Source organism: Gavia stellata, chromosome 5 (genome assembly GCF_030936135.1).
Source record: "Gavia stellata isolate bGavSte3 chromosome 5, bGavSte3.hap2, whole genome shotgun sequence".
Lineage (NCBI taxonomy): Eukaryota > Metazoa > Chordata > Aves > Gaviiformes > Gaviidae > Gavia > Gavia stellata.
This window is the reverse complement of record NC_082598.1, coordinates 1,899,687-2,015,659: the sequence shown is the minus strand read 5'-3', so window position 1 is coordinate 2,015,659 and position 115,973 is coordinate 1,899,687. Positions and strand designations below refer to the sequence as shown.

At 47.3% G+C, this 115,973-nt stretch overlaps 2 protein-coding genes across 2 annotated transcripts in view; one reads left to right on the top strand and one right to left on the bottom strand.

Annotated features, from left to right (window-relative positions):
• Positions 1-935: 935 nt before the first annotated feature.
• Positions 936-107,181, top strand: SFXN5 (sideroflexin 5). The gene is made up of 15 exons (XM_059817851.1): positions 936-1,006; positions 1,605-1,806; positions 13,759-13,827; positions 25,646-25,723; positions 42,114-42,140; positions 43,222-43,276; positions 45,217-45,242; positions 49,493-49,546; positions 52,223-52,279; positions 53,147-53,212; positions 67,705-67,795; positions 72,443-72,558; positions 74,654-74,739; positions 83,678-83,795; positions 106,656-107,181. Exons 1-15 carry the CDS (start codon positions 936-938, stop codon positions 106,731-106,733), a joined length of 1,194 nt encoding a protein of 397 aa, XP_059673834.1. The 3' UTR covers positions 106,734-107,181.
• A 7,030-nt stretch (positions 107,182-114,211) lies between these two features.
• The window catches only part of LOC132317056 (homeobox protein EMX1-like), a 3,690-nt gene continuing 1,928 nt past the window's right edge, over positions 114,212-115,973 (bottom strand). Inside the window, 2 exon segments of the mRNA XM_059817850.1 lie at positions 114,212-114,379; positions 114,897-114,952. Of these exon segments, the coding sequence (XP_059673833.1) occupies positions 114,212-114,379; positions 114,897-114,952 (224 nt within the window).

Sequence of the window (115,973 nt, the reverse complement as noted above, 5' to 3'; positions counted from 1 at the left end):
CTCTTGCCCACCCAACGGCCAGCTGCGGTGGGGTAAGCGCTTCGGACACGACCAGAGGTATCGTACTTGCGACAGGCTCTGTGCCGGGTCCCATTTCTGTCCCTTTTCTACCCGAAGCTGCAAAGAGATTTAAGATTCAGTGAAGGGGATCAGTAGTGAATTAGGTTAAAAAACAGAAATCCGTTTTGCAGATGGAAAGGAGCAGGAAAACATCAGCACCACATCCATAAAGCAGAGCAGCAGCATCGCCACAGCAAAATGTGATGTTCATATTTTTCCCTGTATAGCAAAGAATAAGGGATTTTGGTTTTTTCAGGTATATCGTTTAATTCCTCCTTAGATGGAAAATCTGTTTCTGACCTCCTCTGTAATCCGTTGCCTTTATTCTGCTGCACCAAGGCTTCCTCTTACACCCTGACTGCCTTCCCTGCTTCATCCCCAGCTCCAGTCTATTTGCTGGCCCTTTGCTCTTCCTCGGAGAATTGATCCTAATCCTCCAAACAATTTCACCAGCATTTGAAGGGCCAGACACTTCTTATTCCACTAATCTAGAGAAGAGGATTCTGGAGATCGCTTCGTATGCACCCCGTCTGCCCCCAGCCCTGCACGACCTTGCCTTTATCTCTACAAATTGTGACACTGAGGAAGCGGACAAATAAGTCTGCGTCAAAGTAAACTTATTATTTCCAGGTTTCCTATTCTTTATTTTTAATCACATATTTTAAAGGGCAATAGCAATTGTTAGGTTCCCATCAAAGTAAGAATATGTATTTCCGCAAGGAAATGATGAAATTTCAGGGTTTTTTCAGAAGCTTTGGGGCTTTCACCTTTCTATGTGTTATTATTTGCTCAAACGATTTTAGAATTAAGGCAAACGTCTGCTTTGCACGTCACGTTCCTGCGCACCCTCTATCACCACCCATATTCTGGCTGCCATGTCGGTGCCACTGAGGAAACGGCGTTTGCGTTCAAATAAGGAAGAACATTTTGAAGCAAGTCCCTCATGGTCAGACGCGTGCCACGAGGTGTGCGTGCTTTCAGGGCAGGAGGAGCCGACCTCTGTCAGCTGTGCGCGGCCGGTTGCCTCCGTCATCTCTGTTAGTTGCTAAATTCAACCGTTATTTCACAAACAGGAGAACAGACAGGGAGGAGTGGCAACAGGGGCAGGGGAAAGACTCGCACGTGCTGTGCGTGGCCCCGCAGAGCCCTGACGCCATGCAGGACTACCCTGTGCGGGAGCAGCACGGGGGCCCTGCTCTACACCAACCCCTTGGCTGCTCCCTCAGGGCCTCACGCTCCCCTCAAAGGCAGCCTGGGCAGGGGGAGGCAGCCCAGGGCCCAGCCGCGCCGCAGGAAGGGTGGGGGCACCTCGTACACCGCCCCCGACCCGAGGAGAGGCCCCTCTCCGTGCTGCCCCCGGCGCCCTTCTGGGGCTCCCCTCAGGTTCCCGCCAAACCACATTTCCCGTCGTGCCCCGGGCCTCGCCCCGCCGCGGACTCCATTTCCCATGCTGCCCCGCGCCCGCCCCATTGGCTGGCAGGGGCGTGGCCGCCCTGTCCCAGCGGCCCCCTCTCTCCCGCCGCTCGGACTCCGCCTCCCGTGAGGCGCCGGGCGGTGGCGGACTCCATCTCCCGGCGTGCCGCGCGGGAGCTGCGGTGGGCCGCGGCCAATCAGCGCGGCGGCGCCGCAAGGGGCGGGCCCGGCGGCGGGGGAGGCTGTTTAAAGTGGCGCTTGCGGCGCGCGAAGGGGATGGCGGAGCCGGCGGACTATCCCCCGTTCCAGCTGGGGAAGCCCCGCTTCGAGCAGGTACCGCCGGCGGCGGGAGGGTGAGGGACAGGGAGGGGCGGCGGGAGCTGGCCCCCCCCCCACCCCGCGGCGCCGTTCCCCCCCCTCCCCCGTGAGAAGAGACCCCCTCTCCCCGCTCCTCTTCCCCCGCCCGCCCCCGGGGCGGCGCGCTGATTGGCGCGCAGCCCCCCTGCCGTTGGGCAGCGCGGCTGTCACTCAGAGCCGCCGCCCCCCGCCCCGCGGCGGCTCCCGCGGCGGGCGGTGATTGGCGCGTCCCGCCGTGCCCCTGTGGCTCGGGGCGGGGGGGACGGTGTGGAACACCAGGGCCACGGGTTCGAGCCCCGCGGCCGCCGCCAAGGGGAGCGGGGCTGGGCGGGGGTCCTGGGTGCCAGCGCACGGCGCGGCCTCGTCCTTCCTCCCCCGTAGAACGGTGCGAGGGCTGGGCCCTGCCCCGACGGGGTGGCGGCGAGCCCAAGGTTGCGGGGAGGTGAGGAGCTGCCCCAGGAGGGAGCGGGGCCTCCGGGGCAGGGCCCGGGGCGGCGTGTGGGAGCCAGGGCCGCTGTCGGGTGGGCGCTTCGGCCGCCTCACAACGGGCTGGCCGTGCTGCGGGCTCCCATGGCCGCTGGGCCGCCTCCGCGGTGTCAGGGTGGTGGCTGGGCAGGGGCCGACGCTCGCGAAATGGCGTCGCGTGGGGTGTCTGAGGTGGCCGCCGAGGGAACGTGGTTTGGGGCGACCCGTGAGGTGAGGAAGCGGCGCCCGTGCGGCAAAGCCGCCCCGTCCTCGGTACCCGATGTCTGGGGAATGGCGAGGAAGGCCTGCAGCCCGCAGCAGCTGTCCCCGGGTGAGGAGAGCCGGTGCGTGGGTCAGCGCAGCTCGTCCCCGCTGCCGCCTTCCACCGCCTCTGTTCCCAGGCGGTCCGCGGGGTCCCGCTGTGGCACGGCTGACAAAGACCGCTCTTGGTTCTCGTGGAGCCGTGTCAGGCTTCTGATACAGCTGACAAGGTTCATAAAACCTCCTTGGCTTGCTTTTGAGCTGAGTAAGACACCTCTGGAAAGGAATGAGCCATTGCAATTACCAAATCAAGAATGAGTAGCAGGAGACTGCTTGTTAATAGGTGTCCCCCCGCTTCCCACTATTGGGGCAGTCTCCAAGGAGACTCTTCCCACCATCCACATGAAATCTGTACGGGACCGCTATTTGCCAACCATCTGACTTGCTAATTGCCGCTCGCAGAGCTTGGCTTGACCAAAGCCACCCGCTTGGGTTACTGAGGAGTCCAGTCGCTGATTTCCCATGGGGAGCCAGCTCTCGGGTGGTGGATCTGGGTGCCTCTTCCCCCACCGCCTCATCCCTGTTTGGGAGGTCGTGGCGGGACCTCCTCGGAGCGACAGATCCCCCGCAGCAAGGAAGGGGTGACTTCCCCGCGCCAGGAGCCTGCTCGGCTGCGTGAGCTGAGGGATGCTCAGGCTGGGGAGACAGAGCTTTTTAATAAGGAGAGGAGGAGGAGGAGACGCTACTCCCTTCTAGACACCACAGATGATTCGAGGCACACTTGGCAGCGAGTCAGGCACAGAATCGGTGCGTTCTGTTCATTAAGGAGCGACTGTCACTTGTAGCAACATTTAGAAAATGTTTCGAGGGGTATGGCAGGATGTTAATGATTGCGTGCGCGTTTGAACGGAGACGTCCTCTCTCTCCTTGCTGCCACTCCTGGGAGATGAGCCTGGTGTGTTTACGCCGCAGCCCGGATCCGGGGTGAGGGTTGCCCATTGGCAAAAGTGCCCTTGGGCTGGGTGGTTCTGGGGCGCTTTGTCGGAGGGCCACACTGAGCATTGGAAATCACTCCCTTTCTCTTCTATAATGGTTTTATTCCTTTCCTGTAAAATTTTCTGCAAAGCAGTGTGGAGGTCTGGTGAGAGGTGATGGATGGGTTGCGGTGCCAGTGTCGTGCTGGTGTCCTGCCGGCTCTCACCCCGCGCTCCCCTGTTTTCTCCTGCTCCATCTGCCCACGTATGAAGCGCGGCTGGACAGCCCGATCTGGGATCCGGCAGTGTTGTGGGGTCGCAGAGCAAGAGAGGCTCGAGTGTTGCCAGGGCTTAGGGCACCCGGTAGGATCCTGCGGTCGGCTCTGCTCGGGTTGGGACGCGGCAGCCTGCCCCATCAGCACCGCAGCCGTGTGCCCGCTCCCATCGCACGACCTGGCAGAGCCGAGGTCCTTCATTTCTGGGTCAGACCGTCTCCAGTGCTGGGGAAGAACACTTATGTGAGCCCGAGGGATCGGCGGGCCTTAAACACCACGATCCTTTTCTATCAGCTGTTCAGTGCATTTCCCCCGCAGCTCTCTGCCTTTCCTGTTCTTTCGGTGGCCTGTTGCAGGGTTTTATCTGTTTATAAGATATCGCCTTTAGTGGTCTAGCTGACAAAGGATGCCTTACTTGTTTTGGAAAGGATTAGTGACGCTTCGGATGGTTGTTTAAATTCTAGACGTAGCCCCGTGTGATGACAGCATTTACTTCTCTGAAATGCTGGCTGGGAGCAGGTCTGGGGCTATTTAAAGGGAGATTTGACTAAAACTGGGGCTGGGAGAGATGCAGGGAGCTGTACTAAGCAACTTTGTCCCTGTGGGGGAAAACAAGGAAAAGTTGTGTGTTAGGAACAAAAACCTTGGAGAGCGAACTCGGCTGCCTGGGGATTTGGTTCAGAGGAGACGCGGTGGTTTCCTTCCCCCGCCGTGACCCAGAGCCCCCGGAAAGTGGCTGAGCAGAATTTAGGACAGCAGGCGGGAGACGTCCGTCCCCAGCAACACCTCTGGAGGTTATTAAATTCCTTTTTCCCCATCCCTTGTTTTGCAGTTCACTTGTTTTTCTTGATCTTCGGGCAAGTGGCATTGTGTCGAGTCACCTTCCCCCCCCCCCCCCCCCCCCCCCCCCCCCCGTTGCTTTGCTGAAAAGAGCTCTGCCTTCCCATGGAAGCAGGCTATTTTTAGGTAAAACAAGAAATGAGGTCATTAGGCTTGAGTATGTGATAAGGACTTAATTTTCTGACGAGTAGTTCTAATTTGTTAGGCATACTCCTTTTTTTTTTTTTTTTTCTTTAAGGATTTGATAAGTGCTCCCTCTTCTAGAGTCAGAGCACTAAATGTGTGTTTCTCGTGCTTTGGGGTCTTTGCCTGTATTCCAGGCATTTACCCTGGGCAAGATAAATGCATTTTTTTTCCCATCAGAAGAGCTGAAGAAACCTTTCCAGCAAGGGTCTAAATAAAGTGTGGGTGCGGTTGTTTGCTAACTGGGGGTGTTAACTGCTGCAGGAAGATAGCACCAATTAAACCAGTGTTTTTTATTGGGGTCAGCCCTCTAAAAGGTAACACGAGGTTGTCTCAGCTAGTGTGGGAGGACTGCAGGCAGGGGGAAAACCCAACAAGAAGTGAGCTGACTTCCTCCGCAGCCGAAGTCGAGGGTGGTCATCGCAACAAGCAGAACTCATGAGCATGCTTTGTCCTCTTTGCGAAGTAGGAAATAATAACAAAAAAAGAAGTCACATCTTAGATCTTTCAGGGGAAGGAGAAGGAAGTAAAGGGGAATAAACCCAAACCAGAACTATGAAAATCTTTTATCTTTTATCCCTTGAGCAGCTCAGCGTGGAGGTCATGGAGTACATGATGCGCTTAGGATGTTTTATTCTGTTGGCCAAACATGCCATTTCTATGACTGCGATAGTAACAGCATCGTTAGAGATGTGCTGTTGTCAGAGCTTGACCTTGCAGAGATTTTAAATGTTGAAACTCAACACATGCTAATCTCAGAAATGTCCTATAAGGGCATTACCGCTAAAAGCCGTTATTTCTTGCTCTTCTTATAGTTTAATTTGGTAAGTTTAAAGCACAACCAGGGTTTATTACCCCCTGTGCCTTCTATGTCCAAGATAACCCTTGCAATAACACACAGATAAAGACACTGTTGATTAGATATGCTGCTCAGGAGCTTAATGGCTTGCTGCTTGCACACCATGATTGCTGAAAGCCCAGGTACAGGCAGCGGGAGGAACCAGAGCTATAGCCTCACAGCATAAAGTTAACGCAGAAGTTTCTGCTCATGCTGCTCAGTGTAACGTTATTCTCCACTTTAAAAAGTGAGTGAAACTCTTCTGCCCTAAAGGGTCATCATTATGGAGAAAGGATTTTCTTGAAAGGTTGCGGAAGGATGTTTAAGGTTGTTTTGCAACTGCTTTAAGTCTTGTGTATGTGCAGGTCTGGCCCAGCGCGTATGAACTGTTTGAGATGAGGTTGGCATGCACTACATGGTGTTTGGTGTCACCAAATGTGGCTTTCTCACCCCTGAAGACGGGCTGACCCTGTTTATCCTATGCAATCTATTGGGTCCTGCAAACATACCCTTAAAGACGAATTGCAGAGGAGAAGAGGAAATACAGACACCTTTTGGTTTGATGTTTGTCTGTTAACTTCACAGAACCTGCCAAAAAAGCCATCCCTTGGCTTTTTTACATCTCTGTCAGCCAGGATTGGATTTTAAACAGGGAGTTTGTTTGTTTGCGTCTTGGGCTACAAGATGTAAATCCCTACTACGCCACGTAACGCCTGTGAAAGGTTTCTATGTCATGTCCCATCTGTGTTCATGAGCAGATCTGTCACTGCAGGTAAGCAAAGTTACTGAGGTGCAGGAGCTACTCCTACACACACTCTTGGCCCTTTAATATTGTAAAGTCAAATTGAAAATGTCGAAGGGCCGAGAGTCCGTAGCTTTAGCCTAAACTTGTAATTGGGCTGGACCGCAAGAGTGCATGCAGTTGCACAGCTCTGGTGTCTGGCCGTACCTTGCCAGAGTCCCGTTGCTCAATGGCTTGAATTTTCTTAATTTTGTTTGGTTTAGCTTAAATCTCTTCCTAATTAATTTAAAGTTGACATAAGCCTGATTTTTAGCTCAAAAAACCACCCATGTCTGCATGCCTTTTGCTCTGATTTAATTAAATCCTTTTTAAAATCACACTGTAATTAAATTGGTAAAGTTGTGCATATCTTCTGTTCTTCCCAGGGCTGCCCAGCATACACTTTCGAGGAATACTCGCCCTCTAAGGTGGTAAACAAGTGCTTGCTAATGGTCACTTACCTGTCTCTCACTACCCTTCTCCGAGTTTCTTGAGCCTGCAAGGAGTAGTTTCCTTCTAGTTCTTATCTCGGAGTCAGCTGGATCTTGCATGGCCTGCAGCACAGCTGCCTAAATGAGCCGGAGCTGTAATGCGCTCCCGTGCTCGTTACGAACTGCTGCGCCATGTAAGGGAATTAGTATTCCCAGCCGCTTTCCAGAACTTCATCTTGCTTGCAGGCTGGTGAGAAGTGGTCCCAAAATAGCCGTGATTAATCACAGGAAATTTGTGTTATTCGGTTTTCTTCCAGATAACTGTTTACTACAACAGATGTTACAGGAATAAAATGGCAAAAAAGACCATGGATGGATATTTGGGAGCTGAAGGTCAAACTTCTGGGCATCTTGTAAGCTCCTTCCCTTGCATGAATATGACGGCCAGAGCTGGAAATGATCCTGTTAAACAGGAACCATCCTGCATTCTCACTTAAATCTGGGTTTGGTTGACTGCAGTGTGCCGTAGGGCTGCTGCTGTGCTGGTGCACTGAAGAGTGCCTGGCTGTTCCTGTGCCCCGGGGCTTGATCCTCTCATCCCGTTCGCTTGTCCTAACAACTGTGGGTTTGCTGGACGGATGCAGTGTTGGTGTGTCCAGTTCAGACCTTGGAGGGAGGTGGAAATACCTCGGTTTCCCCCTGTTAGATGATAGTGGGCATGGAGTGATGGAGAAAGGACGGAGGAGGAAGGATGGGAAAAGTATGGGAAAATAAAGCAGTTCATGTATGATGTACAGCAAAAGAAGACATGCTGGAGCAGTGAATAACATTGTTTTAGCACTGAAATGGCAGCTAAAAGGCAACCAAAATCAAATTCCCTCTTCTTAGGATTTATGATAATGAATTAAGGAATGAGCATGTGTTTGCCAGAGCCTGGGACAAGGCAGTTGCTGGCGGGAGAAGGGCTGAGCAGTGCCTTGGCCGTCTGAGTTGCAGGAATAACAGGATGCTCCACCATGAGGACCCGCAGAAAGTGGTTCCTTAAGTATAAAGATTTACAATATGGACCATGGGCAAGTACTTGCCACAATGCCTGGCCTTTCCCTGCTTGTCCTGCACCCCAGGAGTTTGTTTTAGCACTATTTTGCTGAGATAATTTTGTTATGTACAAGAGCTCCAGCTGCTTTGTGTGTCCTAAAGCCCTCTAACTAACAGAGCTTAAAAAGAAAGCAGTTATAACCCTGGGAAGTAAATGCTTGTTAGCAATGGCACAACTTGAAGCAGTTACAGGAGAAAAGTATAAAAACTAGAAACTGCAATATTATGCTTCACCTGAGGTCAGTGTCTTGTTTTCCCAAGGCTGAGGCTTTCAGTGACGCCTCTGTTTCTTTGCTGTAGAAACCCCAGTATGACGTGGCAGTGTCTGGTCTGATCTAGACTAACACCAAATTTTAAATAGTTTTTTTATAATAAAGAGAAAGGAATGAGAAAAATATCTCTGTAAGATGTTTCTGAATTTATTTCTTCCAACGGTTTTAATTAGCTTCTTCATAGGGGCTTCTCCATTCCTCTCCAAAGGTCCTGGAAGAAAACTGAGAAGGTCAGGTCAGTGTCTGCCCAGTCCCTTGGCTTTGGAGTGCTCAAAGACAACAGTAATGTGCAATGGATTCATTTGGTGTTGGAAAATAATTTGGGAGTTGAATGTATTTTAAGGTGAAAGAATTTTGTTGTGTTCTTATTTATTTATTTTTCATCACTTTTATTCACAGTTAAACACGATGCTCCCATCACACAAAGCGCTGCAGTGCTCAGTGAAGCCCGAGCGCAAGTGAGGCGTGTAAAATGTCAACATGTAAATGAAAGTAAAGGCGTTCAGGGGGTCTCTGGCTTGAGTCCTCGTAGCCCCACTGTGGGAACCAATTTTTTTTTAGTTCGTTAGCTCCAAAGCCCTTCTTGAAGGCTTCTTGTCTGTGGTCAGTCTGCAAAACAGTCTGTTGTATTTTGGCTATTGATTTCCTACTTACCCTGTAGAAACTTGGTATTTGCAGGAGAGTATTTGAAGCGGGATTGGAGAGCAAAATCCTGATCTGTGAGTTCAGTTTTGTGGTTATGCTCATGAAGGCGTCTTGAGTTACGGTTGAGGCGCAACAACTGGACCAGATTTAATTTGCCCCTAAATTTCCGAATGGTTAGGATTTGGGGTTTTTTTGCCTGTTGTTCTGTATGCAGCTGTGTGAAAACAATTAAAAATCTTGACACTAATTAAAAAATAAAAATCTGATGGCTTCTAGTCAGGAGAAGTAGGGAACTGACCTGGATGATGGAAAGGCAACTGGCAAGGTCTAGCAGTCAAGCAGCATTCAGTAGTCATCTGAAAAGGAAAAAAAACAAAGTCCCGTGGCTGGATGGCAGTAAAAACAATGGATATTTTTTGCTCAGGGGCTGTACAGTCGTGGTAAATACGCTGCTGCTTAGGAGGGCTGAGCAGTCAGATACGCAGTGGTGATGTTTGGATGCAGCCTCAAGAAGACAACTTTGCTCTTGGTTTGAATTTGATTCCATTTTATGTGGTTCTCAGTGAGACCGCAGAGAGCTTTTGTTGTGGAAAAATGAGGTTCTCATTCATCAGAATTTAAAAAAAACCCACCAAACTTGTTCAAACTCATCTACTTTTTTGGGCTGTTTTTTCATGAAACAAGGCATGGCACCATGAATTGACTTTGAGGTGTTTTAGATGCAGAACTGGGCACTTCCACCCATCCCACTCTGCCACTCCTCTCGCTTCGATGTTGCTCTCCCCTGTCCAAGGCTGAGCTTTATTTGCTTCTTTTTCCCCCTAGTTTTTTCAATTGCAAGCAAGCCCAGCTTGTGTGCGCGTGAGGGGGAGAAGCACGATGGGGAAAGTGCTTTTTTACCAATTAGAATGTTTTTTTTTTTTTTCCCAGTTGCTTGATTAACAAAGCTGATCTTTAAAATCTTGGCTGGGACGTGGGAGTGAATGAGGTTTAATGCAGTTGCCTCGTTTGAAGAAACTTGGACTAGAGGCAGCAGAGCGAGAAGTTTGTTAATGGCTTGTCTTCTGCTGTGCGGTCCCGTGGTGGTGATGAGGGATGTCGTCGAGCCGACCTGTGAGCATGCAGAGCTGATCAGGATGCGTTAAAGGATAACTCACTGTCATGGGATTGCACCTCACCCTGTTTCTTGGGATCTGGGAAAGAGAGCAGGCAGATTTGGGCTTCAATCACCCTGACGGAGACTCAGGATGACAATAGCCCTTCTGCTGGAAAGGTTGGGTAGTGGTTGAGCACCAGAATCCCCTTCGTGGGAGACTTTGAAGAGGGGTTTTTCACTTCCAGGCGGCTCATAAGAGCAACAAGGAAAAGCATGTTTACGTAATTGCATTTTAGAGAGCTCATGGTAATGCAAAAAGAAAGTGGAAACCACAGCCGATGAGTTGGGTCTTGTTGCCTGCTTTAGGGGAGGGAGGATGGACTCGAGCTCGGGTCTCCCCGCCTGGTCTCCTTGGGCATCCCCGATGGTCAGGGACATTCCTGAGAACTGGCTTCTGCCTTGTGTTTCAGCCTAGAGAAGAAGGACGTCTGCCTTCACGTTGTCCTTTCTTTGAAGTAGCCATAGCAAGAGGGTAATTCCTTAATTTTTTTAAGAGAGGAGATGGAAGACGCAAGCACTGAAATAGTCCTGTCTGCCGGCAGACCAGCAGTTGGCCCTAGGTGACCTTGCACCATGAAGTGCCTTGTGGTATCTGAGAAAAGGATGCTTTGGCCATCGTCTCCTAGCAAGCCCATAGCACAGTGCCTGCTGCTTGTTCGTGCTAATTTTCTTGGTTCCTAGGCTAGCCTGTATATTCAGATTTTTTTTTTCCAGGTAGAAGGCTAGGAGGATAAAGCGATTTTGCTTCTCGGAGAAAGCCTTCAGAAAGCCCCTAGACTTTTTCATACAGATCTTTGAAGTTTCATGAGGCTGGAAAAGCACTTCTTCCCTTACTGGGTTGCAGCATTTCTGGTTGGTTTTGTGTGTATGTGTACTTAAAGATATGAATGTTGGCAATAACTATTTGAAGGAATGGTCAGCAGCTCTGCATGGTAGAATAGGCTTTTTTATTTTTAATTTGTTTTGCTCCATGGGAGCCTGAGTCAGGGCTGTTATTCTGACCCTGCTCGAATGGTCCTGCCCTTGCCCTGGGGCTTGTCTGACCACAGAAGGAACGGGTTCAGGCAACACCACCACCTGAAAACGAATCCCTCATTTAAGGATTAGACTTTTGGCACTCTTAGCTCCCCGATCAGACGGTTGCAGCATCGGGTGAGTGTCAGCGCTGGCACAAGGCAGGAGAGAAGGAGGGGACGTGGGAACGGGATTGCAGCAGGATGGGTTTGAGCTGCTGAAACGTGTCCTTGGCTGGGCGGTGCTGAGGTGCATCAGGCAAGGATCAGAGCAGGAGACCAGCATTGTACCTGAGCCAAACGAACAACGACCCTGGGCTACGGGACCGGCTTCCTGAGAGCCTCTGCAGCTTTGCAGATTTAAGTCTGTACTTCTAAAATAACATTTACATCATGCACATTTGAACTTCTGGTCTCATTCCCCCTTCCTTGTACTGTCACTGACACCAGTGTAAAATACTGATGTCCTATTTAATTCTATTTAATATTGTTTTTCTCACCGTGAAATGCATATCACAACGATGAAGGCAGGGGAGAAGTCGAGACCACTTAAATTTAACCCCCCCCCTTCTGTTCTTGTTTTAAACCATGTACTTAAAACTGCTCCGGATTCTCTTACTGCTGTTCGGCGTTGAGCAAGTGCAGAAGGATGGGCAGTGGGAGAGGGACGATGGTACGTGGGAGCGCTCAGGATGTGGGAGCGCTCAGGATAACGTGACGAGGGACCAAGTGAGTCATGCGTTAGTCATGTCACTCCCTGCACCACTGGCAAGCATCGGGCAGTAGCGATGTGGAGGACAGTGGCATCTGCAGACATCTTTATATTGAAAATAAAAGTAAGGCAGCAAAATGTCAAGCTTGCAAAAGCTAGAAAGTACCAGAATTACTGTTAATTAAATCAATGCTAATTAAAAACCACTGGGCTTTTTTTCTGAAGTTATGTGAAGCTATTTTGTTTAGTTGGGGGGTTTTCTTTAGTGCAGAGCATGGCAAAACAACAGCAGAGAGGTTTGTAAGCAGCTGAGAACAGGGTGTTGCAACATGAGGTAGTGGACAGCAGTGTTGCTGGAAGCTGCCATTAGAGAGGGATTTCTGCCTGAATAAGTGTGCAGTATTATTGGTATTTCTCTGTGCTCGATAGATTCGGTAGAGAGGAACCAGCATGTTTCATAAAATTATGCCAGGCTGTGACTAAATGCCATTCTCACTGCTCTATCCATATTCCACTCCTTTATTTATAGCATGCTTCTGCATTACAAACCCAAAGAGAGATTTGCCAGCACATGGCTGGAGAGCATCCGGGGAAACGGGTCCCAATATTCAAGAGCACCTGGAGGTCTGTGACCTATGTCCTTCCTGCATCCGCAATGGGCTGCAAATTCCTGGTGCAAATTCTGCTGGGGAGAAGCCACGGGAGAGAGAGCAGCCGCTGGACCGGGCTGGCCCGTGTCCGTTTGGCCTTGCCGATGTCTGGATGAGCATTTAGGCAGCGCTGGCACTCACAGCCTACATCTGCATCCCGGTGAAAGAATCCAGACTGATGTTTGAGTGATGATGTACATGTATCCTGAGTGCTCTTCATAGATCAATATTTCATGGTCCGGTGCTTTGGGCTTGCCTGAATTCAATCTTTATTTATTTATTTATTTCTAAATACTGGATCAAAACTGTTCTCCTTTCCTTTGGAGCTGCCCAGGATCTTTCCAGCCTATTTCACAGATGCTTTTCCCTTTCTTTCAAACTCTGTTTCCAGTTCTCTGGATCCCTTTCTCATCCTTCAGACACTTTTGCTGCTCCCGACGAAGGCATCTTCACCAGCATTTGCACAGCGTTATCCCTATGTGTGCACATCTAGATTGGATTTTTCCAAATGTGCCACTAAGAACAAGCCCAAGCTATAAAGTTATGGTTTCTTTTACATATGTTAAGGTTCACAGACCACCTTCTGCTCTGTGTTTGCGTAGGGACCGGCACAATGAAACCCAGCTCTAGTTTAGTGCCTGGATAATTCTGCAGAGAATGTAAGACATAAAACTGGGTTTATACTTAGTCTTGTCTTTTACCTTTCTCATTCTTCCCATCAAGGAGAAAACTACTTGCTCCTTTGTTGAGACTTTAAACTCTTTTTAGAGCATTAGAAACTATAATTTCACATAACTTTTTTTACAGCAGTGTACAGGTGGAGGAGTTTCTTCACGCTGGTCTCTCCCCAAAATCAGGCACCGTGTGGTGCTGCTGGACCCGTGAGATGGGCGCTAGCGGGGATGAGGACAAGCAGCATGGGGACCGTGTTAAAGACATTGCAGGGCGGGAATTCCTTTGGCAGCATTGCTCGGTGTGGGAGGTCTGGAGCTGCACGTCGGGTTTTTGTGGCCTGAGACATCTCCCAGGAGTCCCATAGGGAGGGTTAAGCAGGGAGTATGTCTTTTTTTGGGAAAAAGTAAAGGCTGTTTTAGCAGCTTGATAGTATCCCTTTATTAAAGCATCTATATTGGTATCCTGTTAACAGCAACGCTGCTATTAGCAGGGTCCACGTCCTCATCTTTTCCTTTCAGACTTCCTATCACAAATTACCAGTGAATAGCTTCTATACTGTTTCTTAGTTCTGCAGAGGAAATAAAACCTTTCTCTGCAGCAGGTGAAAGGCAATTTCTAACTGAACACGTTTTGTTTTGTTTTTTTTTCCTGTCTTCCAGACTTCATTTTATGGCAGATTCAGGCACTTCTTGGACATCATTGATCCGCGCACTCTCTTTGTTACTGAGGTAATGTATACGCGCTTTGTTTTCTGAAAGTACTGTTTATTAGACAGGTTTAGATTGAAAACAATTTCTTCTGTGAACAGCAGAAGTAACGAAGCCAGGTTTCCAGTGGATTTGTGTCTCACAGTTGATTGATTGCCCAACTGAGCTCTGTTAAATCCATAGCAGAAACTTGCTTTTTATTAGACATCAGGGCATCCACACCTGTCAGTCTTCCATCTCCCTCTAGTAGCTGGTGAGACCCTGAACTGGTTTCAGTCAAACTTGCCAGTGATGTAGTCTTCTCAGAAGGAAAATCCCTACAAGTCTTCATGGAAAAAAATGCAGGTGAGTAGATGAGAGAGCAAATATTAATGCTTTGTGGAGGAAATAAGCTGCAGCTTGAGCTGGGTGGGCTCACACCGCAGTTCTTCAGTGGCTGCACTCAAGAAGACCTTTTCTGAGCAAGGTGTTGTAGTTTTTCCTTAGTTATTACCCTGTTTGTAACAGGCTTTTGGGTTTCTGGCCAATTTATGTTTCATTTAGTGTTGTCCAGCATTACTCCATTTCCCTGCTTTCATAAAATATTGAGCTCATAGCTGTGGGAAATCCTTTAGAAGAAATATTTCTACTGGTGATCTTAAATTCTGCCTGTTGGCCAGAAAACTTGGTGTTTTGCTTTCAGTGAAGGGCAGCTGCCTTTTCCTTTCCTGTTTCTTTTTTCTTTTTTTTTGAGGTGGAGTAGCATAAGATGAAAATACATGTGCAAACAATTCTGAAAACACAGGGAGCCGAAGTGGTCACTGTAGCTAGTGGTGAACTGAGTCCACACTGTGGTGGTGGGGCAGGGGGGGAAAGACCCGATGCAACTTTAAATAATCTTTTCCTTTTAAATCAACTAGCTTTTTTCAAAAACATAAGGCTAAGATGTATCGTGTCATTCATTTTGAGTACCTTTTGGATGTGTGCCCAAGAGAACCGCAGACAATAAAGCAGCTGTTCTTACACCATTGCACTGAAGATTATACTTTCCCTTGTAAAAGCACAGGTTCAGATCGAGCCTGAGATCAATTTTCAAAAGTCACCAACCTCGACCTGGAGCTCAGCCTGGGGAGGTAATCTGCTAACAGGAGAACGTCGCAATTCCAAAAAGACTGTTAGCCATCACTGTGTCATGATAAAAGGGAATGAAAATCACAATATTACCTGAGGATGCAGTGCACCTTGCAGATGCTAGAGCTGCTGTTTAAAGAGGACGTAAGCACGTATGCCAGAATAAAAACAATAGTACACATTAAAGGCTTGGTGCGCTCTTACCTTAGCAGAGATTTAGTGTTAAGTGCAACGCAATGCGTCTTGGAGTGTGTTTGGCAGCGTGGGGAATCCTGCAGTGTGCGTTTGTGGTGATGCAGAGGCTGTTGTATGTAGTTTGCGAGCTCTCTTTCTAGATTTTCATAATTTTGATTCTGAAATTCATAAATGGATGCAAAGGGCCTTCGCTACCTAACGATAATTTTTGGAGGGAAGGAGAGGATACTTCACATGCAAAAGGGAATGGGATGTGGAGAATGGAGACTGGCCATTTTTGTCACGCATTGAGAATGCTACTTAAACAACCAAAGACGGTAGGGAAATTGAGGCTCAGAAATGGATCCAGACAAACATTGAAACACCCCTCTCTCATGAGGCTAATTTGCCCTAGAAAGCTTTGCAGAGTTGGTATTTGGTAGGTTTCCATAAGTGTGTGCTTTCCAGCCTACCGCTCTGGGGCGTGATGTCTGGGACAGGATGTGCTCGGGATATTTGAGGGTGAACATGGCTCCTGGGCTCCAGGCAGCTGCACCAGGAGGTCCTGAGTTGAGGTCACTTGGAAGAGAACTTATTCTGGTAGGACAGAAGAAACAGGTGATTCTGCTGATCATTTTGGTGGATTTAGTTATGCCTCAGCTTGTTTTGTTTTCCTCTTTTTGGAGGAAAATCCTGTTGGGTGGAGATCATCCATCCAGTTCTGTTTAGTTAAAATTTCTCTTCCTTTGGGTATGTTTCCATGTTCTAACAATAATCCTCACCTTTCTCAAATCTCCATTTAAGCCTATAGTGTGTGTATATACATAGTTTATTTTTTTTAAGCTGGGTAACCCCCTGTGTATAATGCAAGACCAAACTATTGTTTTTTACACTGGCATTAATACAGAAAAAAGACAGAATTCTCAAACCTACTTCTTGTGTATCTCCAAAGTGGGGGTATATGAGTGAACTTGATTGAGTTAGTGATTCTGCTTTTTGCAGCTACAAAACAGGTTTAAGGAGAGTGCACTGTGGTTGCAGTTGGGATGGGGTAAGTACTTTCACACTATGGTTATGGTAGTATAATGAAACAATTTAAATTGAGCACTATAACTCAGTCTGGTTTCACTGTGTACCCAAAACCTGTAATTCTGCCTACCCATTTTGCTACCTCCAGCAACAAGCAGTTCTGGTTCCAGAACAGGTATTTTAGGTTCACTTTTCCCATCCTTTGTGAATTTCTTACTTTTGAAGGGCTGAATCTCTTCTGCTCTTGAGGGCAATTACCTTGGTTGTCATGCTCCATTGAATATAGAGGGTGTCTGGACTCTTGGGTAAGCATCTGTGAGTTGGGTACCTGCTCTGAACTTTGATGAGATGATCCCTCCTGCATGCTTTTCTGCCTTCCCGTTGTCCCCTTTTCAAGTTGTTAGAAGCCTTTTTTGAAGAGGTTGGTAAGGTTGGGGGTACAGAGTGGTCAGCTGGTGTAATTTAATTTTTCCAGACACCTTTTGACGAGTTTCTTCTAAGAAGGTGAGACCTAGGGGAAAAAAAGAGCAAAATCCGAGTGGCCCATTTTTATCCTGGAGACAGCTGTCAAGATCTGAGTGCTTCAAGCAGTTTTGGACCCCAAACTGAACCTCAACAAACGAGGGAGGTTTGGTGTCCTTCTGTGGGGTCTAATAAGCATAGGTCTGAACTTCATGGTCTTCAGGAATGGCGTGGTGGCTGTCCAAGGAAGGAAATGCCCTCTGTCCCTTTTCTTTGGGAGTTTGAATTATATGGTAGTGATGCTTCAGTAGACCTTCTGCTATGCATTTTGTGAAGTCTACATGAGCTCTCTTTCCCTAGAGAAGTCTCTTGGCAAAACAGGTATGAACACCTGGGGTCACGGGAAGCACTTCTCAGAGCACGAAAGCTGCTTTGTTGATTGACCTACTTGCTGTGCTCTCTCTATCTTGCGCTAAGACTTTGCATATACATGTAACTAAAGGCTGTTTGGTTTCATTTGATAATTTAGGTGGCAAATTAAGGTCTAGAAAGGGTTTGATGAGAAAGCAGCCGTTTACGGAGAGCTCCTTCCCACTGACAGATGGCTGCATCTTTCAGGCCTGGGGTTCTCGGGGAACAAATAAATTGCTGTTTGTCTTGGAGGAGCTCTCTAGCAAATGGGAAAAAAAAAAAAGTAGATAAATGAGTATCTAATGAGAATGGAGGTTAATCCCATGGAAAATGGTGGGAAATGTAATAATATTTTTTTTTCTACATCCTTTTTTTTAATTCCTGTGTGTTACATCATTGCATCCTACTAGTGGCTGTGTTTTGAGGCAGGATGAAGCGATCCCTCTGAGTGAGGGAAACCAAGCACAGTGATATCAAGTATAATTAGTCTCAGTGACAGTCCTCTCTTACTCATTTGTTTTTTCAATAAAGCAAATTCTTAACACAATTGAAAACTTCCTTGTCTTTTAGAGGTTCTTAAGCATTAATCCTCAAGGGATGCATACTGAGTACTGGATTATGTTGTAGCTGTACTTGGCAGTCTGTGAACTCTCAAAAAGAAAGCGTGTGCTTGTGCAAGGCAGGTGGTGGGGGCAGTTGGAAGCCAGTTGCTCCAGTTTTATCTCTAGTGGGTTCTGGTAGAATAGTTACCTATATCAAACTTACCTACCAATTTTACTTGTTTTCTGAGTGCATATGATATTGAAACAAGGCACCGACCTTGCCTCAATATTACATGTAACCTCTACAGAGGAGGTTTTCTTGTGTGCTAATTCATATAATTACTGGCTTTCTAATGAAATGATTTTTTTGGCACCTGCAACTTTGCCAACTTTTCCAATAAGCAGGAAATGTGTCATTTCAGAGGTCAAGCCCAACAAGTCTTGTCGCTGAGACCATGAGAAATCCCTCAGTGGGTGTAATGCCTATTTTCAAAATGTGTGAGGTTAAAATGATTGGAATAATACTTTTAATTGCTCTGTAATTAAGGTCCATCGGGAGAAGCAGTAGGGACCAGCAGATATTTTGATAAGGCTAACTTACCCATCTGACATTAGCCTGGACAGACTGTTAATGCTCTGTGGGAAGCTCTTCATGGAGAAAGCTGTGGATCTGACAGTGATTCAAAGCAAAAGTGAAATAAGAATTAAACTGAGCCCAGAGGGGCTGTGTGTTATCTGCTTTTGCTTTATCTCATTGTTCAAAGCATAAATCTGCAGAGCGCTGAGCATCTTGCATTCCCATATTTGGGTTTAAAATGGAAGCAGGATTAGATGTATGTTATTTATATGAACGATACCTTCTTACTCAGCAGATTGACTGTCTGTGTTTATTCAGTGTCACATCTGCTGGCTCTACTTGAACAAAAAGTTTCTGGCTCCTGTTGTCTGTCACTGTAGATCCAATACAATAGGGCCAGCTGGAGTCAAGTCTGCCGTATGTATTATCCGTAGAGTAGTGAGACAAAATCGGAAACTGTTGAGTTGCTGATGGCAGAGCACAGCTGGATTTCCGTATCCCATGTCGAATTTGTGGTGCCGGTGGCCAGAAGACTCTTGCTTTGGATCACATGCCATTAAGCCATCATTGGTCTGAACTGAAACCAGTGAAACTCGCAGACATGCAGCAGATCATCACTGGGCTAATGCAGCCTCCAAACCCCAATACAAGCCCTGTACGAGCAGAGTGAGATGCAAACTGTTCCAGTGTGCCTTGTCCCATCAGTGGCTTTTCTCTTAAAAGCCTCGAATGCAAAACTTGACTCTTTTTCTGTTGGTTCTGTAACAGTAATGTTGTAGTGCTACTGGCATAATGACTGTTATTATGGTCTCTATGTGCACATATGGGTTTCTGGAGGCAGCTCTAAGCCATGTGTAGGCATCAGTTGAGATCCAAGAGAAGACAAGGCACAGATCTTTCAGACACAAACAGTGTGCCCTTGAGCAAGGAGGACAAGGTGAAAAATCAGTACAAGAGCACCTCAAATCCTGTGTTCAGTTTTGAGCCCCTCACTACAAGAAGGGCATTGAGGTACTAGAGCATGTCCAGAGAAGGGCGACAAAGCTGGTGAGGGGTCTGGAGCACAAGTCTGATGAGGAGCGGCTGAGGGAGCTGGGGTTGTTCAGTCTGGAGAAGAGGAGGCTGAGGGGAGACCTCATCGCTCTCTACAACTACCTGAAAGGAGGTTGTAGAGAGGTGGGTGTTGGTCTTGTCTCCCAAGTGACAAGTGATAGGACAAGAGGAAATGGCCTCAAGTTGTGCCAGGGGAGGTTCAGGCTGGATATTAGGAAAAATGTCTTCACTGAGAGAGTGGTGAAGCATTGGAAGAGGCTGCCCAGGGAAGTGGTGGAGTCACCATCACTGGAGGTATTCAAGGAACGTGTGGACGTGGCACTGTGGGACATGGTTTAGTGGGCATGGTGGTGTTGGGTTGGTGGTTGGACTTGATGATCTTACAGGTCTTTTCCAACCTTAATGATTCTGTGATTCTGAGGTGTCTGATGCGTGTACATGCATGCAGTCATCTATGGAACCCAACACAGTTGTCCTCTATCCCGCCAGGGTGCTGGAGTGATGGCCGTGAGGGACTCAGGGTGCCAACAAAGGATTCCTGGAGGTGACCATCAGCTCAGTACGATGTGGACTACTGTCCTGCTGGCATCTCTGGTTTTGTTCTTTCTCCTCCTTTCTTCGGTGTGCCAAATTAAGCCCCTGATAACGTGATCTTTCCGCAACTCTTTCTACGAAGACTGAAACATTCTGCTGATGTAGTCCTGCAAGTGTACTCCAGGCAACGACCTTCCGAGTCAATGCCTGTTGGCCTGAGTCAGGGTAGAACAGGTTACGTTAGTTCTTTGCACTAAAACCTGTGGGTTAAATCTAAGCCGGTTCATTCAAACTGCATCAGGAACTGGTTTTTGGCCATGCAGCCAGCTGATGTGGCTTGTGCCATGCAGCTGAGCGCTCTTCCTCTCCAAAAGCCTGCCGGCAGCTGTCCTGGCCCATGGTAACTCCCAAACTGTGACCGGGAATCACTTGGCAGAGGGCTGGATGGTCTGAATCAAAACGATGCCAGATCATGCTGATGCAGGCTCGTGCCTGGGCCCCGACTTTAATAGCACAGCCATAACCATCAAACCCAGGCTCACGCATTGGTGGTAGCCCATTGCGTACCTCTCATGGGCTTAGTGAACTGAGCTGTGGTTCAATAAGCGGGTGTTTTCAGCTGTGTTCAGCATGAGGCAATGATTGAGCCTTGTCCCAAAGACTTCTTGTTGTTGGGTAGCGTTTCTCAGGTGGACGTGGCTTAGGCTGCTGTGGTGGAGCACTGAGTTCGTGCTTCGGAATTGCTGAGCGTGGTAGATTGCTGGCACTGCTTCTGGGCTTAAGTTTGTAAGAACATCCTCTGGGTGCAGATGGTCTGTCTAGCACCCTATTGTGAGAGCTGAGACCCCATCATCCACCACTAGAAGTGCCCTAGTTTTTATGAGAAAAGGGGTATGGAAGAAATTATACATACTAGTAAAAACTGTGGTTGCATTTTTTTAAGTGATACTGTAAAAACTCAAGTGACACTGCTTCCTACAGATAGCAGTAGAGAAATCGAGCAAAAATAAATATTGAAGCAGTAGCACAACCTTGTAGGCAGACCTCTTTTTTTCCCTGTTAAAATGGAAACTAAGTGTAATCTTAAACATTATCAACTATAATAGCAATGCTGTATCCTGCTAAAAGCCAGGGAGTGGAGCTGGTTGGCATTTGGAGCTGTGGCACGCTGTAAAATGATTTCCTAATTTTTTGGAGGCTCTGGTTAAAAGAGCGTGCTTGACTTTTCTAGAATGGATAAAAGGCAACCGTGTACTTTCACTAATGAAATTTTGAGGCTGTGGGTCGTTTGCCAGAACTACCTGAACACCTCCAAGCCATGTGAAAGGCGTCTTCTTAATGTGGTCCTTGCGTTTAACACTTTTGTTCTCTTTCTGTACCACTCTTTTGTCAACCTCGGGAACCATCAGCAGTGTTGGTCTAGGACTCTTTTCTTTGAGAAAGTTCCCTTCTCTCCCCATGGAGCTGAAAGAGGAAATTCATGAAGACTGCAATTTTAAAAGCAAAATCGGGCTTTTTTGTTTTCTGTTTGTTACCATACTAAACAAGATGGGATCTGGCCAGGGTTGTTATAGTAACTACTAAGATTTCCTCAAGAGAAGGAGGAAAAAAATAGAACACAGACCCATTCATCTATTACTTCCAGTTTTTCATTCAGAGTTACATGCTGTTCTGTGTAGATAATTTGCAAGACACACAGCGTAGGTAATTTCAGTGACAAAACCACATACCAATAATGAGCACAAATGGCTCTCCAGAATGTTGTGCTGGCACTCCTGGGTTATTTTCTAGCTTTGGAGGCAAGAAGGGTTGTCTTCCCTGGATCTGCAGTCATTAGTCATTCAGCTGTCTAGTTTTCACCTCTGGATTATTGGGCTATCTAAGATATTATACAATTATATTTTATTGATACTCATGCTAGGTAATAGCTTTTTCCTAATATGATATTTTTAAACAACCATGAGAGTGAAAGGGCAAGGAGCTGTCAAGAACAACTTCAAGAAGCCCAAGTCCTGTTGTGATCCTGTGTGATTACTTTTCGTCACAGGTTGGAAATGCCTGAAGCAGCCTAAAAATCCTATTTGTTTCTCATGCCTGCGGTGCTTCATAGTTTTCCAGTGATCAACCAACACTCTTAACTGGTCTTTCTTGTAGTTGGTCATTCCAGGTACAGAGCCCTACGGGTCTGGCAGAAATTTGAGCCTGCCCAGAAGAGCATGGCCACGCGTCCGTGCCATTGGATTTCATCCCATGTGCCTGTTTCTCAAGGTCAGCTTTTCTTCTGTATGACATCTTCAGCCCTTCTGGAGGAACAGTGCCGCATCACCAGAAAATGTCATCCTAATTCGTAACTCTTCCTTTTTGTCCAGTGTCAAGAGGACTTGGCTGAAATAATAAGGACTCATTTCCTAAAGAATGCAAGCTCCTTCCAGGAACGACTCACGTATTTGCTCTATCGCTTGCATATTATTTTTTATTAAGATAAGTTTAAATTTTAAGACAGATTTAGCATATGTGTATATATAGGGGAAGGGGGCTAAGAGTTAAGACAAATTTTTATTTCTATATACAGCTTGTTTGTTATGTCTTCTTGGATGGCAGTTTTGTTCAAGCAAGCAGCTGGAAGAGAAATCCACTGAAGATCACTAAATCCACAGAAACCTCATCAGCCTTGGCTGAAAGCAGTGGGAGGCTGGGAAGGTGCTTGGGGGAGACATTATTTCTGCTTGTCACCTTCTTCCTTTTCCCTGTGCACCTGCTTATGGCCACTGTTGGAGAAAGTTTGAGTTGGGTGGATGTTTTTTCTGAACCAGTAATGAAAGCTTTTATATATTAAGTCATTCTCTGATTTTGGGGGTAAGACACAGTGGTTTGCACAGCCAGCTTTTTAGGTGAACTGGGTGATTGCCTAGCTGTTACAGAAGGGGGGAAATTCTTGAACACGATCAATCATCTTTCCTCTTCAATACCCTTTGTAAAATCTGTAAAAACTGATTAATATAGTTTTCTGATCTTCCTAATTGCCCAATAAAATGGGAACAGAAGAGCAAAAGAAGGTGCTCGCACCTAGCACTAAAATATAGTCCAGTTTTGGCCTTGACCATCTTTCTTTGAGATCCTTCATCTTCTCAACATAGCCTAGTTCTCTTCGGGATGGGGAATGAACGCGCCAGCAGTCGAGGGTGATGCCAGAATCTAAGTCCCGTTGGGTAAGAGAAATCCAGAGCAGCTCTGGGAAGTCCCAGGCAAGTGGCTTAGCCGAGTGCGAGAAGGATGATCGGCAGCTCTTTCTGCAGGGCCATGTCGGGCATGGAGCATGGGACAGGCTGAGTCAGAGGGAGCCAATTTCAGCCCAACACAACAAGAAATAAGGCAGAAAACAGAAAATCTGTCACTTTTTACATGTGTGTAGCGACACAGGGCTGTGAGCTTCGGCTGGTAGCACTGACCTCGGCATTAGCACCCAACATGAACAAGCCCCATCTCTGAGCCCACATTTTGGCAAGAATACATTTTTTTTTTGCAGGGGTCCTTCCTAGCTGATGCTAAACCTCGTTTGGCGTCTTTGTGCAGACTCTCCACTTCTGCTGAGTAGCTGCTAATCAGTGCGAGAATCTATAAAATACCGGGACTGGAAATAATGTGGCGGTGATGATGTGAGCTCAGCCAGTGTAAAAATGGTCATGGATCCGATCCCAACCCGCTTGCTCTGCAAAGTGAAGGAATTGCCACTTTTCCATATGTCCTGTGTCTTGAATGTTTTAAGGACAATAGTCATTCATTAATTGCCGCTTTCAGGTTGGCGTAACTGCTGGTGCTTCCAAGGAAACAACAAAGTACTCTTTGATGTTTGCATGAAAGGGAGAAAAGTAGTTTCCCTGCAACCGATCCCATGGATGCGAGCTCGTAATGAGCTCGGGGACGCTCGCCTTATTTACAGGAGGGTTGTGAGAGCGGAGCTTGCAGTGACGACAAGGGGCCTTGACACGATTACGCTAAACCCACAGGGCTTTAGATGAGCCACCATCACACTACGTGTTATTTTAGATAAAATAGTCTGTATTTATGAAATGTCCTCCGGCACTAATATTGGAAAAGCTGCCAAAACAACAGAGCTAGTGCAGAAATGTCAAACCCAAGTCGACATTACTCATCTGGATGACAGATAACCTGCAGGAGGCTTTTGAAAATGTTTTGCTGAGTGATTTGTTTGGCTTCAGATATTTGGGAGCCATTACTCGGTGATCTGGTGCTTTCTCCAGGCTTGGATAAGCAGATTTAACCCCACTGAAGCTGCTCTTCATATTCTCACTTGTTCCTCTTTAGTTTGGACTAATCAAAGGATCTTTCTACCTGTCTACTTCTGCCCTGTGTTTTTTTTTATTTCAAGAAATATATATATGTTATATAAGAGTGTATGTATATGCTGTATATAATATAGTGTGTATATATATACATGCAGTATATATATATTTCTTGAAATTATTATATATATTGTTCTTGAAAGTATTATATGTATATATAAACTTTGACTGCTTCAACTGTAGAACACTTTTTTATATTTCTATATGTACGAATAACTGTTCTGGGAGTAAATTGCTGATTGTGACAGGCTGGTAGCATGGCTTAGTGCTCTTTTGATCCCTTGAACACATGAAATGTATTTATCCTTCTAATTTATCACAATGTGAAGAAGATCTTCATTTACACATGCAAGTATTTGAATTGCTAGTGATAGTCGGAGTCTAACTTTAACTGCACTGATGACTGACTTTGGTATTTTTAGAGAGAACATAACCGGTTGCGAAAACCCTGTCTGAACGAGTGTGTAACAGGCGCCGTAAAAAATCAGTACAGGTCAGCGGTTCAGCGTAGTGGCACTCTGAGATCTGTCTGAAGTATATGAAGTAAATAAATTAACTCAACTTGGACTTCAACGCACAGTTACAAAGCGGTGCTATAACGTCGCCTTGCGTGCCGCTAGATGCCATGGAGCTGCTCTTCTTTATATGGCTGTGCTGAGATCGGGCTAAAATGTGCTGCGTTGTAGCTTTTTAGTGGGCACTGAGTTCTTAGCAGTGATGCTTAGTATGTGCAGGCTTCTGCCTTGCTCTTTCCTTCAGCTATACCTCCCCAGTATGTGTACTGGGAGAGGGCGTGGGAGCAAAGTCAGATCTTCAATCAAAGCGGTTTCCCTGTAGACATCACTGGGAGATATTAATCTGAGAGTTGGCGTGGAGTGATACCAATGTCTTAGATGGGCATTCCGCATTGCACCGGAATGTATCCATTTTGTCTTAACCCGTTTTCTGCCTTTTAAGTGAGAACTCATTCATCTAGCTTTTTTTTTGATAGGACAAGGGCTAACGGCTTTTAACTGAAAGAGGGTAGATTTAGATGAGATATAAAGAAGAAATTATTCACCATGAGGGTGGTGAGGCAGTGGACCAGGTCGCCCAGAGAAGTTCTGGATGCCCCACCCCTGGAAGTGTTCAAGATCAGGTTGGACAGGGCTCTGAGCAACCTGGTCTAGTGGAAGGTGTCCCTGCCCATGGCAGGGGTGTTGGACTAGGTGATCTTTGAGGTCCCTTCCAACCCAAACCATTCTGTGATTTATCAGATCTCTGGTATCACACTGAAGACTCTCAAGTTTTTATGATGTCTTCTATAGATGCATTGCGAGGGGGAGTTTTTTGTATTTTCTCTTTTGTTTCTTCCTCTATACCACTTCTGTAGGCAGCAGGGCTGTGCCAAGCAGCAAAACAAGTCTCCGTGCATATATATATATATTTTTTTTTTTTTTTTAAATATCGTATGGGTAAAAGGACCCATCATAAGGTTTGCACGAAAGGAGGTATAATTCTATAACTTAAATTCATTGCCTTCAATAAAGCAATTCAGTGCAGGACGAGCATTGCAGACCACCACACTGCTGTTTTATTTGCAGAGTCGTCTGAAGGAAGCTGTGCAGTTGTTGGAGGATTACAAGCATGGGACTTTGCCCCCGGGAGTCACCAACAAAGAGGTAAGAGGAAAAAGCCTTTCGTTAAATTTCTACTTCTTCCTGCAGTCTAACGGAGGGAGGATGTGGTGGCGTTTTAGGCTGTGTCTACAGTCAAATGCACTACTGCAGGGCTTTTTTGGTATTTCTACTGGTAAAATCCCGTACCAGTGCTGTTCAGTTGATTGCTGACTTCTGCAATGTTACTTCTGGTCCTTTGCAGCTCTACTGCCAGTGTGTTACAGTGAATTTGGGTTGTTCTTGAGTTCCCACATTATAAATGTTGCTGAGCAGAAGTGATAGCGAGGGGCTTGCAATATAAGCATACAAGTTTTCTGTTTAGAATAAGTAGAAAGTTTGGGGTTTCTGACTTGCAGAGTTATTGATTATCTTTGCCCAACGCTATTGCTTTCCTTTCCCTTGCAAAGTGTGCTTGTGAAATTAAAAAAAAAAAAAGTAATTTTCTTTTTTTAGCTGAAGGAAACCTTGCTGTCAGTCCTGTGGGTTCTCATCTCAGCAACTGTCATGCATCAGCCCCCTGTCCTACGGTGTTCCTGTTGGTTATAATTGCCATTTCTTCACTGAAATAAATGTTGTTTGGACTACATATAATCCTCTGGATGTCCTCACGTTGTAGATGATACCATTTGTAGTGGTACTTTTTGCTGGATGATGTTCCTACTGTTGGGATGGAAGCTGAAGGAGGTTGTGGAAACTCCACTGATGTGAAGGTCTTAGCAGGATTTAGGCAGTTGCTGAGAAACGGGTCATTTTTGGTAGAACTGGATTCTGCTTTGGGATGGGCTGGGTGATCACTCCAGGACCCTGTCAGTCCTGTTTTCTGGACTTTTGTCTGATACTCATGTATATGAACACATAAAACTTGTGAAAGCAGAGATGAGTATTGCAGAGGGGCTAGACTGCTTTTTGAGCCTTTTACCTCCAAATTAGGAGCATGAAACAAAAATCACCGATTTTTTTTCTTCGGCGGTTATCTCAAACTCTTTTCCTTATCTGTCCGTGTGCGGACACCTGACCATAACACCAACACAGGGGCTTTTTTGCGGTGCGTGTTTGTGCATCTAGCACAAAAGACTTCAGTCCTATGTAATTTAATGTAATATAAAGAACAGCATCAATTGGTTGGGAGACCTGCTTCAGGAGCTATAAGAAGCAGCCGTGCCGAAGGACCAGTGCGCTTCCCAAGTAAGCAGTGATGGGAATGGTAGCGCACTCTTCTTCCACAGCCTGTAGGTCAAGTAACCCATTTTTTTTTTTCCTGTTCACCTGTGATAATTTCTTCTCGTGAAAGACAAGTATAGCAGGTAAATGAAGAAAATTGAGATTTGCATTCACTTTCGAAAGTGGCTACTTGTGTGGTAGGTGCTGTGTTGGGAAAGAGGCATGGCTTCAGCAAAAAATAAATGGGAAATACCCCCTCCCTGGGTGATGTGCACTACGAGGCATTGCTCTCCTGGTCTTTTGATGTCACTGCATTCTTTCAACCATAATTTGATGGTAAGAAAGAAGAAACCGGGGTTGAGGAAAGGAGAAAAGCAAAGAAAGATGCAGCAGCAGATGACTCGGTTCCCATCTGCCTTCAGGCAGATGAAATATGAGTCATTCGCTGTGGCAAACCACATAGACTTTTGACCTATGTTTTGGGTTTCTGTAGTGACAAACCTAGGCTATACCCAGAGTTCATTCAGAACTGCATTGAGAGAGAGCAAACAAAAGTATCGCGCTTCTTGTTTCCTTCCGTCATGACAATGTACGCAGGAGGTGAACCTTGTTATGCAAGTTGGAGGGTTTTAAGTGTAAAATAAAGGTATGGGGTGGAGGAGGAGAGAGAAAATGATGCCAGAAGTGCCTTTCCTAGAGAAATGTTAGCACGTCAGTGTAAAAACCAGTATTTTTTGTAGTAAAATCTTGACACTTTTCGCTTTGATCACAGTGTCAATTATGTTAGAGGGATTTATGTAGTTTTGTTGACTGTAGGATAAAGCAGCTCTCCCAGGAGGAGCTTGAGGTGAAATTGCAGCATGTACTTGTCATTGTATTTAACTATGCTTTGCTGCATTAATTAAACCAAACACAGGGAGAGGTGAGCAAGCCCTGCGTAGATCCCACCAAGGCTGTGAGACTTGAATGTTCACCCACGATACTGCAGCCCCTTTAGAAAGGGTAAAGATGGAAGGGACCTGAAAGAAGTTGACAATCAGTGCGCTCGGGCTGCAGCGGGACAGGAGCAACCACAATTATGAAGCAGCCGAAGCTGCCTTATTAACCTGGAGGAAGGATCCATGAAGCCAGCAGGTCCTTCTTCACTCCTGGAGTTGGCTGGTTGTAATGAAAGGGGAAGTTAAGCTAGCAAGGGTAAATTGGGCAATAAAAGCATCAAATGCTGTTTGGCACTCTTGTGATCCATCTGGGTGAAGCTGAATGGGAACTTCTGACTGGGTTAATTGGGAGCTTCCCAGTGTGGCATGGTGGGCCATGATGGTGATGTTCCTCGAGGGACACCTAAAAACTCTGAGTCCCTTTTGTCTGAATGCTCTTCTTCTCCCAAGTGTGCTCTTGAGTGGACTTGAATAAACTACTTGCCTGCGTATGGTTGCAGTGAAGCAGGTGAAAATCTTCAAAATGTGGTTGTCGATTATCTCTTGTGAGAGCATCATTATCGCCAAATGGGTGAATATCTTCATCGTCTCAAGCAGAGCCACCAATTTAGAAACGAGCGTCTCCTGTAGGAGGGCATTACTTTGCGGTTTTAAGCTGTGGCATTGAAAACGCAATTAGTCATTGCACACGTGGATGTTCTTAGGTGCTTTTCTCTTTGCATCAAAGGTGATCTTTGTAGTCTTTTATTGGCATTAGTTGTTTCCATCCCCTTCCATCCATCTTCTTGTCATGCAGCTCATGTTGTATCATGCTGCTTTTGTGTTTACTGCTGTGTTGCAGTCACAAAATAAGGCTGAACTTTCAGCTTTGCCAATGATGACCATTTCTACCAAGGAACTAAAAGGCCCAGATGATCTGTATGAAAATGGGGTTTCATTGAATGCTAAGATCGTGGTGACATCAGGTATTGGGTACTTCTCATATTGGTTAGCCAACTACTCTCCTTTCCTCCTCGGAGACGGAGCGGAAGATCTAACAGTAAATCAGGCTGCCCAGGGAGGTGGTGGAGTCACCGTCCCTGGAAGTGTTCAAGGAACGTGTGGACGTGGCACTGCGGGACATGGTTTAGTGGGCATGGTGGTGTTGGGTTGGTGGTTGGACTTGATGATCTTACAGGTCTTTTCCAATCTTAGTGATTCTTTGGTCTGATGGAAACAGGGCTGTGGCTGCTGTCTCTGCGTGGAGGACGTAGGGCTGGACGCAGCTCTGGGTGTATGATGTGGAACTTGCACTCTGAGCATTGGTTGTTTTCTAACGCTGGGGGCAGAGGGGAACATGGAAAGGAGTGTGCAGGGAGATCTGGGTAGCTGGCAAGCTTGCCAGTGCGGAATTCAATACAAGTGTGCCAGATATATACAGCTGTAAGTGTCTCATTAATTACTGGTGCATTTGCAGAACATACGATGTGCCAGTTGATTGCTTTGGGGGAGGGGAAGCATCTCACTTGCATAGATATCACCCCAAATTTTCTACCAGTGAACGAAAGGTGCCTGGAGAATACATTTTTGCTTTTCTCAAGCTAAGTTTTACCATTTTTATGGCTTTTCTGTGCACCACTATCTGCAAGACAGACTTCGGCTACAAGGCATTAACAATTTGCAGTTGTTCTAGTGCTAATTCGGGAAAGGGATTCGATGCAGCTCTGGAGAGGTGCCCACTTGGTGGCTCATGTGCATGGGTAGATGGTGGAATAAAAGACTGAGCCGTCTGATGGTTTACGTAGCTGATAACTGAGTGTCACATACACCTCTGATGCACTGGTGAAGTTGCCACGGGCTGGCACAAGACCAGCAGATGAGAGATAATTTGGTTTTTGACTGATTATTCCTCCCCCCCCCCCTCCTTTGACTGTAAACGGAAGGTAATCACCTCGTGTTTGCTGTGTATGCTGGAGTAGTGACTTGGCTCATCTGTCGTGGTAACGAGAGGCTGATTCGCTATTATTACACATCTGAAAGGCCGTGTGGAGCTTCATGTGATGCTCAAGAGAGAAGTGCTCAACTTTTATGTTCTTTAAGAGCTGACTCAGGTTTGGTCGCTAGACCTCCCTTAGAGAGGCAATTGCTACCTTTGTAACAGGCTCTCCAGGCATGGATTGGGTATGGCACGTGCGTGAAGAGATGCCTGAATGGGCTGCTAGGCTTTGTAATCAGAATTAAAATCATGATCACCTTAGAAGCTTTTAAAAATAACAGTTTGGGCAGAGTTTTAATACATGAGCTTTCTAAGAACCCAACCCCCCCCCTCAAATATCAGCTTTGAGATCAAGAAGACAAGTTGTTTTGACAGAGTTGTTTCACTAATCTCCTGACTGATCCACTTTTGTGGTACGGCGCGTTTGACAGTGTTCAAATTCCTTTTTTTTCCTCATTCAGAAATTCGTGGTTCTCATGAAGGATGGCAGGCAGTAGCTGAAAGCATAACAACAGCTCAGCACCATCTATAGTGCTTGCTGAAATGGTTTCACCGCATGAAAAATGGAAAATATAAAAGCCTAAAGCTATGTAACATCAAGTATCTCCTCCACACTCATCTTCTTGACAGGGTTCTTGTAGAACGAGTCTTTCTCTTCTGCATTTTTGGAGCAGATTTTTCAAAATGAGCTGAAATGAAACAACTATGGACTATCTAAAGAAAAAAAACCTCTGAAGAGCCATAATCATCTAAAGAAAACAACTCTGAAGAGCCATAATCCTACTTTGCTCCAGTTCCCCATGACCATCTCTAAGCCAGTTTCCAGAATAAATGCTGCTTTGCTCCAGTTACTCTTTCTGAGATGATTCATGGACACCAACACTGCCAACACTTACATCTCTTCCATTTTTGTGTCTCTCACACTCATCCAGTAGCTCTTCTACTTGCACTTCAAGTGGAGTGATTTCAGCACTCAGGAAAATGACCATTAACTCAAGGTGGTAAAAACCTATTTCTTGGGTGTCATTAGCAAAAATGAAGAATTGATCTCTTAACTGCCAATAGCTGCTAGACTGCTGATAGCTTTTTATTGAGGGAAACTATAGGAGTTTTTTCTACATTAGGAAAATGTTTTTAAAACATGCTTTTTATCATAGGTGTATCAATTATCTACTCAGCAAAACAGAGGAGGAATAGCTGCTTGATAAGTATTTATTCCGTTCTACATATTTGAGCAAGAAAACATGCTCCAATCTCCAGTTCTTCAGCTTCGTTTATTTACCCAACTTTTTCTTTCAACAGTTAAGAGCCAGACTTAGCTTTTATTAGCTATGAAGACTTGTTTTTTATTAGTTATGAAGCTGGGTATTTCACGTTCCACTTATTAAAATGCCACCAACCGAAAACGTTCTGTGTAGCGGAAATACCCCACACTGTAATTAAGCCCCCTTGCTGACAGGCTGTTATGATTTCATAGTTTTTCTGTAAATAAAAAGATATTCTTGGTAATGCAACCATTTGGGGTGTATTTCTGGTCTCTTGGTCGTTTGGGTTAGCTATTTTAACAGGATTGGAGAGCACGCTTGGAGAACAAACGCCCTGAAGGCTTTGGGGAGGTTTGGTCTCCTGGTGGGGGATTTTGGGTGGTTGCGTGTCTCTGTGTTGGGCGTTTGAACTCCACGGATCCAGAAGTGTTTGATGGAAGAAACAGCTGTTTCTTATAATGGTTTAGAAGTACAAAATTTTGCTGGGAAAACTTCAAGAGAACTGGTGAGTTTAGTAGGCTTCCTATGGCTTGGTTCTGTTTGGTAACCGCATCCATCGATGTCCTTCATTTGGCTCCTTCTGCGGAGGGTGAGTGCATTGAAGTGCTGGCGTGTCATCTGCTGGCACATGTCCCCTTTCATCTCCCCATCCCAGAGGAAGCCAGAAAACGGTAGGATCCTTAGAATGGGGACAAAAAGAAATGTGAGGATTCATATTGATGGGAGAAACCGGTTCAGTTGTCATTTATGTCCCGTCTTCTCCAGCTCTGTAGGCACTGTCGTATTATCGCCTTTCTATGAGGGTTTCTTCATCTTGCTCGTACATTCTTTGCACTTTGTGCTCCTCATTTAAGTGGCCTCTTACTATACTTAAGCAACCTTTTTAGCTCACATTCCTTACAGACCGCTCCATGGCAAGAGAGGGATGTGTTAAAAGGCCCACTGCTGCAAGCTGTTTCTAATGATGATTTCCACCGGTGGCTCCCGGGGTTGGCAGAATCCGGCCCTTCGCACGAAGCTCCGGTGGCTGGTGCGATCTGCGAGTGGGTAGGTGAAAATGACACACACAAGTGCACTGGGAGCCAATTTGCAGCAGAAGGTATAGACTGTAACATATCCAATTCTAAACAGGGCAGGCAATTCCCCAAACTGCCTCCTGGAGGGAATCTCCGCTGGAGTAAAAAGGTTTCATTTGAGGGAATACTTTCTCCTATAAGAACAGGGGCTGTAAACTATCAGCCTGCTAAACAAGGATGAAGAGCCAGCTTGCTTAAATGCACACGTTTTCTCTAGCTCGGGAGGGTTGGTGCTGAGGTTTAGCCTCAAACCAAAAGGCTGTACCAACTGCAGGGCATAATGATGTGGCTTTTGTCCTTTATCCTCAGGCTTCTTTCACTAATTTGTAGGATTGCATCTGTGTCCTCTGTGTGTGTGAGTCCCTTTCCCAACCTGTCCAACAGACCAGCACAGATTGAAGGAACAGATTGATGCTGGCATGTCAGCAGTGGTAAAAGTTAAGAGAAGCAGCACTCGGCGGCTATCAGATACAGAGAGATTTAAATCACTCCCGTTTTATGACACAGCTGCTTTTTACTGTGTGATTTTTTGTGCTCAGTGCTGCAGAAATGTGCACGGCAGAAAAGCCCTCTTAAACATCGATGAACAGCAGATGTGGACAAAGATGTTCAGGCACTGAAGATCTGCCTTGGAAGGACTGCAGTAAGGTATCAGCGCTGGGGAGATTTCATTATGAACTTCAGGCTGCTCTTGTCTTTCAGCTCTTCCCCCAAAATGCCTTATACTTTTATTTTCTTTGCTAGAATTCCCTGCAGTAATTCCATCCTTCAGCTACACTGCTGGCATGCCCAGCAAAACGTGTCCTTTCCATTGCGCGCTGAATCATTTTTGCCTTTGAAATTGGGGTAGAAATAGCTGCTATAAGCTCAATATCACTGCCTGGTATCACTGCTCATCAGCCTAATATCGCTCCAAATATTGAACAGCAGCAGCTTGGGCTGTTCAATATTTGGAGCGGTATTAGGCTGATGAGCAAATTGGGATCAGAGCCCTGATGTGCCCCATTTGTAGATTAATACCACTCTGTCCTAAAAACTTAGTATCTAAACAAGAAGTAGAATGCAGTCTAAGAAATACGGCGATGAAGGTTCATTGTCCTCTTCTACCTCCCTCTGGCCCTTCGGTCCTGATCTCAGGCTGGCACCCCGGCTTCTCCCTGTGGTCCTGCCAGCAGAGAGAGGTAAAGAGCCACAGAACAGAAGTGTCTGAGGGCGCTTTGTGTGCATTGAACAAGGACTCTCAAGAGTGACTGATGCTTTTTCTGTGCAAGGTTTTTATTTTTTAATGCCAGCATGGGGCCGATAAGAGGCTTAAAAACTTGTCTAATCAACTAAATGCGACCCGTGTACATACGCAGCCGTTAGTCTTACGGACATGACTCTGTCCTTAAATGTGCACCCACAATAAAGCTGGTACCTATGAAATTTCTCATTCCCTGAACTTTATATGTGAACTGGTACAAATTTGTTCTGTGCCCAGAATATTGCAAGGGAAAGTGCGATGCCATGGCAGCGTGAGCTGATGGAAGTCAGCACTGCCATGTCTCTGCCTCCTCTCCTCCCGGCCATGTGTTCCCACCTCCTTGCTGGCTTGCACTGGCACAGCTGGTTCAGAGAGCTGATCTTAATAAAAGCTAAAGCTCCCTTCCCCCACTCCCAAAATGCTTCATTTTTTGACTTGAGCAGCTCCCTGTATTTTCTGCCTGCTCTATGTTGCCTGTACAACGTGGAGCGCACACCGAAGACGATGAGGGATGGTGGGGCTGTGGTACCATAAACACGTACCAGCTTGAGCTGCTGAAGATGAGATAAGTCTGTGATGGAGGTAGGAAATGAATCGAGGTTTCATAAGACCAAGACTAAACATCTTGAGCTGTGGATCTTTTGCTGACTAAAATCCTTGTAGCGCCGAGACAGCGGGTGTTTAGATTTTTGATGCATCTGGATCTTCTTTGTCTGCTGCAGGATCATAGGCTAATTCAGGGTGGAGGGGACCTCAGGAGGTCATCTAGTCCAACATAGCTCCCTAGATCTACTGTTGGAAACTCTCTGTTCATTGGACTACATGTTTACTTACACATGCATGTTAAGATGCATGAATACCTCTTTGTTAGAAATCAAAATCAAGATAGCAGCAAGACAGCTCTATTACCTGATTTTGTACCCTTAGAAACTCCACCCTGAAAGCTTCACCCCTTCAGCATAAGGGGGTGGTTGGCGGGGAAAAAAAAAATATAAAAAAATTAAAAATAAACCCAAACTGAATGATCTGTAGTGAGAGGAAAAATGCAGCTTTTTGAAATTGTCCCTTGGAGACAGACACTTGCTATTCTCCAGCCAGCCCCTTCCTGCGAGCGTTGGCGGAGCATGAACTGTGGTGTGTCAGTTGTGACTTCTCACTCTTCAGCCTTTCCAAATGCAGTTTTGGCAACTTGCTGTTTTGAAACTGTTTCATTTCTTCCCCATTAGTATCAGTGAAGTGAAAAGAGGCTCACCAGCTTAATGGGCATATATTTATTACTGTGTTCTTCCTTCAATCATGTTAGCAGCGGGAAGAGCCGCTCATGCTGTCCCAGACACAGCAGAGAACAATGAATCTATCAGAGTCTAAACAGCATCCCTTTTGGAGAATAATAGCTTTTCTTAACAGTGTTGATGAAGAGCGAAGAGGTCCATTTGCAGTAAACTGTACTTTTTTTTCCCCTCTGGTCTCTTGCAGGATACGATAAAAGGTAGATATATCGGTTGTCCTGCTGCTTCCTTTTCTTTGCGAGAAAGTAACCTGTTTGCTGGTCCAAGGGCTGAACCTGGACCTTCTCTCTTTTGTGATCTGAATATTCTCTGTGGTGCTACGACGGTCTTAAGATGGGTCGAACATTTTAGGCATCATTTCCAGACCCTCAGAGGACAAAAGGCACCCACCCAGGGAGCTTGGACAGAAGTGTTGTAGGTCAGTGCACCTTAAAGAAACCATGCTAAGTGCTACCGTTGATGCTCTTACTCAGTTACAAACTGGCTTTGCTTCATCTCATCATTTGAGGATTAAGAGAGCTTATCTAAATTCACGTCTAGATTACAAATCAAATTAGATTCGCAGGCTCTGTATGGCTAAAATAAGCTGAAAGAAATCTGATCTTGAGCGACCTAGTTGGATTAGCAAGCCTGGTTTCCAAAGCTGTGCTTTAAACTGTGTAATGGCATCTAAGTCCTTTTGCAAACCCTGGTGCAAGTAATGCTTTTCTGTGAGTGCTTCTTCCTCTGCTTAAGTCTTTCCAGTAGAACACTGTGAGGATTAATTAGTTAATGTTTATTGAGTGCTGCAAAGCTGCAAAGTGTTATTTAAGTGCTGTCTTTTTTTATCAGTTGGGACTTGATTCTGTTTCCACCTACACTTGGGTTTGTATCTGTGTAATTCTGTGTATTGCACTGGAATTGCTCGTGGTTTCCAATCCGGTTCCCAACGCCGAGGCGCTTGCCTTGCCCTGCTGCGGTGCAGGCAGGTATCTCAGCCGATGCTCTTCAAAGTCTGGATTTGTTCGAAGGCTTTATGGTTCCGCAGACGGGCAGCAGCTCGTGGCGCTGTGACTCAATGATGCTTGGGATGGGGAAGGAGTTTTCCGCTGGCATCCAAGAAGAGCAGTGGCTTCTGGTGCCTCTTCTGCTGACTTATTTCAGTGCCAGGTGCAGGGCAGAAAATGTATAGATACTCTTTGTGATTTATTCCATGCATTGGGTCATTGGAGCTTTATCTCCTTAGAGCTAAAACCTTTTTACCATGAGGATTATTAGGAGCAGGGTTGTAAAAGGTCCATTGGTGAGATTTCCTCCTGAGGAGCACGTGTAGACAGTGGTTTATCTTACCTTGTTTTCCATGTTTATTAGTAAAGCCAGACATCAGATTCCATACATATTAGCAGATAGGGTTAGGCACATCAGCCAGGTTTGCAGACATTCAGGTGACATTAAATGCGGAACCAAAAGGTCTGAGATTCCGCCATTGTAAATCTATAAAACTTGCTAAAAGCATTCAGCTCTCACCGAATGCTTTGGCTGGAGCTTGTGGTGAGCATTTGTCTCTATGTTAAATATCACTTTTTCAAGAAGTGGGATTTTGGGACTGAAGCTGGAGAGAAGTGGGAGAAAGCCACGCAAAGCATGAGTGATCGCACTCCTGGGGGAGAAAGCACGGGTGGAGAGCGAAGCAGAACGCGTTGCAGCTCTGTCGGGCTGCACGAAACTGCCTGGAGTTTGGCACTGCTCTTTAGTTTTAGTGAAATACTAAAAACAGATACTTAGTTGTTTTCATGCTACCTGCTGAGAGGTTCTGGGGATGCTGCCTGGGGTGGACTGACTATCTTAAATGCCTTTAATAACCAGGAAGGCAGTAGGGAAAAATGGGGTGCTGTAAGAAAGGGTGATGTGTTGGAGAGTGCAATGCAGTGGGCACTTGGGAGATCTTAATCCATAACCATGTAAACTTAGAAACAATAAAAAAATCTCAGAAGCATATTGATGTAAAAGTGAAATAATATCAATGAGAAGCACCTGCTGTCTGGGATGGACCTCCTATTTCAGCAAGTGGGGCTTCAGTGTGAGGCCATGGATGGATGTTCTTCTCTAGCGGCGTTTGCTGCAGACTCCCCCTTCGTGCCAAAAGGGCTGCGAGGAGCAGTTGCAAATGGAAGTGTCCCACGGTACTGCTGGCAAAAGGGATCATGAGAGTTTTCCAGTACGTGTAACCTTATAATGAAGATTAATATGAGCTAACCCTGCTGACGGAGTGTGATGGAGCTGCTGCTGAGAGCTTCTGCTTCAAGCTGGTGGCCCCGGGGAAGGACCAGATCTGCTCAGCTGGATTTGTGGGAGATCTCTTTGGAAAAGGTGTAGTGCTTAAGTCTGGAATTCCTAAATGTTCTAGCATAAAATTTCAACTTTCATCAGATTCCCATTGGAATCCAAAGAAACCCTATCTTTGCAAGCCGTGCTGAAGTCGGTAGGAGCTGCAGGTGCTTGACGCTTTGGGATGTTTTTACATCTTGAGCCAAACCAAATTTGAGCCAGAACTAATCATGTAGGTCTCACCTTAAAATCAACGGAGAGAAGCAAGCAGTGCTGGAGTGCAGGTTGTCCAGCCTGGACTGGTCATCTAGTTGTGATGAGTCAAACTGTCTGTTTTCTGCCTGCTGATGTAAAGGAAATGCAGAGAATTTGCTGCAGTCGGTATTTATTATGTTGTAGACATCTGTTAGAGGGGATGAGTCCAATCTCCGGTGTCCTACTCCTGGCCATTTGACTACCAGTTAAGGGATCTAGAATGAAGTTAAAACTTGTTCGGAGCCATCGCGGTCACTTGACACTAATGCGACGCCGTCTCCCTGTTGCTGGGCTGAAGCGTTCCTCAGTGTATTTTCCAAGCACTGTAAGTTATGCCTTTGGAGCAAGGTTTTCTTTTTTCTGTTTTTCCTTCTTTTCCTCTGGTTTCGTATCATTTAAACAATTGGGATTGTTGGAAAGCGCGTCTGGGTTTGGAGGCTGTCCCTCCCAATGGCCACGCACATGAAAGCAGCTTGCTGTTCTTCTTCAGAATGAGCTTTGCTGCATCACACGTTCCGCTCCCGACACCCAATATTTGGAATTCAGTGTGGGATAGATAATCCGAGCTTTGCTTTAATAAACCTTGCAACTCCCAGAGTGTGAAACTACTGGCAGTTTCTGATGGGGTGCAAACTCCAGGCTGTTATCTTATTAAAATCAAGATTTCATGGGTTCGGGCAGGGTCTCGTGAAAGGGTGAGAACCTCCCTGATGGAACGGGAAGAGGAGGAGCAGATTTTGAGGTGGAACTCTGTCTCCACTTGACTGGACAGATGAAATAAATTAACTAAAAATACGCATTCTGAGGATTTCCTCGTTGACCTTGTCTTTACTAGGGGAATTTTGCAAACTGTTGTGAGTGATGTTGGTGCAAAGTCTAACACGGGCAGACCACGTAGTCTTTGCAGAACCTGAACTGCTGTGTTTTTCTTACATGTAGGGCTCGGCTACCACGTAACTCCTCATTAGCTCTTTCAAAATAACCGTGCCTTGTCATTACGCATGTTTAACATGTGGTTAATCAGTAAGGGCTTTTCTCCGTAGAGTTATTCCTGACGTGGCATATCCAGAGCACGCACCCGTGGATTTTAAGATCATTTCAATGTCTACTACTGTATTCTGCAAGGGACTCGGAACCTGTTGGTGCGTACAGTTGAGGGAGGGAAGCGTTAGAGTATCTATTACAGATTCCCGACATGAAATCTGCCTCTGGGTCTCATTGACTGTAGGGAGGTGGTTGCTGGCAATGCAAGGGAGTAGGTGGTGTGAACCTGTCAGTGCTCTCCTGACCTCAGACACCCGAGGCCAACTTCAGCGATGTAGTAGGTGGTCTGGATACAGCCAAATGCACTCTTGTAGGGTGGAGCTGGCCGCTTGTTTTAGCAGCGTTGGAGCCTGCTGTAAACAAGGGTGAGCAATTTGTAAACACGGTTTTCTAACCTAGGAGAAACTTTGTGCAGAGGGGAAAAAAAAAAAAAATCCCATCTTTGAGCCCAGGACCGTGAAATCTTACTGTATTTAATAGGAGGGAAGTTAATATCTTAAGAATAACTGGTACCCTTTGTACTGTTTTTATAGTGGCAGGTGTTAGCTAATAGATTTGGGCTGGATGTATTCTTTAAATAAATACTTTTTTTTGAAAGCTATCTCTAAGCTGCGATTCTGCTGCTAAATAAGGAATGCTAATGAATGTCCTGTCAACCGGAGATCATATCTATTCCCCAAGAGTTATTCCAGCCTCTAGCGCTCTTTACTGCAGGTTTGGTTCTCTTTAGGTCGTGGCAGTCTTTGCTACCCTTCCTTAAATGTCATAAGCACGTAATGTTTCTGTATAACTGAGTTCAGTTCCTGAGCTCAGGGTTTTAAAGCTATCTGCTGTAGGTGGTGAGCAAAGTGGTGAGTATCTCTTCCTTGAAAAATTGTAGAAAAAACCAGAATCCTGGGAAGGATGGATGGAAAACTCATCCATGAGTCCAGCATCCTGAAATGCTGGTGTTGAGAGTACTTGCCAACGATCCTGGAGCCGATTCCTCCACGACCGTGAAGGACATCTCCATGAAGCAGAGCCTGATCTGTCCTGGTGGAAGGTTGCAACAGCCACGGGCTGGAGAAACTTGTCCATCGCTGCCTGCTTAGCTTGCTGGGTGGATAGTGAAATAAGTTTACAGTGCTCCGACGCTTCTGCCTCCTTGTCCTCTGGGCTTCTTTGGTGTACACTCATGTATGAGCAGGTTTGGTTCTTGCACCCAAGTCTGAATGGTGGCAAAACCCCTATGTAGCTTTAAGCCAGTAATACACAGCAAAGCTGATGTAAAGGAAGATAATCTATTACAGCCAGTATAGGCTGACTATATTTAGAGATCATGGACCTAAATCTAACATAAATTGAGCACGAATCTGGAGCCATTCCACATGCTCCAGTGAAGATGCTTTGGATTCACGCTAGTATAAATGAGATCAAAATCTGGCTGCTTCTTGAAGATGGCCGGAGAGAGTGTGAATGAAATCCCCAGCAAAAATAAGAGGCTTGCTCTCAGAAACGAGCCCCCCGGCTGGCAAGACTCGTCAGAGTACTGGAGCTATTGAAATATGCTGCAGACAGAAAATGAATTAGAGGATAAAAAAGTGAAAATGAGCTGGCAGAATCTTTAGGTGACTCATCAGGTGCATCTTGTAAAGTCTCTTTCTGAGAAGTAATGAAATCGCGTGTTCTAACAATATTTGCACTGCAGCAGGAAAACGCATAAATATTGGGATCAATTAATGAAATTAGATAATTTGACCAAAAAAGCCATAGTGCTGGCTCAGAAACCATCCCTCTTCCTTTTTGCTAGTCTTGGTGCTTGCAGTTGGAGAGGAAAATCACACGGTTTCGTTTCACATCTAAGGTACGCGAGACCTGGGCAGCCACAGGGTTACTGGGATGCTTTGGGTAGTCACCTACAGCTTGAGGACTTCCACGTTCACCCCATGGAAGTTCCTGAGCTGGTGGGCAGGCGGGTGCAGAAGAGCCCTGGTAGGTGTCCGGGCATGCAGCCTCCCACCCTTTGGATTTTAGGATTGGTGAGGGTAGACAACATCTTGTCTCTGCCAACCACAAAGATTGTCTCTTCATGTCCCTCAACCTCTGTTTTTCAGCTGTAAAATGGGGAATAACGATTTTCCTTAAAAAGGGAAGTTTTCCTCAGGAAAGAGCCCTGTGGGTATGTGCATCAGCCTGTGACATTTAGATATTCCAGTAACTCATCGCACGAAGTGGAGTTCATCACGGCACTTCAATTCTGGAGTGAGAGCTGAATTTGGAGTGAAATATTGGGGTTGCTGATATCAGTGGGTCAATTTATGCTATTTATAATAGAGCAATTACCTTATTCCAACAGCGTTCTAATGGATTTATATTTGGGGAAGGCACTAAACCTCAGGTGAAGAAGAATGGCAGAACGGGGCTTAATTTATGCTGTAATAATAATAAAATCTGAAGTATGAATGCCTAGGTCGCAGAATATGCGCACGGTGCTTGGATAGGTATTCTGGTGGGTAGTTGGGCAAACGTGAGCTCTCCAAGCAAAAAGAGCTATCGCCGTCTTCGGATTTATCAACAGCAAGAGCAGAACTCATCAGGTTAGCCTACCCGTGGTTTGGCGCTGGTACAACTGTTGTTGGAATAATTTGTCTGGTTTCTGGCGTCCTCGATTCAAGAGGATGTTGACAAATTGGAAAGATGTAAAAGAGCCACGAGGGTGGTTAAAAGATTGGCAAACGCGTCTTGCCAACGAAACAGCCAGTCTCCTGGCTCGGATGAATTTTCTATTTTTTTTTCCTTTAAGCGAAGGTTAAAGGGTGGCTTTAGCAGCTCCGAGTACCTGCATGAAGAACAAAAATAGACAGTGCTGGAGGCTGTCAGACAGAGGTGTAACACAAGCCGGTGCCTGGAAGTTGAAGCCAGACTTGAGCTGAACAGAACTGTTCTTAATAGTAAAAGCAATCGATCCGTTGTGATATTTTACAGGAGTCCCAGTTTTCCATCTTTCTCTAGAATTATATACCTCAAAATGGGGATTTTTTTTATTTTTTTATTTTTTTTTAGATTATAATTTGCGTTTAGGTGTAATTCATGGAGGAAAGCCCTCTGGCTTTATTAAGCAGGGGGCAAACTATGGGTTTATGTATATGCGAGAGCATCTCTTGATGTCGTACCCCTACTCGTTAGCTCTACCTGCACCTCACGTATGATGTTTCTTCCTCGGTGCTCATAGATCTCTGCTGTCTGAGCCAGATTTGAGGTGTTTTGATGCTGCTGAATTACAGTCAGTAAATAACAGTAGGCGCTCGTGAGAGTTTTAAATGAGATTTTTCCTCTTCACGAGCATTTTTCGGTGCGTTTCCCTTGTGAAAAATGAAAACTAGCGGTGGTTTATTCTGAATCCCGGTGTTATTTCAAGAGATACTTCTTGTGTTTCCCTGCAGGGCTTGCCCCACCTTTGTTCCCCAGCAAACCTTGATTTCCACAGGAAGCTCATCCAAGGAGAGGCTGTGCTAAATTTACCTTGAGATCTACGTGCGACAGAGTTACCGAGATAATTCTTGATTTGTAAAGCTTGTAGCAGAGCGTGAAGTCTGGCTGTTGTTATTCTTTCTTACCATTCAATACAAGAGAGAATATCTTCTCTGCCTTGCTGGTCTTACTGGCCACAGAGGGTTGAAGGAGCTCGGTGTGTGTAAAGGATCTTTAAATACATCCTGGAAGGATGCAGAAAATGAGTCTGTTTGAAAGCAGTCCCTCGCGTTCGTTTACTACAGCAGCTAAAAGATGAATATTTGGGGTTTGGTTTAAAACTACACTGCTCGTTTTTTTAAAATGCAATGTTCTCTTTTATTTTTCTAGCTGTGGGGAGCTCAAAAAATAAAGCAGGTAATATGCTTTTCTATATTTCATTATTGTTTTCAACTATTGCTGCTTTTTTTCCTTTTTGCTAAGCGATGCTGTCCTCTTCTCCATTATTGACTTTGCCAGTTGCTGTTTTGTCTTGCCACAGAAATGTAAATGCAGAGAACACTGTTGCCACCAAAGAGTCTGATTTTTTTTTTTTTTTTTTTTTTTTGTATTTATATATTTTGATGTCTTCATTTTCTCCTTCCTGTCTAGTCAAGAGATTTCTTGTCTCCAGTCTTTTGAAAATAGTTTGACAGTTCTTTGGTAAGGCTCATAACTGTGTCGTACCTTCCTCCTCTGCAGTCCCCGATCGCTTGGGGATTGATTTTTTTTGTCCCCAGCCATTTAATACTGGTGCAACCTCCTGGGCTCATTGTAAAATTTGGTAAAAATGGGCCAACTGAGCTTCAGTGTCTGTTTTTCGGTAAAACAGATTTAGGATTTCCGTGGAGGTTGGACTGTCCACAGCCGCCAGCCTTGGCTGAGAAGCTGTGGATGCACGGAAAGGTTGAATTATCTGGCACATCCAAATCCCGTGGCAGGCGAGGGGATTTTATTTGGGTCACCCTTATGGTGACAACCAGAGCGGGCCATACCTACGTGGTTTTATCCCAACTCAGACGGATCCTGAAGCAGCATTTCAGGTTTCCTAGGACGTGCCGTGCGGGCTCGTGCCAGGCATACCTGCAGATGGGGAAGATGTTCCTCGGACGGAATCCGTCCACCGTGGCTGAGTCTTTACGTGGGTCTCCTGCGACCCATTCGCTTCACGAGCAGCACAAAGTGATTTACACCCTCGTTCCCTCCCGAGCAGGCAGCCCTGCCCTCCCCATCCCTCTGCCACAGCAAGGGCTTTTCCTTTCTTTCATAGGGCAGCGTCTCAGCCAGGACATGAAGCTGCGCCTCGGTGGAGATGCTGAAAACGGGGAGGGACAGAAAATAGGTTTCCCTTTTCCCCTCCTAAATCTGCGTTTCCCCCCCTGGGGTTAAGGTACAGCGGCGGGTGGCCTTTGGGGACAACTTGCTGTGCCTTCACCGTGTCTGTTTGACTGTTTTACAGGCCATCATCCATCCCGATACCAACGAGACCATCTTCATGCCTTTCCGAATGTCAGGTATAGTATGTCCCGATCAGACACTCATTCATTTTACCGGGAATTTGTACAAAATGTTATTTTTTTTCCCTCCTGTTTTTGAATTGCATCTTGTAAACATTTAGGCTGAGATCAGAAAGTAATTCAAATGCCTAAATCCCTTTGCAGTCAGGGAGAATTAGGATCCTCAATGCCTATGCGAGATCTAGTGCTTAATGTTTTCCTTTCCTTCTGATATTTTAACGTGGACTCAAGGTAATGTCTTTTTTGCCAGTTTTGAGGTATCCGTCACTATAATGGGCATTTTAATTTTGTGATAAACAACAAAGCTTGATGCCCAACGAGCAGCTTGGGGTTTTACTCTCCAGGAGAGAATGGGATGAGCCTTATTTTTCCATATGCAGTGGCATTGGAAGCCCAGGAAGGATGAGCTTGTCCGTGGCTTAGCCGGGCTGCTTAATTATTAAATTGTCACCTCCTCCGTCCCGTTCTGGGGTGTCCCTCTGCCACGGGCAGGTCCGCAGCTACCTCTGCTGCGGGTTGAGTCGCGGCTCTCTTGAGGATGCAAGCGCAGCCTTGGTGGTCCTTTCCCAAAGGACTTATTTAAATACTTAGGACCTTTTCCATATTTTTGGGGGGAATATCTTCACCTGACTACTGGGCACAGGGGTAAAATAACAGGGTTGGTGGGTTTTGTTCTCCAGTTCCTTGAAGAAGGATGATGTTGAGGGTGAACTGGAGGGGAGAAAAGCCAGGACCCACTGCTCTGCTGCCTTGTTCTGTATTTTTTTTTTTTTTAATTTTTCTTCCCCTCAGGTCTTTGCCCTTTCCGACTGTAAATTGGATCCATGAGGCTTAATTCAGTAATATTAGTAAAATGCTCTGAGACCTTCTAGTGGAAGTCATAGAGATGAATTTATAATTAGCACAAAAATTGGCAGACTTAGCAGGGGAAAAATATGAAGCATTTGATTTTTGTGGCGCTCAATAAGATTTGGGGTAAAGGCTTATCTCTAATACAGAGAGCTTTAACTTATACCTGTGATTAAAATAGTCCCTGTCTCCTCCATGATGCAAATATACTTTCTTCAGCTTATCCCCTCTTCCTTTTTCTACTGACCTAGAAATAAATGAGCTCTCCTGGTATAAAATCGCTAGCGGAGAGGTTGATAAAGCAGATGGTGAAAGAGGGAGGTCCCACCGATGGTGGCATGGTCCTGCTCCTCAACTGCCATGGGCTCTGCAGCTTGTTAGATGGCTTCATGAGCCCCTTCAGCACGCTGTGCTGGTGGGACCAGGCTCAGCGAGAGGGGAAGGGGCGCAAAGCTGGGGAGTTTTCTCCTGGGTTAGCGAGGGTGGGTTGTGGGAGGGTCTGATGAGCAACAGAGCTGGCACGAGGGAGGGAACAGATTGCGTGACTGAGCCGGGGAAGGGGGGCAGGATCTCCCCCTTTCCGTGGCAGCAAGCCATTAGGTCAGCTCAGTTAGCACCAGCGCGGCAGCATCCAGCTCCTCCTGCTCCGGACCGAGCAGCTCCTGGTCTGAGCTGTCATCCCTTCCCTTCTGCTGATTTGAGTTTTTGCTGGCTGCCGAGCCCAGCTCAACAACACGATGCCCTCTGAAGTGCTAATACCACGTACTGGCACAGACTGGGTTTACCGGAGTAACCTTTAGGGTCTAGATGTTGTAAGTTCCAGGGGAATTCTTAGAACGCGACCCAGGAAAAGCAAATAGAGGATGGGAAGGAGATTGGGCAAAAATCAGGCGGCTGCTCTGGTTGATGCTTGGTGCATCAGGATGTCCCCGCAGTGGCACGGAGGTGGTGGAAATGAGCGTTGGCCGTCATGCCAGATAGGGCTTCTACCCTAAACTGGGAGATGTCTTCGATGTGATTTTTTTTCCATCCCAAAACTGCGTATTAAAATGCATGCATCTCTTTTTTTTTTTCTTTTTTTTTAATAGGTTACATTCCCTTTGGAACACCCATCGTAAGTATTTTAACATCTCTCCCCGCTTTGTTTGCGAGTACCAAGAAATGCATTTTTTAGCACTCACAGACAATTCTCCAAATTCCACCTTACCGCCTCGCCACACGTTCACACAGGGTTCCCACCTTCCCCGTCGCACGTTAGCAAGGGCTTCGTCGTGTAAAGCCTGCCCTACGGACGTTGTGCGCAAGGTTGTTTTATCTATTTAACGTCGTTCATCCAGCCCCCTGCAACGTCTTCAGCTTTATCTTTCCCTTCTGGAAAGGGAAGACCAAGATGAGCTCATTGCCTGCGAAATGCAACTTCTGCAACTCTCAGATTTCATCTTTGGACACTTTTTTTATTTGCGTGTTTTACAAGTCGCTTCCCGAACGTGACAAGCTACAGCACGGCGAGGCCGGTGTCGTGCGCTCTCATCTTGATTAATTAAAGCGGCGAGCGCTTTCCGTGGGGTTATCGCTAAGGGCGTTTTTAGTTTGTACTTGTTATTGTGAAATTTGTAAGCATTTGGGTGCTCTCGAGAGCGAAAGCCAGAAGGGAGGTAATTCTGCCTGTCTTCCTAACACTGAAACCTCAGCTTGTCTTCAGGAACAGGAACGATTAATTAACCCCATTTTATGAATGGGGAAACCGAGGCACGCAGTTTTGCCCAAAATCGCTCAAAGTTGATGCCAGAAGGTAGCTGGTCCTCGTAGCCGCCAGCTCTTGGCTCAGCTTATTAGATCACGCTTATTAAAACGGTTGAAGGAGCAAAATCTGCTAAATTTAATCTTCCTAAACACAGTGGACCGTGGCACAGTACGTACTTAAAGGTAACGATCCTTTCCCGAACAGCGATAGCGGGGTTGCTAGCACCTAAAAGCAGAAATCATCGCGGCTGTTGCTATTTGTTGTCGTGCATAAAGGTTTGGTGGTAACTTTGTATGGGGCATTTTAAAAGAAAAGGTTAAACAAAAATGAGTTAACGATCAAATTGACAATGAAATCGGCCCAAATCCAGAGCTGTCAGAGGAGCCGAGAGCTGTCAGATGAGCCCAATTTCACTAGCTGTAAAGGATAAACTGGAACCTCTTGTCATTTAAAAAAAAAAAACCCAAACGTTTCAAATGTTAAAATTAAAATGTAACATTTATGCCAATCGATCTGTGAAATTTAGTGACAAAATTGGCAGCCTGCTCTAGCATAAAAACAGTTTGAGTCTTGCATTTCACATAGGGGGATGGGATTTCCTCAAGAGAGGCTTAATGTGCCTGCGGTGGGCTCTGGCTGAGCGAGCATGGCTGTCCTCGCCCGCAAAGCCGTGCCGGCGTGCCGTTGCACCCGCGCTAATTGTCCCGGTGTTCGGGGGTCAGTTAAACACCCTGCATAGATTCCGGCAGAGACGTGATCAGATTATGTATTAACAGGTTTCCTGCCTATCAGTCAATACATGATGCTGCCTATATACATGACTTTTTTTTCCCCCTAAATACAATACAAAATTATACAGTAATACAATACAAAATATTACAATATAATTCAGTATGCTTTGGCTCATTGTGAAAGAAATTAAGGTCTTGCTGAAAATAATAATTTCTCTTCTGGCCGAAGCAGCTACTCCCCTGACACAACCAAATCCTGCGGCTGTTTATTCTTTCCCCGAGTTGCAATCGTTTGCTTTTCTTTTCAGCCTCCGTCCTTTCCAGGCTCGGGTTTATGGTTCCACCCCAGAATTGGTTGCAGTGGCAGAGTGGGGACAGGATGGAGGATGTGTCAGCGTAGGGAGAGTTTGTGTTTGCCCACCTAGATTTCAGCCCAGGAGGGAGCAAATCCAGCCGCTCACGTTATCTCCCTTTGCTTTAGGGATGAGATGTGCAGGGCGGCTGCTGGGCTGTAGCCTTTTTCCCTGGGTTTGTGTTTCTAGCCAGGGATGAGAGGCTCCAAGGAGGAAGTTTTGTCTGCATTTCGGAAATTCAGGTTAAGACACGGGCAGTGGAGGTGGAGCGGAAGCCGTGCTGCCGTTCCCAGCTGCCACCCACAGCTTTAAGCACCTTATTTTCCCCAGCCATTTGAAAATGGGGGGGTCTTGCTCAGGTTTCGAAGTGCGTGGAGAAGACCCGGGTGTTAATATGGGGTTGCAGGTGACTCTCGCTGACGCACAAGGCAGGATTTGGGGCTTGCAAGAGGAGAGCTCGTAATGCGAACGCACCGCGAGGCTGCTCGGAGCCGACAGATGTCCGAGCGGCGGCTTTAGCCCTGGCTTTGGGGCCGCGAAGGGCCCTTCACACCTGATAGGCAATTAAATTTTGTAGCTGGTACTTTTCTAGTGTTTAGAAGCTTTTTTTATTTTGTTTTCCTTCTTAGTTATTTTTTCCCCTGACAGTAATTAAAAGTGAAACTGTACATTTCTTGACAGACTCTTGCACATATGGAGAGTTTGCATTTAAACGTGCCTCTTTCAGTCATACAGATTTTGGGTGCTCTTTTTTATTTATTTATTTTCCGCTTTTATTTTTCTCGGCGCTCAGCTTCAGCTGACAACGTAAGTAGCTGCCTGCAGTCTTCCCTCTCCTCCGGAGCCTCATTAGCCCGCTGGCTTCAGGGGCGTAAGTCTGTCCTGGGGTGAGGAGGTTCATCGCCTGTTGAATTCGTTTGGCTAAGACCGGCAACGGAGTAATTAATGACAAGATCCACATATTGAATGGAAGCGGTAAATTAGTGTAACTTGCACAGATTGGCTCTCGGCCAGCGTACAAAGTAGCTGTAACTTCACGAAAGGCTGTAGGAGGAAAAGCTGGAGGAGGAGGAGGAGAAAGGAAAGGAGATGTAAATGAAATCAGGCCTCCCAACCCTATTACCCTTTTGTTTGTTGTTATTTCTCTCTTATGTCCTTGAGCGTAGAAGTTGCCTCCTCTTCAACTGATGCTGCTGCAGATGTGCAGAGACGGCTTTAGCTTATCCCTCCTTGCGGCAGGCTCTCTATGCCCTAATGGGGAAGTTGTCTTTCTTCTCAGCTTCTTAGGAATAAACGCCAAGAAAATGGTGCAGAAGACGGTCTGAGTTTGTTAGTGAACTCACAGCCTGCTTGCCCAGATGCCTCGGAGACGTTTCAGTTCACATGAGTGTCCTGAAAATAAATGTATTTGGAATTAAAAGGAGTTGTTCAGTCTTTATACTCTTAACAAAGGTGCGAGTGTGATTTTGCAACGAGAATCCCGTCTTCTTCAGAAGCTATCAGGGATTTAAGGTGCAGGATGGGAGGAAAGGGCAATGATGTTAGGAAGTGTCTCATCTTACCTGTTTCTTACCCAAGAACTCCTCTTCCTGTCGGTCTTTGTTGGGTTTATCATTGAGAGTCCCCTTGCTTTGCATCCCTTTCCTCTTCTTCAACTTTTTATGCTTTAAGAGGAAAGATTGCCATAAAACAAGGTAGGAAGGAGTCCGGCAGCACCACGTTGTGTGTAAGAGATGGGGCTTTTAAAGAATTGCAGAGGGTGTGCCTACATAGTATATTGAGACGTGTCCCAAGGTGCTCTCAGGACGGTATAGGCAACATACGCCTGTGCGGCCTCGGGTGCTGCCACGGGTGACCCTGCAAATCCTGTGGCATCTCGCATTCACGCGACAGCGGGCAGCACCTGGCCAGATGTGCTGGGACAGGCCCCCGGGAGCCCCTGGGAGACAGCGATCCTCAGCCTGAGCTCATAACCCAAGCAGGAGTTTTCGCAGCTCGGCGTGTGACACATCAACAATTCTCTTCGCTTAAAACAAAATTCAGGCTCCCAAACAGGAGCACATGTGCTTCCAGGTGGCACTCCTGTCTTCAGATGTTCAAATCGGATTTCTTTCTTGTGCTTGAAACAGCGAATGTGCCAAAGGAAAATAAGAAAAACCCCCTTCGCTGCCAATAGTAACAACTTGCAACTCTTGCATTCATGCAATGTTTGCGTTATCCTCCAGAAATACCTGGATTAAAGAATTGATTATGTTTTAATGAACTAATCTTTGGGCAGGATCTGCTGCCAGACTCTTTTCAAGGTGTGTTGCAAGCAATAAAGATGCAAAGCTTTCACGGGCAGCTGCGTTACCCAGTTTCACCACTGGCAAATTGAGAGACTATAATAGGCTGAAGTTCAATAACTATAATGAAATAAAGCCATAAATGAAGATAACTTATTCATTAGAAATAAGCTTGCTGTTTGTGTGCCTAGAAGAGCACCGAGAGCAAACCAACAATGCATTTACTAATGAGAAAATCTCTTCTCTTGCAGGTCGTCGGTCTTCTCTTGCCCAACCAGACGCTGGCATCCACTGTGTTTTGGCAGGTAACGCTCGTCTGAATGAGTGGAGAACGTGAGGGAAGGGAAAGCGGCAGTTGACTTGTGTCCAGAGGACAAACGGATGGACGTGGCTTTTCTGCACTGGCAATGCTTTCGTTAATGGGGAAGTGATGTGGCTGGATATAATTAGGGAAAGGTTTGGTAGGTCTGGAAGGGGCTATAAGCAAACTATTGGGTCCGCTTTCCAGCGCCCGTCTATTTATGCTATTGCAAGGGACATGCGAAATAACCCGGGATCTCAGAATCAGCTTTTTGGACCCATTTTGTACAGGTCTAAATGATTGCAGCGTGTACTTCCATGAAAATCTAGGCCCTTAAGCTCACACATCTGCTGTTTTGAAGACACCCTGTCAAGTAGTTGGGATCTTCCTTGGTGTATTCCCGTTGGAAGTGCAACGTGTGCGCAGGGCTGGGGGCAGCGGGAGGCCCCGTGCCCAGGAATTTTGGGAATAGCTGTGCATTGCAAAGGCAAGGAGCTCTGCATTCAATGCGCTACAGGGGGTTTGGGGAAAAAAAAGTGTGTGTGTAGGGAGGTGTTGGTGTTATTTCCCATTAAAATTCTGGGAATTAAGAGTAAGGGGCGGAAGCAGGCACATGAATGAGTTTTATCCATAGTAAACACCCCACTTAAGTATAATTTCAGCACTAACTGAAATGCAAAACCACGTTACTTTCAGACGTATTTTTAGTTGCGAATGTCTTTTTATTGTCTACAGTGTAAGTGATGATAGAGAATTATGCGGTTAAGAAATACCAAAGCAGAATGGGATCTGCCTAGTATGTTAGAAAGACTGCCGAAACGAGAATGTATTGGTACGTGCCACTAACTTGTGGTTTGGTGTATTTAGCGACAAGTTGTGCCACGTGGCTTTACCTGCTGGGAGTGGAATAGTGGCTGGAGACATCTAGACTCATTCATATTTTTGAAGGCAACTTGCCTCACCTATTTTTAGACATCTGCGATGGAAAGGGTTGGCTTTTGGAGAAGTTACTCTTGCGGGAGCGAGGAGCGAGCCAGCCCGGATAGCTGCCTTGGGCCGGGTGCCTTGTAAATGGCTTACATGAGGCACTCCCTATTCCCGCCATCACGGCGTAGCTGGGAGAAACTTTTGGCTTTAAAAGGATGGAATAATCCTTTTAAAACTAGAAAGAATGTTTCAAACGCAGAACCAAAATGAGCCCACTCAAGGAGGAAGTCATAGCAGGCAAGTCCGGCAGTCGTAGCCTGTCCGAGCCGCTGCCGGATGGTTCTCAAACTGATGAGTGGTTCTCAAACTCTTCCCTCCACCGTGATGGGCACATGGGTCACCCCTTTCTGAAAAATGCAAGTAGGAGGAGTAGCAACATAGAGAGACATCACCCAAAAAGCCCAGGAGGGTGTCAGGCAGCCACCTGGGAAGACAATGGAGTCAAGAAACGGGTAGTAGGGATGTCTTCAACCTAGAGATGGCTTAAACTCTAGATAAAAGGACAATATCTGAGCAGTATGTCCACATCTCTCTGAAAAGGAGATTTATCCAGGTAAACAGCATAGGATTTAGGGATGATGCATATTAATGCATTAACAAACACTGGGTCCTAAAGGAGCAGGCTTGTACAGTGAAGCAGTTGTTGCTGATGCCCAAAATGTACATGTCTCAGGTTAGTTCTAGCCTGGTCCTGTGGACCTGCTAATCTAGATATGAGCTGCGGGGGTTAAAAAAAGCCCCTCCACATCTGGAAAATTGAGGCAGATTTCCAGCATGTATTGGCAAGCTGACTTTGTAATTTTTTTAAAAAAAATATTACTTAAAGAAAACAAAAAAGCCAGGTTTGCTAGGTGCAAAGTTCCAGGCTAGAGAGTTGATCAGCAGGAAAAAACGTGCTCTTGGGCCGCGAACTTGGCAATGACTGGGCTGATCCCCGTGTTTTAGTGCCTCGTTTCACTCCCTCTCCTCACCCTCACTTCATTCCCCCTCCTCCTCCGTCTTCGTTCTGGCTACAGCTGGAGAGGAGTCCAATTCTGACATGCTCTGAGCTGCGAACATGGGGTTTGGGGGATGAAAACTGTAATTTTCTTTACGTTGCCAGCAGTTGCCGGGGGTAAAACCCCTTCCGGAGCGCGGTGCTACTGATCCCCAGCTGCTGCCATGCTGCTTTGGTGACTAGTCCTGCTCCAAAAGGTTGGGGACAGAAATACCAGTTTAGTGGCATCCGTGTCCGTAAGGTGGTACATCTGCTCATCTCCTGTTCCTCAGCTGGAGCCTCCTATGACCCTCTGTTTGAGAACCGTGGAGCTTAAGAAGTGACTGACGGAAAGGCTGCTGGCCTTACTGCTACGTCTTAACAGCAGTATGGATTTGGTGCTGATGAAAAGAAAGACCCGTAGCACCGAGATGTCATGTGGAGGTGGATTGGGCCAGGAGGAGAGTTGCACCTCAAGCGTACAGGGAAGCAGAACTGCCCTCTGGGCACTGGGTGCCTTGGGATTTCTGTCCCTCACTTTGAAGGGCATTAAGTCAGACGTAGGGCACGCATGAGCCTTTGAAAAGAGGTGGCAAGTTGTGAGCAGGTCCAAAGGGACATGAATTTTCCGGCGGCACTCCCACGTTTATAGATTTTTATTTTTTTTTATTTTTGTGAGGTTATGTTTATGCCTTTCTCTTCTTGTTTCCTCTTTAGTGGTTGAATCAGAGCCACAATGCCTGCGTCAACTATGCAAACCGCAACGCGACAAAGGTGAGGAGACCCAACATATGCGTCGCGTGCAGCGCGTTAGGTCTGTTTTGACACGGAAACATAAGTCTTGTCTCTTCGCTGTTAATAGAAACTGAGGAGTCGGCACTATGGTGAATTTTTAGATTGGCCGTTCTCCTGTGTAGACTTCCATTTTAAACCTCAGCTGTAAATGGCATCAGGATCTCAAAATCACTCGAGGCATAGAAGTAACGCTCAATGCCTTTGAGCTGAACCAGTATATAGTTCTAACTGGTATGAAATTATTTAATTTGATATGTAAATGAGCACAAAGCAACATGGTATCTGGGTTTTTGGATAGCAGGAGGCGGCTCCATGGTCACACTGCCATCTCCCGAGGACTTTATATGCGCTACCAGCGGTGGTGCCGGGAAGTGGTGGGGTTGTTCCTGCTCTCTTCCATCGCTTTAGCCTTCATTCATCCCATGTCAGGATGTGGGAAGCTTAAGACGGGAAGCTGAGTTGGAACCCATCCAGCTGATTGAGATAACATTTCAAAGACAAATATTTAATGTGGAGAGTTTGGGGTTCATCACTAGTGTGTAAGAATGCTAATTTTGTACCGTTTGCTGAATTTCATTCGCATACTTCCTTTAAGCTGCTACTATTATAATTTTCTGATGCCAATTAATTTTCCATTCCCTTTAACCTTGCACATGAGGTTACAATTTTCCTTGCTTTTGCCGCTGCTAGCTGACAGACCGTGTGTCACAGAACAATATGACAAAATTAAACCTGTCTCTGCTTTAAAACAAATGAAACGAAAACAAAACAAACAAAAAAGCTCGGTTGCATTTTAATAACCAGAAGTTTGTTTATTGAAAATATGTTTTGTTTTTCTTTCCAAAGCCTTCTCCGACATCCAAGTTCATCCAGGGCTACTTGGGAGCTGTCATAAGTGCTGTCTCAATAGCAGTGGGTAACGCTTTATATCTATATATTTCACTACTCAGTAACTGCTCCCTTACAGTAGTACTGCAGTGCTTTTGAGATGTTTGTTTGAATTGCCAAGCATGTTTATCTTTTAATTGACAGAATTCAGTCTACATAACCACAAAATATTTTAACCATGAGGTGTCTCTGTCCATGCATGCCCAAACTTTTCAACAGAAGGAGACTTCTGCCACTGATGGCTTCCAGCATGTCCTGCACTGTGCGCTGCCCGGGTCTCTGCACCGTGGCTTTGCTGTTGGGTAAACTCAGATTATCCACGCGTGCGTTAATTCGTGGTGAATTAGCCTAGTCCGAGTTAAAAGAGTGACTTTGAGGCTGCAGAGTGATAGTGTGAGAGCTGACATGCTGAATGGAGGCGGGCTGTTGGAGATGTTCTCCTGGCGGGTCAGCACCTTGAATTGAAAGAATCACAGTGCTCGAAATGCCGTCTTTCACCTGGGGACAGTGTTCGAGCTGGAAATGGTGTTCAAGTCATATCTGAAGTACTCTGTAAGAGAGGAGCTTTTAACAGTGCTAAAATCGTGGTCTCGTGGTGCAGTCATCAGCCTTTTAATACTCGCGTTGCCCAGAAGCACCAGTTGACGTGGTTAGCAGGGTCAGCTAATTCCCAAGGAGGCAGGTACATTTTTCAGGAGCAACTTATGGAAGTTATTTCTTACGTTGGCTTTTCAAATAAGCCTCTGCAACGTATGGTTGTACCTTTTCTGCTGGGACATTAAAGATCTCACAGCAGTTTATATTTTTTTTTCCTCTGGCCAAGACTCTTTTCCTTTTTCTCAAGCCACAGACATCCTTTTCCAGGCATTTTTTCTGAAAACAGACTGTGCCGTGGGAGGAGGTCAGCACTCAGCCTGGTCACCACGCCATTTGTACCCAGGTTCCCCCATTCACCGTCGGGAAAAAGCTGCATGAACTTGTTTAGATTTCTTTACAAGGTAAAAGGTTTGTCTAGAGCAGGCTGTGGATCGTTAGGAGAATTATGGAGGCAGGAGCTCCTGGCTGGGAACTGGCAGTGAGCAGTTTGGCACATCACGTCCACAGTGGACAGCAGAAAGTCTGCACAAAGTATATCTCTGTGTTCTGCAGCTGCCAGACCGCACCAGTGGTAGCGAAGGGTGTAGAGTTGGTGAAGTGCCTTGCAGGTTTGAGTGGAAACTGTCCCTTTTGTTGGATATGCTTCTGCCTGATAGTTTTCCGTATTGCTGGCTTGGCTTGCTCACTGGTTGCCGTAATGCTCCTCTCTTGTCACCTGTATTATCCCTTCGCTGCAGGCTTAACCCAGACTGCGCACACAGACCAGCCTCGCCTTGGCGTGAGCTCCCACTCTTCATCACCCCGTGAAGATGTGTCCACACCAGCTCCACGCTTTTGCAGCTGAAATACAATCTGAGTCCCCATCCCACCAACCTCAGCACTTCGGTTAGCAGCCGTTCTCTGTCCACTGTTTCCTGGTGTAGCACGGGGGAGCTTGGCTGTCCTCCTCGGTCCTTAGCTCAGAATTTTTTCCACCTTGTGAATTAGTAAAGCGAAGCTCTCTAGCTTGATGTGCTGCTGGTGCTCACAACCTGCCTTCCAGCACAGCTGCAGCGGAGGGATGATGACTGGTTCCACGTTGTTGGCATTAATGCTCCTCTCCATTTTGGCAACAGGGGCAGATAGAGGGCAGGAGACACGGAGAAGTGATGTTGGCAGTTTTGTCACCCCAAGAAGCTGACAGGCTTTGGTAAGGAAACCACTTGGCCGGCGAGCGGCGATGCGATGTCCATCTTGGGACAGCTGATGCAGGTCGTTAAAATCTCTGGTTCCTCCTAGGCTGACTGCAAAGGAGCTGAAGCAGAAAGATAGGTTCAGAGTGCAGAAGGGACCATCAGTGGTGCTGTGAGAAACACTCGTTCTCTGAAGCAGTGTGAAAAGCTACACCAAGACTTGTAGATGAAAGAAATTACAGCAAACCAGCAGTGGTCTGCTGTTAGTGTGGCTGTCACCGCTGGTGACACATGGGTGGCTCATCAGTCTGCTGATGGTAGATCAGCTCTTCATCCCGTGGTGGTCTGTATCTCTGGGCAGGAATGTTGTTCTGCTCGAGGATCGGAAGGCTCTGCAGAGGGATCTGGACAGGCTGGATCGATGGGCCCAGGCCAACTGTATGAGGTTCAACAAGGCCAAGTGCCGGGTCCTGCACTTGGGTCACAACAACCCCATGCAACACTACAGGCTTGGGGACGAGTGGCTGGAAAGCTGCCTGCAGAAAAGGACCTGGGGGTGTTGATTGACAGCCGGCTGAATATGAGCCAGCAGTGTGCCCAGGTGGCCAAGAAGGCCAACGGCATCCTGGCCTGTATCAGAAATGGTGTGGCCATCAGGAGTAGGGAGGTGATGGTGCCCCTGAACTCGGCACTGGTGAGGCCGTACCTCAAATGCTGTGTTCAGTTTTGGGCCCCTCACTCCAAGAAGGACATTGAGGTGCTGGAGCGTGTCCAGAGAAGGGCGACGGAGCTGGTGAGGGGTCTGGAGCACAAGTCCGATGAGGAGCGGCTGAGGGAGCTGGGGTTGTTCAGTCTGGAGAAGAGGAGGCTGAGGGGAGACCTCATCGCTCTCTACAACTACCTGAAAGGGGGTTGCAGAGAGGTGGGTGCTGGTCTCTTCTCCCAAGTGACAAGTGACAGGACAAGAGGAAATGGCCTCAAGTTGCGCCAGGGGAGGTTCAGGCTGGATATTAGGAAAAATTTTCTTTACTGAGAGAGTGGTGACACACCGGAATAAATTGCCCAGGGAGGTGGTGGAGTCACCATCCCTGGAGGTGTTCAAGGAACGTGTGGCACTGTGGGACATGGCTTACAGGGCATGGTGGTGTGTGTTTGTTTTTGGTTTTTTTGGGTTTTTTTTTTGTTGATGGTTGGACTTGATGATCTTACAGGTCTTTTCCAACCTTACTGATTCTGTGATTCTGTTAGTTGTACCGTTTACTCCTTGGTGGTGAAGGAACCAGTGTTTTGTACAGAGCAACAAGCTTTGAATAAACGCAGAAACTGAAACGATGCTGGGATTTCTCTGTCCACAGAACTTGTAGGTGCATCTCCAGCAGGAGCCCCAGTGCCTGGTTGTCTTGCACACCTTGGCTGTCCATCATGGGAGGGCTTTAAAAGCACCATGAGGAAAGATGATGCCACAGTATTCTGTATTTAAAGCATTTCAAGCTTGTGCAAGAGGAAGCCTTCCTTCAGTGGTGCGGATGCCGAGAAGGTGTTGCTGCCTTCTTGTGTAAGTGCGTGCCACGATGATCCCGCCAGACCGGGCTTCCCACTGGGATGCCCTTAGCGTGTGCAAAGAGTACTGTGAGCTCTGGAATAGCAGTGGGTTTGTCGCTGTGGTATTCTGAGGGTCAGAACATTGTTACAGGGAGGCAGGAGCTTTCCTTAGATCCGACAATGTGGTTGGGGGAGCGGGGAAGGGCAGCAGCCTTCGTGGATACTTTCTCCTTCCTGATGTGGGAAGGAGGTCTGCTTCCAAAGTGGAGCATGCTATGGCGCTTAGGGTGTGCGAAAATGAGATGAAGTCGCTGCACACCAAAGTCCCCATGTAGACGAGCCGTCGGGGACACTACCGATGTGCGTGTTACTGCAGAATAGCTTGTGTCCTGATAATCCTTAGCACCGCTTATTGCTTGCTCAATTCCCGATGCAGAGCAGCCGAGGGAAAAGCCTGCAGAGCAGGGAGTGATTTTTATGTTGCAAATATCTGGATTAATAACCAGCATCTCCTCGAGCGTTTTTGGTTTGGTGTTTTTTTTTTTTTTTTTAAACGGTGATGACAAATAATCTAGAAATAGCCCTGAGGTTTGTTACGTTGGATTGTAAGGCCTCAGCCCTCATTAACTGATCTCTGCTGTCAGTTAACAACAAATCACCTCCCAGTGTGAGCCTATTAGGACCAGATGACCTGAAAACAAGTGCCACTGCCTCCAGTGGTCTGCTGAGACGCGGTATTAATTAACGTGAGCCCCTTCCATGTTTGCAGTTGGCAAGCGACGCGGGGAGAAGGCTCATGAAATGACAGATCAGTTGACTTGTGATTGTGCTTCCCATCGTCTTCACCCTCCGTGTCTTTATCTAACGAGAGGGACAAACAAATGGCTTTCTCACGCATACAGCAGAGCAGATTTTGGCTTTACGCTTCTCGCAATTAAACTAGAAGTCTTAGCAAATCTTTGCAAATAACCTGATTCTTTTCCCACCTCAGAGAGAGGAATTGCTGTCAGAGAGAGGCAACGCTTCTCTCTTAGATACAGTGCTACACCTGGGACTCCGAATTTGCAGCCCTTTGGGATGAGTTTTTTGAGGAATCAATATTCTTTTTTTCAATATTTTTCAGTATTTCAATTTTTTTTCCCCAATATTCCTTTTTTTTCCACCTACTCTCAGCTCAGCACAATTCATAGCATAGCTTCAGGCAAGGAAAGCTCTGCCAGGTCCAGAATTTTCTCTCTTCTCCCATGCAGTACTCAGGTGAGGCAATCACTTGAAGTGAGGCTAGCAAAGACATCAGAAGGGATAATTTTAAGACTGAGTGTGGGAAAAGAGGTGACAAGGCTGAAGTCACAGATCTCTTCCATCTCTAACTTCTTCCATGACACTTCTGCACCGTCTCTGCCGCCGGGCACGTGCCGAGATCTGGGCTACCTGCTCCGCACAAGCGTGCGACATCTCTGAGCTTCGCTTGCAGCGGACAATATGTTTAGACAAGTCTGATTACCGTTAACTAACCTAGATTTCTGTTTCTCCTTCTGTGATTGTAGTTTATTTTTATCACATTCTCCATACATCAGCCTCCTTCCTGCCTTTTCTTTTGATTGCACTCGTTTTACTGCTTTGCCAAACGCTGAGTGGTAATTGTTTTTTTTTTTTTTTTAAACAATTGAGTGGATTCCTGTGATTAAGCCTTATTTTCTGATATCTGGCTGCTGTTCACGATGGTGGTGTACGAAGCGCAATTAGTACCAGCTGGTTTTCCTAAGCAAGGCAAACAAAGGCAGAGAGTAGTAAAAAGACTTGAGAAAGACCAAGCATATTTTAAATGTTTCCCCCCCACCAAATATTCTAGCGCCAAGAGCTGTACCGATCGGAGGGTTTGTAATTATACAGAAACCCTTTCCAGCCGGCACACGCACACACTCTTGCTCTCCGCTAATTTTGTCATGCTTTTAAAAGGTTAAAAAAGCTATGTAATCAAACCCAATTTTATTGTTAATAACCATTTTATACATATTTTATAAGTAGGTTTCTTAGTTTCAGGTCCAGACTCGATTTGCTACTGTATTGCTGATCCCTTTTGCAGCTGATTCAGCTCTTCGCTACTATGGCCTTAGACTGTAACTTCAGTTTGAGGTCAGAAGGGATTCTTGCAGCTGCAATTAAATGCCTACAAATTAAACCGGAGCCAGACAAGGGCTGTGAGCAGCCGCTCTCTGGTTTCTGGGTTGTCACTGGTGCTGAGACCAGCAGAATGGAGACCGGTGGTGTCAGCCATGGGGTTGCCTCACCTGGAGCCCGTGGTGGTGAGTTGTTGGGTTTCTCCATACACCCTCCTTGACGGGGTCTGGAGCCCAAATCTGATGAGGAACGGCTGAGGGAGCTGGGGGTGTTCAGTCTGGAGAAGAGGAGGCTGAGGGGAGACCTCATCGTTCTCTACAACTACCTGAAAGGGGGTTGTGGGGAGGTGGGTGTTCGTCTCTTCTCCCAAGAGATAAGCGACAGGACAAGAGCAAATGGCCTCGAGTTGCACCAGGGGAGGTTTAGGCTGGATATTAGGAAAAAATTCTTTCCTGAGAGAGTGGTGAGACACTGGAATAAGCTGCCCAGGGAGGTGGTGGAGTCACCCTCCCTGGAGGTGTTCAAGGAACCTGTGGATGTGGCACTGCGGGACATGGTTTAATGGGCATGGTGGGGTTGGGTTGATGGTTGGACTTGATGATCTTACAGGTCTTTTCCAACCTTAGTGATTCTGTGATCTCACAGCAGTGGTGTTATTGCCGTTGGTTTCCATAGTCTTTGGATAAGAGCTTTGCACATCAGGTTTTTAATTTCCACAATCACGGCTTCATGTTCTGCCAAGACCGGCTCCAAATCTAGCTCCTTGTGATACCGAAGATCCCATGCAGACTCTCCAAGGGGTTTCTCTCTTCTGCCAGTATCATCTGGCCATGTATCTGACGTCTCCCAGTAAGCAGCATATTGTCACTCAGCTTGGTGCCCAGGTCATTAGCTCGTTGTCCATCTGTTGTCCACTCCATGTGCCCTGGAGGTGCCACGTACATCGGTACTGCTGGCAGCATTGTCCTCCCCTGTTGACAGGATGGGCTCTAATTAGACCGCAGCAAGCCTGGCAGGCATGTAAAGCGTGTTTTACCTATATAGGTGTATGTAACTTAACCAGGGAATGTTTATCGTGACTGCCTAGGCACGGTGGCACTGAGCTTTCCCCTTTGATAGGGGTTTGATTGTCCCCTGATGAAAAGGGAAGCAAAAACACATGTGTGAGATCAGGCACCTCTGAAGTGGAGGGATGGTGGGGTTTTCCCCAATTAATACAATAGCCAGGCTCCCTCCTTCCCCTTTCAAATATACCAGCGTTTATAACTTCTCAGAAGGTTTTTATTAGGTGCAAGTTTGGGATTTATGGTCTTGTCTGTACAGAGGCAAATAAATACGTTGTTCTCACTTAGCAACCTGAGCTAAATTCTGACAAAAGTAGGTGTTTTGTCATCTTTTGTGTAAAAGATAGAGATGCAATGTCATGTAACCATGACTGCCAGCCAGGCTGAATATTTTGTAGTGATCTGTACACTTAAAATGTACCTGCCCAGGACTTGAACGTTTCCTTGTGGCTTACCTTACTGGGTAAACTTGAGTTAAAAAATCAGGTGATTAATGCCATTAATAACTTTGATGCTATCAGCTACTAATGACTCACCTTGGAGTCACTGTCGTGACTCTGGTGTACAGGAGGGTGTTTAAAGCATCTCTTCCCAGGCAGATCCAGGTCTTTTCATTTTAAAAGTGCCTCCTTGCTTCCTGACCCTAAATCCTGACTCTGGACAAGCCAGTGGAGGTAGGGAACCAGTGCCAGTATGGTTTAGTGATGTCCTGGCTTACTGTGTGGTGTGCACCTGCTGCTTTCACAAACTGTGAAAGTATGTGGAGTTAAACTTGAATATGTATAAAACCAAACTAGGCTAAAACTAGAGAGAAACAAGAGAGTTTTAATGACCTAATCTGGTTTGCTGAGGTATCCTGTGATACTTTCTTTCCTTGGAAAAATGCAAGGGAAAAAAGCATTCCTGCTAGTATAGAGTTTTATAGAAATCAGTTTTAGGACCCCTGACACTCTTGGTCTTGGTTTGAGGATTCGGACACGTTTTCATCCAGCGAACTGCTGCAGCAGTTGGAGATGTTGCCTTCCTTCAGCTTCTTGTCACCCCTCTTGTCCCTACAGTGGCTGTGCAGAAGTGGAGTGTGCGAGTGCTCCTTGGCTTGGGGCAAAGGAAAAGATGCCTTGGGTGAGTCTGTGGTTGCAACCAGCAGAGCCAAGGTGGAGGTTAGTCCCTCCAGCCGCTCCTGCCTACCTGCCCGCTGAAGGCTGGTGCCTCCACGAGCCCGTAACAGGAGTTCAAAGAAACAACCAGCAACAATCTGCTGAAGTTAAATGCAACGAGATCACTTGGACAGGAGCAAAGGGCAGAGCTCTCGCTATGGAGTAGCGTATGTGCTGCGATAGCCCCCAGCACGCTGTATGGGAGCCCCTGCAGATATTTGGGGTGCCCTGGGAGGTTGGGCTTGGCTCTCAGCTCTGTTGCATGGTTAGGAAACAAAGGCAGAAGCTACTTGACTTGGTGTCAGGACCGATGTAGGAAGCTCTTCAGAGCAGAAACTCAAACCTAGATGCTCCAGGACTGCTCTCTCAGTGGGAAATCACTCCTCTCCAATGCAGGGTGACTTAGTAAGTCATCCTGGGGCAACTTGTTCCTGTACAGAAGCCTCGGTGATGTTATTTCCAAGAAAATACAGCTTTTGGGGGACTCCTGTAGTTACTGTAGCGTTTCTGCAGAGCTTCTGAATTCTTGAAACACGATAATTTGTCTTTGAGATTTTTTCATTGTATTCCCATGGGATTCATAGATGATAATTTGTGCAGGAATCTCAGCCGCAGTCGGAACTGGTCGAGCACAGAGGTTACACAAAAATTGTAACTCCTAAATTTTATATTTGGCTGTGTCAGAAAAAAAGAAGTTGTATAGGAGTTTAATCAGCAAAGCCCAGTGTGGGTCTGAGAGATCAGATTAAAGCAGAGACCACTTCTGGACAAATGGACATCAGAAATATGATATTTTTAAACAAACTGGATTTCCCCCCCCAAAAAAGTTAGCATTTTGCAAAATTAAAATGTGCTTTGTCTTGAAAACATCCCTTAGAACCCAAGACATTCTCACGATCCCATAGGATTTCAGCAGAAATCTTGTTTTTCTTCTCCAAAGGAAGCTGAGAGGTGAAGACTGTTCAAGCCTAAGATTATCATGGCAAAATAATATTAGCATTGTAATGGTTGTGTCACAGCCGGCTTTGGCAATACCTGCCCTCGCAGCCCTGACTCCCACAGCTCAGCGAACTGCATCGCTGATACCATTTTACAAGGGATACATTTGCGCCTGTACACAGGTTTAAAAATCTTCTGATGCTGGGGGGGTGAGAATAATAGAAAGTCACATTTACAGCTCTGTCCTTTAAAATAAAGCCAGGCGATGCTTGACGGTGTCTAACCAAAGCTAGAAGGAGAATCTAAGAACTTTAATTAAATGAATTAGAGTTGGGCTGGCTCATTACACTTATAAAATTCATGAGCAATAAAAAAATAGTATCTTGATTATTTTTTTCCGTGTTCAGGAAGGACAGGAGCTTGTTGGACTCAGTTTTCAGTCTCGACTGCGTGCAACTCGGGGCAGGGAGAGCATCCTTGCACGCAGCGCTCCAGGGCAGCAACCCTGCTCCTTCCCGTGCCGTCGGTGCCACCGGCCATGGGTTGTTCCTCCTTCCCTGCTCCCATTGCACACTTAACACACACACACACACATATGCAATTTTTCACTCTCCTCTCTAGGTGGAGGCGCCCCTGTGGATTTTTTTAATCCCAGCTCCTTCTTCCTGATAATTGTTTGTGAGCCGTGTGGAGCGGCTGCATTGACAGCCTGCGAATTTGGTGTGATGCCCGTAATCAGCTTGTGAGACGGCGCGGGAGGCCACCCACTGCCTTCAGGACTGTCCGCCACTTAGGGCGGTCAAGAAGCACTTAGAAGCTGGAGGAAGTCGGTGCAAAGTCGGGCGAGGGATGGGAGGGGACGGAGCATGGTTGGGCACCTCCTCGGAGGTGAACCATTGCGGGGAGCCAGGAGCAGGAGGAAAATCACGGATTGGAGGAGCTGAAGATAAACTTCTGTTTGCTGCTTAAAGTTTTTAAATTAAGCGGTGCCCGGCTCTAAAATCTGGACAGCTGTGCTCAAAAGCTCCCGTTCCTGCACCTCCTCTTCTCTAATGATTCACAGATACCAAGTCCAGATACCAGAAGATACCCAAAGAGAGTGGTGTGATCACTCAGACTGCAAACCCAGCCCGGTGATTCCTCCATCGAGCCTGTAAATCGTTGGAGCTGTAGCAGCCATTTCCCAAAGGCGCAGCCTTGAGCCTTTGGTGTAGTGGAGGCAAAGACATGGTGTGCTCTGGGGAGGCACCCAGTGCCCATCACCCTGCCTCTGGGCTCAGGAGTACCTGACAACTGCCGGGTCCTCGCCGGCTGCCACCTTCCAAACTCCCTGTTCTTCTCTGCAGCATTTTCTCTCTTGTTTCACTGGTGTGTCTTCGTTTCCAGCAAATCTGTTCTCATCCGTGCCCTTTCCTTCTGCCCCAGCCCAGCCCCGCAGCGCCCAGGTGTGGTGTTGCCTCTGCACAGGATCCAGACGCATGGAAAACTCGATGGTGAAACAACAACCTCTTGTCTTGGGCATGGGCATGGGCCCCCGCCGTCCTCCTTTCTCCATCATCTGCCAAATCAAGTTTGTCTCATTATCAGCATTAATCCCCTCTTTTCCTGCTCATACCTCTCCTGCAGTCTGGCTTCTTTCTCAAGACTACACCATTTTCTTCCACTGAAGCATCATCCATCTGTGGGGCTACTGCGGTCATCTCTTCTGCAGTCATCTTGGGTGTGACTCGTTTCCTCCTTTCCTTACTCTTGCTCCTCTCTAACTTCCTTCTCCACTCGGATTGTTATTGCTTTCCCTTCCCTTATACTCCTCCATTCTGTTCTCCTTGACTTGGTAAAGCTCCAGTTGGTAGACGGCCCAGTTTTCCATCTCTCTGCCTCCATCTTCACCTCTCAGCCCTAATGAACGATTTTTTTCCTTCCTTTTCCTAATGCTCTTTTCTTTAGTTTGGCTGTATGGGGCTCATCAGATCCAATTAGCGTTTTAATTCAGCAATCTGGTGATTTGAGGGCTGAAGGATAAGCTTCCTTGGAGCCAGCCCCTCCTTCCAAGTTGACTTTCTAGGTCACTTGGAGCAGCCAGCTCCAGCTGCAGTGGTCCGGGTTGCTCCAGTGCTACTGGAACCTGGGAAAGTTGAGTCCCTTAAATCAGTGGAGATCTCGCCAGCGCAGTTAATGAAGTCTAGAGAGGTGCTCAGCGATGTTCAGGTGGCGTCAACTGCCAACCAATGTCCACCTTGCTTGCTTGACTCCTAATATTCCTTTATTTGATAAGAATTCCCTCTCAAAATTAAGTGAAATAACTTCTTGAACTGCTGATGTATTTACTGCTCTAGAACTGGTTTAGGAGGTGTAGACCTTTATGAAATGGCTCGGTCGTTGTCAACTTCAGGCATTCAAAAGCCATCTCTTAGGCTTCAAAAATCTTAATAGTCATAAAGGAAAAAAAAATAAAGCAGGGATTTTTTCAAAAATTCCTGTGCTTTTAAAATTCATGTCTTGGTGGACATGAGGTCAGAACTTCTTAAGACAGAGGAGAAGAAAAGACAGGAGAAATCTTGGTTTATTATTCCACAGTCATGCTGTGACAGTGTCTGATGGTATAGCTTCAAGTACAGCAACACCGTGAACTCTGTCCTTCTGCTGAGATAATGTTGTTGATGCTGAAAACGAAACCGGTAGCAAAATAAATAGCAGGAATTCTCGGCACTTGAAGAAGAGGGAGGGAGGAAGGGCAGAGTGCTGCCGGAGGCGTAGTAGTAAGGTTGACTCTCCCGTTGACAGCGTTTGGCCCTGGTTTCATGTTGCGGGATGTTAGCAGCAGTCGTGGTGTAATGTATCCCCTGTCTTCAGCTTGTCGGGATGCTCCGTCAACCAGATCAAGGAAGTGCTCTGGAGAAAGAAATCTCAAAAAATGGGTAATTGGAAAAATCTGTGTTTGTCCCCTAATCTGGGTCACAGTGCAGGAATATCCCAAACCAGTACTGCACTGAAACCAGTACTGCACTGAAACCAGTACTGCAAATCCATGCCCAAAGCTCCCAGCTGCAAGGAGGAGCACTTGTGTTGCCTGAGTTGAGACATAACCAGATATCTTCATCTGAGCTGCATCCCTGGACTCCTTTGATAGTCAGTGGGAATGAATGGGCATTGTTGGGGACGTTTCGCATGAGCATCCATAAATGTCTGTCTTGGGAGGAGAATAAAAACCCTTAAAAAGGCTCATTTCTCTGCGCTGGGCTGCAAAGGGAGCCTGTAGGAAGAGGAGGAGAGGAAGCAGCCTCAGGTTGCACCAGGTGAGGTTTAGATTGGCTACTAGGAAAAATCTCTTCACTGTCAAGCGCTGGAAGAGGCTGCCCAGGGAGGTGGTGGAGTCACCATCCCTGGAGGGATTTAAAAGACGTGTAGATGCGGTGCTTAGGGACGTGGTTTAGTGGTGGACTTGGCAGTGTTGGGTTTACGGTTGGACTCGATGATCTTAAGGGTCTTTTCCAACCTAAATGATTCTATGATTCTACCACGCTTGGTGCGATGAATCCCACCTGGCTGACTGTTACGTGCTTGTACAGTGCCGGTGTTGTAGATCCCAGATCTGTGACTCAGGCTGTAGGCAGGGTGATGATAATGATAATACTCCTGCTGCTGTTTTCTTAGTGAGGAATTTGCCTCAATAGTCGGTGTTCTTTGGCCAGCCCCTAGGAATGAAAGTCATTAAGCTCTCCTTGTTGATGGCCCTTTTGCTTACGGTGGTCTGAGATTGAGGAGTACCTGCTCATTGTTGGATGCTCTCCTTGACCTGTTTACCCTCATCCCACTTTGTGACCTGCGGGAAAGAGTTCACAGATTGGCTAAAGCAATTTCAAAACTGTAAAAAACAACCCCTCATTAGTTTCCTAAATCTAGTCCTCGTGTTGGGAATTTGGGAGATTGGATTTAAATCTATAGCAACATTTAATTTCATATTCACAGCAGGGTGGTTGCTGTAAGTGGAGGAGCGAGTTCATCTGCAGCACCAAATTGAATCTGAAAGTAAAATGCTTTTATTACCACTAGCCTCACAGCGGTGTCTCTCCCAGACTCATCTTTTCTGTTTCAAAAGCTGCTGCTCTTCTACTTCGCGGTCAAATCCTTCCATCAAACCTACAAGCAGAGGCTTCAAACCCAACAAAATTTGTCATCTAGACAGATGAACTGTACCCAGGGTATAAATACCCGAATCCATGGGGCAGTACCAGCAAAGCCAGGCTTAAGACTGTCTTACTTTTACTCTTAAAGCCACCCGCTTCAGACTGCTTTACAACTTCTGGAAGCATTCAGATTTTGCAAATACGCATCCCAGCACTTGGAAAATTAAAAAAAAAAAATCATTCAGTCGTTTTTGAGGTGGAAGAAGATAAGACAAAACCCTCAATCTTGCCCAGACTAAGAAGAAGCGCCGTGGCTCTTGGGCTCAGCACTAGAGTCGTGGTGGCCGAGGAGAGGAAGAAGGGTTCCTGCTTGGGGTCTTGGTGAAAGCCTCGCGGGGCTCTGGAAACGCTCCATGGGTTTTGAAAACCAGCACTCTACTTATGCAGGGCTTACCCAGCAGTTGTGCTTCTCAACATCTTCCTCGCAGCCTCCAAAAAGACGAGATGCACTGCGGATGCATGTATAATGTAGCAGCTTGCAAAATATGTTCCCCCATGCTTTTCTTTTCTTTTCTTTTCTTTTTTTTTTTTTTTAAAAAAAAGCCCCCAAATCACTATTTGCTGGCAGGTTTTTGGCTTTGGCTGAATTTTTTTTTTAATTTTGCTGCATTTTTGGCTGAAAACTTTTTGGCCAGGCGTTGCTGAAGACTTCCATTTTCGGCCTAAAATTCCCGGTTTGGGGCTGTTGGGTTTTGTTTGCGTGTTTGGGTTTTTTTGGATGGAAAAGAGAAAATATTGTAAGGGAGAGAAGATAGAAGTCATTCCCCGCAAATAGGTTCGTTTAATTAATAACCCCAGTTCTGCTTGAAACAAATTTTGATGGAAATTCTCCGACTATCGCTACTATCCAACCACGCTGAGGCTGACGAGGCAGCAACTCTCCTCCGTGCTGTTTATATTAACATACACAATGACTTAGATTCCTGCAAAACTGCAGAGAGCTCTGCATTATTCAAGTGTTGGAGGAGGCAACAAGAAAATTATCCATGGTTATAATAAACTGCCTGCTATTTCTCGTTTCTATTAATAGCTCCTTTATACCCCAAATGCTTGCATTGGAGTGGGGTGGTGTAGTTTGCACGGACCCTTGGAAGAGGAATGAATTGTGTTGGGCCAACAACCACCACTGATATTTGGCTTTTTCCTAGCCAGGTGATGACTCCCAGCCCTAACGATTTTGTGCTGTATGGGGAAAATGCCAGTGGACTGGGTAAAAATGCAGCTCGGGGCATTTCCAGAAGGACCGCACGGCGTTGCAGGGGTTTCTAGCCTGTCTTCTGACTAGAAAGGGTTTAAACCCAATGGTTGGGTTCAACCCGACGGTTGGGTTCAACCCTTCGTTTAAGCCCAACGGTTGGGTTCAACCCTTCGTTGAATGCAGGGTTGGGCCCAACGGTTGGGTTCAACCCTTCGTTGAATGCAGGGTTGGGCCCAACGGTTGGGTTCAACCCTTCGTTGAATGCAGGGTTGGGCCCAACGGTTGGGTTCAACCCTTCGTTGAATGCAGGGTTGGGCCCAACGGTTGGGTTCAACCCTTCGTTGAATGCAGGGTTGGGCCCAACACAGCTAAACCCTGCAGTGGGGAGGGGGGTTTAGTTCTCAAATGCTTCTGCATGGAGAGAGACCCCAATCTGTCCCCCTGAAGAGCTCTGCTGCTGTCTGCAAGCTGTGGTATCTGCCCTGCTCCTTGTAGCTAAATGTTTCTGCTTGTCTGTTTTGGTTTTTTTCTGTTCAAAGGTGGGCCTTAATGTTCTGGTTCAGAGAGCAAACAAGTTTACTCCCGCCACTCGTCTCTTGATCCAGAGGTTTGTGCCATTCCCTGCAGTCGGTAAGAAATAATGCCTTTTCTTTATAATCAAAGTGTTGGCTGTAAACCTACCAGTGGATAAAAGCCACTGGGATGGTCACCTAACTCCTTCCTTCCTGCTTTACGCTGTCACTGCAGTGTCCCCTCGGCGGCGGGTCCCTGAGTTGGTGCAGGCAGCGACAGGATGGTGCAAAGCAACATTTCGGCAGGAAAACGATGCAAAACTGCTGGCAGAGGCAGCTCGCAAAGCTTTATCAAGCTGCGCTTTCCACTCTCAAGCAGTTTAAAAAATGATCGGCGTTGACTGGTCCTCGACCGTCCAAATTTGAGAGCATTTAATTTGCAAGATCTGGTTTGAATCATGTCAAATCAAATCCTTGAATAAGCAGTAGCGTTGGGTTATTTTTTAACAATAAAAATGCAATGAAATGCTCTTACTCTGAATATACAGTTTTCTAAGAGCCACTGATTAAAAAAAGACCGTAGTGTGTGAAGAATTAAGGCTACCGTTGGTTTATTGGAGCACAAAATAAACCCTTCTGCAGTTTATCAGCTAACTGCTTGGTGTTTGAGGGAAGGGACATGCTGGACTCAGCCTTTGCTGAAGCCCATGGTTACAATGTTCAGCAAATGATGATGTGAAGAAATCAACAGTGGTGTAAGGGTAATTTTTTATATAAGCTCATTTATTTATAAAGGCCCCAGGTTGTTAGGGCTTTTTAAAATTTTGTCTGCCAGAAAACCAGCTGCTTGCCCTGTTTGCAGAGCAGTGGGTAACAGGAGTTGTGGCCTGTAGGTTGCACTCAGTCTTATTTCTGAGCACTTTGCTTCTATATAGGGAATCTGTGGACGGTGTTATTGTTTTTCTGGAACTTGCCTGGAATATATTTTTAGAGGGTTTCAGCTTTCTTTTGATTTTTATAACCAGGAGGGCACTAGAGGTGAGTGCAAGACCAGGGAGGCAGCTCCGAGGCTGGGTTTGAGTCAGAGATGCACGTGGGAAGTCTTTGCCGCTGGGCTGATGTATTTTCATACCAAGGTGTAAGGAGAAAGAGGTTACGCTTGTGTTGGCATTGATTGAGGACCCATAATTAATTTGTTTAGCCTGTAATTAATTCCCTAGTTCTTATTTTATTTGTGTACTGTCATGCTTCATTATGTGCCAGGGCATCAGGAATCCTCCCACTAATTGCTGTTTTGTGGTTTTGAAAGCTGCAAGTTATTGGTTTGCAGGCCTGGACAAACTGTTTAACTAAGATTCGTCTTCCCATTGCTTTTGAACTGCCCAGCTAAAGGGCAGGATTTCACCTTTTCTACGTGAAAAGCCAGGCGCTGGTGTAAAGCTCTTGCTCCACTACCATTAAGCAGTTTTCCCCTTGCCCTTCTTTGCCTCCCTCTTCCATCGACCTCAGCTGAGCTGTGCTGTTTGATAGCAGCTGGAAGACTGGAGGTGTGCATCAAAGCTTTTGGTCTGTCATCCCGAGGGATCACGAGATGGAGACCTGGGGAAGCGCAGCTGTTGCTCAGGTGAAAGACAGCCAGAGTCCCAGCAGGGATGTCAATAGAGTCTTGTAAAGCCTTGGGAAGCTGGGATAGGCACTGGGAAAACTGGTCTACGGGTCTTACTGCCCTCAGAGATGCTCCACATGTTGCGTCTGTCTTCTCTGAGTCGTGTAACAGTTGTCTTTGCCCGATAAACAAAACCGTATCTGCAGAAACGCTGCCTGTAGGGCATATTTAACAGAAATCCACTTTCACCATGGGACCCTGAGACAAGGGCAGGGCATGGGGATATATCTGCAGGGGCATCCAGGCCTTACTTGTGATAACACAGACTGTGGCCAGTCATGAAAGTACCCGGTAGCTGGTGCAGGCTCCGATTGCTCTGATCCCCACGTCGTGGCTGGTGGCACTGGAGCAGGGTGCCAGGAGGTCAGGCTGTGCCCTCACCCTCCGCCAAAGGTGATTTGTAGTAGCTGAAAATCACAAGCTGTCAAAAAAATCCTCCCCAGCTCCAGGGGACAGATCCAACAAACCAACCCAGATGGAAGAGCTCATGGAAATGGCCAAGGCTCTGCATAGCCAGCGGCTGGCTTGATGGAAAAGGGGTTCATGCTTGACGTTGGCCACCCCAGCGCATCATCTGGGCGGTGAGGTTGTTCTTCGTTAAGGTTTTCAGAGCAGGAGGAGGGAAGGAGCGTGTCAGCTCTGTGTTTTGGAGAGCCATGATTCCCGAATTTGAACAAGAAGGGGCTTGACCCTTTCTTGGAGATGTAGGTGGTGAAGGACATCAATGTGAAGAACCCAATTTACCCACTTCTTCTCAAGCACTGGGTGTGGATAGCTGTCACAAAGGTAAGGGGTGTCGCTGGTGTACTTTATACTGGAGATGTATGAGGCTAAAAACCCCCCAGAAAACCCCCCAAAACCCCAAAGGTGGCATCCCAAACCTGATCAGAAGGAAGTTAAAGCTGGTAGAAGGATACCCGTTGGAGGGGAGGGAGGTGAGGAGGAGGAAGGATTTCTTCTCCTTGGGCTTTTTTTTTTTTGTGGGTAGGGTTAAAATTGTTAAATGTGTTTAGGTGGTGCAGAAGGGCATATTTCGTGTGTGGAGAGCACCCTGGTTTAGAAAGGATATTTATAGACATACAGAAGTAGGATAGTGGGTTGCTTTTGTATCTGAAACCAATTTCTAATATGTCACTAAGTGTTTTCACAGAAGTAGTTTCCAGGCTCTATTACCATGGGTTTTTTTTCCAAATTCTGAAAATGAAATGGTCTTCATATATATTTATTTATATCTCATTCTCCCCCCCCGTATTTGAAACTTCCAGAAAATTCAAGTTTACCCATAATTAGCAGCATTTTCTGCTTCCTCACTGTTCTACTGAAGCAGAATGGGGGCAGCTAAGACAGTTGCCTGTCTCAGACAAACGGGCTGGAATCAGGTTTTGAATCTGGGACCTGGTCAATGAAGCCCTGATAGGATCCAGAGACTTGGAGAAGCATCCAGCTGTGGTGGGAGCTTCGGGTCTGGACACGCCATCATGAGTCTCACAAGAGCCTTGTGCCATTGCATCCAGGCTTGGCCAGAGCATCTCTGCTGGCGTGTTTTTATATGTTCAGTCTTGACTGAAAGCTAGAAGGATGGGGCATGTGAGTGTTAAAAAAGAGAAAAAAAAGAGGGACTAAACTTGCTTTAAATGAAATGCCTGTTCTTTTTCTTATCTTGGATGAGGGAACTGAAGGGTTGGTAACACAGATATTTTGATAGATGGGAAGAGTGGTCCGGTAGTTTGAATATTAAAGAGAGAGACAGAGTGTGCGTGTGTGTATGTTCCTCTTATTCTTGAGTGTAAGGAGCATTTGTCACCACAAATCATCCTTGATTGCAGAGAGCTGCATTCGTATAGGGCTCACCCACCCACCACCCTCAAAAAATTAGACATTTGTTATATGACATGAATTGAGATTAATTAGCGAATATTAACCCATCAAGCAGTACAGAAACACATTTTTGGAAGCAGCGGTACTTGCAGCAACAGTGAGTTTGTTTCAGTTATGGTTGGAAAGTTTGCAACAAAATGGGGGGGGGGGGCGTGCTGGAAAATGCCACTTTATCAAACCCAGAACTTTTATAGGAATTAGCAGCTTTTCTTTGGAAAAATATAAGAAGTGCCTGGGCCCTGGAGAGGAGCTGCACCTGGGAAAGATGTTCCTCAACGCCAACTCTAGCACGTTCCTTGAGGAGTAGAATTCGGGGTCACCACGAGAAGGCTACAAAAGCCGCAGGCCGGGCAAGGCGGGCGGGTGTCAGAAAGGGTCCCAGAGCTGCCCCTGCCTCCACGGCGAATGCAGGGCTGATATTTGGGAAATGTGAATGTTGGGAACCAGAGTCCTCCAAATCGCTGCTGGTTTGTGTTGCAGTCGGGAAAAATATTGTTTAAAGCAAACAAGCAGGTCTCTAATAGAGGAAAAATGGCTCAGTGGACTTATTTTCTAAAATATGTGAAATAAGGGCAAATAGCAGGACCCCTACTAATGGGATACATGTCCATGGTAACAACCCAACCTTGTCTTATTTGATTAAAAAAACCAATTCTGTCCTCTTTAAGAGCTCACATCTAAGCTGTCCTTCATAGCTCAGTGAAATCCCTTGCAGTGTATTTCCATCCTACCTGCTAAAGTCCATAATTTAAGAAGAGTTTGTCTGCTGGCTTAGTAACGGGACTTAAAACCAGCTCTGGGATGTACCATCAGAAGAAGCAGCTGTCAATCAGCAGTGCCTGGTTGGCCAAGACCAACTGGTAGCCCAGTGCAGGGATGTGTTTGGCTTTTAGTTGATTCAAAATGTCGAGTGAAGAATCTCTATGGGAGTTGTGAGCATGGTGGAACACCAACATCTGGAAATACTGGTATTTCTTTGCGTCAATACGTTTCTGATTGTGGCAGCAGATCCTTTTGCAACTAAAAGAAAGTTATCTTGATTATTATTCTCCTCTTAAGAATCACATCTTTGTCTTGGTATAAGAGTGGCTCCTTGACTTGCATAAACTTCTTGGCAGATTGATGCAAGCAAAGCTGAAGGGCTGTCACGGCGAACAGAAGCCTACCATTTGGTATTGACCAGGGCTGCATTGCTAATCATCGTGCTTTTCTCATCCTCAGCTAGTGCCAATATCTGCAATGTTGTCCTGATGAGGCACACAGAGCTGGAAGAAGGAATTGATGTTTTGGACAATAACGGAAACATTGTCGGGTCTTCCAGAATTGCTGCAAAACACGTATGTACCTGTGATGTTCCTGGCGAACACTCGGGTGAGCTTGTACACAGCTGGTCTTCAGGCCCAACGAATCCCACAGCCGTAGGAATCGATGGCTTGAAAGAGCTAGAAATAGATGAGCTTTACCCATCATGCAGGAAGAACGAAGCAGCAAAATGTAATGCCTGCTTTGTACCCACGCGTGCAGTTGAGTAGCCAAAAAACAGTGTGCTGGTGGACGCGGGCTCGTGCCATGCAGGCAAATTGGGTGGCTGACCTTGAGGGTTCGGAAGGGCGCAGATTGACATGGGGAGGATCCTGTAATACTCTGATACATTCACAGCCTTAGGATTTCTTGGTGGGAACTTGTAAGCAGTTCATGTTGAATACGAAGCAAAGATAACTTACACCTTTTTCTAAATGAGGAAGACTTCATTTTCGAGCTGAGTAGCTTTTTAACCCTTGCCATGTCAAACCTGCATTAACAATTGCCAGCCAAAGCTTTGTGAGGGTAGCCAGATGTTTTTATCCTCATCCTAACACCTGGTTTGTTTTCCCCCGTAACCTTCTACTCTGCCATCTGCCTGCAATTATTCCCTTTTCTTCCCTTCTTACATAGTTCTGAGCATCAATCTGATTGTCTCAGGCATGTTGTTTCCAAGTGGGCTTTAATCTGAAACGTAAAGCATGTACCAAAGCACACGCCCAGGCAGAGGAGTTAATAATATAATGCTTGGCATTTCTCTCACTCCTTCTGTCCAAGGCTCTTAAGGCACTTCATAGACAGCAATTAATGTACAGATTTACAGTCCTCGGCAAGAAATGGGAGATCTCTAATATCTCTCCATATTGTTGTTTAACAGGGAGATTAAAACAATCTGTTGAAGGGCTTGGAGATACTTATTTGAGCCAGTTTTCCTCACTTACATTAACTGGCTTCAGGACCCAGCTTCCCCTCTCCATCCTAATGGTCGCGGGGAAGACAGACAACATACATAGAAAATAAATATTAAAAGTGAAGGTACTGTAAGTGCGATTTAAGTGGAGTTTGAACATCAAATTTGGGACTTCTGAGAACTTCTGCTCAGCTGCCATCTAATCCCAATGCTTCCTCCTGAATAGCTCAGTATGGGGTTTTGTCGTGGAAAATTTGGCAGGTCCTTAGTGTAACACATCTGCGTCTCTCTGAGACCTTCTCCCAGTTTGGAAGGATCGAGTGTTTCCAAGCCTGGCTGTATGCATGAGTTTCAGCATTCCCATCCAGAATCTATAGTATCCCCTGCCGAGATCTGCCGTAGCCCCATGCGTGGTCGCAGTGTTTGGGGCATCCCAGGTGGGTGCTGGCAAAGGCAGTTGGAAGAGGTACATGAAGACGCAGTGGTGGTTATACGCCTTGCTAGAGTGCCCATGATCTTCTCTAGGTCTCATCTTGGGGTAATTTCTACATATCAATGCTGCTTTGTTTGCTGCTTTCTGGTGAATCTTGCCAGGGAGAAAGCACCAGTGGAAGGACAACCGTAGCTCCACGGTTGGGCGTCTTCCTGGGAAAGGGGAGTCCTGGGTGTTACAATGCTTTGCAATACACCACCAGTGGTTAAAAACAAAAACAAATCTTGAAGCAGGCAGTAAGGTACTGTGTTGCCCCAGCATGTAATTGCAACTGAAATTCAGTTAAAGGAGGAAGGGTTGAAGCTGCTGCTCAGCCCATACTGAGATATTTCACCTTACAGCATCTTCCAGGCAGCTGCTTGGCCTCTCTTTCTTCCCCCAGGCAGCACTAACATGTTTGCATAGGAATGTTATGAGATGTTGGAGCACTTTTGGTCACATAAAGTGAAATCAGAGAAGCTATTAGGTGTCTCTGTTTATTTCACTGGATTTGTGACCAAGCATGGGCTCCAGCCCATCGTTTGTAGCAACGGAGCGAAAATAGGTTGTCTACAAATAGCTGATAGCAAAGTTGAAAGCATGTGTTGATACATTCGTTCACATATGCAACACAGAAAAGGCCAGCCGAACCATTTCCATGCCCGTGCGGTGATTGCTCAGTGCAGGTACATCCTGAGATTTGTTTTAAACGTCTTGGCTTGGTTTGTTTGTTTTTTTCCCTTTTCAGGCACTGCTAGAAACGGCCCTGACTAGAGTGGTCCTGCCAATGCCTATACTGGTTCTACCTCCGATTATTATGTCCATACTGGAAAAGTAAGTGTTGGGTGTTACGAAGGGGGGTGCTTTTCAAGGGGAAGGGAGAAAAGATGCTCAGGAGGTGTTATTCATTGCTATTTCTTAGCATTGGTCTATCAAAGACCTTTTTTTGCTTATTAAAATGTTCACGTTCCAGCATTTTTGAACATTGTTGTAGACTGAAGTGTTATATTGATGTGGTTATATATTGATATGGTTATTTTAAGTAATTTTCTGAGACCTCAGCGGTTTGAATAACCCTATTCTGTAGGGTCAACGTGAGCCAAAACTCTCAGAATTCAGTGAAGAAGTGTCCATAAGTTTTCAGTCCTCCATTTAGCAAACATCAGAGCTGCCACATGGGGTCAGACTAAAGGTCTTGGCTCCTGTTCAGCCAGCGATCGGGACCGTAGGGACTTGCTGACCACGCGCCGCATCCAGACCACCTTGGCCACTGTTGGACTTGCTTATGCCCTGTTTGAACTCACTTGTACTTTCTTTCAATAACACCCTGTGGCTTGGACTTCCTCAGAAGAATATATGCTTCACATATTCTGCAGAAATTTGCTTTCCATCACTGTTTAAGCCAGAATCTCTCCTGGCAGATGTCTCCCTGGAGCATCCGTGCTAGGAGAGTTGGCAGGAGAGGGCAGGGTTATTATTTCATGTCCAATTATCTCCTAGCAGAGTTCTTAATAGCAAAAAAAACCCAAACTGCCCTGTCTGTTGGCCATTCTCCCACCTTGCTTTCCAGCACCTCTGCTTTTTCTTCTACCCAGAGATGCTGTGAGCCTGTCTGGAGCTGTTGGGTGCCTGTGGCTCCTTAGGACACCCATCAGCAGCTCATTCGGCGTGAATGATCCGTGGGGTGGGGATCACCTTGCCAACCTCTGGAGACTGATTAGTGCATTGAAAGATGGAGGTGCTAAAGGGCTGGCTACGTTTGTCCAGACAGCCAAGCTGGAAGCACTCTTTAAACAAATCTGTTGATAACGGCTGCTCTAAAGCACTCCACTGACAAAGTAAATAGCAATTAGTACGATTTAGGGATTGACCCACAGCTTTGGTTAGCCTTGTTTACCCTTGTAGAAACACCCCTGGGCAATTTTCTCTCCTTAACAGAAGCATCCCGGCTGCTTCTGCAAATTTGGAGTCTGATTGTTGACATCTAAATTTAAAAATATATAGTCTGGTACCCCTCTAGCACCTAGAGGCTCTCACCAGGATCGGTTCGTCCCATGGCCTGAGTGTGGGGAGAAACAGGGCAACAAACTCTGGTTTGGGAACTCTAAAGTAAGTTCTTCCAGCCTTTTTTGGCCAAAATACACTTTTTTCCTCTCTTTTTCAAAGGGACTGTGGTGGTTCCCTGCGGCAGGGCACAGCCTTAGTAACACTTGCTGCAAGCCACTGTTTGGAGACGGCCACTGGAGACACATGAGGACAAGGGGTAGATTCCAGTCCCCCTAATTTTGTGCAAAGCATTGGATTTTCGCTTCATGCTCCTCCTTGACAAAAGCTCTGCAGCCTCTTTCCTGCTCCGCGACCCTGTGTCACCCGCACGGTCCCCCAGCCCATGATCTACCTGCAGGAGGGGTGCTCAGGAGTGACCGTGTCTTATTCTGGAGTACCTTACTCTGGAGTACCTCACTCAGGGCTCGCTCAAAATCGTGTGTAAGAACAGGGATTGTCACTTATCTTTGTACCCCAACATCTTGGCAGCTTCCCTGCTTGAAATGCAGACAGGTGATTCCAGCCGTTATAATCCCATCAAAGCTGCTTTGCTGTCGTCAGTCAATAGGACTTCTGGTTTCATCTGTCTGCACGCCAGGCAGTTCAGAAACGCCACCGATTTGTGATGTTCCTACCACAGAGCTCTTCCTTTTCGCCTTTGTGTCACGCTGAGGCTTTGCACCGAAGTGGCTGCGTGTCTTGCCGCTGGCTTAACACGGGCACTGGTTCCAGTCTAACCATTACCTTGGTGATTAGCTCACCCAGGAAAGATTTGTCCTCACGTCAGAGGACAAACTATTTTATCCATATAATTCAAAGGATCGTTGCTATTCTGCTTATCAACATGAAGAGTCAAAGATCTTTATGTGCAAAAATTCTAAGTTTCTAGAAATCTGGTCTATAAATGATTGTCGTCAACAGGAAACACTGAGGATCATCGTGGGTCTTGCTAAGCGTCCACAAGCTCAAATAAAACTAACAGTAAAATTTGCTTCGCACTTGGGGGCATCATAACTTCTTGTGCTGATCTAACGAGTTTTACTAAATGCACCTCTGCTCTGTGCAAGACTTACCAAAACTAATTTTATCTGTCTGACCTTCTCGTACAGGAGGTTGTCTTCAAAAAGTCATTAATTTGACTAATTGAAAGACCTAATTCAGGTTTGCAAGAGAATACTTTCCTCCCCACCGCCCCCAAATGAAACTCTGTCGATATAAAAATACCTGGGCACTGATTTTGCCTGCCTAAATTCTACTTACTTAGAGCTTTGTGCCTACTGTTTCATTCTCCATCAAATGTCTTTGGATTCCTGGAAGCCTGTGAGTGAGAAACAGCAGGCATAGGGAGTGGGGTGCGGTCTGGCCACGCAGCTGGAGGTGGTGGTATCGCTGTAGGACGTGGAGGCATCCACCTGACATGGAGAGCATCCCTTTCCATAGCCGAGGGATTTGCAGTCCAGGTGTCGACTCACACATCTTTTAAAGTGGTTATTGAAGGACACAGTCAGAAGTTTTGGAAAAAAAACTTGGAGCATTTGGTGAAAAGTTTAACTTTTTTAATTTAGTAGAATTTGAGTTAGACTAGGGCGTTTTTAATGGGACTCATATCAAGGCATGCATTATCAATTTATTTATAGAAATCCTTACAGTGTCTATAAATGAGAAAGACGAGAGTGACGGCTTATTATTTGGAGGCTGGAGATCTGGAATCAGAAGTCGCAATCTGGATCTGCTACTAAGTCATTTGCATTTGGGATTGTGGCGAAGGAGGAGAGCGCTTCTCCTGCCTTGCATTTAAGTCCGGGTGGAAGTGGGTGACAGTGCTGCAGTTGGGTGGGAGTTGCACCATGCCAGGAGCAAGCTTCGTGCTCCCAGCAGCGGTTTTTGGATTCATGGAAAACCCGCTCCCTCGTTTTCGTCTCGGTATTCGAAAAGTTTATTTTAAGTGGCCAGTTCCTGGTCGTCGTCTTTCCACTTGGATCCAGGTCTTTCCTCTCTCTCAGCCATCGCTCCATCTGCATGTTTTAACTCCCCCAGCTGCCTCTCTCGTCTCTTGTGCCATTTTTTTCAGCTCTCTTGGCTTCTCTCATCTCTTTGCCTGCTGTGTATTTTAACTCCCAGGGCCGCCTTCTCTGCTCTCCAAGTAATTCAATGTTACCTCCCACTGCTGAGCTCCGCAGCGCGCCATTCTTTCCCCATGTTTCATGCATTTCCTGCTGCTTGGACGCTCTGTTGAAGCAGCTAACGTATAGAATCAATGTTTATTTTGAGACTACATATGCCATGCGGGGAACACGGTGTCGGTTATTTTGTGCAGATGTATTCTCGTTTAAGTTTTATAAATAATATCTATGTTGGCAACTTTAATACGGAAAAATATTGGTTTCATGTCGTCTGTGAGATGAAGACGACTCACCTATGGGATGTAGCTGACTTTGGAGCAGACAATGGAAACTTCATTAGTACGTCCATGTCACAGATGTGTGGGGACAGCTACATCCACTGGATTAAGTTGGACTTCTAGTACCTCAGATGTTTCCCTTTATTCAGATGCTTCTGTGAATCCTTTTGACTGGGTATGACGAAATTTAGGAATTGGTGCATGTTTCTCCCCGCCATCATCCAAGCCTTCTCCAGTAGTCTTTGTCCAGCTTCCAACTCCTTGCAGAGTTGAAGACCATCATGCAGCTGGTCTCTGCGTAGACCATCCAGGTCTGTGTGTAAGTACAACCTCAGGTTCCCCGGTGGGCTGAGCTCTGTGGTGGGAGAGCCCAAATCCAGTGGTACTTGGTTCTTGTGGTCTGGACAAGCGGTGGACAAGCTCAGTCCACCAGCAATGTCTGCTGTGGACACTTTGAGCTAATAGCTGGCAGTGGAGATGGTTGAAGAACACAAGCTCTTCTTATCTCCTTATCCTAAAGCCTCTTCTCTGCCTCACAGTACAAGCAACCTCAGAGGGTCTGAAGTGCAGCAGAAGGTCTGAGGATGGGCTCCAAGAGCTCGTGAATGTCAGGCTAGACAAGAGGAGGCCCTAGAGCCAACTATGCAGTGTTCACGGAGAAGAGAGAAAGCTGGAACTGTTGGCAATGACCAAGAGCTGAGAGAGAAGCGGGGAGCAGAATAGTTGTGTCCTTGAAAGAGGAGGGTTTCTACTTTCTTCATCTCCACATCATCCCGATCCTGTGGCAGAGCTGCCACAGCATGTCAGCAGCCTCACGCAGCAGTTGTCAGGGCTGTTTTCCTGTAAAGCTCATAAAATTAGGACACTGCCAGGCTGGATCAACATTACAGAGCTGCTCTGGCTTAGCTAAGTCAGTCTTAACAATGAAAAATGGATTCTCTTGATGGATAGCCACTGCTCAGCCCGTGGTTTCGTGGTGCTGGAAGGGTGTTTTCTTCCGCTTAAACCATGTTTTTCACCTGCAGAAAGGGGTGTGAGGTAGGAGGCCCTCCTGGACCTCGTGTTCATGGCATTTTGCTGGAGATGTTCTCCTTCTGGCAGCATGTGCAGAACGTTTCCTACAGGTGCTCTTCCTCCTCTGAAGTGCAAAGTCTCTCCGTCCAGCTCAACCCTCGCTGAAGTTTGTTTCAACTAAACAGCTGCCAGCAGTAACACCTTAAACTGCTGTGGCTGTTTCCAGAGTAAACATTGAAACTGCTCCTTTAATTATGTCAATCAAGCACAAAAATCCCCCAACTTCACTCTGTTTGCATCTGCTGTGGCCTCTGGAGGGGGCACTGGGGCTATAGGCAAGAGCAGGAGCCGCTCCTTGGGGAGGACAGCGGTGGCCTGGCTGGACAGGACAGCAGGCAGAGCTACTGGTCGCTAGAAGAGCTCAGCATTCCCAAAATGACCCCAAACGAGTGAGAAAAACTCAGAAACACCCTCTGCAGACAGCAGAGAGACCTGACGGGCGCTCTGAAGCAGAGACACGGTACGGTGCCGGCTCTGGGAGGTTCTCAGCAGAACTGGGATCTGGGGTAGGACAACCACCCCAACGTTTGTTTGCACATTAGAGGGGTGTTTTGAGCCTTGGGATACCCAGAGCTTCAGTCTCCAGAGCTTTCTTACCCCGCCGGCATCCTCGGCGTCTTGCAATGTATGTATTAGCTTTGAACCTGTTTATACCAAACGCTACAGAAACCCCACAGAATCTGTCAGCTGGGAGACTTTGGTTAACTCCTGTCATATTTAGTTTAGCATCTGACACCTCCTTCTAGACAAATACAGCTCTGGTTCACTGAACCTGATAACTCCTTTTCAGTACAGCAACTGACTTCCATATGGAATAAATTACAGTACCTCTTGAAAAACGCCAGAGGCAGCTGCCAAATTATGCAAAATTTAAACCACTAATGAACAATGTGATGAAAGTTGAATGAAGGTGTATTTACAAGATCTACAACACACTGTCTCTGCGGAGCAGATGTACTGTCTGTACAAGTATGCGTGTGTCTGTGTATATACCTACGTACACGCACGCTCATGCATATTGAAATGTTATCCGTAAGGTCGAGCTCTTTTAAGTATAGCCCTTAACAGTAAGCGCTACCTAGGATCAGTAAGCCAGAAGCTCCCCAGCGTGTTACTGCCTTTTTAATATCTGCCAGGCAAATTTTATGAAGGCAAATCGCAGAAAGAATAGGCACGAGGGGGTTCTGAAGGGGGTAAAGAAACACATCTTTAAAAGTAAAAGAAGAAAAAAAAGAGAGGAGGAGGGAAGTGTTGCAAAAATGCGTGTTCTTTGCCATCCAAAGGTCGATGTATAAACATGGATTACTTACGCTAGCGAGGCAGACCATCGGTGCCAAAAAATTGGCTTCTAAAATTGGGAACAATAAAACATACGTACAATCTTCCTGCGGATTTCCAATGTGAGACCTTCTCCTGGAGCAAAACTTTTCAATCCCATTCGTCTAATCTGAGTGCCAAGGTTTTGCGCACCAGAGCCTGGCCAGTCCTGTCCTGTGTACATGGTGACAGTCTGTAAACTTACTGTTTTCCTATGAAAATAGTTTCAAGTGCTCAATTCAATAGCAGAATTACTGGTAGGGTAAGAGAATATTTGCTCTTGTGAATCTAGCGGTCTGCTTCAGAAGATGCCAATGGCAAAGTTGGGCTGTCAGGGGGATCTAAAGGTCCAGACGTCCACTTCCCTAATCAAACCCCTTGGCAGAGCAGGCAGGACAGTCTTGGAAACTAATTCACCCTTCAACAAATGGATATTAATATTACTACTTTTTAATCTGCTATCACACTCTGCAATTAAACCCTTTGGAAACATCTAATCATTCACTTCGGATGGGGGGCTAATGGGTGAAAAGAGGGTTTTTGATTGCATTTGACAGCTAACAAAATGCGGCATGCAATATTTAACTTAATATTCTTCCGAGATCTGTGTCGAGAGCAAAGATCCTAGGGACAGAAGAAAAGTGGACCTCTCGACTAATTATGAGTTATTTATTCTGAACCACACAAATTTTAGAATCTGAATCCCAATTAAGACATTACACTACATGTGTTAATTAGTCCCCTCTCCTTTTTAAATCAAGCCATAACTCTTCTTAATTAGGAGGTTAGCCATTGTAATTTGAACTGGCCTGAGTCTGAAGCACTCCTGGAAATCGCACCTGGGGGCTGTACCGGGGATCATTTTAAATTGGTTGAGTTTTTACTTGGGTGATTATAAGGTCCCCAACAGGGCAGTAATTAAAGAGGGTGCAACTTCCAAATTAAGATGTCAGGGGTGGTATAAGCAGTGATGTCTTGGTTCTAAACTGTACTCCAGGGAGGCTTGAAGGATGCTGGTTATATGATTTTCTCAGCGAGGGCTCTCATGGATCACTGCAGCTTAAGCAGGAGAATAAATCAGTTCCAGGAGATGCTCCTCTGCATCCCAGGGATTAGTTATCACAGCTTATTGCTGGCAATTCTTGAACGTTGCATTTGTTAAAGAGCGTGGAGCAAGGTAACCTGCTTTCCTGACTCGGACACAGTCCTTGTGGACTTCTGCAGGAGTCTTTTAGGTTAGATCGTGCTCTACGCAAAACAAAGTAGCTAAATATTGGAGAACAGAAGCTTGGCTTTCACAGCACAAATTGATAGGATCAACTCCGTCTCGATAGCTTATTAGCGAGGAGCTGAGATATTGGAGGAGTTAAGGCTCTGGATCTTGTTTTCCTTCCCCACTTCCCCCAAACCTTCTCAAGATGAAGACAGCTTTCAGCAAGCAGTGCTAGCAAAGGGCGAAGAGTCTGAATGTTCAGACACACAGACAACGTGCAGCAGGGTAACAAGTTCCCACACATCAGCTGCTCCGTTATAATTCATCAGGTGCGTGTTTGTAGCCTGCAGTAAACGTGGAGTAGACGGGGGTTGAGGTAATCTGTTAGCTTGCATTGGCTGCAGGCACGGGCTGCACGGGGCGGTGTGCCTGCAAAATCACTTGTGCGTGTGCCAAAGCGGGCTAGCGGCGTGCCCTGACGTGGGAAGGGCTGCGTGGCTTGGTTTTGGGGGGCACCTTGTGAATGGTGCGCATTGGATTAGAAATGCTTTTTAAAACCCCGGTGATAGTAACCACAGTGATGGTAACACAGCAGATGGTATAATCTGATTGTACCTTCCTAGACCAAAAGCGAGCCCCTCTGTTCTCCCCCCAGCGGAAAGGCATGAATTAGCACACGTCTGCCCATGTCTGATGGCAGGACACGGTGAGGCATCGGCATCCTCTGGATCAGGATGGACAGAGGAGAGATGCACGTTGGGACTAAGGCCACAGCTGATGACCCAGCAGCGAATCTGCTGACTCTCTACGTTGCTAATATACACCGAATACTCAAACAAAACTCACTGTCAAGTTGCTGGTTTATATTCCCAGTTGTTTCAGATTGGTGGAAAAAAGCTGAACGATGGGTGTCCTTCTCGTGTAAATAGCTCCAGAACAAACCCCTCAAGAATTACATTTTTCCCCTTAACATTTGTAAACTGTCTGAGGTCCTGTATCCTGAAATACATGTAACGTGTCACCTTCTACCAGCTAAATGTTGTCCATGTCATTCAGTGTTAATTGCATCAGAAGGGTCACTTAATGGGTCATTATCAGAACCTGACCTTGCAGGTATCTTAAAGTGTTTGCTGTTAACAAGTGTTGAACTCATAAATATCCCCTGGGGACAGCAAGTGTTAAAACATCCTTATCACCCAGTCTGCAGATGTTTGATTTTTAACAAATTAAGGTATTTTCAAGTTTAGTACTTTGTGACCCCATTAACAAAGTTGTGTGCCTTTTTTCACTACCACCGAGTGATAGGGCTGGCAAAGTTCACAATAGCTCTCAAGAACCTAATTTCCTTCTGCTCACTCAACATAGTCTCCAAAGCCTTAATGCAGGTGACACCTGCGTGCGGCCAGATCACCTCGTGTGCCGTTTACTCCAGCGTGAGATGGTTTGAATTGGGGAAGCGTGTGTGAAGTGATCCTGGTTTACTTCAGGAGAAGTGAGCACTTAGGCTGGCGTGGGCTGCGTAACCTCAGCAGATGCAAAAGCGCAGTGTGCAGGGCTCGGGATCTTTTGTGGGTGAACTTGTTGACAACCTGCCAAGAAGAAACCTAGACCAGTTAGGGAGTGGGAGACCAGTGGGTCTGGGTGAACACCAGTGTCGGTTCTGATGATGGCATGCACTCTTCTGGTCTATGAAATGGTTTAACGAAGCCTTTCCTTTCCAGAACATCACTCCTGAGGTCCCGTCCCCGGATGATTCTCCCAGTCCAAAGCCTTGTGTGCCTCGCTGCCTTTGGCCTGGCCCTCCCCTTGGCCATCAGTCTCTTCCCGCAGATGTCCGAGGTCAGTACGTGTCTGGTCACTGGGATATCGCAGAGGGGCTTACCAATGCCACTGCTTGTTTTGCCTTCCCGGATGATAGTCTCATTCCTATGGGGCCTCCTCCATTTTTGGATGAAGTCGGTTGCTGTCTTCCTCACTTGAACAAGTGCAGATTCATTGGGCAGGTGATGGTTATGTCAGTCCCTCCTGTTAGCGCATGCTAGCGTAGATCAGTATCGCACAGCTTTTCCATGCTTTTAACCAGCCTTTGGATCGTGTGGTGGGATGTACCTTCCAAGCAAACAGGGGAAGAACTGAACAGAGGAACCTTTGTTCCGCCCAGCAAACGCACCTTTTACAGGCAAGGGATGGTCACGCGTGATCCTCCGCCCTTCCATCGCATCCGTTGTTCTCCCGCAGGGAGGTCTGCTCCAGGCCTCTCCCGTGTGCAACACATTTAGTAATCAAAACACCAGGGATCAGGGGGACAACCAGGTTGGAATAAGGCATTTTTTTAAATGTATGAGGATAATGTTCTGCCTGCTTGATCGCCAGTCAGAGGAGTGTCTCGGCTAGCACAGAGTGTGTCTAGTCCCTCTTTAGTGATACTCGGGTCAGGTCTGGTCAGATGACAAGTCAAGGGATGTTGGTGTTTCTGACTAATGACTTCTGCTCTGAGACTCCGGCCGGGTTCGTCCTGTCTTGTCTGGGGACGTGAGCTTAGTCAGAGCTGAGCTGCACCAGGGAGAGCATGGTTCAACTCACCCTCTCCCGTAAAAGTGGTGTTTCCGTGGTGGTAACATAGTGAAAACAAGTCTTTGTCCTTTAAGCAAAGAGCCTGGGATACACATTTGATGTGGATGTGCCTTCCCAGAGCTTCTTTGAGGGTTTCTGCCTTTTTATCGTCTAGCCTGGCTCTGGGAAGATACAGCCTGGGGGTGAACAGAGGAAAACTAGCCAAGGAAACAGGCAGAAGGACTAATCACTTGGACCTAAGTTAGTTGAACAAATTGCTAAGGTGTATTTTTTTCTAAGTAAGTCATTAATTTTGACCATTCAGGTTTGGGGCTTATAGATTTGTAGATTGTAAATTTGTACATTTACAGGGGGTGACTGTTAGAAAGTGGTAAAACCTCTATCAAACAGAGCAAAGGACTTCACTGAAGTTCATTTTGTGTCAACTAGAACAGTTGATCAGAAATTGGTGTCACAGTGTCTGCTGGTTAATTCATTTTTTTAGGTCTGGACGGGTTTATCCATGACTTCTAGCCAGGGAATCTTGTTGTACACTTGTCTGCTAGACTGAAAAACGTGTTACAAATTTTTTGTTGTCCTTCTAGCTGTTTACAGGCTGAGATAAAACTGTCCCTTAATCTTCTCTTTAAGAAACTGAATATATCTCAATCTTGGAGTCTTTTGCTGAAAGATGTGTTTTCTGAAGCTTTAATGATTCATATGGCTCTTCCTTAAATTTTTTCTAATTAGTCAACATCCTTTTTGGAGCACTTCCATAAGAACCAGACACAGTATTCCAGTAAGAAGTTACACAAGTACCAGTTGCAGGAGCAATGTGATTTGCCTGCTTCTACTTGAATTCTTACATCCACAGAGCTTGTTAGTCATTTTGGCATGAGCTCAACCTTAGCTCCTTGTCCTTCAGTTTTTTTGCAGTGATCCCAAGTTCTGCTCAGAGGTTTTGGTTATGAAAGACTGAGGAGTATTTCCAGGTCTTGCACCCATTCAAGGTACATGCCCAGAGTATGTCCAAAGATCCTGTTGAAAGGAGCCTTGGACATAGAGCACCCCTTACGCCCCAGTTTCCAGGGAAAGGAGCTTCACCCACCAGAAGGTAGCTATGGCCTTTGCTGGCGGGTCTCCTTTCAAGATAATCAGGGAAGCAAGACCATGGGAGATGCCACCAGCCTCATTTACCCCAAAGGTGACATCATTGCCACCGTTCCCCCCACATGGTGCCCCATGCCATAGGTACACACACTCTTTGTGCCCAGAGGCAATTTTGTGTTTGAGCATAGTATGATGCACATCGACTTCTTTTCACCATGTGATCCAGAGGTCTCTGTAACAGTGACCTGGACTCTTAATTAGTTACCACTTCCCCAGACTTTGTGTCATCTTAAGCCTTTAGCATCAGTTATTGCGTCTTTTCTCCCCTCGCACTGACGACGCACATGTTTAATAGCGTTGGCCAAACCAAACCATTCTTTCAACACAGACAGGAATCTCAGCCTACAATTCTGTTTTGAAATATAGCATTTTGTACCTTTCTGTAGGCATCGCTTAGCATGGGCTTCTTTGAAATACTAAGTGCCTACTAAGGTCGGTGGGAACTAAATCACAGAATCACTAAGGTTGGAAAAGACCTGTAAGATCATCAAGTCCAACCATCACCCCAACACCACCATGCCCACTAAACCATGTCCCGTAGTGCCACGTCCACACGTTCCTTGAACACCTCCAGTGACGGTGACTCCACCACCTCCCTGGGCAGCCTCTTCCAATGCTTCACCACTCTCTCAGTAAAGACATTTGTCCTAATATCCAGCCTAAACCTCCCCTGCTGCAACTTGAGGCTATTTCCTCTTGTCCTTTCGCTAGTCACTTGGGAGAAGAGACCAACACCCACCTCACCACCACCCCCTTTCAGGTAGTTGTAGAGAGCGATGAGGTCTCCCCTCACCTCCTCTTCTCCAGACTGAACAACCCCAGTTCCCTCAGCCGCTCCTCATCAGACTTGTGCTCCAGACCCCTCACCAGCTCCGTCGCCCTTCTCTGGACACGCTCCAGCACCTCAATGTCCTTCTTGTAGTGAGGGGCCCAAAACCGAACACAGAATTCGAGGTGCGGCCTCACCAGCGCCGAGTACAGGGGCACGATCCCCTCCCTGCTCCTGCTGGCCACACTCTTTCTGATACAAGCCAGGATGCCCTTGGCCTTCTTGGCCACCTGGGCACACTGCTGGCTCATCTTCAGCCAGCTGTCGACCAACACCCGGTTTTGGTACCCGAATCTGAGGCATTCAGAGTTAAACACTTCGGTCTCTACAAAAATAATTATTAATTGTCTTAGTATTTTTTTTCTAAAAATGAAGCTCACAAGGTCATTTTGCCTTTTGTATTTTAGCTTTATGGGTGACAGAGAATTTATAACGTATAGTATCTGATATTACAGCATGAAAAATTGTGTTGATGCTAACAGCTGAATGAATTCTAGCCCACAAGGAAAATTAAGGTCTGGCTTCCTTCAAGAGATATTCAAATTGCAGGCATCAGGCAATACTGAAACCATACAGCATCACTTGAAAATGACCTTCTAAAAGCAGATGAAATGTTATCTGCAGTGTAAACATGAATCAGCGCTGATTAGTAGATCAAACAGAATGACGTGCTCTCTGCCCACGCTTTATGTCAATGAAGAGAAACCATTACAGCTGGTGGTATAGCTCATTACCTACTGGGATCTCAGCTTCGCTCAGCTGGAGTTAGCTCCACGTGCACAGCTGGACCTCACATCTGTTGACACCAAGGAATCAAGTTCTCCATAGCAGCCTGGTCTGATCAGTCTTCCAGTAATGTTTGCATTCATTATAAATGTGGGTGAGTGTGTGCGTAAAGGGTGTTCCTCCCATTCTAAAAAATCTTTTTGAGATCTCAGCGGTCAGTGACTGGGGGGACGCTCAAGTGAGCAGAGCAAGTGATTTAGCTGAAACAGTCTCTCCAGGGCTATTTCTTCACAGTCTAGGGTAGGGAATCGGGAGTTTCCTTGCAAAGAGCATTTCTCAGAACGTGTGACTTCTTGGTCACTCAGCGCTGGTCCGTGAACTTGTCAGATAACTAAGTTAATAGACTTTGAGTGTTTGAACATATGTATCTGTCTGTATGTATGTGCCTATCTCTAGATGTATATGCATCTGTATATACATACGTATGTGTGTATTTACTTCTTCTCACAACCACAGTAGGTGAAGCAGCTATGAACATAAGACGACTGAGATGATGCTCTTGTAATGAGCACTACCTGGGGAGTAAATTATTAACAACAAGATGTAATAGGCGTGTTCTGTTCCAAAAATATGATTATGGTCTGAGCAGCAACCCTTTCAGGGATTGTAAATGAGCCAAATTCTGCCCTTAATCACACATTCACAGTCCTTTTTCTTTAGTCAGAGAGCAAACACAGAAGCTGATGTGTTATTAAGCACTTGTTTTAGCATGGGAGCTTGACTGACCGCCTTTGATCCACTCTTCTAAAGGGGCTCAAACTTACAATTAGTTTTCAAGTAGAATTGAAGCCTTGCAATAGATTTAATAAGTGTGCTAGATTATCACATCAGCTTTAGCTGCTTCAGAGATATACCTGTTTTAAAGCAACATAAGAGAAATCAGAATTCAGCTCTGGCTGTGTACGGGAACACCAATAACAGGTAAATGAAAACTCTGGAGCTGACCAACCTTCATGTGCTGGGGAGGATAATGCATCCAGATCTTCTCTTTGGTTGGTATTTAGTCTGGCTAAGACCTCACACCTTCCCTGATTTTTGTACAGATGGAATCCACTTTGATGTCTGCAGCAGTGCTCCAGAATTACAGCTTGTTTCTAGATGTTACGGTTTTGAAGATCACCTTATAAAAATAAAACCCTGTGTCAGCCGTAAAGACACGGGTCCTTGAGACTAAGCACACTTAAGATGCTGAGAAATTCACTTTTCATCTCAATATAGTGTTAACTCTGGTACCTAAATGCATCAATATGCATTAAGTAATTCACTGCTGTTAAGTTTAGGAGAAACATCTAGTTAATGCATTTAGCCCACAACCTCCAACTGCCTCCCATGCCCCCCGGGGAATCTCTTTTCTAGCCGCCTATCCTACAGCATCCCCACTGACAACTCCTACTCAGCTATGCACTGCCAATAGAAACAGCTGTGACAGTTCCAAACTGAAAATGGGACTTGTGCAAATGAAATTCAGTGTAGCAGCAAAAGAAATAACCGTGGGGTTGTTCCACTGATTTTCCACCCTTTGGTCCCTGCTTATCCAGATCATTCGTTTTTCAGCATCCAAGAGGATGCTGTTGAACTTCCAAGGTGCCGCAAACCTTCCAAGGTGCTGCAAAGCTGCCGAAACTTGCCTCGTCCCATGCCCAGTGTGCTGGACTGTGCTGATAAAGGATAAACCCAGGTGGGAAATGGAGCTGAAGCAAGAGCTGGTGGCAGAGCAACCCTTCCACTAGCTGTAGTACCCAAGCCCTCGCCATGGGTTATGTTTAAAGGGCTTTGGTTGGTGGTTAGGGCAAAACAAGCCGTCTTCTGGAATGAGGCTGATTTCAGCTGAAAGCCTTTTCTTGAAAATAATCTTCCTTTTGGATCTCCAGGACAAGGGGAATAAACAGCCTAAAATCCAAGGCTGAGCTATTGTTTTCCAATCTGTTTTAGCCTTCATCTTGTTGGCAGGCTGCTTTAGAAAAGCAAAAGGTTAATGAGCCAATGTGCAGTGGGATTATTGCAGTAAAGATGACAGTGAACCAGTAATTACTAATTAGATGCAGTTTAACAGGAGGAACAAGTGAAATCTCCTCTTCACCAACTGTCAATAATTAGCAGATTTGGTGAGGTTGAAATGTGTCCACAGTTAAAAGGCTGATTTTTTAATGAAATGGCACTTGACAAAAGAGCTGTATGGAGGTCACAGCCATAGCCCTCGAGACGCTTCCCTATACCATACTTAGGAGGGAAATCAGATGCAAGACAGCAGGGGGTCCCCATGAAACCATTTCTCCCTTGGGATTACATTGCACGGGGGGAGGGGAGCAGGAGGGATTCTCTGCAGTAATTTTGTCCAACTTGGATGAGAAGCAAAGGAAAGGATTTGCCAGCTGCCGTGGGGGAAAAATTGTTTGAGAAGCGAGAAGTTCTGTGGTATTTCTTTGCTTCTGGGTCTGAGGAACGGTTTCCTGAGAGTCGGGTAACCTGCGTGTGCTGGCCAAAGTCTACCCTTGGGATGGAGGTTGGTCTTGGAAGGATCTCCTCTTAGGAAAGCAATGGTGCAAGGTCCTTAAGGACTGGCGGGAGCCTGGAAGCTCGGTGGTATGTGTTTCCTAAAGACTGCGGAAGATTCAAGCTGTGCCCTGAAGGTTTGGTTTCATGCTGACACCCAGGCGATGCTCCATGGTTGACTTCTTAAGAGGTTCATCTGAGGTTCCTCTCCTATGTACTGATCCAGTTTCTCCTCTGGCAAAGTAACTATTGACATAGGCGAGAGTATCTTTATTTTCCACGTGAACTTAAAATGCAGAGGTGATCTGTGTGAGCCTCTTTAATGCCCGTAAAACTCTTTTTACTTGAACAGAACCCCCCAGGAATGATACAGAGTGGTTGAATATTGACGTGGTTCAGGTAGGGCTGGAGAGAAAGGCTGTGGTATTTGGAAAAGTGTTGAGCCTTGTTCTAGCCTTCGGATGAAGGATGGTATGGTGCTTAACAAGGTTTGCGACTGGCGTTCTTCGGTAAGGATGGACTCGTTCCTGTCAGAGGTTGGAGGACACAAGCGGAGTCCCGCAGGGCTCAGTTTTGGGACCGGTCTTGTTTAATGTCTTTATTGATGATCTGGATGAGGGGATAGAGTGCTCCCTCAGCAAGTTTGCAGACGACACCAAGTTGGGAGGGAGTGTTGATCTGCTGGAGGGTAGGAAGGCTCTGCAGAGGGATCTGGACAGGCTGGATCGATGGGCTGAGGCCAACCGGATGAAGTTCAATAAGACCAAGTGCCGGGTTCTACACTTTGGCCACAACAACCCCAGGCAACGCTACAGGCTTGGGGATGAGTGGCTGGAAAGCTGCCCCGCAGAAAAGGACCTGGGGGTGTTGATCGACACCCGGCTGAATATGAGCCAGCAGTGTGCCCAGGTGGCCAAGAAGGCCAACGCCATCCTGGCCTGTATCAGAAATGGTGTGGCCAGCAGGAGCAGGGAGGTGATCATGCCTCTGTACTCGGCGCTGGTGAGGCCGCACCTCGAATACTGTGTTCAGTTTTGGGCCCCTCACTCCAAGAAGGACATTGAGGTGCTGGAGCGTGTCCAGAGAAGGGCGACGGAGCTGGTGAGGGGTCTGGAGCACAAGTCTGATGAGGAGCGGCTGAGGGAGCTGGGGTTGTTCAGTCTGGAGAAGAGGAGGCTGAGGGGAGACCTCATCGCTCTCTACAACTACCTGAAAGGGGGTTGTGGTGAGGTGGGTGTTGGTCTCTTCTGCCAAGTGACAAGCGACAGGACAAGAGGAAATGGCCTCAAGTTGCGCCAGGGGAGGTTCAGGCTGGATATTAGGAAAAAGTTCTTTACTGAGAGAGTAGTGAAACATTGGAATAGGCTGCCCAGGGAGGTGGTGGAGTCACCCTCCCTGGAGGTATTCAAGGAGTGTGTGGATGTGGCATTGTGGGATGTGGCTTGATGGGCATGGTGCTGTATGGTGTTGGGTGGGTTGGTTTTGGTTTTTTTGGTTTTTTGGGGTTTTTTTTTTTGTGTGTTTTTTTTTTTGTGGGTTGTTTTTTTTTTTTTTTTTAGGTTGGACTTGATGATCTTACAGGTCTTTTCCAACCTTAGTGATTCTGTGATTCTGTGACAAATGAGTGACCCCTTTCAGAGCACAGTCCTGTGCCTGGAAGGGGAAAGTGGTGGGAGAGGGGGTGGCGTTTGGGGAACAGCAGAATAATACTGCCATAACTGCACACAAAGGCTGGACACGGTTGCACAAAACTCAAACGTAAGTTGCTAGCTCGTCTTTTGTAAGAAATAATAGCCTAAGGAAATCATAAACTACATCTATACTTGTAAACCCAGCAGGGTCTGAGCACAAGCTGGCTCACTGGCCCATGGTGGCCAGCCTGGTTAATTGTCTGCATCCTCTCTGGATCAGTTTTGGTTTCCCAGCTAGTGCTGGAGGGTAGCGCTCCCAGGGACTGCTCCCAACGAATAGAGCCTCCCCCTGTGGAGGAAGAGTTTGGCCCTATGGATGCAAGCTGTGCCATACTGGTTGAGCCTGAGACTGGATTCTAGTTCATGCTGTTTCACATAGCTGTAGCCCTGCCGGTCCCATTGCAAGTATTCAGGGAGTTGTGGTGCCTTAATTTTAGTCTGGGACCTCTCTAGTTTAATTTGATTTATGACTTATAGGGCTTATTTGAGCTGAGTTTTGACATCAGAGGACCGTGGCCTTAATCTTGGGATAGTCATGTCTTCCTACACCACGACAGGATCGTGCCTCAGCTGAGCGGTGGAAAGCAAAGATATCTTCAGCCTTTGCTTTAAGTGTCTGAGACCGTTGCATGCAAAGCGAAGGGTACATCTGTCCTCCCGTACTGCTGATGGAGCCTACCCTTGCTGTCAGCCTGGGCATGGACCTGAAGTTTGGAGACCAAAGTGTTTGTCACCACCTCTTCTTGTGACAAATCCTTCCCTGCTCCAAATCAAATCACAACCCTGGCCGTGAAGCTTCATGAAGTCACCAGAGCAGCTCAAAGCACCGTAGGACTGGTCCCCGGTACTCAATTCTGCTGTCTCAGTAGCTCGTGCAGAGAGATGGGACCGTAGTCACGCAGCACAACAGGATCCTTCCCGGACATCTCAAGAAGGTGACCGTGCAGTAACTGCAATCTGCTATGCAAGGAGGGTTGGCGTGAGGCTGCTCGCTAAGGGTTGAGCAGTGAACTCGAACCCGACTCTGGGCTAAACACCCAATTTTTTGGCAAGGTTTCAATCTCCCTTGGTTTGAGATGGGAGTGCTTTTACCATTTGCTTCTCTGATGCCTCCCTTCCTTCCCTGCTCTCACCAGCCTTCTCTGGTTGAGAGCATCAAGCAGAAGAGAAGATGATGTGTTCCCGGCTTAGCCCCCCTTCTCAGCCCCTAGCTCAGGTTTTCCTTCACCTGCACCAGCTGTCGGGGTAGGGCTTGCAGACCTGGCGTGTATTTCCCGAGGAGCCAGACTTCACACACTGCTTCCCCCTTGGCCCTACCCTTTGGCTTTCCCTTTACACCTCCACTGCTCTCCCCCCTCGCCCCCCTCGGCAGCCTGGCATCTGCAGAACACCTTTCCTGTCAAAGCAACCAGGAAAAAATACAGAAATATCACAGTAGCTTGTTTCCTCTGCTGCAGATTCCCTCAACAACTTTTTAGTTTCCTTCTGATTGCGTTCCACAGGAAAGCTGCTGCCCAGGAGCCCGCTAGCACAGAGGAGTCTCTGCATTACTGGAAGTATTTAGGTGGTCTGAGATGATTTGGATGGATTCATGCTTGTGCTTAGGCTTGCAGAGAGATGTGCCGGGAGCTGGAAGGGTGTCTGCAGAGGACGGTGATGAGCTGTTCTCATTAACTATTGCAGTAATTGTCGGTGTTATTCCTGTGGTCTGTAGAAGCCCATGGACTGTTCCCAACCCATCGTAGGCCTCCTACACAGGTTCTTCTGTCAGGAGCAACCTGATCTAGTGGAAGGTGTCCCTGGATGGCAAGAGGTTTGGAACTAGATGGTCTTTAAGGTCCCTTCCAACCCAAATGATTCTGTGGTTCTATTCTACAATTCTCTGACTTGCTCTTGGCTGCAGAGGTCTGCCCCAGTTCCTGCTCCCACCTTCAGTTTCTCCCTCTCTGCCGTCACCTCCAGTGTGACACGGACAGAAGGAAGCCTGGAGCTTTTGCTGTTTGCTTTAGAGCTTGCAAGGTCAGACCACCCTCTGTACGATAAACTTCCAAGTCGAAGTAGCAGCAGAGCTTTTTGGGGAGCTCAGGCATGTTCAAGGCAAGGACACAGGCAGGCTCACGTGCTCTAAACCCCCTTCTCAAGCACATCTCCCAGGTGAAGGTATTCCTAAAGACATGGGGACACTTCAGGCTTAGTAGTCCTCTCCTCCGCTTCCAGTAGTGCTTTAGCCTGAGCTGCTGGACCAACAGCCACCAGCTCCCTCCTGCTTCAGGGGGGGCTTCAGTTCAGTGTTTGATGTTTCTGCAGAGAGCTGCTAAAAATCAGACAGACCTGAAGTTCCAGATTCTACATGACTGTGACATTCTTGTTCCCCCCAAGTCATGAAAACCCCCAAATTCTCATTATTGTATCATAACTCCCCATCACTACTGTGTGATGTTCTTTCAAGTTCCTTGTCTGGGACTGTAGCAGGAGGATAGGGAAGATGTTGTGGCACAGTAATTTCCTTCTGCCCTGGTCCGGCTGGATGCCGTGGCAGTTCCAGGTGCAAACCCATGGGTGCTAATCTCACAGACGCCTCATTGCAGGGCCACCTCCCATTTCCCAAACTCGCGGCGTACTTCGTTGCAGTGCCCTTTTGATTCATGTCCGGGCACAACTGAAACTCCTCTTGCTGTGGGGTCACTTACCTGAGACATGACCAGGAGAGAAGGAACCAGTTTCACAAAGAGAAGAGTATTTCTGGATCGGGACATCTCCCCTTTCCATGTTTTCTTTTCCCCATGTCTTTCTCAAAATCAAAGCATTGCCCATGCCTACTCGCTCCCTAACAGGTTGGGATTCGGAGGTCTCAGTCACTTCTGGGAGCAAACGTCCTTCTTTCCAAGAGGAAGAGGAAGGATCTGGTCTTGAGGGGCATCAGCTCCACCATCACTCTTTACAAGCCCCTAGGAAACGTTGGGGTGGTTAGATTTACAACTGCTCAGCCTGTTTGCACCTTGCGGTGTAATTATTAGGCTCAATGACATCTCTCGTCTGGGGAAGGTCACGAGTGAGCAGTGCTCTGATTGATTTGGAGCCTGTCTCTTTGTTCTCATGTTCCCTGTCCGAGAGGCTTTGATTTGTGACCGAGCTGGTTTTTGAAGTCTGCTCGTGAGAGTGGTCCTTTGTTTCACGACCAGTGTTCACGGGAGTCAAAGGTGCTGAAAACCTTACAGGATCTGGCCCTAAAATTGTAACCTGGACCAGCAGAGCTTGTTCTTGCTGGGAAGCGACGGCTTGAACCAAACTGTTATTTGTGGTCATTCGAGGTGGGTGTGGGAGAAAGGACCCCTTTGTACTGCCCAGGGGCTTCAGCAGCGGTGTCAGACGGGATCTGGTTTCATGTTTATATCTCTGTCCCTGGGATACAGGTTCAAGTATGTAAACTATCTATCCTGCAAGCACAGGCTCCTGCAGGTGTGTGGGTGCTGGTGGGCATAAAAAAACATTCCTGACACCATCTCTTTTGAGGAGTCTTCACCTCCTGATGGCTATAAGCCATTAGGAGTCAAAAGAAAGAGCTGACATCCGACAACTCCGGATAAACAGCTAAACATTAACCCTTAAAGTGGCTCGAAAAACATGCTTAAAAGGCACTTTGTGGAAAGAAGCCATTTTTTTCCAGGTCTGTTAATTGCTGTCTTTCTTCAGGACACCTTTCAGCAGCACCTACTGTAAACAGAGCGGCTCCTCCCGAAGCACTTCCCCCAGGGATTCCTGCCCTGCTCGCCGGGGAGCCTGCGGAGATGGCCGTCCCTGTCTCCTCCCGCCCTGTGCAGCCCTCCTGCGGGGCCTTGGTTTTGCTGGTTTCTTCTTGGCCTGAAAGCCAAGACCTTTCCTCTCTTTATGCCGGCCCACCCTAAAAACTCAGTCCTCTTTCTTGATCACCGACAGCCTCTTTATTTGGAGCAACCGGGTTCATCCCCAGATCTTCCCTGGCTGTTGCCTGGCTTACCCCACTCTTTGTGCATAGGGTTGGATACGTCCTTTTCTGCATATTTGGAGACAGTTGGTTTAGCTCATCCGAAGCAACTGTACCTCAGACTACTCCAAGTGAGACGTACAGGATGCGAGCAAAGGAAGGTGGCCAGTTGTCCAGACTTGCCTGCTGTAAGCATGCTTGCGTACTGCAGAAAATGCCTTATTAATCACATTTCCCAAGCGTAGAGATATATATTTTATATATATAATTGTCTGTAATTGCTTTTTAAATCATTTGGATCTAGCAGCCTGTTTCTAGGGGGGCTGTTGATCCTTCAACAGAAGGAAATGTGATGGAGGTTGGGATCCTGAGGAACGTACTTAGCTTCTTTAAAGCAACAAGGACATCCCTAAACCCTGCAATACCCATCATCATGCTCTCCCTTCTTAATAGCAGGAAAATTGCAGGGTTTGATGTTCTCACCAAATAGCAACAAATGCCCTCTTCCTCGACAGAACTGCTAGAGGAATTCTTACCAGAATGGATCTAGTTGCTCATTTGCATCAAAGGGAAACCTGCCACATTCATAATGTCCATGTTCAAAAGTAGGAATTTTTTTTCTTCCAAAAGAGGAGAGACAACTCTAACTCTCTTTGTGAATGCTTTTCATTCCAGCAAGGAGCAGTGACCCTAAACTCTGCTATTTTGGGTGTTCTCAAGATCATATTTTAGGTGGGCTGATGACTCTTCCATCCATCGGTTGGCTTGAATGTTCCCCAACAGAGTCTACATCATGTAATGTGAGGCTTTGGCTTCTTTCTTGAGGCCAGGAAGAAGTTTCTTTTGCCCTACACGCCGTAGACTGACTGCCCTGCGCAAACAGTTTTGGGAGAAAGTCCTCTCCTGAACAAGGGTCCTTACTTCATAAGGCCGGCTGACTTGAGGTCAGAACACATGTGGTTTTGCTGTGGTACCAGCCTAAGACATCCACCTTTCTGGAGTTCCTGTAGAAATTAATTTAGTGTGGGTAACCGAGAGTTTACCTCATGAGCACTGATCTGCCATACATGAGCAGACCTTTTTCTCCAGAGTAAAGGAGGAAAGGTACCTTAGCTCCTACAAAGGCCTTCTGTGTGGTTCTTCACTTCATGGAAGACATGTCATGGCATGGTCTTAGCTTCTCTCCATCACAATTTCTCTTCGATTCTTTGTTCAGTCTCATGTCTGGGCTTCTACATTTCTCTGTATGGATGGTGAGTTTGTGTTACACGTGTCTTAGTCCTTGGTGCCTTGTGAAGTGTTGCAGAACAAGGTGCCATGCTCACCAGGGACGCAGGCTGGCACCTCTTGGATAGCAGCGACTGGGTAGAAGGAGGGAAAGCCTTTCACCTTCCTGGATTGCTAGAGAGAACTGGAAATGTCTCTTTTCTCTGGAAGATGGACAGAAAGAGCTTTTTTTTGATCTTGCTGTTTGAAACCTTACGGTTTCAAAGCCTTTATTTGGTTTTGGTTGGGTTTTTTTTTTTTAAATACTTGATGTTTCTGGTGCTGTGGGCAACTCTCTTCTTTCCCAGATGTTTCAAACCCACAGTTTTGCAATGACTTGGTGACGGTGTCATGCGAGGCGCTGACCTTTCAATCTGTGTATAAAGCTGGAAGCCTTGAGAAGGTCCGAGAGCTGTGTGAGCCCAGTGCTCACCAAACCCAGCTCCTAGGAGTGGCTTTCATTCATCTCACCGTGTCTGTCCATCATTGATGTCATCTTGAGACACCAGAAAGGTTCCCAGGGGGAACTGGAAGGTTAGAGCTCGTGTCTCCTGGTGGACTGGTTCAGGACGGTGAACGAACACGGGGGCCGGAGCGCAGGAGCGAAACGCGGCTGTTGAACTGCTCTGCTGCCGGACAGGCAGGGACACGCCGAGCAGCTGAAGCTACCTTGCAGCCTTAGGTGCCTGCTGTTGTATATTATTATCCCACCTGCTGACACTGTTATCATCAGTCATTTCCAGAGCACCGGAAACAAAGGTGCTGCTGAGCGAGGGGAGCTCATTGCCATGTGGGCAGTCGTGCTCTGCTCCAGCCTGGTTGGGCAGTAGCCTAAAGTGCCATGTTTTCCTTCTTCCCATCTGATTAAAATGTCAGGGGTTTTTTAATATGCATATTGTTTTTTTTTTAGAGAAGCTTGATACGCAAATTTGCAACTCCGGAAGTTAAGAAGTCCCACCCTTGATCAAAGAATCATTTAGTTTGGAAAAGACCTTTAAGATCATCAAGTCCAGCCGTTAACTGCCAGGTCCACCAATGAAGTGGTGGAAGTTGCTGTCCCATAACTGACCCATAAATCCTGCAGACTCTTCTGCTCTCATTCAAGGCAGAGTCAGTTGTTCCCATTCAAGGTGAGGGCAGTAACATCTTAAGCCTTGTAGCTGTCTCAAAAGCAATTGCACATCGCTATCCAAACATCTGTTGAGCATGAGGAATATTCCTGCTCGTCTCGATACAGAAACCTGATGGCACCCAAGGTGCTGCTGACACTTTGCAGTTTGTGCTTTGCTAAAAGCAGTGACGTTTTCAGGGGACGGTGCAGAGGTGTCAGCAGATGTGATAGAGCGTGAATAGCTCGTGGCACTAACACCGTCGCTGACATACTTTGTAGCTAACGGATATCATAGCGGGGTATGCGTGGTGCCACATTCAGACCCTTTCCAGCCTGGGCTGAAAAGAACCTCTGTTTTCTGCCCTGTCCTGCAGACAGCTGGAGGTTGATGCTGGTGGTCAAAGCATCCATGGCAAAAACCAGAAAAATCTTCTGAAATAGATAACCCTCAAGAGCCAGAACAGCCAAATATTCCAACTTTCCTCCTTTTTATTGTTTCAAGGAGGGGAGAGAAAATTGAGATAAAATTGATTTCAAGCAATGGTCCTTTTTAATGCCGGTTCTAGGTATGTCCAGCGGAGGTTAGACAGCAGCACTGAGCTACAGCTTCGGTGTAAATGTGCTGGCCACAGGTCCTGCCAGAGGCAGTGCATTTCTGTCTTGCACTTCAGTGTAAGCCTGGCTCACTGTCTGCTGAGAAATGATATATCCCTAAAAACGTACTGTTTGGAAACAGGGCTCTGAATTCAGCGCCGTTTGTGTGAAATCCCCCACAAAACTACTACATTGCAGGGATTTAACAGGTTACCCACCTGCTAGACACACGACAGTAGTTCCAGATTTGCAGCCAAACAAGAAACTTCTTTGCAAAGTACCCAGGCTGCCTCATAGTTTCTTACTTTACTCATATGCTGAAATTACACGTGAATCCACTTAATATGGCCTTGAAAGGGTAATATAAACCAAATGTGCTCCTGAGCTGCTTGTTCTCTGCTTATTCCTGAGCTGTCCTTATCTGCTACTGGCTTTGCTTTACTTCCAAGCATGTAAGAGAGGAACCTCTCACTCCATGAGTGTGTCTGCTCTCTGGCGTGGTGCACGAGGGGTTTAGTTGTATCCCCGGTTGTAGGCTCTGGTCACTTGGGTGAGGCTGTGCCATGACTTCGTTCGAAGTATAAGCCAGGCACTAATGGTAGTGGTTGTCTTGATGCAGGAGTGCGTGATAAATTTTATTTTTTTTCCCAAATAGATGGGTCCAGAACACCAGAGAAGTTTAATCTGTTGGCTTGGGCAGCAGCTCCCAGCCCTTAGTGTCTTCTCCTTCCAAAGCCGCTACCTTCCCAGAATATCTTCTGGTGGTCTCTTCTCTGCCCTGGACCACACCGTTGCATGCCACAGGTTGCGCAGATGGGCCATGTGGATGTGCAGCCTTCGTGGTGCTTTGCTTGCACGTGCACGGGCTCTGCCCAACCAGCCAGACTGCTTCCTTGGCAGAGTCCCGGCTGGAAAAGCACATCTGCACTGCTCCATGCGGCGAGGTGGCCGGGGAGCGTCGCAAAGCCTCTTAGGGAATATCAGTCCCTGGGTGCAGTTGCATACCTTGGCGTGTCAGACAAAAGGAGATGATCAAAGCAGGGATGGTGAGAAAAGAGGCTCTAACTGCTCACTGGGGAAGCGCTCGGTGCCTCCTCGGAAGCAGGTGCGCAGCTCTTTGATCCCTGCATTTCCCAGAATCACAGAATCACTAAGGTTGGAAAAGACCTGTAAGATCATCAAGTCCAACCATCACCCCAACACCACCATGCCCACTAAACCATGTCCTGCAGTGCCATGTCCACACGTCCCTTGAACACCTCCAGGGATGGTGACTCCACCACCTCCCTGGGCAGCCTCTTCCAGTGCTTCACCGCTCTCTCAGTAAAGAAATTTTTCCTAATATCCAGTCTATTTGGGGGGGGTCCAGTCTTCCCTCCCCACACCGACCCACTTGTTTGGGAAGGTGGATGGTGTCACACCCGTGAGTGGGCTCCCACCGAGCCACGGGGCTCTTGCATCCCAGGTGGGGCTGGCTTCGGACATGTTGTGACCCGGCTGCTGGGCTGCAAGTGGCGGGGGTGGCTCCCCAGCCTCTGGTTATGTTTTGTTAACACCTTAGCCGGCGTCAAGGATGGAAATGGAGTCAAAGAACTTGTTTCCGTATTTTTGAGAAAAACGTTTTGACTAGATACGGTGGTTTTTCTTACGAAAACTGAACGTTTCTTTAAAAGAGGAGGGTCTAAAAGACCTGAGAGAAACAAAAAACGAAGAGAATTCTACCAGTCAGCTCTAAAGTTCAATTTTTATTATTAATATGAAGGAAAACCTAACAAAATTCAGGTTTATCTCAAAATTGTTTTCCCCAGCTTTGTGATTTGGCCAGCAAACTGAGTATCAATTTTTTATGAAGTTATTTGTTACCATGTAAGTTATCATGAGACCGTCTCTCAACCAATGTGTCCAGTTTTGGGGTACATAGTTTTTTTAATGACGTAAAAAAACTGCGAAATGGTCAGAAAAGACCACTTTAACACCAGTATTTCAATCAATAATCTGTCTTGCAGAGAAGCAGCACGAGTTTTGTCTATAAATTTTAACAAAGGTGATTTAATCATGTTTGAATACTTCCATGGGAAAATTCCTGGCAGGAGAGAGCTCCTTAGTGCAGCAAATAGATAAATGTAAAGCTGGATGTCTGAATTTAGAAAAATGCAGAACATGGGGATGGCTGATGCTCTTTGAAGCGGGATACTGAGAGGTCTGGTAGCTCCACTGTTGCTTGGACTCCTTAACCAGAGGCTGGATATCTTTTGAAAAACATCTGTGATTCAACCAGAAGGTTTTTGGGTGAGGTGGGCCATTTCCTGGATTCTCTCACCTGTCAGGTCACCTTCAGTTGGCCGTAGATCTGTAACATGTCCAAGAGACACTCATCTCATTCCTTAGCGAGTGCGTCCATGGAGAGCACTTTAGTTTTTTGGCGTCTGGGAAAAGCTTTGGAAAGAGTTTATCTGAAAAGAGGAGGAAAAAATCTTGCTGTCTTTAAATCATTCAGTATACATTTTCCAATCTTGGAAAGCCTTATAAAATTAAGCACAGGTTCAGATTTGTGAATTTGGGCCCCATCAGCATTCTTTCAGCCACTGTCAATTAAAAGAAGAAAAGATTTGAAATATCTGAAAGAGGAGCACTTAGGCAGTCTTACCGTGGGAACAAGACCATCGAAAACCCAATCAGGTTGGTTTTTGACCCCCAGTAAGCATGTTAAACCAAATTTAATGAGGTTCTGCTTCTCAGCAGGGTTGCATTAGGTGACCATGGGTTGAAGGTGAAAGGAAGCCTTGGTGGACCTGTACAGAGGTGCTTTGACACCGTGGTTGCACCAAGCTACAAGCAGAGGTGCCTGGTGACCATGGCGTGGCTGATGAGCAGTAGTTCGTCTAGCCGAGGAAAAACATCTTTTTTCACCGTGTCTGCAAACGCTGAGGACAGAGCAGAGGCCGTTAGCAGTGCTGGATGTGCCCCACCTCTCTGTCCAGCTGTGCACAAGGCCCACCACCGTGGAAGCAGCAGCTGCTGGTCCTTCACGGTGCTTCGTGGTGCCATTTATTAACTGTAGTCCTTGCTACACCTCACCGAGCTTCACTAGGGCTCGGTTAGCTTCGCATTGCCCTCGGCTGTTGGCCTCATGTCTGATGGCCCAGGAGGAGATGGCAGAGGGATGCTGGAAGGGCCGGGAGAGCCCTCCCGGGCTCCGAACCGGGGCCACCACCAAGCCACCTCGCTGGCACTGCTGAGGCAGCAGCAGAAGATGCGGTGACCAGCCTGATCCTCCCTTCCCCCACCTCCCGGTGCAGCATCCCTCAGTCCGCATGACCCTCCCCCTACCAAAATTGGCTGCTTTCTTCCTTCTTCTCCCCCCCCCTCCCTTTTTTTGGCTGAGTGATGAGCTGTATGCCAAATCCATCTGCTCCTGTCTCCCCTAGCTGCCTTCCATATCATTACAGGATCCCTGGCAGCGAGCCTAGACCTATCTCTCTCCCTGCACTCTTAGGAGCACATTCCTTTCTACACCTTTTCCCGAGCTGGGATAGAAATGAGTATCAACCCCAAACAAAAAGCATCTGCTTTCTGCCTGCTTCTGCTTCACCGGACGCGCATGTACGCTACACCCGTGTCAGCAGCGAATGCAAAACACACACAACCCCCCACCTCGCCGCCCCGCATCCAACATGGGCTGACGAAACTTTGGGCGCCGGGAGCCTGCCTCACACCCTCTCCCTCTCCGTCTCCGCAGCACCAGCTGTGACCACCGCACCATTTGTTCCTCCAGCCCACGCCAGCACTCGGAGCCAGTTCTTTATCACCCCAATTAGCCTTGTCTGTGCTGATGAGAGGAGAGAGGCTTCCACTGCAAGGCAGAGACGGGGGGAAGAGAGCTGGCGTGTGGTGGGCACCGCGAGAGGCGATTCCCTTTACGGCGGCTTTGTTCCCCAGGAGGGATAGATTTCACCGGGTCAGGAGCACTGCTAAAAAGCCAGCGCTGTCGTCCCGCCTGCGTTACCTGGGTGATGCTGGTTTATAAACAGTTGCTTGAATAAGGTCAGGGGACACCTTTTCTTGGGTTTTTACCCTTTTTTCTTCATGCACTTGGCTATCTGTTAGAGGGAAGAAGAGCATCCTTGGGCTCTACTGGCTCCCAGGTATTGCGATGGGCTGTGGCTAGCGCTAGCCACATTTCTGGATGAGTTTGGAGATGCACCTTGGCTGTGTTCCCAGCGAGGATCGCCCTGAACCTATAGCAAAGCTTCCAGTAGCCTCATAGGGTGGGCTGAAGCAATTCCCCCTTCTCCCGCTGCCTTGTCATAGTGTCTCCCATGCTGGTATGTCAGGGTACCAAGCGGCCAATGCTGCACTGATGCTCATGCAGCCATCAGCCTGAAAGCCTGGGGTTTTTCCCCAAACAAGTCCCTTGTAGCACTCTCTGGGAGTGATGCTTTTACACCGCAGTTCCCTCAGTGCTGTTGTGAGCTTGCGTCCCTCCTGGACTTCACTTCTCCTGGATTCATTGTTGAAGGCCCTTTTCTGGTAGGCACCTCAGTGCTGTCATATCAGAGCGAGGAAGGGGATCCATCCTTTGGCCCAGCACAGGTAGATCCACTTCATCGGGAGGAAGAGGATGGGCACAATTCAAACCCGTGGCAGGCACTCAGTTTGAAAGGACAAAGTCGGCCATGTGGGGTGGGACAGGTCCCATCAGTGTAGTCCCAACAGGGTAGAACCTGTTCCTCAGAGCACCCTCCATGGTAGGCGTTCCCTGTTAGAGGGGTTCCCAGCATGGCCATGACCAAGATGACCCTGCCGGGGGTCTTTGAAGCTGAGACACAAGAAACTCCGTGGTCTCCAGATCCGTTTCACAATGCCATGTCCAGTGGAAGGTTGGCCAAGCAGGTCCAGGGTGCTGGACAACTGGAATAGCAGTCTACACCAAAACAGGTGAAATTACACTTTCCGACAAGAAACCCTGAGGGATTTTAGTCTGCAGAATAGTCTGCAGAAGAGGAGGCTGAGGGGAGACCTCATCGCTCTCTACAATTACCTGAAAGGGGGTTGTGGTGAGGTGGGTGTTGGTCTCTTCTTCCAAGTGACTAGTGACAGAACGAGAGGAAATGGCCTCAAGTTGCGCCAGAGGAGGTTTAGGCTGGATATTAGGAAAAATGTCTTTACTGAGAGAGTGGTGAGACACTGGAATAAGCTGCCCAGGGAAGTGGTGGAGTCACCATCCCTGGAGGTGTTCAAGGAACGTGTGGACGAGGCATTGCGGGACATGGTTTAGTGGGCATGGTGGTGTTGGGTTGATGGTTGGACTTGATGATCTTACAGGTCTTTTCCAACCTTCATGATTCTGTGATTCTGTACTTCTGTGATTCAAAGACTGAACTGGTACACAGCAAGGTTGTGTCTTAATGTTGTCTTAGTATCTGTAGCCTACCACCTGAATGCTTCCCCCTGTTCTTTGGCATTTAATTTCCCAGTGAGAGGAGTAAGTTACTCCTGATGCATTTCTGAACGGCTTTGCCAATGTTGCTGTGGAGTACGTCCCTGCTGTACCTGCCTCCTTGGTGCAGGCGCACCCCTCGGAGCTCCTGTAGCTGAGGCTCTAGAGCAGTTTTTAATATCTGCTTTATTGAAGTCAGCCAGAAGGGCATCTGCAGAGATTGCTCCAGTTCAACCAGTCACCCCCCAGCAAATTTATTTCACATCTTCCCAGGCTTCAGAAAGGGGCTTAAGTGAGCTCAGTAATACGCAGCTCCAAACCCATGCCTGTGAGGGATTGTATCTTCTTTCAAGATCTTCAGAGAAGTCCCTGACCACGTGTCCATCTTGCATTAGGCATTCATTCCCTTGTCCTGCTCAGACACCATAATCTGTCTCTGAACTATCACACCTCAGTCCTGTCCCTCCTAAAGCCATCCCATCTAACAGCCTTGTGTACAGCCTTGCCAAGAACGAAGAGCTCAGCCATGCAGGGAAAGGAGGCTGTTTCCCTCCTGGACCTGTGGGAAGGAAGCCGAAAGGACCTACAAGCAGTTACCTCATCTGTCTCCTTCCACCAAGACAAGCTCAATTCTGCTTAAACTATTCTTGATGGGTTTCATCTAATTTGTGCTCAAAGCCTCCCACCACAGAGACACCACACCTTCCCCAAGCATTTGGTTACCATACTTTGCTCCTTCCCACCAGGATACTCTTCCTGCTGTTCAGCTTGGATCTTACTCGATGCTTTTTGAATTGTGTCCCAAGAGAGCGTGAACAAAACATTACTCCTTCCTTCGGTGCTGTAGCCTCTGGCACACCCAAATACCACTATGCCTCCCTTGAACGTCTCTCTTCTAGACTGAGCACATCCAAGTCCTCAACGTTTCCCCATAGGTCTTGCTTTCAGACCACTAATCTGGGGTCCACCAAGGCAGACGTGGCTTTTCTTGGAGCTCTTGCCTCTCCAGCCTTCGTTGGAGGGGAAGGGACTGTTGGTGTCTCTCCGTTAGCTTTCTGCGGAGACGTCCCAGCAGTAGGTTGGGTTTTGCTCTGTCCGAGCTGCCCCATGTCCCCAAGCCCTACTGATGCCAGCACGGGCGGTCAGGCTTGGACCACCCAATTCTAGGTCATTTTAAGGCACTTTGCACCTTGATATTTTCATACCAGTGGGTGAAACCACCCAGCCCCGATGCCTCGGAGTTTTTGTTTCTGTCTCTGGAAGAAAAATAAGAAAACAATAGGAAGAAAAGCTGCGTCAGAGCCAGGCAGATCAGAGTTAATCCTCCCTCAAAATGGATCCCGTCAGTGCTGGTGTACGTGAGAATCGCCTCTCCTGCACCTTTGCTGGGTACTCTCCCCGGCACAATGCTTCACTTTGTGTTTCAGCACAGAAAGAAATGGTGAAGTTGCTAATAATGGCACTAAAAGAAAATATGCTACATCTGTTATGGATAGCAGTACAAAATTAGCTGATCACACCTCTGACACCCAAGATGTCTTCACTTAAAATACTCGTTGGCTTACTTTACATAATTTGCTGATTATATTTAAAAGAAATACAATTTTGCAATTACTGTTCTTTCTGGTGTGCTATCTATGCATCATTTTCTTTTTATGTTTATATATTTCTCCTTCATTAGTGCAGTCTGAAGGGTGATTAGATCCCTTCAAACATTTTACAGAGGTTAAACGTTGATTAAGATTTAATTATTACTGTAAATAGCTTGGAATGACATATGGTGCAAAAACCTGACATATGTGCATTTGAATAAATGAAGTGCTATTTCCCATGATGCTTCAGTAGCTGTTTAACAGCTTTGCTGAAGGGTTATGTTGCACCTCATGTTAAGATTGCTTTGATGTTATATTTTGTTGGGTTTTTGCAGCTGAAAGCTAAGAACAGTTTTTCCAGTTTTTAAAAACATTGAATATTTTAAATACCTAAATTGTTTTGCACAAATTTTTGCTAATTTGTCTAACTAGGTTAAACATTTTCAAAAGCATTTCGATTTTAACGTGGGTTCCTAGCATTGTGTCAGCAACAGCATCAATTCAATGTATAGGATTGCTAAAAGTCTGGTCTTGCAAGGTGCCCTGTCCCGGTTGGGAGCGGGATCTTTGCTTGCCGCGGGAACCGGGAGCACCACGGATCCCTCCCAGGGATGCAAAGGTTGGGAGCGATTTCAGAGCAAGGGAAAGCTTCGTGCAAAGCCGGTGAAAGGGAAAAATTAGGGAAGGGCTGGAGATTTTATGGAGACAGAGGAAGGGGGTAGGTAGATTTTAGCTGTGATCCATCCTCGCTGGAGGATATAGAGCCCTGGTCCAGGAGCCGAATGCAGGTATGCTGTCCTCTCGTGTCACCAGGCAGCTCATGGGTTTGCCGCGTCCCTACGGGTGCAAACCACAGCTTCAGGGACTGGATTCCTTCTAGCACCACGCGAGGGGACCTTGGCTGCGGGAAAAGGCAGAGATCTCTCCTGGAAAATGATGGGTGGGATCCATTTGATTCTCAGAGAATTCTCATTGAATATTACAAGGCAGCGAGCGTGCATCATTTCATGTAATATAAGTCAATCCAAACAGCGTTGTTTTGAGACTTGAGCAGAGTAAAGCACATTAAAATGACACGGAAAAGGCATGATTGACATTGTATTATTTACATATTATACTTCTCCACATGAATTTATTGATCTGTCGAGCTCCTGCTGCAGCATAACAATGTGATACCGATCCTGATCTTGCCTCCTCTTTGATTTCACAGATTGAGACATCTCGGCTGGAGCCAGAAATCGCGATGGCCACCGCCAGTAAGACTGTAGTCTACAATAAAGGATTGTAAGTGGAAGCCGACAATCTCAGCCCAGAAGATTTGGGGAGGGAGAGGGGGAAACTTGAGATCCTGACTGGGAAAAAGAAAACAACAACAAGATAAAACAAATAATAGAGCTCAGCGATAGTAACGTATTACCGCTCCCGGCGAACTGGGAGTAAATTAACACTTGCAGAGAACTGACACCTCACACCAGTCAAAAAGATTAATATTAAAAGTTTTAAATTAGCAACAGAAGCAGCAACACAAAAATTACATTCAAACACTTTAGACAACTAGCTAAAGAATAATCTCAGAACTTAATAGCACTGCATGGAGGGATGTTTAACGGCGTGTTTACATGGTTATACCTAACTACATGAAAGTAGGCTTCACCGAGCGAATTTTGTTTTCAATGCGAATTAAATCTCCACACTGATGCTGCACAAAAATAATTCCGTAGAGATCAACGGGTGCATGAATGTGAAGCGCTTGATAGGGTGTTTGATAAGTGTCCTGTATTGATTTCATGCCGATCCTGCCCCAGTGATCATGCGCAAAAACAGCCTTCCATGGTTTGACGTGCAACACTCGTTAGCACAGCGAAGGTCATAGCCTGTGCGCCCTCCATCCCTCCCTCCTTCTTCTGCAGACGGTCCTGGGGGCAGCCTGCCATTCATTGCACTTGCATGACTTTGTGTCCCAGGAGCCTACCGCCAGGCGTATCTGCAAGGGCTTTTGCCGGGGGTTCAAGATACTGGAAAGCCAACATGCCCACACATTGAATAGGAAGGGATCTTACAGCAAAAATACGATCGATCTGCTCTTTTCCTTTGCACAGACACAAAGGATGGGGTTTGTCCCACCTAGCATAGACCCTGTGAAAGTAAGGTTGTTAATCTGAACTAATTGGCTAAGCTGCGCTTTGCTAAGGTAGCTGTCTGAGGACGTAATATGCTCTCTTCTCCTCTCCTCTCCTCTCCTCTCCTCTCCTCTCCTCTCCTCTCCTCTCCTCTCCTCTCCTCTCCTCTCCTCTCCTCTCTTCTCTTCTCTTCTCTTCTCTTCTCTTCTCTTCTCTTCTCTTCTCTTCTCTTTTCTCTTCTCTTCTCTTCCTTTTCTTCTTCTTCTTCTTCTTCTTCTTCTTCTTCTTCTTCTTCTTCTTCTTCTTCTTCTTCTTCTTCTTCTTCTTCTTTCTTCTTCTTCTTTCTTCTTCTTCTTCTTCTTTCTTCTTCTTCTTCTTTCTTCTTCTTCTTCTTCCTTCTTCTTCTTCTTCCTCTTCTTTATTTTTGCCAACGCTTTCAGACAGCGAAGCCAACACTGTCCAAAGCCTTGTGCCAGTGCAGAGGAGGACCCAAAGCAGAAACCGGTGGGCAGGACAGGGGCAGGACAGCTTTGCCTGGCAAGCTGTGCCAAGCTGATGGCTTCATGAGACTGCAACCTCAGGGGGGTGAACTGCCCTCTGGAGATGGCTGGCTGGCTGCCTGTCTCTTCAACTACTCCACTTTTGTGTGCTTAAAGTGAGGTGGGGCAAGCCCCCCCCGAACTGCACTGAACCATGCCCTCACATAGGTTTGGGGCCATAATTTGGCTTTCTGTTATCTTGTACCTGAGGGTAAACCCCAGCCCTGAGGGCCAGAGGAGTTAATGCAGATTTTGAACATGGTCACCAGCTGAAGACCATGCTGACAGCAAGATCTGCCTCTGGATTCGTAGGGATGGAGCCATGGTGGTGATGGACACAGCCAAACGCACAGGCTGTCATCCTTCAAATGCCAGTTTGTTGGGGGTTTTGGGGGGGGTGGGGGGAACAGGAGAAACCAAATCGCCACTGACGCAGAATGTATTCAAAGGATTTATTGCAATGCTTGAAATCGGGAGGCCTGAGCCCCACCGTGTGCTCCTCCACCGTTGGCTGCTCTCGCTCCCTGCTGGAGTCAGACCGGTAGGAACTGGAGTCACGCGATGGTCGGGCCGGCTCAGGAAGACTGGTTGTCCCCGCGCTGGTGTAATTCAGAAAAAATTGCACGAAACAAATCAATTTTGTGGATTTACACGCCAGCGTGCAGGGGAGGAGAGGCCAGCTCCGGGCTTTCCATAGCTGCTGTTGCTGGGCCAGCTCCCGCTCCCTGATGCTGGTGGAAACAGAGTGGGTCCGGTTACACTCATGGAGCTATTCTGGATTTACACCAGGGTAGAGGACAGCTGAATTTGACACAGTAGAGTTCTGTTAATGCACTAGATGAGATGAATGTACGCTCCGGAGGAAGCGAGGCCACCCCATCCGCTCCAGGCAGGATTTGGAGAGGCTGCAGGCAGGTGGCATCTGTCCTGTGGACATTTTCATAGGCATCCGTCCTACGGGCAGCGCAGCGCAGAATCAGGCCCTATATGTTGCCTTGGGGGTGAGTAACTCCCTACAGCAGTGGAAGAGGGGGGCAGATCTCCTGCCCCGGGAAGGGGAGCGGGGACGTTGGCAATCCCCGAACAGGAGCCTGCCGATAGGAACCATAGCAGCAAGGCTTCGGGGAGCCGGCTGGGACGAACTGCGCGCCTGAAAAAGGGCTCTTCTCATTGCTGCAGGGTGTAGGAGGAGGAGAGGACCGTTGTCGGATGCTGGAGATACAGGTAACCCCTTGCACACACATTTGCGTGTGTGCCTGCGGTGGGGCAAAGGCTACTCCGAGCCTAAAACTTGTTTACGGCTCTGCTGAGCCCGCAGAAGTTAGGAGCCAAGCCGCATTGTGTTGCAAGGAGGCACAACTTGCCTTCTTCCTCCTCCTGAATGGAAATGCGAGGCTGAGACAGAAACAGCCTCTTGTGTTGACAGGGAGAAGCCTCCTGGCTCCGGAGTCTGTCTGGGTGGATCATTTCCCCTTCCCCGGTGGGTTTTGTCGCTGCCTGAACCATTCTGCTGCAATTTTGTTCATCCCAGGCTTTTTTTTGGTGGTTTCGGAGAGGTGGAGCAAGGAGGGAGATGGTGGTTTGGTTTTGCATCGTGATCACCGATCAAAGATTTCGGTGGCTGTGAGCTCCGGCTACCTGTCGGGTCCACAGATGGAGCGAGGAATTTGCAGCGGAGGAAAGGAGTCAGGGCTTTGCTGGCTGTATTTCTTTAGGAAAGAGACCCAAGGAAAAGCACGGATTGAGCAAGTTCTGCCTTGGGAATGAACCAATTCCCAATTTTCTCCATGATGGGAAGTGAGTACCAATGCTTTCCCTGCATACGCATCACCTGCAGAGTTTCGGCCGCACGGGTCGTTAGCAGGGCATGCTCATCACGTTAATCCAGTGATGCTCAATAACAACTGTGTTGGTTTGGAGGAAATTAGACTTAGGGCTTATTAAGCCACGCAGCTCTTGTGAATCCCGAGGGTCTGATCCTGCTTGAGCGGGTGAGGACCAGCTTGAGGGATGTCGGAGGAGCTGCGCTGCGAGATTATGGCTCGACTCAAAAGCAGCTGCACAGTCGAACAAGTGACAATCAAACGGTCTAAATGAGTCTGGATTTATCGTCTTCCCATACAAACCCCGTCAAACTTGTTTCGCTTTATGTGTCATGAAAATGGGTCTCAGTCAACTCGGCAAAGCTTGTGCTGAGAAATAAATACATCCCGCAGTCCTGAGTCAGGCGTTCACCGGTGTTTATCTCTAAGAACCGATCGCAGCCTCTGGCAGGTTGGCGGCAACATTTGTTCTCAAATTTTGTTGGAATGCCACTCCAAATGTTGTGCCCCCCGCCCAAAGCACTGGGAAGATGCTCCTGCTTGGAGCTGGGAAGGGAGAGCCACCACCTCACGGGCTTCAGGTCCCTTTTCTAACCTCTTCTGAAAGCATCCGCAGGCCTTGCGTTGCGAGATAGCACCTGCAGCAGCGGTGCCCAAGAGGTTGGGGACCCGAGGACTTGACCCCACATCTCCCAAACCCATGTGTGTCCCTTTCCTCCAGGCAGTCAGGGTGGTGCAGACCCACCTCTGCTGCTCTTCCCCTCGCTGTCCCCTTCCCCTCGCTGTCCCCTGGCGTGGTGGCGAGCAGGACGCGGTGTGTGCATGAGGAGCATCTTTTGGTGGCCCCACCATCCCAAACTCTTGAGGAACACACGATCTCAGTGTTCCCACGCTGGTGGGAACCCATCCAGCTGATGCGGTTCAGCTTTATTGCCACCACCATCCCACCACAGGGGCATCGAGATGCGTTTTTATTTAAAAGCAGAATGGCTCAGCAGACACAAACCAGACCCTTATGGATCTTAAAAGACCGTTTCACTCGCAGGCAGCTCAAGGTTGGGCTCCCTCGTGCAGCGGTTCCAGCACCAGCTCAGCATGGTTGCTGCCATCCGTGGTGGGACCGCCAGCGAGCACCAAAATGCCACGCTCAACTCTTCCTGCAGCGTTAGAACTGAAGAGCATGGAGCTAGGAAAGCGGTAGCACATTAGTACTATTTATTAGGACAGCAAATTGTGCCAGAAAAGACTACACACAACAGCTAATGATAACATTATGCACATTCACTTAATAGCTAATTAATCTCCTTGACTTTCCTAATGTACAAAAAGGAGCCTTCGGTTTACGAGAACAACCCAACCATTTGCATTTCTTATTTCCTATAATTGGGGAAGTGGAAGAAATGGGGAGCGAAAAACCCACCGCACACATCAAGTTGTTCACCTCAGCAGATAATAATAATGAGATGATCATCTCCTGTAGTATTTAATTAGAAATGTCACAGTTAATTGATTTCTTGGATATGTTAATTAAGAAATAATGAGGACCAGGTTGTGGCAAAAGGTGCCAGCAAGAAGTTTTGAGTCCCTCCTGGAAGATGTGTCTGTTGGCTGCTCCCCGAGCCGGCCAGGGGACAACCAGAGGACAATCCCGGGGTTGTGTCACCCATGTCCTGAACCCACCCTTAAGCTCCGGCACAGCTCAGCTCCTTCCATTTTTGCTCGTTGCTCATTTTTCTGCTCTGCATCCCTGCGTGGGGCCAGATGTGGGCAGATGCCCGGGTACCGGCAGGACAGGCAGCAGGTCGCCCCGTTTGCTGCCCGTGCCAGCGCTGCACATCGTTGGGATGCGGGATGACCCGGCCCATGCTGGACCCTGCCACCCTGGACAAGCGATGCTGGTAGATCTCAGGGTTATACCGATGCCACGTAGCTGAGAGATGTAGGTGTCGTGTCCCCGCCCCGGCTTCGGTCGGCTCCTCTTGAAGGGCTGTGATGGAGATCCGGAGCCTGGGATGCCCTTCAGCCGCGCGGGGGGGAGCGCGGGGGCTGCCCACGTGTTGCGGCGAGACCCCGACAGCATTTTAAGCAAAGGTTTTTAAGGTACAAATAAGCCAACCCGAGAAGCCGGCCTGGCTCTGAGAGCGTTCCCTGTGTCGGGTGTGCAGACGGTGGAGGCTTGAAGTGGTCCTGTAGGTGGTAGATACCCCCAGCCCCAGGTATCTCCCCAGGTCGCTTTAGGAAACGTCCACTTTTGGCTTATTTCCCTTTTCTTATGGCTTATTTTGCACCCAACACCCTCAGCTGCCCCTTATACAATCGCCCTCCGGCACCCGATCTGAATGCACCTTATAACCGTGTTAATGGCAAGTCCCTTGGGTCGCGACGGGAAGGGGGTCGCCCGCCAGCACCGGCACGTCTTCCAGGGGTCCCTCCGCGGGCGTACGCACCTCTGCCGCCCTCAGGCACCCTGCCGCGCGCCCCGTCGCTTTTTAATCTTCTCGATGGAGTTATCGACCGCGACACTTTGTGTAACACTCGGATCTGTCTGGAATAAAAGAGTTTAAAGACTCGGCTTCGTGGTCAGACCTCTGTGCGGCCGGTTAAGGCGAAGGCCGATGAGGGTGTCGGGATTTAAAGGTTTCTTGCGGGCTGGTTTTACGGGGAAGAAGATGGGGCTTTTCCTGCGGCACGAGGGGATATGGGGAGAGGTGGCTTTCCCAACAGCAGGAATTACTATATTTGGTGGTGTATGTATATATATAATATATAATATTATATATAATCTATTCTAAAGATATAAAATAAAATATATACTATCTAAATATATTATAAAACATGCGATTATATGTAATTATATATAATATACATTATAAAATGCAATATATATACACATTATATACACAAACATCTGTATATATTGTGTGTATATATTGTGTGTATACATACTATTAATATATATAATAATATATAAAAAATACACATTAGACAATATATATACACAAATTATATACACATGTGTATATATTGTGTGCGTGTGTATATAGATGTATGTATACAATGTGTGTATATATATGTATATATGGTATATCTTAATTATTATATTTGTGTATATATTATTTTATATAATTATTATGAGTGTTCTTTCCCCCAATCTCTGGCGAGACGTGGGAAGGACGCCCAACCTTTGTCCCTTGAGGACCCCCCCCCAAGTCCCTCATTGCTGGGGGGGTCCCAGGAGCGCCCAGGGATCGGGGGCGGTCCCTTTGCCAGCCCCTGGCACCCCATGTCTTGGGGGTATCCCTAAGGCGGGATATTCCCGGGAGAGCGGGAGGGAGGCAGAGCCGTTTGCATCCTGCCTTTCCCCGACATTCAATCCCCGGCGCAGGTGTGAGGCTGCCGGCCCCGAAGCTGCCGCATACCCCTCCTTCTCATACCTGCGGCCAACCCCGGGGTGGCCCCGCTCCACTGGGGACCCCCGAGGGAGACCCCCATCCTCACGGTCACCTCGTCCCCCCAGCACCCACCACGATGGGGCCACCAAGCTCTCCTGGCTCCATCGCTCCCGTGGGACCCATCCCTCCCCGGTGACACCCAGTCCCCCCCCCATGCAAGAAGGACACCGACATCCCCGTGGCCGTTCAAGTGGCGATGGGAGAGGGGACGGTCCCCTTGTCCCCCTCCTCCACTGAGGCAACCAGACAGTTTTCCAGCGCATTTTGCTTTTTATTACCACGCAGTAACACACGCTACAGCTGCTGACTACCTACGACAGGGAACGCACGCACACAGGCACAAAAATAAAAGAATAAATTAAAATAAAACTGTGTAAAAAAAAAAAAACAAACCAAAAAAAAAAAAACGACGAAGAAAAGGAGGGAGGTGAAAAAAAAAAAGAAAATAAAAAGGAAAACGAAAAAGGGGTTGGGTACATTGAGCTTCTAGGTAGGACGGTTTTATTTGATCTTATGGCTGACGGACGGCTTCCAGCGCGGAGGAGGATGCGCGGTCGCGTCCCGGGGCCGCGGGCGCCCTGGCAGCCTCCTCTTCCTCCTCGGCTCGGCGGCGGGGAGCTTCCCGAAAAGCACCTCCGAGGGACGCCCCGGGCGGCGGGGGGGGACGGGGGTGCGGGTCCCCGGTCAGGCCGGGCGCCCCGGAGGAAAGGCAGCGGGCGGTGGCCGTGGCTTCGGCGACGTCCCTAGAGTTCGTTTGGCGATGCCGCCTGTGTCCCCCCTTCCTCCCCCGGGTTCCTCTCCATGGTGGCTGCACCAGGAGCCTGTCCCTGCCTTAGTCATTGGAGGTGACGTCGATGTCTTCTCCGCTCGACTGCTTGGTGGCGAGGCGCCATCGGTTGATGTGGTGGGAACCTTTCTTCTTCTGATCAGAGTCGGGTCCTTCCTCCTCCAGCTTCTGCCGTTTGTATTTCGTCCGCCTGTTCTGGAACCACACTTTCACCTGGGGGAGAGGGAGAGACGGGGCGCTCGCAGGGGTCCCGGCACAGCCGGCCCCGCGAGGGACGGTGCTGCAACCAGGCAGCAAGCTCAGTGTTCCTCGGAGACCGGCAAAAAAGAAGTCCCTGTCCCCCCAGGAGCGCTCCCACGGCCGCCCTGCCCTGCCTCGGTTTCCCCTCTGCCCGCAGCAAGGTGGGACGGGGGGGACAAACACAGCGGGATGCAGGATGTGGGGTGCTCCCAGCTCCACTTTGCTGCACATCCCGGCCTTGGAGAAACCCCAGAGGGGTGAAGGACACTCAACAACACCTCAGCCACAGGGTCAGCAGGCACACGGGACCCTCCTTACAGCACCACAACCCGGTGCCCATCACCCCGCTGTCTGGGCTGCGCCCCGATCGGCACAGCATGGCGGAAGCGGCTAAACCCGGCCCCGTTTCGTTTGGTCATCAGGATGCTGTGGGCCCAGTGGCTGTGGCTCCAGCGACCACGCGGGACGACTCACAGAGCCGACCCCGCACCTCCAGCGAGGACCTGTGCCCCAGGGCCAAGGTGGCACCATTAGGCTTGGGCTGGACTGGGTATAACGAGGTAGCCAATTATAGATAGATCAAAATTACAATTCTAGATAATTAATTTACCACATTTAGGTTTCAGGAAACCTCTTCCACCACAATGGTGGTCAAACACTGTCCCAGGAGCCCGGAGAGGCAGTGGGGTCTCCATCCTTGGAGGTAACGCCCTCCTCGCCTGCCCGAGGCCCCGAGCATCCTGCTCCGACCCCGCACACCCTCGATGCCAGCGCCGGGAGCACGGCCCATGGCGGGGGCTGGACACGGCGGCATGGACACGGCGGTCGGTTTGGGATGCTGGAAGCATCGGTGGCGGTGTGGGATGCTGCGGGCACCCATGCGGCTGGTGATGCAGGATGCTGTGCAGCCGGGGATGAGGGATGCTGCAGCCAGGGATGCGGGATGCTGCAGGTAGTGGTGCAGGATACTAGAGCCAAGGGATGCGGGATGCTGCAGGTAGTGGTGCAGGATACTAGAGCCAAGGGATGCGGGATGCTGCAGGTAGTGGTGCAGGATACTAGAGCCAAGGGATGCGGGATGCTGCAGGTAGTGGTGCGGGATGCTGCAGGCAGCGGTGCAGGATGCCACAGGCAGGATGCAGGATGATGGAGGCAGCGGTGCGGGATGCCACAGACGGGATGCAGGATGCTGCAGGCAGTGGTGCGGGATGCTGCAGGCAGCGGTGCGGGATGCTGCCCGGCTTCCCAAGCCCCTGGGACACTAGATGCCGCTGCACGGACGCTGCTGCCAGCCCAGCACGGGCCAAGCTGAAGCATTTACCCACTTGCAGGTGGTGCGGAGCCCGCAGCCCCTCCAGCAGCCGCTGCCACACCTCATCCCCGGGACCATCACCTCCTTTCCCCCTTCTCCTTCAGCATTCATTGCAGGCAACGCTCGCTTTCTGCTCTGGAGCCCTTCGCAGCGAGGCGAAGGGCAGCGTTCCCACCTCGCTGCATTCCCCAGGTGAGCGAAACCCTTGCAGGATGCCGCGCAGCCAGCGCAGTACGAGCCTTGACTTTAAGGCGA

Bases quoted from the DNA above. Each gene is read 5' to 3' on its own strand.
- SFXN5 (XM_059817851.1), top strand. From the start codon at position 936: ATGTCGGTGCCACTGAGGAAACGGCGTTTGCGTTCAAATAAGGAAGAA. The intron at 67,796-72,442 runs GTAAGAAATAAT...TCTCATCCTCAG, and splicing joins TGTGCCATTCCCTGCAGTCG to CTAGTGCCAATATCTGCAAT. The intron at 72,559-74,653 runs GTATGTACCTGT...TTCCCTTTTCAG, and splicing joins CCAGAATTGCTGCAAAACAC to GCACTGCTAGAAACGGCCCT.